The sequence below is a fragment of the Nyctibius grandis genome, chromosome 5 (genome assembly GCF_013368605.1).
Source record: "Nyctibius grandis isolate bNycGra1 chromosome 5, bNycGra1.pri, whole genome shotgun sequence".
NCBI lineage: Eukaryota > Metazoa > Chordata > Aves > Nyctibiiformes > Nyctibiidae > Nyctibius > Nyctibius grandis.
In genome coordinates, this window is record NC_090662.1 from 51,910,268 (window position 1) to 52,031,082 (window position 120,815).

A 120,815-nucleotide genomic window follows, 5' to 3' on the forward strand; every position below is an offset into this window, starting at 1 on the left:
CAGCTTTCTGCTTCCAAGCTGAGCTATCAGAAGGATCCTCTTGTGGGTCCTCTGCAAAGCTGGAAGGCTCCCAGAGTAACTAGTACAGGTATCATCATGACATAAAAAGTGTTTTGTACAAGACCAATGGTAGCAAAAACAACTCTCAGCTCTGTGGTGGGACACTTGAGTGCACAGGGAAAGGTCTCTAGCCCCACATCTTCCTCTCAAAGTGGTGTCATCCTAGAGCTCTCCCTTGGGTCATGGGCAGAAGGAAACTTTACAGTCTCTCCAAAAAAAAAGGCAATAGCCAGTCTTCTTTAGTTCCCCATCATTTTGTTGGCATTTCCCAGGGGTTTTAGGAACCCCAGGCTGTCATTACCTTTATGAAAATGTAAACTTTCTCCATACATGAGCTAAATGAAACAGGTCTCATCAGTAATAGCTTTCTTTTGTGATGAGTAGGTTTTGCATATATTTTCTTTCAATTATATCAGAGTAAAATAAATTAGTGGTGATGACTGATCATGGAAACAAAGCATTTTTTTTTTCTTTTGAAGCATTCCTCTGCCATGGAGATGATAGAAAATGACAAGAGCATTTTTATGTTAATTATGACCATGTGAATTACCCCAGATAGATGGCACAATAACAATGCTAAAATCCACCAAAGTGAAGGGTGCCTTTTTTTCTGAAACCTAGGACAGGAGCAGTGTCCATGGTACAACAGACATTGGGATATGTTTCTTCAAGGTTCAGATTAGAAGTAACTACTCTCTGCTGTACTAGCAGCAACATCAAAACTAGTTAACTTTTGCCTAGTTTAAATACCGCACAGACTAAACTAACTAGTGTGACTGTACCGTGAAGCAATTCTGTATTTTTGTGAATATGACAAATTGATCTTTAGTCAGATACCTCTCAGATTGACATGCAAACCTGTCTCCTAATTCAAATGCCTCCATCCATACCCCTTTCTGTTTTGACTCTGCAAACCAGCATTTTGCAGCTACCAGTGACAACTGCCCATCAAAACACCACACAATACTTCTTTAACTTTACTTCTGTCCTTTACTTAGGACAGCTTTTGGTTTTAGAATATGATTTATAAGCACATCATGGCTGTTACACAAAGGCCTGTTCAAAATGGGATGAAAAGGTAGACAGAAAATGATGCTGCAGAATAAACAACTGGCCGTCTTCTGTGAGGAACTTGTAGTTTCGCACATGGGTGTTACCCTGTTGGGCAGCTAGCAAGAGGTTTGGGGGGTCTGGAAGGCTTGTTTCCTTTAGGAAAGAAATCAAGTGTGTGAGACTGGCGTGCCCTCTGGTGCCATCCCATTTTAATTCTTGAAGATTTTTTCCATGAACCCAACAGAAGCAGACATCAGGAAGCACTTTCCTTGCCCAGAAACCCCCCAGCCTGTCTTTCCAATTAATTCTATGCCCAGACACTGGGGCCATATTTGGATTTTATAGCTAAGCCAATCTCAGCTCAAGCTAATGCCAAAAGACTCATTTCTGTCCATCCCTCTATTGCCACTAATTGCATCCTCCTATTCCCAGCATTGCACTGTCTGATGCTTTTCTGACCTCCTGGTGTGCTACATCAGGGCTAGATCACCAGAAAAAATATTGGTAAGTATTGCAGAGCTTTGCAGACAGGCAAGTGTTTATGACAGCAAAGGAAGAAACAAGAAGTCACAACTGAAAACTGAGAAGAAGAAGAAAGGGCATAGACTGCCTTTTCAGAGGCATCTGATCATCTGATTGTCTGGCCTAGCATCAGACTGTACCCTGCACCCTGGTTGTCTGCTCCATCTCAATGTGATGACCACGACTGTTCCCCTTATAGTCTGGTGACTTTTTTCTTTTCCGTACAAACAACAACTTATCCATCATATTCTTGTCCTTGCACACACAGACCGAGTATTTTAGTACTGCTCAAGCTTTGTCATGCACTCCTTGCCTTGGGCCATAACCCATGTCTGCTTCCTACCATCTTTTTATAAAAGAGCATTTATTAAACTCTCTGGTACTGAGTCTGAAAGAAGCAAACTCACTGTCTCTAGACAGGTCTGTGATTACCAACAGATCAAAGACCTGCCTGACAAAAATTGTGACTTCTAGTCAGACACCCAAGATACGAAAACAGCTAGAAACTTCTACAGGGAATGAATTAGTCCTCATCATCATTGTAGGTAGAAGGCGAAAGGAACAGAATCATCTGACATTCACTTTGCAACAATACAGGTTCCTTTCTATGTTTCTTGAATAACAGGAACTCACATTTACAAGAATCAATTAGAAAGCCTATTTTTCCTTTTTTTCCTCCAAGTAATGGCACTCACGCATGGCTCCTGGGCCTGATTCATCTCTCTATTACTTCAGCTTTATTTCAGAGACTCCATTTATAGTGCTGCAACAACATGAACTATGACTCCTGTCTGTGATGGTCTCAAAAACAAAAGGGTAGGATGGGCTTTTAAGTGGCCTGTGACTTAGGACTGAGTTGCTGTCCTGGTTTGGCCTAAACCAGGCCGATATTCCTTTCAGTGATTTTTACTTTCAGCTAAGTCTCTTCTAAGTAACTGCACTTTCTGAAAGTAACTGCATGTTTTGCAGACAGTGTCTGCTTCTAGGACTGATAACACTCGAAGTTTGTAGTTATCACTGAGGCACTGGTAGGGATATTATGCAGAAAGGCTCTTGCTGTACTTAGTCTTAGAGAAACCAAGGTCACTGCTAAATTCCTCACTGCTTACGAGTGAAGAGCCGAAGGAGGGTCACACCTGCAGGGGGAAGCAGACAGGACAGGTGACCCAAAATTGACCAACGAAGGTATTCCATCCCATACACGTCATTCTCAGTATAAAGCGGGGGGATCACGAGGGTCTCGCCCCTTCGCTTCTTCTGCGCCTTCCCTTGCTTCTTCTGCTGGGTTTGGGTGTTTCTGCTGCTTCGGGCTGCTTCTGCGGCTTGAGCCTTTGGCCAGTGTCCAAGGAGGACTCTGTTTTTCCTGCTGCCCCTGATCCTGATCCATGCATCCCTGAATCCAGCTCTCGACTGTCGCTGGGCCCAGCCTGGGCCTTCCCAGAGCCTGCCCTGCAGTGCCAGTGGTGACGTGGCCGACATCGGGGGGAGCTCGATCTTGGTTTTGTATATATTTGTATATATTTGATTATTCCAATATTATTATTATACTCTTTTTCATTATTATAGTTTATTAAAACTGTTTTAACTTTCCAACCCGTAAGTCTCTCTCCCTTTTCCCTTTCCCTTTCCCTTCAGGTGTGTGTGGGGGGGGGGTAACAGAGAGCATCTGCCTCAGGTTTAATAGCCGGCCCAGCTTTAAACCGTGACAGTTGCCTAAGTTCCCTGTTTGATGCTCCTCTGTGGGACCAGCTCCCCAGGTTGTGAGGGCTCTGCACTTCCCAAAGTGCTTCTTCCTCCCTTATGATGAGCAGCCAAAACACAAGGGCATTTAGCTCCTTAGTTAATTCAGAAAATTCTAGTAATTTGAGAAATTGCCCTGCCCAAGAATTCCTAGCTTCTTCAATCATTAGTCGATATTATCAATTATATGCAACCTGCAGTGTGCAATGTGTTTTCACAGCCAAAAGAATGGCCCAGTGTCTGATTTTGCCAATAGTTAAACATGTGAATAACTTTACCAACAGGAAGAAGATTATTGAACTCTATAATAAGACTCAGCAATCCAAGGATGTATATAAGAACTGTCATTCTGGAATATAGCAATGTGTACATTATTTAAGTCAAGCTACACACTGTACCTGGCTCTGCAGGACTCAGGAAAAAAGGAAATTTTCTTTTGACCTCAGGTAATTATCATATTTATTACTAACATCACAATAACGTCCCATAGCTCTAACCAGCTCTCATTAGCTGAAGTACTGTATAAACATACCAAATGACTAAACCGCTGCCAAAGGAAGCTTACATACACTTTGAAGCACAAAAAAATGAGAATCCTGTTAATTTTATTCCACCGTAATCAACAAGGTCTTTTAAAACCTTAATACTGTCATAACAAACTGAGGGCTTGAATGTGATCTCTGCTACTCTTGTGTAAAGCCATAGGAATGTCATTCATTTAGACCTCAACAGAGAGGCTGAAATACGTATTGCTGGCATGAAGCAAAAACCACTATTAGAAGAATATTATTAAGGTTGCAGTGTCAAGCACTTTGAAGCTTACAGAAGAACTCGTGCACCTAGCTTCCACCTGAGACACCTCAAAGCGTACAAAGTTTAACAGCGGATGAACCCCAGAAACAGCTACATTTTCTCATTGCTTGCCTTTCCAGCAACATCACTAAGGTACCCTGCTTTCTGTCAGCTGACGTGCATTTTCTCCTCTGCCTAACACCAAAACTGTTCTTAGATGACTGATCTCATGCATATTTTGCCCAGGGAAAACAGGGATGTAAAGAGCGTTTATACTGCACAGTACAGAGACACTCGAGACAGCTGTGATTGATTGATACTGCTCAGGTACACAGTATAGCTGTGCAATCAAACTTACCAATTTTGGGGCAGACTTACTGCACAATCCTCTGCCTCACTGACACAATATCACACATCCCCTCCCTCCTCCCAGGGTCCTGTGCCGTCGCTGCTCGGAGCGGCTGGCAGCTCAACACCACGAGCCAGCTCAGCTAAATTTTATCGCTGCTAACTTATAAAGAAAGATCAAGATGCAGTTGCTTGGCATGTGCAAATCACCACTTCCAACTGCTCACATCTTGGGCAAAAGCAGCTTTTCAGGGAAGCAGCGCCAGGTGCATTGCCGACACACCCTGCCAGATTTCGCGTCCCTTCCTCCAGGCACAGAGTGCTGAAGATGTTCAAGGAAACAGTAACAGATTTTGCTACACAGACAAAACACAAGGCATTTTCTTCAGAAAAAAAAAAAGGGCCAAGTCTTTTAGGATGACATTTTCAGAGGGATATTAATTTCTTTCCATCTTTATAGATCAACCTGAGGCATTTACATTCGAGTCCAAACAAAGTCTAGCAAACCTACAAACATCTGAAAAGCCCTCTTTTAAGAGGAAGCATTGGTCCACCTTAATAACAGGCATATTGTCTACTGTCTGCTCTGACGGTAATTTGCAAATATAAAAAAGCTTTTGTTCACATACAGTAGCTTGCAAAATTTCACTTGAAACAAAAACCCTGGGTGAGGGATTGTAAAGGTGTGTGTGAACAACTAATTTGTTGTTCCTGTTTTGTATTCCCAGAAATCAGACACATTTTGTTTTTATTATAACAAAAACATCGTGCACAGAGTCCGAGCACTACTCAATTCCCAATGCTTAAATTGAATATCAGCTTAGTGCTGGGCTTCAGCATGGGCTGAATTTCAGCCCAAATGAGAGGTGCTGCACTACATTTCTTCACAGAGAGCAGGGTTGGCCTAGAAACCCCTCAAACAAATGAATGTGGTAGAAATACTGACACAGAAAATGCAATTTAGATCACTGATAGCACAGGAAAACCTAATCAATTGAGCAATAGCTGAAGTTTCGCTGATCCTGAATTTTTATTTTTATGTGTTACTAGGTCCCCAGGACACTAAATTTACCATTTTTTAAAATAAGGAGAAAAGTTGTCTCTCACCGCATTGAGACATTTTGACTTTCTAGCTCTTACGTCTAGTTCAGAATCCTGTAATATTATTGTATGCAGGGAAAAAGGATCTACAAAAATCGCTAATGTCCTTAATGGTCTCTATATAGAGGCACATAATGTTTTCAAGAGGTTCAAAATGTGTTACGACTACCAGTCTGCAGCAGTCTCCACTGGTAGTCTCTGCAGCTATGCTGATTTACATCATTTGAGTGCCCAACCTACCAACTGAACAGCTAATGTGTTTTCACAAATACTAAACACTAGCACTTCCAGTCTGGTTTTGTAAGGACATCATTTCCCAGCAAAGGGAAAAAACTCCACCTTTGAATTATAAAGAACATTTGTCCTGAGTAAACCAAGAGTCAGCCATCAATATGTTTTTCAGATGGCTTAACTTGCAGATGGGAATTTATTTCCTACAGAGTTGAGGTCAACAGGAAAAAAAGATGAAAAAAGAGACTTCCGTAATGCCCCAAAACATGGCTTTAACAGAAAAACAGAAGTTCATTAAAATAAAAGTGTTGGAGTTAAGCAAGGACATTGCCCATTTGGGAAGGTGGCAGATCTCGGTAGCAGGACTTTCCAAAACACTTGTGCCTCTGGCAAAATGAACAAAGTGCTTCACCATGGTCTCCACATTATGGTAAACAGAACTCCCACGTAGTATCATTTTATGTCATTGGTATCTGCAGTGCTGGAACAGCCTACGGATGGGAGAGTGCCAGCATTTCTGCACGCTTCCTGCGTCCTGGGGATCGCAGCTGTGAAGCAGAGCAGGGCGCACTTTCTGTTGCATCTCTCAAATACAGTCCTGAATGCAACTTCTGTCATTAAGAAATATTTCCTAAACAGAGTCCATACCCCCACTTTCCATCTGATAATCATCTCCTTGTGTTTGTGGTAAGTCAACATCCTTCATCTTTGCCTTATGAGGAAAAGCTATGGCTGTGAGCACTCCAAAATTCCCTCAGCACTTGCAGATCCCAATGATAACAAATAACAGAAAGCATCTAACACGCTTTTTTCCTTTCCTTACAGAGACAAGCACTTTACTAAAAAGAGAGCAGCTCCCATACCAGCTTTCTGCTTATGCTATCTACTAAGTTACAGCACATGATTGTCTCTCACACTTGGCAATGAAGAAAGGAGATGCATGATGCAGCACCATCCATTTCTGGCTGTCGGTTGGAGGAGGAACGGGCAGAGTGCATATACCCCAATGTCACCACACACCATGAGAAAACACCAGCGGGTAGCCCTTATTTCTCTTCGGCTATGATGCATTTGGAGCAAACTCAGCCGCCTTCCTTGAATGTAGCATCTCACTGGAGTCCCAGGAGTCACTCATATGTGCTGCTGCGTGATGGAGGGGTCTGACCCATACTTGTGTTCCTGGGGTAACTGAGCAATGCTGAACATGCACACTCAAGGTCTAGGGGGACACTAAACTGAGCTTAGCAATCTGTTCCACCATCTTCACTCAGGCAAAGCTTTCAGTGATTTATAGCAGTGTGGAGAGAGGGCCTAAGTTGTAGCCTCGTTTAAATGTTCACATGCAATTGTTTTTCCTAGAGCTATGAATAAAGTGTCATCACACTTCTCAACAGGGAAAAATTTTTGGATAAGCTTTTCAGAGAAGCTGAAGAAATGATCTCCAGACACGTGGTTGTTAAGCCCAGCTCCAGTTTTGCTAGCAGAGCCACCTTTGGCGGACACGTTTTTGGTCTCTCCCTGCTTTCCTCACCACTCCCTGGTCGTCAGAGGGGATGTCAGTGCCCTGTGACACTGGATGGGTCCCAAGGAAAGGCTGCTTCCTCATGCCCACCTTCCCTGTTAGCAGCGGCAGAGTGCTAGGTGCTATATAGAGAGGACCCAGGGAAGCCAGTCAGAGCCAAATCTACACAGCAACAGGGAATGGAGATGGAGAATAAGGTCATCTGCTAGGAAGTGGCAAGAGGACAGCAGTGGCATTTTCTTACTTCTTCCTCTCATATACACCTTTCCTATAGCTCTCTATAACTAACCGAGTCCATGAGACTCATCCTGTTTTTCACTGCGAGAACAAAGAGGAGTAGGGAGGCTTAAGGCTGGGAGAAAGTGGAGTTGGTTTAGGAAACATGAGACAAACAGCAAGAGAGTAACAAGGAAAAGAGAGAGGCTAAGAAAACAAGAGAAGTAAGAAAGGACCATGGAGCTTAGGAAAAGGTCTGTGGAAGAATAGAAGGCATAGGGGGAAGAGAAGCACTAAAAAAGGACAAGAAAGAGAATGGGGAAAGAGAAAATTACGGCTACAACAATAACAAAAAACAGAAAGAGCTGGAAGACATTTTGAAGGTGGCCACAGAGTGGTTTGAAAGGGTGTGAGTGGGAAAGAGGAAATACAAGAAGGGGAACTAGCACAATGAGCTACAAGATGTTATTGCACAGAAAACGGAAAGCAAAGTGCTAACGTGCACCCAAACACTGAGGGGAACCTTGGCCTTACCAGAGCAAAGGGGACATGGATGCCACGGGACAAAATTTCACCCTTTGTCTTAAAGGCACAGATGGGTCGTGTGAGAAAGCTCTGATCACTCCTGAGGGTACAGTTTTCCTTCCTAATATCTCCATAGCTTCTGAAGGAATTCAGTACCTCACACTCCATTATAATATGAAGCAGGTTGCGATTTTTTTAGCTGCAAAGGAGGGATATTCCTCCCCTTTCCCCTATACACATCAGGCCTGCCCCTACAGGCACAAAGGATTTATTCTTCCCTTTACAAATTACTTTACCAGCTGAGGAACTGTAATAGCTGCCAAACCCCCCAGAAGCCGGAGACCTCTGCCCCATCTCAGCAAGGACTGAAACGAGGGAGGGGAGAGAGGAAGTGAGTTATTTTGAAACAAGTGCTGGGGGGGGACTGCAGGAGCAAGCAGAGCCCAGCCTCAGAAAAGCTGGCAAGTGCTCGTGTAGCATGAGCCATTCCCTTCACCGTGCTGTGGCAGAGTTACCCGGGAGCCTGGGTGGGGAAGGTGAACATTGCTGTTGAGAGCCCTCACCGCTTTTCCCTCCAAACCATTTGTAATTAAGAACCAGCACACGAGTGAGCATGAACACCCTCAGCAAAATCAGAGGTTGAACCTGCTTTTGGTTTGGCTCCAGTTCTGTTTTGGGTTTGCCTCTGACCAAAGTCATTCTCGCCCAGTCCTGGTTCAAGTTCAGCCAAGGTTTCTGACTAACAGCCCTGGTTCAGGCCTCGCTCGAGGAAAAATCTGGAACAAGTTTTCTGCCCGACGCTGCTGTGTGTGTGTGTGAGCAATGCTGGTCGTCTTTGCTTGCTTGTCCTGAAAAATGATGAATTGCAGAAGTACCCATTTGGTGTTAGTCATTCGGTGAAGCAGGAAGGAAGCAGGAAGCCCTTGTGAGCACTAACTTTTCAAAGCAGCTTGCAAAGAGAGCCAAGGCCACCCTCCCCTCGGCTACATCGCTGCATGCTGCTCTTTACCTCCTCACCTTAACGGGCACCTAGGCACAATTAACATTTGCAACTCATTCAGCCGGAAATATTTGCCCAGTGAAATATTTGCCCGGTGCAAACAGCTGAGGCGTTCGCCGTCAGCCCTTTCTCTGTGCAAGGCGTATTAAAAAGGGGGAGGGAAGAGGAGCCCGGCACTTGCTGAACAGAAGAGGCCCGATTGCGCTCAACAGGTTGAGTTCACGCTGTGACCCTGCCCGGCTTCCTGCTATTCAGATGTGTTACTTCCCCTTTGTGGTAATGGCCTGTGGCAGCCAGCCAGAAAACGCTATTAATTTCAGAAGTGGCCTGACAACAAACCCACAGCGAAATGAGAGGAAGTGGCGGGGAGGCCATCTGTTGACTTCAGCAGAACAGTAGGGACGCAGTTATGTAGGTTCTACAAGAAAAGCAGATTAATAATCCACAAAGAGGAAACTGGCTAAAATTATCCGCAGACCATATTAAAAAAAAAAAAAAAAAAAAAAAAGAAAAGCCAAGGGAGTCACTTGAGCTGCAGCTGGACAGGAAATTGCTAGAGCTGCTTGCAAATCTCCACTTTGAACAGAGCAGCACAGGGAATGCCAAGAGCGGAAACCGTTCAAAACTGGATTAGCACAAGCCAACTTTAACTGCAACCCACTTCTACTTTCACAGTTTATGCACTCAATCTAGGCCATTACTGCATGAGACACTGACTCACTTTTTTCCCATGTTTTGTTTGCTTTTCATTTCACACACTTGCAGTTTCTAAAATTACTTGAAATGTGCTCCGGCTGCCAGTTCTGCAGAACCCCAACCGACAGCCCCAGCTGCAGCATCAGCCCATCACCATGGTACTGCACACAGATTTTGGCACCGCCCTACCTTGGACCGCTTCTCACCAGGAAGGATGTTAATGAAAATAAGTTGCAGCAGGAAGTTTTGCAATTGCTATAATCCCCCTTTTTCCTTCTGCAGAGACAGGACTACTCGAAGGATCCAAAGAGGAAATGAGGTGACTAAGGGTATATAGAGACTTTTCCTTCTTGCCTTCACCTGTTATGTTGCAACGTGGCTGAACAGCAACAAAAAAATCATTCCCAGGCTGCAGACTGTTGATGGATCTCTGTGAAATGAGTTCCTGGCAGACAGATAAGGGGAGCACAAACCCATCTCCTGGCATCTGTAATAGGGTGGCCAAAACTTGTAAAGAAACCAGAAAACAGCAGATCCTTACTCTTAGAACAAAACAAAACAAAACACCCACCTAAACACACCAAACCTTATGGCCCAGGGTCAGGTGCATCCCTGGGGTAGCAAAGGGATGCCAGAATATTTTGCAATTAACCTGAAGGCCTTCAAAAGCATTCTCTTCACCAAAGCAAGACAAGAATCCAGCACATGCACTGTTTATTCATTTAGGCACCAGTGGACCAAAGGCGAAATCAAGGCTTTATTGTTTTAGGGGCTGTACAAAAGCTATTGAAAGCAATCATTACCTTTAAACATAACCATATGTGTATGTGCAATTAACCACACCCACACAGAGGCGAAAGGGGGAATAAACCAGCCAGGTTCTCAATAGCCAAAAATAGTTATTTATTTATTAATAATTTAAGGTTTTACATTCTTATAATAAATTCCATCTTAAAACTTTTACACCGTGAATTAGACTCTCCCTTATTGGCAACCATGTGCAGGTTCACTGTGCCTACACACAGGTACAAATGCTCATGCATACTTCCAGTTTTATACAAAAAAAAAAAAAAAAGAAAAAGACGCAAAATATTGCATTTGAGGTGAAGCTCCCTGAAGAATCTGTACAGAGGTAATGCACTGTTTAGCACATCTGAAAATTTTAAAAAGTGATCAAAAATCTTTCGCATTCAAAGACAAACCTCCTCCCAGATGATCTATTTACAAAAGGTAAGGCAAAAAATTAATTTAATTTAAAAAATATATATATATCATGTGGAAACTACATCACGAGCGTGAGGGGAAAAAAAGGTCACCACAAGGAAAATATAAGATATGTGAAAGAAGAGACTGTACTTGCTCACAAAACATGGTTTGCAAACTTCTCACCATTACCATTTCTCCCTCATGGAAAGCTTACTTCAGTTGAACAATAAAATTAAGCATGCTGCAAATATATTCTTTGCAATTAAAAAAAAAAGAACAAACAAATAAAACAGAATTTATGAAGAGAACAAAAACACAGATGTCCCTTGGATTGATTTCTTGAATACATGTGAATTCAAAAAAACCTGCAAATCAATTTAAGATTAAATATTTACATTGATCAAGTAGAATACTACCGAGCTCCCGGCAAACAAGTACTCCAAATACACTAAGCTGAAATCTCTTTCTTTGGCTCCTCTAAATTAAAACAAACAAACAAACAAAAATAACCAGTCTTCACTGAAGACAAAGATGTGTGTCACAGATCCAAAGGCAGAGAGGGAAGCAGGACAGTTCCAGTCTCTAGAGAACACGTGCTCAGCCTGTCCAGCCTTACCCTACCCCCCTGGAAGTCCTCGGACCCAAGCCCCTGCGCAAGCGGGGATGAGTTCGCTGCCCACCTGCCGCCTGGTCACCACGGTCCTTCCCAGAGAGCTCATCACATTCCCTCCCTTCGCAATAGCCGATTCCACACTGTGTAACCTTTCTAGCCTCCACCAGCAGCTGCTTTTTGATAGCAGAGGCCAGAAAAAGAGAAAGCTGCGTTTTCTTTATCACTGCCAAAGAGCAACCGTTGAGGAGTAATCCCATGAAACGGGCAGGAGAAGGGAGGCGGTGGGAGCTCACGTGGACTGCAGGGAATCCACCTGGAAGACATTCTGGTTGGAAGGGGTGGTGAAGTACAGCTGCTGGTTCGGCACTCGATTGTCACAGGGGCTGCTCAGCCCCAGAGTCCGCTCAAAGTCCAGCAGCTGACCCATGAAGTTGAAGTTGGGTGAAATGTTGGACTTCTTCATCTTGACAATATCGTAGGCATCGTTCATGGACAAGTTGAGCTTCTGCATGAGGTAGGCCACCGTCACTGTGACCGAGCGGCTGATCCCAGCTAAGCAATGCACCAGGACGCCACAGTTCTTCCCCCGTGCTTCATCTGTACAGAGACAAAGAGGCAGAGAAGGACACATAATACAGGGGGTTGGTAACTGATCTCTCAACACAAGTGAGATTAGTATCAAGTAGGAAGAAAAGACGATTCTGAACCCAGTGGCCAGCAGTGCAACGCAAGAGTTAACTTCACCAGCTTAAAACCAGGACAAGAGGAGAATCCACCCCCCTACGTAAATGTACCCGAGTCCAAGAGCTGAGAAAACTAAGAATGAGACAAAGAGAGCAGGATACGCTGCATGACACTCTTTTAAAAGACACGCTTTCGCCTGGAGATTTGCCTTAAATTCTTACAGTCCCCTTGCCCCAGCATGGAAATCCTGCAATATGTCACTGAATGCCTTTTATACAGACCAGCAAACTGCAAAGGTCTATTAAATTATTCTCCAACTGTTGTGCAGCTAACAATGGAGGTATTCAGGCATTTTAAAAGAATGAGGGAAGTCACAGGGGACAGCCCATTAGGAGGAACAGGATGTCAACATTGGTTGAAAAAGGGTTCCTTTGTAATAGGAAATGCATTACAATGCCTGGAGATTAGTTTCTTTGTGGCTTCCAGCCCACGTTTCTTCCTGCTGGGCTCAGATTACCTACATTCTCCGCTATTACCGGTATCATTCAACCGGATTACAGCACAGCTTCCCAAGAGATAATGCGATGCCCACCCCACCGCACCCCGGTGGGGTGATTGTAGTCAGCCCCAAAAACGAAGGAGAGTGCAAATTTTAACCAGAACTCCTTGAGCTCAAGGGGACATGTTTCCAAATCTGACGGATAATGTCTAAGGGCTGGTTAACCGAGGCACCGAGCCCGAGAGGTATATCATTATTACCACGAGATTTAATTGAAGCTCTGACTATACATTTGCCAGGGATACCACTTATGAATAACTTGTATTTAACAGCTGAAGTTAGCTTCCCAGATCGTTTCTTTTTATTGTACTGGTCTGCAGTAACCTCAACAAGTAAAAACAACAAAAAAAGAACGAATAAGCCATCAACCCCGGGCTTATTTACCGCCTCCCCCCCCTCCGCCAGGAAGAGATTTAAAAAGATCCCCCATCCTACGCATTGCTCAGTCCCCAGCTCCAACACAAACTGCTCAGGGAGGAATCCCACCGCCAGCCAAACCAGATACGCGTTTGCAACCTGCAAAGGTCTCTTTACAATTCATCAGGGCTCTTCAAGAACCCCCCAAACACTCCCCATCTGCCCCTCAACTTAAGCCGGCTTTAACACCAGAAAGCGGGGCAGCCCTCGGAGACTGCCAGAAACGCTGCTACCGCTTCTGGCCCGAAATCTCCAAAATTCTGCAAAAGAAAACGAATTCTGCCGCTTGACACATAGCTGTTAGCAAATAACCGGGTCTCACCTATAAAGGAGATGGCCTCGGGAAAGAACTGAGACAGATTTTGGCTCCAGTGGTCAGAGATGGGGATCTGTTTGTACTTGAATTCGCCAGCGTTTTCAAAGAGATTAGGCAGGTTGGGGGTAACATTCAAGATGTATTTAATGCCAAACTCTTCTAAAACATCCAGATTAGTGGAGTCCTTGGCACAGCCTAAGTAGAGGTAGGGTAAAATCTCCACCGGGAAGGAAGGCTGGTTGTTGGAGAGAGGGCTGCCATCCGAGTCGGTGGCACTGTTGGGGTCTCTGTCAATGTCAGATTCAATGTCTGATGAGGAATCGGAGCTGATTCGGAGGCCTCCCAAGCCCAGGACTGGCAAAGGAGGAGAGCTGCTGCTACACGAACTGTCTAGGTTAGTTTCGCAGTGCAGAGCGAACTCGGCCTGGAACTTGCTGAAACCACCTGGGGAGAAAAGCAAAGGGGGGGAAAAACGCAACCTGATTTAAAATGGCAAGCCGACTTACTTCCCTGGTACAGCCCTGCCTGCAAAGGGGTATCTGTTTCCCATCTTCTCGAGCCCCGGGGAAAAAAAAAAAAAAGTCACACTCTTACGCAGACAGACTAACCTAAAAGGTTTAAGAAAATCGCCCGCTGCGGCGCAGGGCTCAACACTTTCAAGATTAAAGCTCTGTGCCGCTTCGCCCTGAGGGGACCTCTGGAGAGATGTCTCGGAGGCAGTTCCTTCTGCCCCTTCCCGGCTCACGCCGGGATCCCCGTTAGCCCTGTCCTCCCCACGCCACCACAGCGATTCCAGTTCTCGAGGTCCCTTTAAATAAAGCCAAGACAGCGATGCTGGGGGCAGAGAGGGCAGGGGGCTTTTCCCCCTGCTCAGGCTGGTGTCCTCCCGGAGCGTCAGTGTGCAGTGTCCGGGGGACGCTGCGGACACCCCCGCTCCCTTCCCCGGGCACAGTGCCGCACCGCCGAGCCGCGGGGCTCGCCTCCCTGACACCCACAGCCCCGGGCCCCCAAGCAGGCAGGCATCTCTCTCCAAAGCTCGGGCGGCCCTTCTCACCTTCCAGATAAAACGCCTTGCAACCTTCGTCTTTGAGGCGCTTGAGGAGAAGCCCCAGCACGGACTCGCCGCCCGTGTTCTCGTTCCAGTCGCGGCTGTGCTCGTCGTACAGCACCACCGTGTCGGTGCCGCACCGGCGGGCGAAGCGCTCCCGGTCCTCCTCGCTGCTGGCGACGAGGGAGCGCAGGGGCAGGTTGCCCTTCTGCAGCCGCCGCAGCATGATGCCGGGGATGGCCACGTTGATGGCCGACTCGATGTGGGACGACTCGTACAACTCCTGAGGCCGACAGTCCATCAGCAGCAGCCGGTCGTTGCCCATCTCCAGCTGCTCGTTCAGCCACGCCACGGATTTACTAATCGCCATTTCCGACGCGAAAGGAACGGGTCTGAACGTATCTAGCATGAGGAAGGACGGGGGGAACGGAGCGTGCTCTGGAAGCGCCCCTCTCTCTCACAGAGGCATGCGGCTGGCTCGGCGGGCGGGCTGCACCCCTCCAACTCTGCACAACTTATCTCCCTCCGCCCCAGGAAAATGAATCACGCAGCCCCCCCGCGCCGCCTCCCCCGCGCCGGGTGGCGGTGGAGTCACGGGGAGGGAGAAGCAGCCCCGGTCCCGGCGTGTGTGTGCAAGTGTGAGCGTGTGTCTGTGTCCGTGTCTCTGTGTGTGCCTGCGTGCGCGCAGCCAGCCTGCCCCGTCTCCTCTCTTTTTGTCAATGAATCCCTGAATGAACCTGCCCTAATCGCCGCTGCAGCCCGAGCCCTTGGGCTTTTCCTCCGCCCCGAGTGAATGAAATCCAATTAACGTGCCGCCGAGCGGGGCTGCCCCGCTCAGCGCGGAAACATCGCGGCGGTGCCGGTGGCGATGGCGATGCCGGTGGCGATGCCGATGCCCCTGCCCCCTCCCCGCCCGCCGCCCGCAGCGCCCTTCGGCCGCGGCCCCGCGCAGCCCGGCGGCTCCTCAATGGGCACAACCGCGGGACGTCTCAATGGAGACATTCTCCGGCGCAGCCAATGGGGGCGCGCGGAAGGGGCTGTTGCCGCGGCGACGGGCCGGCTGGAACAGGTTGTGTTGATGAATCGTTAATGAGTTTGTCATTCACAAAAACGGAAAGGAATTTCCGCTCCGGATAAGCCGAGTGCAAACAAGCGGCAGCCGCGGCGCGGCGGGGGCAGGTGAGGGGGCGCGGCCCGGCCCTCCCCCCCTCCCTCCGCCGCCGCGGGCACCAGCCGCCGGCGGAACAAAAGGCATCTTTTCTCTCCCTCCATGTTTTCTCTCCCTCAATGCGACCCCGGCGGGGGGCCTGCCGTGTCCCCCTAATTCCCCACCGGTGATCCCGGCCCGGCTTTTCATTCAGGCGTTCCGGGAATCCCATTTTTAGAGGGGCGGGTAGCCTCTGTCCTCAGCTGATCTCTGCACGGGTGAAGGGTAAACCCCGAGCTAATCTCTTCCTACGCGGCCCGGCTTTACTCGCTGCACGAAGCGCAGCCGGGGAGCCGGCACCGCCTCAGGAACAGCCGGCGGGCACCCCTAAAGCCCCGGCGGCCCACCCCAAAAACGTGACCGGGGAAAGCGGCCCGCCTCGGCGCTGCCGGCCCCTCCAGGTAGCCGGTAATTGAACGGCACTCGCCCAGCTGCGGCACGGGGACGCCGCCAGCGCGGAGCCCGGAGCCGCCCCCGGCGGCGCGGGGAGAGGCCTGCCCGCCGCCAGCACGGCGGGGCCCGGCCCGGCGGGGCCCCTCGCACCTGGCAGCCCCCGCGCTAAGCGGCCCCCGGCCGCCGCACCGGCTCGGCCTGCGGGTGGGGCCCCGCCGCCGCCCGGCGCTTCCCCCAGCCCCGGCCGGGCGGAACGGCACTGCGGGCGCCGCCGGGGTAGCTGGGGTTGGGGGGAACGGGCGGAGCGCCGCCGGGGGTCCGGTGGAGCGGGGCCGGGGGCTGAGCCGGGCGGGGTTGTTCCAAGGTGCGGGTTAGCAAATGGGTAAGTGAAAAGCTAGGAGCGAAAACAAATCGGGAGAAGCCTGGCCTAAATGCTAATCCAGTCGCCAACACCTGTTTGGGAGTAAAGTTGTTCTGAAGAGGCTAATCTCGTTTACCCTGCTGCTTCGCTTCAGGGCTCATTATTTTTAACCCCAGCTGAAGGAGGTTCCGTAGGTAGCGAGTGGGGGGAGAGTGTTGACCATGGGAACAGACATGGGCATGGACAGTCCTGTGTGTTCTGCGCAGAAAACATCCGTGATGTTCATGTTGGCGCATCAGTCGCTGCAGTGTCAAGCAAGGCTGACACCCAGATGGCCTTAACGACATCCTCCCCCGCAGGGCTTTTGAGAGGATCCCTGCTTGCTACCTTTTTCAAAAGCTTGAAAGTGGGACTGAAGCGTTACGCAAACCTTGCCCTGCCGCTAAGCAGGGGGATTTGGCCAGGCTGATGTGCGACTCACTGGGCACACACCACATACCTTGTCCCGCTGCTCAATGAGGGCATATTGTCCAGTCCACCTGCCCACCGTGGTCCTGCCCTCTCTCATTGAAGAGTTTCCAGGCTGTTCTTATCAGTTGCTTCACTTGCTGTTCAGCTCTATGTATTCAGGGTACGGTGCTTAAATGTTCAGAGCTGTGACAGATCAAAGCAGGAGCCTTTGATTCTTATTTATTTATTTGTTGATATTCCCCTCCCTGCCCCCTGCTATATTTAAGTCTTTTGTTTTCACTCATGTCAGGGCTCAGGCAGGACAGCAAATTCTTTGGGGCTAGCACTGTTGGTCACTCTGCATTAGTATGACAAATAGACAGTCCTGGTAAAATGAATAATCAAGTCATAATTAAAATAATTTTTTTTTTCTTAAAATTGGCACCATATTTATATTTTATCCTTCTTCTCAAGAATATCAGACCAACTTTTGCTCAAATTTTACAAACTAATATCACCAAAACTTCAACCTTACTAAGCATAGATTTCAGGCTTAAGAAATGAAAGTTCTGGAAACAGAAGTTCTGTAAAACTTGAGCAAGTGAAATAGAAATTCTCAAACCAGCTTGCTGTAGTTATCTCTTAAGGTGCAGTATAACGTGATGCTTGTCTTACAACCATCTCAAACATTTCTTATTACTAATTTATTCTAATAATAAGCTGTATTTTCTTCTGTTAACCTGCATCCCAACAGGAACCACAGCCAGAAGAATCCTCAAATGATTGATTGTCTGCTAAGGGGTCAACTTAGAAAACAAGCAGGAGTCACATTAAACTATAGTGAATGTGACCTGAAAGGTCAAGACAGGGACAGTTTCAGCATAACATTGTGACAATTCTCAGCAAGCTTGGCACAATGATAAATACAATTTGTTCCTTGCAATCCATGTTATTATTAATTAACGTGATTCTTTGGGGTTACACTGTACTTTGATTACATTTTTAAAAATGAAGATGCACAAAAGAACATCAGCACACTGTAGAGTTAGGTTTCGAAGAAAACAGAACAAGGCCCAAATTACTTCCATCAACCACTTACATATTCATATATGGTAAACTTGCCTCTCTGGTGACTAAAATATTTTAGGAGGAAAATGTGTTCTGATTATCATCTTCAGGGTATTTTCAGTGACATTTTATGGCAGTGGTTTAAAATAAAAATCTTAGTCATTGAACATTTTAAGTGAAAGCTACATACTATGAAAGCAGTTTATCAAACCCGTTGAGATACCTGTCTAGTAGTAATGCAACAATAAATAATGATAGCATTTAAAGAGATTTTTATCATTAGTACTGTCAGATCTAATTGAAATGTTATAAGCATTAAGGTTAAGTATATGAAGGCAATAAAATATTAGGTGAAGGACACTCAAGAGAGTTGTATTTCCCAAGTGGAGCTGGGGCAGAGACTTGTAATGATGATTGCTACACCCAGCTCATTGCATGGCAGCAGTCTGAGGGTGGCATTTGGCGGGTTGGGAGCCAGGCAGGAGGTTTTGCAGAGTTAAACAAGTTTGCAGCAGAGTTAAGTAAAATGCAAATGACACCCTTTGAATTTGTAGTAGTAACTCCCTCAGCATGCACCAGCTGAAGAACTCTGAAGGAGAATGAAAACTGCATGGAACGTGGTTATCTTTGTGTTCACATGCCTGTATGGGCTCACTTTTCCTCTCTCTGTCTGAACCACGCTGTCCTGTCAGTTGCTGAGGGATGCAGGAGTGGACTTGGTTAACCATGCTACCATTTGATGCTTTGTCAGGGACCAGATCTACAGCCCAAGCCTCACCAGAAGGTCACTTATCCTACCTAGGCAGTAAGAAGAGCCTATTCCTGTTAATCATGATCCCCTCATCCACTCACTGGCAGAGTTAGCTTTTGAACCCTGAAATGTGTATTTCTCAGTGGGGTTTGTCTTGTTTGTGGTTTATTTTTCATTTTGTACCTCCCTGGCTGCGAATGAAACCTCTCCAGCCCATGTCAAATTATATTCATCATGAAAATCCTATTTTGCTGGTTTTTGGACCATAAACCTTCTGCTCATTCGTAGCATGTGTAGAGGCCTGAATAGATCTCCATGAGTGTTTATAACCTGGGCTTGTCTTGGCCAGAAATGTGGACACAGAGGACAAGAGTCTTGCACGGAGGGTGGAGATTAGAGTTCAGTGTTGCTTTGCCCCGTTCCTTCATGTCTTTCCCTGTAATAGAAGCTCTGGCCCTGAATTAGGCAGACAGGCTATCTATGTCGTGTAATGGGAGACAGAAATACCAAAAAGGCAAGTATCTGACATTTTGAAACCAAGCCAACTGGGCCACTGTGAGACACTTCACAGCCTGGGATACTGAGGCAGCGATGCAGAGGCACCCTCAGGAGGCAAAGTACCAATGAAGTTTCTTCTTGCATTAGACATCAGGGATGGGAAAGTTTTTTCCTTATGTAAGTGCTTTTTTCCTTTAAAGGTGCAGGTTCACTCCTCTCTTCTGCTTGATTTGGAGCAGAATTCGATAGGAGCCTCTCTTTCTACGAGAAGATGGGGCCCAAAATGGGACAGGCTTTTCTGCCTCTTTGGTCAGACCTTTCCTGTGTTGCATCAATCAATATTTACAAAAGCAGGGACTCCAGCCTTGGTTTTCCACATCCCACTGATAACCTAAATCAAAGTGGCAGAGACACCTCCTGTCTCGGTACTGTTTGATGTGAGGTGAGTGAAGTACGCTCTGGGATTGCCTGCTGGAGAAGGCCAAGGAGCATGAAACATGCTGGCATCAGGATTTTGGTTGAGATGCCAACTCAACTGAACTCTGGAAATGCAGGTGCTTGGAAAATGTAGTGGAGACAGGTTTCTCCACTGACAGGTCACACTTAGGCATGAATTTTGAGGATCTTGACTCTCAGCTTTGACTGAACGAGCAGATGCCTGTGATTCAGCTAGGCAGTAATTCAGCTTTAGATGTCAGAAGTTAGATGTTCACATTTTAGCTAGTTATTTCTCTTAATAATCACTTTCAGGGGGTCTTCAGAGAGGACAAACTGCACTCTGGAACCACTCAGTTCCCTTCACTGTCTCTGAACGGTGCCTAGTGTAACTAGATCTTACATTTAGGTGCTTACCTTACAGTCTGGGATTCTCACCTCTAGGTTTATCTGTAAGCTCCTCTCACAGTTCCTTTTAGTTTCAGTAAAAGTAAGAATTAATGGTCTATCTATGTTGGTTTGTGAATGATCTATTTGAAAGTAGAAATACACAAATCATCCTAGACCAAACTGGCCATAAAGTACAGTGCCTTTGGCGCAAAACTGGTTAGTGCAGGGTGCCTCAAAGGGAGAAAGAAACTGCCCTATAAAGCATTTTACTTGTTTTATGTAAAGCACAAACAATTTATGGAAATGTCATTTAACTGATTATTCAATGCCCAATTATTCACATCTAAAATAATTCCTGAAGTTGGAGAAATAAAACACTGAATGACTCCATTTAGGAAATCCTTTTGACTCAAGTGCTTTCCTTGAAACAGCAAATAGCTGGATGACCTCAAGCACGTATTTAATTGTGCCTTGTAATAAAGTAATATAATTAGCAATTACTTAGGAATGACGCTTTAAAATACTTAACAGCACTACAGGCATGCATTTATTCAAGCGGTTTTGTTTTCTTTTGACTTCTTGTCGTATAAACCAAGTTCTCTTCTGAATGTAGCTCATACGTGAGTTCTCCAAACGCTTCCTCAGGGTGTGAAAAGGTGAGCAGTTTTGTTTGACAGCAGATCGCTAATGGCTGTAGGGTTCTCTTTTCTCAGAGGATAAAACTAAGCTTGCAGGAGGGCAGTGCAAGGCACACATTTAGCCAGGCTCACAGGGTATTGGCCAAGCACACAGGCCAGCACTCTTAATTTTTTTTTTCTTCTTTTTTTTTCTCCCCTCACCCCCGGTACTGCTATTGGTAGCGGCAGTTTTGGTGGCACTGATCTGTGTATCACTTCACAGTGGCTTACATTCTGCTGGCAACAGAAACATAGCACAGGTGGGCAGCTATGTCTTAAAAATAATAAACATGAAGAGAACAGAAGGCTATGCGTGTGCATACTTTTCTTATAATTAATTACATGTTAATTTGAAAGCTTTCAAATAAAAAAATTGAATGTATAATAGAGGCAAAAAAAGAGAAGCAGACTAAATTTTTAAAGTGGTACTGGGATTGTCATTGCATAAAGATACTGATACGCCCTTAAATTTGGTGGCAATGATTAAATTAATAAATTAGCTTACTAGTTGGAATCCACATTCATACAGTTGTTACCTTAGCTGAGGAAAATAGCAACTCCTATTCGAAAGTCCTGATCCGTGGTGCAGGAATATCATGCTATTTGTATAGGGACAACAATGTGTTTATATTATTTCTTTGCCAATACCAAAGAGTTCAGTAGTGCTCAAAGCAGGTGTTCTCATGTTTGCGTGCTGGTGTGTTTCTCTCTGCTGTTGCCTGCTATTCAGGGACAGCCTGTATCACGCTGTACTGGGCGCATATATCACAACAGATGAAGCTGCTGAGAAAATGCTATAATCTCTTTAGTGCTGCCCATTTTGATGTGCTTGCAAGGGCTTACAGGCAGTAACATGTGGGCTTACCTGGGGAGGCATTAGTGCTATCGCTAAAGTATGTTCCTTCAATAGCACTGTCCCATTTTCATCCCATTCGCTCATCCTACACGGAAGCAAACCTGACAGCATCAAGCAAGTATAGAAAGCAGCTCTCTCTTCCCAATGCTAAAGATTTATTTTCCTCTGCATTTATGAGGTCCCCTGATCCCAAATCTCTCTCTTGTTCTGACCATGGGAATAAAGCCTGCCCCTGGGATGACTGAAGGCTTGTTCTGGACTGTGAAAAGAGTAAACAAGGACTGCATTTGCACAGTGCAGGGTAAATCAGCTGTGCAGAGAGCAGAGTAGGGACAGCAAATTACAGAAGAAAAATATCTTCATCCTGGGACAGGCATATTCAGGAAAAGAAGTGCCACACAGCTATCTTACGTTCTGGTTCCAAAGAGAGGTAATTAGGAGTCCAGCCCTGGCATGAACAATTCAGTTTTCGCTGTCTGTTTTTTATATGGCCACTGGAATGTGTCCTGCGGACCCGATGGAGCCGAGCATGCAGTTGGGCTCCAGGATGTCACAGGGGGAGAGACGTGGACAGATATATGGCCTGGCACCTGCAACTTCCGTTCAGCACATCTGCTTTACTTTTCACAGCTGTAACCCACATGGGGACCTCTCCTGGGCCAGGCAGGACCTGCACCAAATGGGGTAAGTGCATTGACAGAGGCAAGAGTTTCCTTATTACTGGGGCTGCGGGTTTCCCCGATGACCTGCTGCTGTCAAACACAGTTTGGTAAAAGCTTTTTGAGGGGGAAACACCAAACTGATGGTCTGACCGGTGCTAAAATGTCCTACTCTGTTAAAAAACAGAGCTCAAATCACGTGCTGAATTTGAAGTACCAGCAGTGTTTCTGGCTTCCAGGGGACAGCACATGAGGTAAGTCTTCATGTCCTGCCATGCAAGGGCCTAGCTTTCTGGTTTAGTTTGCTAATTTTACATCACCACCACCACCCCACAGAAAAAAAAAAAAACGGAACAGGAGATAAAAAGAAAACTGCCAAACTACAGCAGTCTCAAGGGGTCAGTCACCACAACTCCTAAGTCCCACATATCAACCTAGTAATTTCTTTTCATCTGGAAGCTAAAGAGACATTGGTCAGTGGGAGAGGGAAACCAGTAGAAAGAATTTGATGTAAATAGACAAATGGAGAAAGGATAATGCACTAAACATGGAGCAGTATTAAAAATGTCCGGGGCAGTATTGGGTTGTGCACATTACTAGGAAAGTATATATTTAAGGTGTACAGTCCTTTTGAAAAGCATCCATCTCAAGGTATAGCCATAAATGAGGATAGTAGTTATTTCTTCATCTTTGATTCAGCATTTAAGAGCTTTGCAGTATATAACATACCTTGAAGACTAGGTGTGTACAAGTGCAATCTCTGCAAATGTTAACAAGAGAATTACTGCTGTTAAGTTTATCCTGGCTTTAGTATGCTTAGATATGTATGAGGACTTAATGGCAGAACTGTCCCACCCAAATACCACGTCGTCAATTGGTATGTCAGAGCACAATGGCACGATGATTACAGTACCGTTCATGGTTACAGTTTATGTTACTCATTTGGTGCATTGATGCCACCGGCATACCACAAAGGTAAATTATATTAAATTATTGCTTTCTCTGAGCAGTTTTGTAGTATAGCTGTAAAGTATAAACCATTTTGACAAAGTTTCCTATTTTGGCTAAAGTGTGCACATAAATCTCTGTTCAACTGTTCACAAGAGGTTCTTGTAGAGATGCCTACACCCCTATGCTTTCCAGTGATGCACTGGAGCCTCCCTGCTGTTTCTTAGATGTTTTCTCCAGTAACTTATAAATGTTGGTTTGTTATTTTGTTTTTGCTTCCAGTCCCATTTTGCACCAGTCTGCTTCATTTCATATGGCAGTCCCGTCAGATCAGAGAAGTTAAACGTTTCTGGATCATATCAGGATTTGAATGGGAGTAAGACAGAAGTGTGCAGGAAGCAAGGACCAGGATCCAGCAGTGCCCTGCTCCCTTTCCAGTCTGCACCAGGTCAGTGCCTCAGCACAGGGTTAGGATGAGCTACACGGAGGGGGGTGCTGTCCTGCAGATAAGAAGGTTCATGGCCAGCTGTAATAACTGGATTTGGAAAGGCAAACATTACACAGCATGGAGGTCAAAACTGAGTAGGTTGTAGGTACAGTTGCTTCTGTATCTTGTTTCAGCAAGGAGAATCCAGAACACCACAGCCAGCCACATCTAATCCCAGCCCTGCCTTTATATGGGGCTTAGGCAGGTTTTCGGAGAGCAGATCCCTCCGCAGCACTGCCATTCTTGGCTGCTTCCTCCGTGATGGGTGAGCAGGATGCTAAAGATACAGATTTTCCTTTTTTTTTTTTTCCTGAGTGAAGTGTAACTTTATTGAATCAGGGAAATCACACTAGAATTACACTGTAGATGATGTATCCTAGATGGTTAGGTCTTCAGATACGTAGAGGAACACTCAGTGAGTCAGCCCTGCGATTTTTGGTGGAGTAGGTCTATTCCGGCGTGTGGGTGTTCACAGAGCAATTATGTAAGTGTCAGGGTAGTGAGGAACTTTTGACATTTCTGGCAGCTTAACTGATTTCTTTTCAGTCAAAAATATACTAATTGTTGTTCTCTTGCATTAAACACACATCATTGCCTTAACTGGATTTGAGGGCATTTTTTTAAGCATCAGTTGTCAAGGCAAGATATTGGAGCGGTTTTATTCTTGAGAAAACAGGAGATTTTTCACAGTTACAGTGAGACGAACATTTGTGAGAACCATTTAAAATCATGTAAGAGGGTGCGAAAGTTGCTATGCCATATGCCTGGAATTTACTATGGTAAAGCTAATTACTGCCACTGAATGCAAGGGCCCGTCAGCATTTTCATCATCACACCCACCCTCAACACCTTTTTTCTTTTTTTTTTATTTTGAGCTTTACTTTGCCTGACTTTTTTGCTTAGATAGTTTTTGGGCTAAAGAATGATAATGCAACCTCCAAACTAACCCTTGAAATGTTTTATGGCCTATAATCAAGGTGAGCATGTTCAGTACCCCACCAAAGTATGGTGGATTAAATTATAAGGCAACTGCTTTTCTACATGTATTACACAGGGAAGGAAAGAGAACTGGTTTGTTTCCCAAGAGCGAGATACCAAAATTAGTCAGTCTAGGTCAGTGTCCAAATTGCATTTTCAGAGATTTCTCTCTAAAGATTAAATGCAAAAGAAACAAAACCTGTTTTCTCTCTTATTTGATCCAAGCTATGCCTTTGGTACCAAAAACCTCCAGTCAATAACCAATGGAATTTTTTTTTATCTGGATAAATATGAAATCTTTCAAATGATCATAACCTTGATATACTGTCTCTTCTTCTACATGGTACAATTAATGAGCCAGGTCACAACTCTGAATGGTGTTGGGCATCCAGCTGACATGCCTGAGTGATCGCCTAGCAAACCAGCATTTGTTCATGACTCTTGGAGAGTCAACAAATAGCTGTAGGATCTTTTTCACCTAAAAAAGTATATTTTCTGAAGTCAGTCAGAGAGAGGGGCTCTGTTATGTGCTCTGTGGGTTCAGAGGGAGAACTGAACCTACCAGCTGTGTGGGTACTTGTCCACATGCAGCACTTTGGCTGTGTTAGCAAGTCCTTACTGAAAGGGGAAGTATGTAAGATGAGGACTCTACCAGTGGCAGTATGTGGTGAGGAATCACTGGGATAACCTGTGTTCTTTGGGCTCCAACCAATATATTTTTGGCCAGGAATTTTACTAATTAGTGAGGACAACTTCAGCCTGGATGTTCTGGCTTAATGATATGTACGTTATGCCAGCTCAGACTCTTAGCATAAGGGGGTACATTTTATCACTTGTCTCTGAAAATAGCAGACTCAAAGTTTGAATCTGAAGTCATTGCAATCATCCAATTGCTTCTCCAAATCTTAGAAAATTCTGGAGTTCTGCAGTGTGAATCCATGACCTTCTATCACTCGCAGCCTGGTGGACTGAAGGGATTCATTGTTCTGATGTGTGCAGGAAGAATTGCTTAAATCCAATGAGCAAAAACAAAGGGACTCTCAGTGCCTCATATTTCCTCCCTGGGATTTATGCAAAGTAAATAAAGGAACCAAGTCTTCTGCATTGAGTGCTTGGGGTGACAGCACTCTTCACTCTAGCCCAGTACTTTCAACCGCCACCCGTGTCGATTCATGTAGTTACTCAGAGAAAACTGGAGGCAAATAAGCATGGGTTCTTGCATACCAAGAGCTCTCTATGCTCACTGATAAAATGAATCTCTCTTAGATTCAGACACAGACTAATTATTTAAAAACAATTGCTCTCACTCCTTTGAGACTCATTAACAATACATGTGATGCCTCTGCTATGTCAGGTGGACGAGAACTGTTACATACAGGTCACCCAACTACATCATTCAGCTTCAGGGCAACTCAGAAACCTACAACAGGATATTTCCTTTGAAGAGTTTTGTTAGCCCGACTTTTTTTTTGTCCTGAAAACCTACAAAAGTAAATGTGTGAATGCTACATTATTAATTGGTAAAGCTAAGAGACATGTTGCTATGGCAAAATACTGATTACAAACTGCTAATTGTCAGATGCACACCTGACAGTCTCTATTGAGGAAGTATTGCTTGATTCAATCACTTTGATGCTATTTATCTCATCTGAGTAAGATGATCATTATTCTGGAGCTAGAGACTGGACTGGAAACAAATAGAGCAGTAGGTATTCTGGTTTTAGTTGCAAGGCAACTGTAGGTAAATTGACCTGATTCTCTTCATGGATATGTTCCACAACAAATAGCAACTGTAACATTAAAATAGTAGCAAGAAACAATAGGTAAATTCATAGCCATTAGAATAACAGCAGTCTGTGCTGTGAAAACCTTTTTAGGTGTAGTGCCTCACCTCCCTGTGAGTGGTGTTACAGAAGTTTTCCCAGCTAGGTTAGCTGACACAGTAATGCAAAAGCAGTGCCTGCAAGAGGACCCATTATGTTTATTGTCTTTTTGCTCTTATAAGCATAGCCCATATTGATTTTGCAACTGATTCCCTGCAAAAACATATTGCATATTACTTTAGAAGGCAAATGAGGCCAAAATTGCAGAGAAATTAACCAAGGGCTTTTTATTCTCAGGGCTTGGAATTGATCAGTTGCTCTGATCATCAGCTAAGCTGGATTTAGCACATTGCCTTTAGGAAGAAGGGGAAAATGAACTTCTGACTGTAGAGACAGTAGAGTTGAGATGGGAAAAACATGCCAGAGGATCAGGTCCTGTGGTGGCAAGGCGAGCTCCAAGCAAGTGTTACAAGTAAGGTGAAGGTGACCCCAAAACCTCCCCTATGCCAACAGCTGCCCTGTGGATCTGTGCAGCTTCAGCCCTGTGCTCTTTGTCTCCTTTCCTTCCAAATTCCCACCTGACCTTCATACTCAGGTCTCCAAAAACATGTGAGCTGTCCCCATTCACTATGGGTTGAAGAGTGTGCCTGCCAGCAATTCCTGGGCATCTGGCGTGTGTCCTACATGCACTGTCGTGAGGCACACTGATGGAAGGGTTACACGGGCCAGCAAGGAGGGAACTGAGCATTTGCTGAGGTTGTTTTTGCCTAAGGCCACCCCTTAGAGCAAGAGCCTGTTTGGGAGCAGCCAGGAGGCTTTTTGCTGGCTTGAGGTGGGGTTATGAACTGTGGCTGAGGTCAGAGGGGAAGGAGCAGGTCTAGACAAAATGGGGCCACTGAACCTGAGATAACAACCCCCCATGAAACGTAGTCTCTCTCTCTGAGAACAGGCTGTCCATCTATTCCGGACTCTGTCTGAGGTATTCTTACTGGTATGAGGAGAAAACGCCTTAGCTGATGTATTCTTACATAGACACTGTTTTCTTTAGCTCTTCGTAGTCTGCCCAGTAAGGGCATTTGTTGAAACTCAAGCTGTCTGTTTTCGTTTCTGCTGCTGGGTGAGAGGGCACCTCACACTCCTCCGTGGAGATGGTCTAGTTCACTTTTGGAGGAAGTAAGAAATGCGTCTTGAGAAGTGGCAGGGAGGACTTAGTTCTCTGACTCCTTTCCTTCTCTCAGGTCCAAAGAAGGAAGCAACTAGGTTTCTAGGATGCAACTTTTTTTTTTTTAGAAAACATAAAACTTCTAGGAACCTACAGTCAGTATATACTTGGAAGAGGGAAGATGGGTGTATCATTTCAGAGGAATCAAAATGAATTCCTGAGATCTGTATGTCAAAGATTTCCTTGAAGGGTTTTCTTAGCACAAGGTCCATGTTCTTCTGAAATTTCTCATATGTTCCCAGGTCTTTCATAAGAACATGTGGGCTATACTCACTATGGAGGGGCCCTTGGACCAGGGTAAATTTTACCTTCCAAGAATCATCTTCAGCTGAAGCGTCCCAAAGTTCACGTCAAAATTTTTTTTTTTTGCCCGGCTGTCAGTGACATTTGTGAATGATGGAAAACCATCCATATGGCTAAACAGACTATCTCCACTCCCCCACAAGTAGTGACTTAGAGGATGAAAGTAATATTAATCCTGATCATCTGTTTTGTAACAGGATATTTATCTCAAGCTTTCAAGAATGTCATTATTATTGGGGGAGGAGGGGAATGGGCAGTAAGACAGGATCTGTAACAGATTATTGATGCTCGGAAGTGTGTAAGCCGGAGGGAAGGAAACTTGCCTCAACCCCACCAGCCCTGCTATTGCCCAGGAAGAGGGGCTGTGGGCCCGTGATAATACGAAGAGGAGGAAGCATTCTCATCATGGTCAATTAGGAGTCCAAGGAGACTAAATGGGGTTTGAAAAATGGTAGGACCCTGAAAGGGGGGATGACGATGACATATCTAATGCATGTGAAGAGAGGACTGGTTAGGACAGGGACTAGGGACAAGGCTGTAAATATGTTTCTGTGAGCCCATCCTTGAAAGCTAATCCTGTTGTGCTGCAGGGAGGCTGGTGGTGGAGGAGACTGAATTTCAGCTCTGGGACTCTGGTCCAGTTAAGCAAATGGCACAGTTCTGATTGATACTGGCCCAGAGTACAGCTCAGTGTTTGTGGCCACCTAAAAACGACCTAATTTAAACAGTTTCTGAACTAAGGCACATGAAAATTTCAAAGATTTTTGCTTCCAGTCAGGACTTCCAGGGGTGGTATTAATAGCTTTGGTGAACTGTACTCCATTGATTTAAAGCACCTGTGCTTCTGAAAGTCAGGATTTTATCAATTTTTTATCACTAACACAGGAAGCAGTGCTGGGCTTAATGCTATTTATCCAGCTGGACATATTGACTTTGACTTAGGACATCAAAGCATTTGAGTTAGGGATTATGTAACATCTTCCTATAAGAACTGTCAGGGGTAGATTTACCAAAGCGTGAAACTTTGATTGATGATCATTTTGCATGAGTGTTCAGCATCAGGAAGCACACAATAGGCCCTTTCTCTTAATGGAGCTGCAGGCCGTGGCACCTTTAAACATACATATTTTGAAACACGTTTCATCACCTCCTGGAATGTAACAGTACACAAAACCCTGGAGGTACACTTGAAAGTGAGCTTTTCCTGGGCTCCAAGAAGGTGACCGAAGACTCTTTAAGATGTAGCTTGCTGTAGTGCAAATTGGAAGCCAGTGAGAAGAATAAGTTATTTGTCTTTTTTTTTTTTTTTTTCCCTTTTGCCATTTTAATAACAGCATTTCCCAACAGGTAAGAGGCTGGAAAGTGCTGGTTCAGGAGCTCAGAGATTCAATCCTCTGCTCCAGTGAGTCCTCCTTGCAACACTGCAGGCAACAGCACAGCCTGGCAGATAGAGCAAGACCTTCTTCTGAGGCTAGATAAAAGAGATGACTTCTTGTCCCAGCTTATGGCAAGACATATCACCTTCTGTGAACTGACTTCTTCCATCTGTTTATATGTGAAGGGTACTAAATATGCTTGTTAAACACTTTGGCATCTTATATCACCAATTATTGAGGGTTTATTCACATCCTCTAACTTTTAAAAGGTAGGACCCTGGTCCCCTTCACTAGGGTAATGAAGAGAGACTCCACAGAGCAGAACTCAGCAGGCCATCCTAGTTTAGGGACACTAGCTGCCCCCCAACAGAGAATACCTTCTACTGCTGGCTATAAAGGGAGCCACAGAGAGTAGCCTCCTGCCACTGTCTCAAACAAAGCCATGTAAAGTATCTGTCCCAGCCTCAGTGGAATTAAAATGATAGCGGTCCCCTCATCACAGGAGATGTTGTCAACATGGATGTACTTTTTGGATAGTTGCCCTTGCTGCAGTAGTCGGGGGCATGTGCAGAATTAAAATAGATGAAATATAACAGATGGTTGTCTGAGGTTTTCTCAGACAACAACCCAACAAGTTATACAGCATTATACTGGTCATATGACTGTCCACCCATGGGTTTGAAAGCTGTGCTGAGCTTTGATCTGCTCTGAAAATTATTGCTGTTGTACAAGACAGTGTTACTCTTTTTTTTTTTTGGCTATGTGCTGAGAGTGCAGACTATGGCCAAAAGATGGGCTAGCCCTACTTTCTCTGTAGCCATGCCCTGCGGGCCTGCCCCCCGGGCTGAGTGTGGCTGCAGGGAGCTGTGCTGGCCAGCACTTACCCAGGACTCTGCGCCTGCAGCCAGCTTGCTTCTACGCAGAGCAGCAAGGGCATTTTGAGTGGTGGTAAAGGGGCTTGTTGCTGCTGCTGCTGCCGTTTTAGCCGTAGCCTTTGTCCTAGCATGCCACCGCCTGTGCACGGCTGGCTTCTGTTACTGCTGCGTGCAGAGGTCCCCTGTCCTGCAGAAGGGCAGCAGTTTGAAAATGTTCTGTGGGCTTTTCCTTTCTTTTCTTTTTTTTTTTTTTTTAAGGTACAAACAAACAAACAAAACCTAAATATTTGGAGTGCAGATTGCATGGCTCAGGGACTCAGGATGATTAAACGCAGGAGCCATACAGAGACATCCAGAAATGATTGTTTCTAACAAGACAGGAACTTTGTCTGAAAACAGGATGACCTGCTGCAAAAGAAGCCAACAAATCCCTGTAGAGCTTTAGAAAAAACAAGCAGGCGCCTGAGTGTGCTTAAAAAAAAAAAAAATCCCGCCTAGTAATAAAAAGGGATGTAAGGGTAAACAGGAAAAGAGCACTCCGCACTGCGAGCAGCCCGGAGGAGGAGAGGCTGGGAAGAGCACTGATCTGAAAACCTGATATGGAAACTGAAGGGAAAGATTTCTTAATATTCCCTGGGACAAACTCCCTGTGAAAACACAGCCTCAGTGCAGCTTTGAGTGGCAGTTGCCTACTAGTTCCCGTGTGCCTTTGTACTGGTAGTGTGGAGGCTTTGGGAGAGTAGCACAGGCTCTGCAGGTTTTGTTGGCTGGCTGCAGTGGCTGTAAAGAAATGTTGCTTCAGATTTGCATGAAATACAGGCTTAAAAGACATTTCTATTGCCTGGGAGTGCCTTTGTGTCCCTTCGTACCAGGCTGCCTTCCAGAGAGGCTCCAGCCTTTTTGGATGGGGGAAGCAGAGGAGAAAGACTTAGAATCATAGAATCATAGAATTGTTTAGGTTGGAAAAGTCCTTTAAGATCAAGTCCCACCGTAGATCTAACACTGCCAAGTTCACCACTAAACCATGTCCCTAAGCACCACATCTACATGTCTTTTCAATACCTCCAGGGATGGTGACTCCACCACTTCCCTGGGCAGCCTGTTCCAATGTTTGACAACCCTTTCGGTGAAGAAATTTTTCCTAATATCCACTCTAAACCTCCCCTGGCACAACTTGAGGCTTTTTTCTGTCGTCCTATCGTGTGTTACCTGGGAGAAGAGACCGACATCCACCTTGCTACAACCTCCTTTCAGGTAGTTGTAGAGAGCGACAAGGTCTCCCCTGAGCCTCCTTTTTTCCAGACTAAACAACCCTAGTTCTCTCAGCTGCTCGTCATAGGACTGGGTCTCTAGACCCTTCACCAGCTTCGTTGCCCTTCTTTGGACACGGTCCAGCACTTCAATGTCTTTCTTGTAGTGAAGTGTCCAAAACTGAACACAGTATTTGAGGTGTTCAAAACTGAACACAAGTATTCACAGTTGTTTGTGAGCTCTTCAGATAATGGAAAATACATTAGTCTTCACTGTCTTCTGGTTATTGCTTTAAGACTGACAAAGAAGAGCTTCTCCTCACCCACGAAGAGGACAGGCACAGGGAGCACTGTGGGCGCAGGGCTGCTCTGAAGCTGGGCATCTCAGACTGGGGGCCCAGCTCTGCAGCTGGTCACAGGGGTGATGGTGGCCCCTGCACACCTTTTTGGCCCCTGCATCTGATGCAAAACACTTCCACTGAGGAGCTGTTTGGTTTCGATTTACGATCAGTTCACTTGCACCATTTGGTTTTGTACCTGTTTTCTCAAGTAGCCCAGTCCCTTTGGCATGGGTTTTTATTCATTCACTTTTTTATTACGTAACAGACATGGGTTTTTTTCTTTGCTTTAGTATAAATGAAAGGTGATTTGCTACTATTAACGTATGTGACTGACCATAGATCAAATACTTATCCGTGGCCTGCAGCATCCTTCAGCACTGCACTACTTGAGATTAAGTATTACAAGGTAGACACTATGCTCAGAGAAATTTCCAATTTCTGAGAAATGAAATTAAAATTGAATTATTTTTTTAACTCATTAAGATGGATAGAAATACCAGCTGCTTAGTCCACCAGTTACCTAATTATCTGATCCTCACACACATGCTCACAGGGACACAAACAGCTAGAGCAGCATACTTTGGCTTGCCTCTATAACTTCCAAACTCACTATGAACATGGAACACTAGACCTACTTGCAGGGTGTAGATAAGTACGTCTGTGAAAGAGTCCTGAGAATTTTATTCTTACAAGACATTCTTGTCCTCCTTGGACAAGCAACGATGTGATATCATTTATATTGGTCTAAGAAAAATTAATTCTAAGTAGACATTTCAAGGCGGTGACATCTTGATTTAAAAAAGGTTGTAAAATAAGTGTGCAAGATACTTAAATGCATCATTGGGGGGGGAAAAAAGTTAATTCCTTCTGCATAAACAAGAGATGCTTTAAACGCTGCCTTAAGATGAATACAAATTGTGTGAGATGTCCCCGGTCACAAATTCATCTCACAAATTGTCAAAGCAGCAGAAGCAGCATCACTGGAGATGTAACATGGAAAAAACGTTTAATTTCTGCTAAAAAATGGTGAGTTCAGGGTGACTGCTTAGGTTTCTGCAAATATGTTTTTTTTTCTCATAGCTCTGTCTTAGTAAGAGGTAGTGGCTTCTGTCTGTCACTTTTCATTTGAACAGTGGATCTTATGAGCCTTTTTTGTTTGAATTTGCATTTCAGGACATTTTAACTCTTTCAAATGAACTGTTCACCTCAAACTCTTGGAAGGGGGTCATGGAGGACTGCTGCCATTAGTGCGGGATAACTTTTAGGCCATTCACTCTTTAATGGGCTATGAAGTAATTGGCTGTTTTGCTGCTGCCCGTGAGGGTCTTCAGCTTGGCCAAGTATTGCTCCCTCATTGGCTGCCATGCCCGCGCCCTGCAAACGCCTGGAAGCACAGACCTTCTTCTGCACCTCTAGCTGTCAGTGGTGCAGGAGCAAGCCTGAAGTTTGAAACCTTGAAGCCAGAAGTTTGGCATGGCACAGCTTATGCCAAACTCATGCTGAGACATTCTGAGCTGCGAGGGATGATGCTCTGAAAAGAACATTTCGATGAAGCTCTTTTTCTTTGTATTCTAACTAGTCACAGATTATTTTTTCTTCTTGCTCCAGATATGGAAGAAAGGAATGATGCTGTTCTGATCTGCTGCCATAAAAATATGAAATGTTGTTTGTGTGATCTTCAGAGTAGATTAGAACTGGGAATTTCCACTTTGCGGAGATTTTCAACATGTTGAAATTTGTTTTCCTTTCAATCAAGACAAGCTACAGCAGTGTGAAGTTCTCCTACAAATTAGAAATCCTGTCACAAATGGATTTGTAAAATATGTAAATGTTTTATTAATCTTTATAAACAGTGCTTCAAAGCAAGATGTCCACTGATAACTTCCTTTTATTATTTTAGATAATTTGATTTTTAAAAGTCAAATTTGATTTTTTTGGCCATATAGATTCTCAAAATATTCCATGAGGAAGGACTCTCAGAGGCAGTCAGCACCAGCATCGCTGGTCCCTCTGAAGTTATCATTGACTTCTGGGAACAGAACATGACAAAACCATGAGTGCTTTTAGCAAGCCTAACGTTGAAGCATGCTATTTAGCACAAGGAGTTAAAAAAAGAAATATTGTGAAGATGGGAGCTGCCGGTAAGCATCTCTTCAGTGATATATGTCTTCTATGATCAGTTATCCCTGAGTTGCGAGGCGTGATGAAGGAGCAGCCAGTGCAGGGCTTACTACGGTAAGTGTCTGTTTTCCTAACATTATAAAATGACATATGGATTTCCTTTACAGGAGGTTAGCTATTCCTGGTAATGGAAATAATACAGACAACACAGGTACAACTGCTGCTAATTCTCACAGAGGGTTTAGGTATTGCCGCGTTACTTTTGCAGCACTCTGGTTTCTGAAGAGACGTGTTGGCTGCGGTGGTAGTGAGCCAGCGCTGCCCAGGCAGGCTCCCCGCTCCAGCCAACAAATCCTCTGGGATCTGGGCTGGTAACGCAGCACAGTCTCCTTCAGTGGCTTGAAGAATAGCTGGCCTGGGTGTAGGGTTCATGGTCCAACTGGAGACAGCCTGGTTCTCTGCCCCACATCCCAGCCACTTTTCTGTGTCAGGAGGTGGTACACTCATGTCCCTGACAGCTCTGCGTAGAGCTGATGGGTTTGGGCTTAGCCCCACGGGGACACAGCCATCCTACTCCTTGCCTCGTCTGGCTTTGGAAGCAGTACAGCCATGTCTGCGTGGTGCTTCCCCCAAGCCAGGAATCCCGGCTGGTTTGAGCCATCGTTCCGATGGCACTATTTGTCCCCCAGGCAGCTCAGCAGCCCAGACACTGGGATAGAAACAGACTTGGGCAGATCAGCTGGCATCATTATACCTCTGTAAGAATTAGACAAGTTCGTTACCCTTACAAGGGCGTTTACAGTACAGGGGAGATTGGACTTTGCATCACTGAGTTTACATGCTGTGGCCTGGACTGTGCCAGCCCAGTCCCGCGTGAGGATGGCTTCTTACCTCTTCCCTACCCATTTCATTTCTTAATCAGACATAAGCAATGCAATGCTGAAAGGTGCAAAGCAAAATGTAAAATGATTTATTAGGGTACATTATACCAGTGCTCAAAAACAACGCAGCAAAAAAAACCCTAACAAACAACATAGAACTGTATCCACGTGTATTTTGGATAAGAGGTTGCAGTAGCACAGAACCAGTTTCTGAGGCATTTGACATACCAAGTGCACCTTATGGCCTTTCCTGGTATGAAATTCAGAACATTTTCAAAGTTCCTCAGCAGTGTAGATGGCAACTTGCTGTTGGCTAGGTGAAGTGATGCCACAAGTGGGAAGTGATAGATGAGGAGACAACAACAGCTCTTGGGGCGCAGACAGATGCATCTCCATTGCAGTGCAGGGACAGATGTATGTTGTTCAGTCCAAAGCTGCTTGGAAGTTGTTATTGTCCAGTGTCACCACTGAGTGAAATGAAGCCAAACTGATTACTAATACAGAGTCTCCAGTCCTTTTGCCATAGTCTGAATCTATACATCATAGCTCCAGGTTAAATCATATGTATTAGGAACAAACATAAAATAGCTACAGAGCTCAGAAGTGCAGATGACTGGGGAATCATATGTTAATGAGATAAAAATTGTATTTTTCCTCCCAAATGGAAAGGGACTATTTAAAGATGAGAGACTATTTAAAGATGAGAATTTTCCTTCAGGGAAAGACCATTTCTGAGTTGTTTTTTTTTTTCCATTGTTTTTCAGCATCATTCCAGCCCAGCCAAATAAGCCAAGCTACCAGGAATAGGGCAGTATCACTCATGACTGATGCAAGAGCAGCTGGGGAAGGGCAGGAAGATGGTCAGGGATGAGTTGCTGGGGGAGTCACCTGGGGCTTTGGCAGGGTGTTGAGCTAAATCGTGAAGAAAACCAAGCAGAGTCCAAATGGAGTCGAGAGTTGCTGCATGAGGGAGAGGAGGAGAAAGGGGTCGATTCTCTTTCCCAAAAATGATCCTGTGGTAAGAGAGGTCCAATAATTATAAGGAGGAAAGAAATATAAGGAACAAGTGGAGAAAATGCTTAGTAAGGGACAGAAAATGCCAGGCCTTCTCATGGTCCACTGACTCCCTTGCCAAGCAGCCGTGTCCTGCAGCTGATGGATAATCCTGGACAGGGAACAGCAGCCAGGGAAGGCATTTCATGAGTGGGGTGTATATGAGGCAGTACTTCATCTCCAGGCCTCGGTGGAGGAAAGGGAGCAGAGATAATGTCCTGATGGGTAGTAGCAGGCATAGATGTGATGTTCTTTCTTCATGCTTGTTTATGGTGTGGCAGCTGGGCTGAACATGCTCATTTATATTGCATTACATGGTGTGTGAGCGCTCAGCAAACAGAGGCAGGTATCTGAAAACAAGGTATTAATAGAGGCTGCAGATCAATAGCACAGTGAACTAAACCTGATCAGAAACAGGCTTTAATATTGCACTGCAGGATAGTAACTCCCGCACTAAAGCAAAGAAAGAGTTTGAACTTGGGGGCTGCTGCCTTCATGCACTCTGGCAAGGATCACCACACTGGTGTTTATAAACCATCCTAGAGGGGCTCAGCCAGGGCAGACTAGTTCTCCAAGAACACGCTGCAGTTGAATTTAGGGGTTGAGGTAACTGAATTGGGCTTGGGCCACCCAGCAGCAGTCCAAACCTAGCCAGTCATGCCAAGCTATACACCTGTGTAGACCTAGCTTGAGCAAAGTACTCCATTGGGGCTACCACAGCCTGGGCAGCCTTTGCTGGTGGGACTTCACTTTCTGAAGAGAGTAGAATTAAAATGGGCTGGACAAGCAGGGCAAGCAAGGAGGAGAGATTTCAGACTCCTCTGTAAAGTACCCAAACTATAGCAAAGTGCTTCCTGAGAGCAAACTGTTGCACATGAAATGCTATGCTATGACAGGGAGTTGAAGAAAAAAAGATCAGTGACTTTGTAGATAAATGACTGAAGTGCCAACATGACAAAATGAGCTCTTGGTTTGCCATAAAGGCATTTTTGTTAAGCTTTCCAGTGTTAAGCAACAGCAATGTAAAACCTCTCTTGGTTTGGTGGCAAGAGGCAGCTGAGAAGGAGGGGTACTTGTCTGACTTTTGCTAGGCTGGTGTTCCTGGCAGGTTACACCTGCTTCCCACCCCGTGCCTTGCTGCCACTCTGTCTGGAGCAATGTGCTCTTAACAATAGCTGGTGGCTGGAAGGTACAGCGTGTGCTGCACTGCTCATTTCCCCTTCCTCCCAGCCTGATTGTTATTGCAGCGGTTGGGAGCAAGAAGGGCTCTTTAACACCATTAAGCTGTGAGAAACTGTCTGTGACAGCGACGGTCTGACTTCATGCAATATGAAGTTGAAGGAAAGCATTTAAAGAGAGAAGATGCCTTCCTGTAAGTACTTTGTGCTCTAAAGCATATGTATGTACACAAACATTCACTTGTCCACGCATCCGGGAGGAGGTGTGTGTCCATGGGGGGAAATCCTGCCTGCACCAAAGTCAATGACAAAAGTTCCCACTGACCTTGGCAGGGCAGGACTTTAGCAACCGTATGTGCTTGTGGCGGGACATTGTGCGAGTGCTCAGACACACTGCGAGCGCATTTGCTCAGTGTAGGGCTGTGGGATGGCAGCCCGAGCCATGCTAGCAATGCACTGAAATACAGCTGGGGAGTGAGGGCTCATCCTCAAGCCAAGCCCCATGCGCCAGCAGCGCTACGTCCCCGTGTTGTCATGTCTTTCTGCCTCACGTCTGAGCTGGAGCAGCTTTGTCTGCCTGTGAGTCACGAGAGCGTTCCCAGGCAGTGACCTTGCCTATCTCAAGGGACTGGCAGCGGTCTTTGGTTGCTTGTTTGGTTTTGGCTTGGGGACTTTTTGTTTGTTTGTTTGCTTCCTTATTTGTTTGTCTTTTTAACATTTGTTTGGATTCGTCTAAAAATTGGTGAACTGCCTTCATTTACTCTGCTCCCAAAATAGGTAGGGTAGTTTTCAAGGGTCAATTAGAAGGGCCAGCAGGCCCTTGGATAACCCTAATCCTACATTCAGTGATTTCATCCAGTTTATTTTACCCTTGGCTCTGCCTTTGGTGAGGGAGAAGTTCAAGAAACTTACTTCTACAACTGACTTTAGTGGTTACTGTCTTGAAAACTACTATTTTAAAGTTGATTATAATTCTGTTCCAGTGATTTTTTTCAACAGTTTTGAATTTGTGCAGCTCTAAGCATCTTTCAGTGATAATATAAATGGAAATTTAAGATGCTAGCATAATGAATATTAAATTTGGTTTCCTTAGTTACCTTTTGGAGATCCATTAAAAGTAATTTAGGGGCCCAAGGTTTAGAGACCTGCTCTAGTATGTTTAGCTATAATGTGCCAAAATTTAAGTGACTATTTTCACATCAATCCCTGCATGCAGTGGGCCAGCCACCTAATTTTATTAACATAAAATGCATATTGTATTTATGGTTTCCTGCTGTTCATAACTATCATTTTGTAATAGCTGGATTCTCATTTTTTCTGTCCTTCTCTGGCAGCACAAGCATCACAAACCAGCATCACCACGTATGACAGGCACTTACCTGCCACCTTCATCCTGACCGTACACCTCCCAGACGGGACTCCTCTGTAGGGCGCAGAATTAGGTGAGTCCCAAAATCGGAGCTGTGATTCCTGCAGGAAAGCACTATGTATCCATGCCTGGAACCAGATTTGGGGCAGGATGCCAAGTTCTTTTGAGAATTTGGCCCTAACTGTAATTACCATAGCTGATGGCTGCCCGCTTCTGACAATCTGCTGCAATGTTATGGGTGCTGAACGTTCGGAAAATCTGGTGATAAAGACCAGCCAGTCAGCGGAGTCCTCTCTTGGTTCGAGAGTGACGTGAAGGACAGCAGAACAGGGGCCAGAGCTGCTAGTAAAGGAAAGCAGAAATGCGTTCAGAGTAATAGTGTCTGTTCAAGATTCCAAATACCTGGCGAAACCAAACCAAACCAGGAGTATTACTAACAAATGTCAGGCATACCTATTTCTGCGTAACAAGTATGATACGCTAAATCACTTCCAGAACAAACACTCCGAACTACCTTTGCAAAAGACTAGCATATCCTCAGCTCCTGCGGAAGAGCTCTGAATTAAGACCCCGAATCCAGAGCCTTCCAGTTGCTCTGGGCAAATGCATCCTCACTTCCACGCAGAGTCATGGCCCCTTGGCCGTGCTCTCTGTTCCACTGGAAGAGCTGGTAATATTGCAAACTGCTGAAGAGGAAAAACTGCTGAACTGCTTTGGAGCTCTGAGATCTGCGTGGGTGAAATTCATTACAATTTAATGAATTATTATTTTTTCATTCATTTTAAAGATGTGTATGAACTACTTTCAGAATGTTATTATCATCTGTAATTTTATTTCAGTGAATCTCTACACTGACTATTTCCATATTCTTTGCACTCTCCCTTTGGCACACCCTGTAGATGGAAACCTGTACAGGATAACACATAAAGGATTGTGGTAACCGCTCTATAAAGATGTAAAGTGCAGTCTTTGCCACAGTACCTACAAACCAGATTCTATCAAATTTACCTTCAAACAGCGATCTCAGATGCCCCTAAACATATCTGGATGACCCCTACATGTGTTAGCAATATGCTACAATGACATACATGTGTTCCCACGTGGCCTAGCCCTGCGCTGACAGCACAGGTTTCTTTGTTCAGAATCACATTATGCATGTGTTTGTTATTCATGTTGCTGCTTCCCCAACTTCCCTTTGATGTAAATTTAATACAACTTTTTTCATCGTTATTTGAAACAGAAACTCTGGGACAAAAGGAGCATCAAATATAGGATGTACTGAATAACATTAGGCAATGTTTTATACTTTTTCTGCAAGTCTAAGCCATAATAAAAAAATACATATTTCTCAGAAGAAAAATAAAAGTCTCAACTTTTATTCAGGAGCTACAGCTTTAGAGTTAGGGTCAGGCTGGTATGCCATAGCACTGAGCTGACCAAAGTCTACCGCAGAGGGTTTGTGTCAGGGGAGGCAGGAAGAGATTCAGATTGGCTTCAACTGTGCTAGAGACATTTTATTTTAAGTGAGCATTAGCTTCTAAGTCCCCTGCAGGTCCTATACTGTATTATATACAGTTTTGGAAAATGGATGGAAAGATGCTTATGTGAAGGCTGGGAAAGATACTTAATCTTAAGATTTACATTCTTCTTTAAATGTTTCTGAGCCACACCTTCACCTCTTATTATCTTGCACAGTGTATGAAGATAACGCTACTCTGTGCTTAACCTTTAAACAAAATTTCTGTGATTACTGGCCCTGGTTCCCAAAGTGCCTGTGAGAAATGAACAGGGCAGAATGGAGCAGGCTTTCCCAGTGGATACTACAGAATATTTCTGTAATGATTTAAAGCCATGCTAAACAATAGCTTGTTCACATTCAAATGCAGAGCATCCCAAGATGCTGCATGAGGCAGGGGAGAGAAGTGAAATTGCTTTTGCAGAGATGCTAGGCGTAATTAAAGGCTTATGTCTGAATTTTAGAGCTAACAAACTGCTGTACAACAAGGGAAACAGCTCCCTAAGTAGCTTTCTACAAAACACTAAATATACTATCATAACAATAAAACCTAACTATCCAGCTGCCAGTGAATTATGTGCATGTGGTACCGTGGACATCGCGTCCCCTCTCTCCCCTTGAATCCATCCCTTTCTGCTGCTGGAAAATCACAGAATCAACCAGGTTGGAAGAGACCTCTGGGATCATCGAGTCCAACCATTGCCCTTACACCACCCTGTCAACTAGACCATGGCACTAAGTGCCATGTCCAGTCTTTTCTTAAACATATCCAGAGATGGTGACTCCACCACCTCCCTGGGCAGCCCATTCCAATGTCTAATAACCCTTTCTGAAAAGAAATTCTTCCTGATGTCCAACCTGAACCTCCCCTGGCGAAGCTTGAGGCTGTGTCCTCTTGTCCTATCGCTAGTTGCCCGGGAGAAGAGGCCAACTCCCACTCCACTACAACCTCCCTTCAGGTAGTTGTAGACTGCAATAAGGTCACCTCTGAGCCTCCTCTTCTCCAGGCTAAACAACCCCAGCTCCCTCAGCCGTTCCTCGTAGGACAGACCCTCCAGACCCTTCACCAGCTTGGTCGCCCTCCTCTGGACTTGCTCCAACACATCAAACAAAATAGCAAAGGTCCTCCCAGGAGCAGCTGGAAAAGTTTAATAAAAATAAATCGGAACTGCTTAGTCTGCTTTTGCAATCTGGCTGCACTTTTTTTCTGAAAATCATGATGGTTCCTTTGGCAAAGTTCAGGGAGAAGTGAGAGCTGTTAGCAAGGCCCATAGAGGGGGGAGAAAAAAGCTGCTTGCTGTCTCCCCTTTTGACATGACAAATAAAGGCAAATGTGTGAAGGTACTAGAGCCCCACTGCAGAGCAGGAAGAGGAAAACAAATGGCACCACACCATATGCCCCTAATCCCAATTAAAATGCATTCAAATTCATTTCTCTTCTCCTCAGCTTCCCTTTTCCACACCAGTGAACAAGCATGTTTGACAACAGAGTGTGGGAATTTCTAGTTCACTGAGCAGATTTCCTTTCTCTTTGCCCCTGCATCTACCTGAGGCTGCTGCTCCAAGCCCTTGCCGTACACCCCAGAGCAAGGCCTGTCTGCCCCCGCACCATACTGCCAGTCATTGCTCACCCTGCCAAGGACTCTGGGAGAAAGCAAACTGGGGAGCAGCAGACACGGCTTGAGGTAAAGCCTTCTCAGTGGCAGTGCTGGGCTTTGCAGGAAATCAAACCTTTTAGACTCCCGGTTGATGCTGTGCTTAGCTCACCACCTTTCCCAAGCATGGAGCTTCCTGTGCTTGAGGAATACACATGGGGAAGCATTTAGCAGGTGAGTGGGACCTCCTGCCTTCAAGTGGCACGGAGCAGCAGGCATGGCAGCCAAGGTGATACCTACTCAGTGTCACCAGCAAGAAGGGGGCAGGGGAAAAATGCCGCAGGGTACTTAGGAGCTTAGGAGGCAGGCAAATGCCTTGGAGTCAGCGGGGTCGTAAGCACACGAGAGGAAGGCAGCATGGACTGTTCATTAGAGGATGAACGGATCGAGAGAGGGAGAGGATGTTGGCGTGGCAAATCGATCTGCAAGCATCAGATTTTTAAATCATTGATTTAAAAAAAATGCAAAAGGATGCACTCACCATTATAAAATCGAATAGGAAGAGCAACAAATAAACATGGTCTACAGTTCATAAAACCATGGTTAGATAGATAGCAGAACCCTTTTCTTAGGAAGGATAGCAGGCAACCTCATCTGCAGCTTTTCACGTTTTTACTTTTCACAATTTTAATGCAGAACTAATTATTTCCCTCTAAAGGCTCTTCCCTCTCCTCTTCATCTTCCTATTGACATAAAAGCTATTGACTAGCCCTGTAATCATAGCATTGCTTTTCACTATTTGTCTCTTGCTTCAAACTCTGTTGCTTTCTCCCTTGTAGCATCTCTCAGATCTCAACCAAGAATTCGAAACACTTGCTTATAACTTCGCAGTCTCCAGGTTTTGGGTTTTACATCCCCCTCCTTACCAGCCTTTTCACATCTCCATCCCATTGCTTCCTACACAGGGTACAGCTGCCAGGTTGATGATACAGATGTAGAGACAAAATTCAATTCTCAACAGCTGCCTTAGTAAAATGATTTTAACATACAGTTCCAGATAGTTTTCTCTGTATTTTCTTTATGTTATTACATTCACCACATCGACCATGGCCTCTTGAGCAGGTGAAGCAACTGAGCTACTCTCCATCCCACTGTATCTGCTTTTCATCTGTCCTGGGTCATCCTCTCCGATGGCTTTCAGTGAACTGCCTGCGTGTGTCCTCAGAAAAAACATCTCCCACATCAGTTTTCTCCTATCAGCTGTCTATATGCTTTCTGTTGCCAGAAGGTATCCAGGAAAGGTCCAAAAGCTTGGACTTTTATTATCTTGTTCTTTGAAAAGGCTGAAAATTTCTAGAAAATTAAACACTGAAAAGGATACCTAGCATGGAAAATGTCATTCAAATGTTGGGAAATTTGTGGGAATGGCCTCTTACAAAAAGAAATGTAGGAAATGAGGGCTATTTGTGGCACTCCTAGTCTGTGGTTTAAATAACTGTAGGAGCTCTTGCCCACTGCTCTCCTAACCAGGGCTCCCAAATGGGCTAAGTCATTCTGCATGTCAGGCCATAGTAGTGCTGTATGAACTGTAATATTTACTTAAAATCCTCTTGCAGACAATGTACTGATTCAAACTCAATCCCATAGCTGCTGCAAACAATGTCATTATTATACAGCTCGTTATCCCACAACAGCTGGCACAAATGAGCTTGGTAATTCACACGCAACTTTGAAAATGCGCCTGCACTTCTGTGTTACCCATCATAACTTCTTAATGGCCACTTGGACAGGCAGCTACTGAACAGTATTGGTACCGATGATTCAGGCCGATCAAAAGAACTGAGTGAACAACACAAGGCAGATTCCTCCCGGCATATGCTGTGGTTATGCCTGTGGTCATTTTTTGCTGTGTGGCTGTTGAGGCCACAGTGTGTCTGTTGTGTGAGGTAACCCATGAGAGAAATCTGCAAGGATGCACAACATTTTGAGGTTACCTCACACTATGCAGGGTTTGGCAGACCCATTGTTTATACAACTTTAATTCCAAATTGATGCTTTTGGGAAACTCCACCCATGAGTGATCCAGAAAACTTCCTGATATGCCCAACCAGACTTCAGCCAAGTGCACTAATTGTAGGCTGCAAAATATTTTTTTCAGAGGAAAAGGACGGGAGAGAAGAGAGAGTGAAACAGAGAGAGGAAGACATAAGCAAAGAACTGATGGGCTATAGTAGGACAGACGATATAGGCAGGACAAAGTATTAGTGCAGAAGGAAGAAGAGATTGTGGGTACGTTTGGGAAGACTGTTCAACCTAATTATCAGAGGCTGTACTTAAGCAGAATGGGGTTCACATTTGTCCTCTCCCTCTCTCTCTCTGCCTGTATTCAGCTTCTACTGGAATTGCCTCTTCCACTCACACCCCTAAAACTTAAAGCCACTTCTCCTTGGAGGTTTCCGTGTCTGGCAGGGTTTACAGCATCACCTAGAAAGTTACACTGCGGCACATTCCTTTTTTTCCCCATTCTTCCTATAGCCCCTGGCTGTGCTGTGACAGCAATGTAGTCTGATCCTGTTGGCCGCACTAGCCTCTTGGACAATCCACTTTCAGACATAATGGGTTTCCTGATTGAGAAAATATCATTAAAACTGAGAGGTCTGGAAAAATGAGATAGATACTCCAATGGTTAAAGAGAATATTATAATGATGCTTACAGCTGGATCCTGCTGTTTGGTAACACCAAGACCAAATTAACTCCGGAGTTTAAATCACCAGACCTTCTCGATGTTGGTCAAATGCTTCTTCTCAGTCAGATGCTTTTCAAAGCCAAGTTACCCCAAGTACACAGACACAATTAACATACTGATAAAACTCATGGGCTGAAGGAAAAAAACATATAGGAGGTTGCTAGAGGTTGAGTGTCTGGAGTACAAAGGAAGATAAAGTTGTCTGCCTACAGCGTGAGCCCTGAAGTGAAAGAGCAGTTATCTGCCTTCTCCAGCTTGCTTCACCTGTTGAGCCCCCAGGAACCCGGGCACATGCCTGTGCCAGGTCCTGCCCTCACATAACCCCACATTAAAGAGAAAAAAATGAAACAACTGGTACCTGCTGGGTGATTCAGACTGAAGTGCAGAGAAACATCTCTGGCTCCAAGTGAAGATGGAACAGATAAACCAGGGAGCAGCAGCCAAAGCACAAGCAGCCGACTGCCGAGATGGCTTTCTAAAGTGTACCGCTGTGCTTAACGTCCCAAGAAACCACCTCACATCCACAATTCCAGTAGCCACAAGCGCCCAAAAGACACTTGAGAGGTTGATGCAGACTCTGTACCAGAAACTGGCCTGGGAGAAGTGAGTGAAGGAGACAGTGCTGAAGGGCACTGCCACTGCAGAGAGACCTCAATGCAATTAGGCATTTTAGAAAATAGAGAGGGAGAGACAATATTGTCACCAGGAGGTCTCCTGAAAACGCTCAGAAACGAATCTCAGTGTGGTACGAAAAATATTGCACTTCCAGGGCAGTTTAACCTGAGCAGCTTCTCTGGAAGGGAGGAAAGCTGCTCTGGGTCTCCCGCGTAACAAACCAAGAGACCGGGCTGTGTGATGTCCTCATTATCAAAATACCTAATTCTGAACTATCAGAAAAAGCCAGGCAGAGCCAACGTGTATTTCTCCCAAGACTTTTTCCCTCTAATTAAAAAGAAAAAAAAAAATCAATAGAAGAAGAAGTCAGGAAGAATCGCAGGTTCAGTCCGGAGCCGTCCCAGAGCCATGGAGCCTGGAGAGCTGCCAGGCAAGCTGGCAGGAAGTCAGGCGGGCTTGTGATGGAAACCTGCCTGTGTTTCATTGGAAGTTCATCCAAACAGAGACACTTCGGCAAAACATTTTGCTTACGACAAATCGGCATTCTCTGACAAAAACCTGTGCTGTTGGAAACCTCCCAGCCAGTGTTTCTTATGGCATAAACATTCCTTAAATTAAAAAAAAAGAAGAAGAAAGAAAGTGGGTGTGTCATAGCTAACATTAATGGGCTACATTATATATAGTTTTGTAAGTGACTCCTTATATGGGGCAAATCTTAAAAATGAGACCTTGGGCGTTTCAGTCTGGTTTTGTTTTCAGAGTGAGTGCTGAAGGCTCAGCTTTGTTACCCTACAATGTACACAAATGTAAAAGGAACGGTAAGATGCTGAGTGAGGATAGAGCGATTTTATTGTATCCATCATTTTCTCACTCTGAATAGCATTTTTCAAATATTATATTGTTAGTTTTGTATTTCTCCCTGCTCCTCCCAAATCCATTACACAGAAAAATACAGATAATTCCCTCCCGATACTCAGATTATGTAACGAGAGCATAACTCTCTCACTTTGAAATTACTAACTTGATAATTTAGAGAAAAGAGGGAATTGTGGAAAACACACGCACAACTTGAAATAGCTGAATAGCTGAGAGCATTTTCCTTTTAAAAGAAAAAAAGACAAAACAAGGGATATTTCCTCTTTTATGGTTTTGAATGATTACTGGAAACCTCTCTCATTCTTGCATCTCTTCCAAAGGAGTACCCAAAAGGCCACAGGATAAGGTCTGCATACAAATTGGGGAGTTAGTCCTGCATATTCTTCATTTACCTGAGCTCCAGAGCCAGAAGTGGGAGGCTCTAATTCAGATAGCTGTGAAATAAATAGCAACGTACCCATTTCAACTAACCAGAAGCTCAAGTTGTAATGGCTATATTTATTTTCCATGTACCTTTGAAGGAAAACAACCATCAGCTGCTATTCACATTTTCCTTTTTTACCCCCCAGTTATGCGAACACGGTGCATGAGAGTAAGACATTTTCAGCATGTAACTTCAATCATGTGGGAAGTCCCACTGATTTCAGCCAGCGACTTCCTACTAAGTCAGCAAAGTACTTACTCCTGCGTGTGATTTTGAGGTGACGAATCTTCCTGTCTGCGTCTGTGCTGGCAGGTGGGTACATGGGGCAGGATGTCCTGCGGCCCCGGCCCCCGCCGTACGCCCTGGCTGCATCCTGGCTCTGGGCTGGGACAAGATCGGCGTGACCACGAGCTCCTGCATGCTGTGCTTTCGTTTGGAAAGAAATCCCTGTGTCTGGGGACGGCAAGAAGTACGGTGTACTTTGTGAGAGTCTGCAGCTGGGGTGATTGAGGGGATGGATGACTGGAGGGGCATCTACTCTGCTGCATGGCCAAAAGCCCAGCTTCGTGCTTAGTGTTACCCACATGCTGAAACACTTTGGTAACTTGGAGTGGTGCTATATCAGCCCTGGCTCGAACGAGGCTGTCACAACTTCTCTAATGAACCTCTCACAGTCTTTCAATAATGTGGCTATTTATAGGCTGGGTCTATACTGAATAGATTGCAGAAGCTGCACAAAAGCTCACAGTGTTTTAGCAATGAAGCTGTAGAGAGACATCAGCACAGACCAAAACCACTCAGTACAGTTATGTACAATTAAATATTATAATCTACTATACTTTGCCTGATTACACTCACTGCTTAACTGAAAAGTTAATGGCATTATTGCATTTATAAAATTTTCTTAGAAGTGAAAGCTGGTCTTGTGAAGTACAGGGGCTTTCAAATTAACAGATTAAGAGCTAAGCCCTGCTTTTGCCCACAACATCAATTTTCAGGTGTAGCATCATTAATTTTAACAGAATATGCCCACTAATCAGTGCAGAACTTGGACATTGTCAGAAACTATCAGCAACTGTCTTGTCTTTCTCTTTCAAGTTGCTCTTTCTAGGCTCTAGCAAAAGTCCTGGGACTTGTGCTCCCAGCAGGGGTGAAAATAATAATAAAACAAATGATTAAAAAATGTTCAACAAGTGCTCTCATGAGGAAGAATCACTGCTGGGAGGATTCTGTCCCTTTCACCACCCAAGCGCATTGAATCTGAAATGTTTCTTTTTTAGATGTGTGAGATGAAGGCAGCATGAAGCAGCAGGACCCTTTGCATATGGCTCACCTGAGTCCTTCTTAGAAGAAATCAGAGAAAGGACTTTATTGCTTTGACCTTCCCACACTTCTGTCTCTATGACACTTGTTCATAAAGTCTCAATAAACAGCAGACTGCTGCGAACATCCTTTCCTTATGAATCTTATAAATCTTCTTCTGAATCTTACAAGGGAATTGACATTCGATACAGGTGTTGGACGAAGCGCTGTAAGCCTTTGGCTTCCATCACTGTGGCCAGAAAAGGCTTCAGTGATACCCTCTGGCACAAAGACTGGCAGCTCCTGCTACTTTGTCCTAAGGTTTTATTTCCCTAAAAGGAGCAGAGATTTCCTCTGGGGATTAGGAGGAGGGAAAAACTTGAGACAGAGATAGTATTTCATGACAATACAAAGCACAAAAGGATGAAACAGATAGCTAATGGTCTTTTCTTCTTCTCTTCTGGCAATTGCTTCCTCTTTAGCAGCTTTGAAGAGAAGTTGGGTCCCTCTTGTTTTTTCCAGGTCTGTAAGGGCACAGGCCATAAAAGGATGTATAAACCTAACTACTACTCTGAATTTCAGAATCCTATATTTAGACGGCGTTGAGACCTTCAGCATTTCTTCTCAGCCCACTCCTGCCTCTGCAAGTGCACTGAGCCCTCTGATGCCCAGGTCTGCTATAGGCATGGGAAAATCGTGTGACCCCACTCACCAGCAGACTCAGGATCCCCCTTAATGCCAAAGCTCCTGGGGGATTCCTGAACTAGATAGATGTTCCTGCACTGGTCTAGACCACCGCTGCTTCCCAGACAGCTAAATTTTACATTCAGCCCTCCTCAAGTGAGAGAGAGTGACTTTTGAAGGATGAGCTTAGGTTAGGCACATGGATCCAAACCGAAGTGCCTGCTGCAGTGGACTCGTATGAGTAGCCCAGAAATTTCCAGAGACTCTTGGAATCAAAGTATTAAACTATCAAGCAGCAGCTCTTCTGATCCTGACACGCTCAGATGGTTTTTTTCCACTCGTTTTATTAATTTTGCTTCTGAAGACAGGGAAAATGAAGCAAGGCAAGGTAAAGATCTTAATCTGATTGAGTAGCTTTGTGGCAGGAAATGTGTTAGTGAAAATAAGCAATTTTCTGCTTTAAGTTGCATTTACAAATACACTCGTGGTACCTTGTCGAGAACTGATGACTCTCTTTCTTACAAAAGAAGTATTTTGGAAGGGATGACACATTTTGTCTTGTATGGGATTCCTCAGTGCTCACCAGAATAATTCTTTAACACCAATAAATAACCAAAGGCCTTATTTTAATATTATTAAGACATTTAAGTATAGGTACAATACTATGTTATAAATATGTTCTGTAACAAGTAATAAATGCAGCTTATCACTCACTGACTAGTTTAGAAACTCATTTTTTTCTGCTGGATTTAAAATTTCTGGTGAAATTGGTGAGGAGTGTACTCAGCACATCCTGTTAGCTGAGTCAATTGAAATTGCACCTGTTCTTGGATGCAAGTCATAACAAATGCAATCCATATACATTGTAAAGAAAAGGACTTGTATGCACTATTTCCAATTAACATCTGCCTTTTGGCAAGTCATTAACCTATTTTCTCACAAAGAAACGGCTTCAATTGTATTATGCATCTGAAGCGTGCAAAAGTCCCTGAGGGGGCACTCTGACAAAAACATACTGTTCCTGGATCCAATGTGAACATACATATTCATTAATTGTTTGGGGCAAAGAGTACAGAATTTCTGATTTTTACAGGCCTTACAAGGTAAACAGGTTACATAAAGCTCTGTCCTTGGAAATACATTCACATCCCAGCTACTGTCGCTCAGTAGAAAACTCAAGAGTGGTTTTGTACTGTGATATGGCAAATAAAATAATTCAGCAACACTGTAATAAGACTTTTAGGAAGAAAAAAAACCTGTTTACCCTAAAAATACTACAGCATATTTATTTATTTAATAAATAAAGGTGGGAAGTTGTATTTCTTGAATCCCTCATGCTACAGGGATCTGTTCAGGCCATCCTAAAATGACGAGGAGAACCTATGCTACCACAATATCTCTAGCCAGAAGATTAGTTTAATCAAAATTTAAAACTACAGTTTGTTTCTCACCATAAAGATAATCATAATGAAACACTGAATTTTTATCTTACACGTGTAAAAGGAAGAAACAACAATCCCCCAAAGATGAGGGAGTTGTTCAGAACATTCACCTCCAGGAACTGGTTTTCGAAAAACAGAAGTTTATAAAAAAATATGTCAGCAATAGTAAAAAGTAAATACTGAAGATTTTTGGAGAATGTAAGGAAACAAACAAACCAAAAGTGAAACAACCTCCAGAAAATAAAGAAGAGAAAACCCAGAATACAGTTGGAGTTGTCAGGTTGGTCCATAGAGCACAATGGATTATTGGCATAAACTGGTGTCTCAGTCTGATTTTGCCCTGGTATTTGAAAACCTCTATGTTCAAATCAAAAGAAAAAGTGAAGTGCCTTAAGGTCCAATGTTGCAACATTTAGTGGTTTGGTGTCTGCCCCCACGGTGATAATTAGGAACCTCTGAACATGCTCCCAAGGGAAGTGCGTACTGCCATCCAAAATGAAAAACTGAGAAAAATGCCTTTATTGCCTCAACATCATGCTTTATGTAATGCCCAAGATAGAAATTCCATTAAAATTCCACTAAAATTACAAATAAAATTTAAGACACAGTAGTAACTGGCAGCATTTCTTTCAATTTGGAAGAGTTTTTTTGTTTCGAAACGTCTGCAGAAGCACATATGATGGGTTGCTGAGCTACTGCATAATGCTTTGACACGTCAGGAACTTGAAGTTGGGTTCCTCCAGGGACAGTCTCCCAGTGACGCTAGCAGGAGAGGTTATTCCTGTTGCCACCTTCTCTCTCTCCCTCACAAACCTTGGGGATCTACTGCACATCATTCAGACATTGGTGTTATTGTTTTTTAATAAGTAATTGAGCCATTTTTGCACTAGCTGGCCTGGATGCTGGAAGCAGCCTTTCTCCAACAGGGTGGCCTATTTACATTTATTATCAGAGGGATAACTTAGCTTGAGGAAAGCTGGACTGCATCAGGTACAAGGTGCAGCTTGTTTAGAACAAGTACGGATTTTCAGTACTTCACTGCAGTCTGCAATACAGATGATACACTTTTCATAAGCATTTAAAGACCTGTGCAATTATTTTTTCACAAGGTGCAGAAGCACAACTCAGGCTAATCAGCAGCCATTTTCCTCTAGCTCTATGAGATAATCCAAATTAGTCAAGTCACCAGTTATTTGCCAGAGCACAAACCCTAGAGTAAACGCTTCTGAGAGTTTAATCAGCCTCTTCAGGTGCTTTTAAGGGAAGTTTTTCTATTCCATAGCTTTATTTGAAATTATATGGATCAAAAGAATGAGATAACTAGCCCACATCAATGTTCCTTTAAAAGAAACATCACATTAGCTGGTTGTGGTTGTGTTTTAGGAGAGTCATCACGGCTTGAGGAAAATACCTCCATCCTGTCCTCAAACAACCATCTCTAGTTATACAGACATCCTAAGTGTCATGCACGTTGAGTTTCAATATCAATAGTCCACCTGATAGAATGACAAGAACATATCTTAATTTGGAAATGTTATATTAGTTCACCAGATTCACAAACAGCAGAGGAATAAACTGGATTAAGTAGTAAATGCTCCAGATAATAGGTACTGAAAAGGAAGAAGGATTAGTGATAGGAGCTAAGGCAGAAAGGAAAATTTCAGCAGAGATTTAATTAAAAAATACAGAAGTAAAAGAAATTCCCAACTCATGTTGATAAATAATCCTGAAAAGCTTAACAACAACGACAAAAAAATCTACAGATTTAAAACATATATATATATATAGTCCACTCAGAGAAAACAAGAAACAAGCAAAGGATTTTAATAGCTACATGGTTTTCTGTCTTCTAATGGAGCCAAGAAAAGGCAAAGACCACAAGAGTATTTGCAAAAGCGTAAAGCAAAGTATCTAAAAGACAGTGTTTACATAACTATGTGTTATATAGCATTATAAACAATTGCATAATCAAAGGTCAGGCTGTTTACATTGGAATATGTAAGACTATCCTTTCACAAAAAAATCTGTGGCTAGGATGTTGCACAGAAATAGTTACATCTAAAATTTTTATAAGAGATTGCTTCTTCGCGATAAACAGTACTACTTAAGACTGACCTGAAAATACATAGTACTTGTTGGTAAAATTCAGAGTTTATGAAGCAACTGAAGTGATGTCTGGCTGATGTTGCACAGAAATAGTTACATCTAAAATTTTTATAAGAGATTGCTTCTTCGCGATAAACAGTACTACTTAAGACTGACCTGAAAATACATAGTACTTGTTGGTAAAATTCAGAGTTTATGAAGCAACTGAGGTGATGTATGGCTATCTGAAGGTGATTACTATGAGAGAAAATGAAGTTACAAAAGAAAAATTGATTGCTCGTTGCTTTGGCTCGAACCGCGATAGTATTTGCACAGTGAGCTTCTGTACTTAAGCTGAACTCTATTGATGTTAATGAGGTTCAGCCTGGGAAATGGGCTTTATCTATATACAGTCAGTTGCAGAATTGGATTAAAATGCTCCCCCCATTTCAAGTGTCCTATTTTTCAACATAAAATATAAAGTTGCAGAAATGGATGACTACCTAGTTTTGATTGTGGATTTACAACAGGTGTACTGCAATTGCCATTTTAAAAAATAATAGGTTGACATAAAGAAGCATAGATGTTTTCTATTAAAAAACAAGACCTACAATTGTCTTTCTAAAAATTGCATTTTTATTAAAAATAAAACAAAAATCATACATCACAAAGTCTTCCCTGATTTATCGCTTAACTCATAACACATTAACTGATGGCGGACATTCATAGCATGCAAAGCTTGAGCACCTGTGGAAGTCCTTGGAAGACGAGAATCTCTTGTATTTATGATATATATTTCACATAATTTTGTGTTTGTTTCAAATATATTCTTCAGAAGTATGAAGCTGATTTTTATTTTTCTAAATATGAAAAATAAATTTTGATGGGGATGAAATAAGCAGAAGTGCTCGACTACCTCAGTCGTGCAGCTGAATTCACACAGATACAACTATAGTTTCAAAGTTCAAGTGACTTTATTTTCATATTTGTAACTAGAAGCTTTTACACTACATCTTCTTGCAATCATCACTAAAATGTTTAGAAGATACAGAGTAACTGTCGCTACTTTTTGGTAAAATATTTGAGAGTATGTAAGGGACAAAGAAAACCTCTGGCATTTTTGGAGTTAGGGCTAATTAGGTCTTACTTAGAGTCCTGTAATGTTCAGTGGGAATGATTTTAGAAAATATTAGTTTTGGTTGGGCTACACTTTTATTAAATATATAACCAGAATATCTGCTTGCTACAAATGTTTGAAATGTGTTGTACATTTTTTCCTTCATTTTTTATTATATGGACTTGTTAGAAAAGAAGGATTTTATTTCGCTTATAGCAAAATCCAATGAAGTAACATGTATTATTTCCTTGTGAATATATAAAACATATTCATCAATACAGTTCATTTTCGTCATTTATTCTTCTTGTCTTCCCTGAAGTAACATTTTTTGTTGATTTTCTAAGCATTCTTTCAATTTATCTTCAGTCAAAGTCAGGCGTTGTTCCAGGATTGAAATAGTCTGCATGAAGAGAACAGTAATTTCGATTTGTTTTTATATTACTTGTACAGTATTATAAAAATGTGCAACATAGTAATATAAGAAAAATAATTTTAACTCAACAGGAAAAAATATCCTAAGATGGCTTTTCCTTAGCTATTCCACTATTTACAACTGTATTTAAAAATAATGGCTTTGTATCTATGGAGATTGTCCAAAGGTTTAAAATTGTTTTCACAAAATATTTTCTCAGAGAGAGAGAAATATATATGTGCATATATAAATTACTCTGAAATACTATGTGAAAGTTGCATCCATATTTCAATAGAAAAACAGCTATCACTGGTGATCCCAAATGGTCTTCTAAAAACCTAAAAGAAACTTCTAAGGCATCCCCAAAAAAAGAAAGTAAGAAAAAAATATACTATTAAAAGGCATTCTCCAAGAGATTGCCTTCATCAGAAAAGGTAGGTTTCTGGACACAGGCTGGCAGTTTCTTTTTAATCCAACTTACTACACAAATAATTTTCAGCTGATGACTTGACTCCATCTCCCCCAAACTAATTTCTTGAGTTAACATATATATTGCAAAAGAATGAAGAAAAAAAAGCTTAGCCACTCCCTTTTGATTTGGTTTAATGTTAACATATTACAAACTACCGAGCAGTATCTTAAAACATAGATGATTGGCTAAATCTGGATTACTAAAAAGAAGTATTGGGCATTTGCAAACAAGTGACTCAGAGTCACTGACTGAGACTAGTATTTGTGCAATTTCACTGACACTAGGAATTATTCCACTGCTTAGATTCCTACCTAAGCCAACACCTTGAACACTAAGTTTGAAAAGGGATTTAATGGTACATTGCCAATTTACTTTGTTCATCCCCTGCTAATGCATGACTGTTAAAGCTGGAATCTGGCAATGTCTGCTAAACAACTGGCTTCTGGCAAATCTACGCTAGATTTCGCTACTGAAAAATAGTGACTCTCTTCCTCCAGAGTTAAAAATACAGCAATAATCTTTATGATTGTGTAGCAGGAAGCTTTCACTTTAGCAAACACAATACGTGCGATCGATATTTGCTGACAGGAAAAAAAACAAAACAGTCACTTGACTATACAAGTCTTCAAAATAACCCCATAGACTTTAATATTCTGATTTATGAACATGGTTCCTGAGTTTTTTTGCCCATTGACAGCATTATACATTATCATTTTCCACGGCAAGTGTTATCTGTTATTGCATACTTACTAGAGTTAAAACATCCAGCTGCTCCACAACGCGCTCCAAAGCATTACCCAGGGAGGGGGAGATGCCTGCTTGCTTGTCCACATTATGCACAGCTGATTCGCTCTCATTCTCTGACTTCCTTTTTGAACTTGTTGCCGAGACTGAAGCAGGGGGATACTGGAGATCTTCACTGCTGACATCATCCTTGAATTCAGAAACACCATTTGAAGATTCAGTTGCCTTTGTCTTCACTTAATTGGAACCATACAAAAAGACAGGCAGAAACGTCTGGCTTTTAATTTTTAAAAAAATCTATTTACACATATGCACACACACAAGGGCTTTCAGATTTGCTTCTTTGACCAGGTCCAATTCATAACACTTCAATTCATTCTAACCTAAGAGAGAATTTCAGCTGTGATGGATGAGTCAATAAAAGAAACCTCAGCAGTCTTTAGGTACGTGTTCCAGGTACGTCTGATTGAGAAACTACATGCTGTACTACTAGAGCTTGAATTAAAGCTCGAATAAATACTATTGCTGACTGGAGTTTTCTTCAAAAAGATAGCTCTAGTTCACAAAGGAATTCATTCACAGCAGTCACATGGATGAAAAATCCATATGTGACTAGATGATCACAGGGGTTCCTTCCAACTTCATAGTACAAAACCTTTGTTTAGTATAAATTAACATCTCCTTTCAGAATTAAAAAAAAATAAGTAGTTTTTAGTTGTTATTCAGTGGCATTACTTTTGGAAAAACTGATTCCTTCAGAAAATTCAAGGAGGAAACAACAGAAAAGACCCACACAATGCAAAGTTAAGAGAGAAATAACGTTGATGTATAAACATTGCTCCAGGGTAGGAAAGAGAGCATGATCTTCCCAATTGGTCCTGGTTTCGTTTGTGCCTTGAAGTTCTTAATGGCACTTTTGAGCCACAAAAGGTTAAATCATCACTAATTCATTTGAAGGTCCTTCATAACAACTTTACCTGATTTATTAATGACGTTTTGAGATTTCTTTGAAAACCTCTCATACCTTCAGATAATTTTAGTTTATTTTTACACTAAAATAAACTGAGGTAGTCAAGTTTTATTATAGAATCATAGAATGGTTTGGGTTGGAAGGGACCTTAAAGATCATCTAGTTCCAACCCCCCTGCCACAGGCAGGGACACCTTTCCTTTAGACCAGGTTGCTCAAAGCCCCATCCAGCCTGGCCTTAAACACTGCCAGGGAGAGGGCATCTACAACTTCTCTGGGCAACCTGTTCCAGTGTCTCACCACCCTCACAGGAAAGAATTTCTTTCTAATATCTAATCTAAATCTACCCTCTTTCGGTTTAAAACTGTTCCCCCTTGTCCTGTCACTACTTGCCCTTGTAAAAAGCCCCTCTCCCGCTTTCCTGTAGGCCCCCTTCAGGTACTGGAAGGCTGCTATGAGGTCTCTCATTTACAAAATAAAACTTCTAAATAGTTACAATTTAACTGTTTCTCTGAAATTTATCAATAGCTGATAAAAATATCCATTAGGTATGCAAAGGGGAACTTTTAGTCTTACATGATGTATTTAAAATATGCAATATTTACAATATACTCAAAATATATTTATGCTGTAAAGCTGAACAGATTTTCAAAAGAGTCTTAAAATCATTGTCAGTCATTTAAAAAAAATTCTCTTAAGTCTATATAATAATCTTGTAGACTGTAAATTGCTAGGCAGAATTAGTGGCAAACCTTTACAAGATTACCTAGGCATGTTGATGAGTTTCTGTCAAGAATGATTTATGTGTAGTTGACCCTGCCTTTGAATCAGGTAGGATCAGAGAGTGATGGATGAAATACTACTACTACTACGATAATGGCATGATTTTAAATATAAGTAATAGTAAATCATATCAATATTATCAGGAACTTATACTGCTGCATTATCCACAATACTGTTCCTGTGTCTTCAGTGCCAACCTGCACAGTCCTGACCAACTAACATGCTCTGTTCTCTGGACTGACTGTTGCTGATTCTCCAAAATCTTTTCTTCCCTAAGTGCTGAGGTTGTGCTATCTACATCAATGAGAGAGAACTAAGCAAGAGATAAGTTGTGTCCACGATCTATCTGGAAGGGCTTTTCTTTTTACTAGCTAAGCACAAGAGCAAACTAACAATGCTACACACAGAGTCAGTAGAAGACCGTAGGTCTAGGGAGGGGAATGGCTGAAAGGAGGGATTGTGGTGGGGTAAGAGGGTTTCATATCAAGAAGAAAGTCTCACCACCCTCTCTGGGTTAAAAGCTCCATCATGCAGTTAAGTTCTGCAAGGACAAGTCTCAGCCACCAAGCAAGAACCCACGAAGTGCAGAGCATGGGGTTGATAGGAATACGGGGAGATACCCATGCATATACTTCTGACCTTAACTTAAAACGCTACAAAACCACATGGAACCCTTGTCAAGGTTTGATAGTACCATGGCATTTGGTGATATGCCACTTTCATTGTTTTCATTATGATGAAAGAAACAGATAAAGGAATCAGAAGATACCTCCAGTTCCCTTTCAGCCCTCTTTTCTGTGCTGGGTGACTGATTTATGCAAATGAACTAAGCATGTCAATTAATAAAGGTCTGATGTAACTAATACTGAAATCCATCAGTGATTTGTACTGATACTGGATTGTGTCAAAAAATAAAAGTACGCTAGCCATCAAACTACAGATTTCAAACATTAAACATCCGAGGCTGTTCTACAGAATGTCCTAATGGTTGCAACATTTGCATTGGACTACAGAGAACTGGCCTTCTCAGTCTAAGGCTATTTAAACTCATGGCTCATAGCGCAATGCTTTGTCAGCCAGGCTGTTGCCTTTTAAAGGCATGAAACTGTGGAAGAAAGGGTACTCTCTCCAGCCATGCTGTTTGAGTTTTGCCACTGGTCAACAGAGAGCAGCTTTAGTTCAGTGGTTAGGATGCTCAGTCAGGAGCAGGTAAGTCCTGTTCCCAGGAGAGGCTTTGTATTTTATATATAAAGGGATAAAATAAATAAAAACTCCATAGGAGAAAGGATTTGAACCCAGAATTTCCCCACTTCTAACTAGATGGTTTAATTACATCTTTCTCTCCAGTACCATGAATTTCAATTTCTTCTCACTATGAAAAATCTTGTGATGTCAACTTCATATTATTTCAAAGAATTGCACATTGTGAAGGAGTCACTTGTAAGCACAAAATAAAATAGAATACAAGTGGTTTGATTTTTGGACAAGGCAGGCAGAAAGTGAATTTCCCATTTAATTTTACTTTGCTTTAGCTCGTTGCTTTAAAGTGTTAGAATTCCTCAAAAGAAAGTGTTCTGAATATCTCAGAATATTCTGGCTCACAGTGTATCCCATGTACTTTTAGATGAGCATGAAGTATACAGGATTATTGCATTTTAAGACTGTCCATATCTTCCCTTTGCAGATTTCGTTATATGAGATACCATTAATTCAATCCTAGAAGAGCTCGGATTCACTGTGTTATTTCTGACTTACCAAGTTATACCTGAGGTCCTTGGGAAACAGGATTAATGGAAGCTTTTTGGCACACTTACTAAATCACAAGATGGAGATAGTCTCAAATGCTGATTAACATGGAAAAGATTAAGCTCAATTTGGCATTCAAATATTAAAGAAAAAATATTGCCATACATTAAAGAATTCCTGCCTTACAACCAATCATACTATGAAGAACATCCTTGTATTTAACCACAACAGAAGAGTCTGTTAGAATAGACTTCTTAGTGAGATTTCTATATAAAGATAGTGAGATTACAGAAACCTTGCTTCTGTCTTTAAATCTTCACTGCTTGCCCAGAAGCTTCCAAACCTCAGCCAGGATTAGCTAAATGTGACAGAGAGGTAGAGGGCTCAGTGATTAAGTTGCAACAAATTCAGAAAATTGGAGGCAGGGTAGATGGGACACATTGCAGGAAAGACAGGTAGAACTCAAGTGTTGTATATTTGGCATGGCTGCAGTAAACCTTCCCAGTTATCACGTGCCTTGTGAAATGCAGGCAGTTGATGAGGGAAGTTAAAAGTGTCAATGAAAAACAGCCAGTTGGTGCAGGAACAATTTGTAAAGCTTATACAATTATTCTTGGTAGACACCTGCATGTGTCTTCTGAAAATTTTGGCACCTTTTGCTGATTTTAATCAAACCTAATGAAGAGGTAGGAGTCTCAGAAGTAATGAAGTTCCTGAAAGCTTCAGGAAATCATTTGCCAGTTTCCCACCTGAGGTTAATGCAGCCTTACAAGTTTATTCTCTTTGGAGCTAAGGAGTGTGAAGATATGAGTTCCAGAAGTGTGAGAAAGCCCCAGGCTGGAACCCATGTCTTCCCAGAGACCAATATCAATAAACTCATTAGAAATAAACCTAGCATAGTTTGTCTAATGTTAACAAAACTACTTGTAGCAATGTTTGAGAAGTACCTTCATTTTCTTGCCATTTGAATGATAGAAGTAATTAAATAACACAGCCAGAACAGATGTAACTGTAAACTACGACTGATAATCTCTGACTTTGCTCAAAGGTGTACTGCTTTCCAAGTTCAGTGTCCTATGGATAATCTATTAATTCTCAAGTACTTAAAAATAATAAAAAATAGATTTAACATTCAATGGAACTCAAATTAAAAATTTGCTGTCTGTGACTTGAAGTATTAGGATTTAAAATTAATTTCAATTAATGGAGCAGGAGAGGAAAACAATCTGATATTATTAGACACTGACAAGTGCTTCTAAAAACAGTTCTACTCTGAGGTTGGTGTTTCTCAGTTTCTTTTCAAACAAGCCTGCTGCACTTCAGACTGAAAAAGTAGAGATTTCAGTTTAAGCTCCCACAAAGTGATTACAAGTTTTGCTATTAAAGCCAACCTAAACAGATTCTTCCAACCCAAGGAGGAAAGCTGTCAATTCGGGTAAAGAGAGCAAATGCTAAGCTACTAAACATCTCACCAAACATTTTTCTCCTACAGTAAAATTGATCCCAAATTCAATGTACCAGACAAATAGGCTGTGAAAAATGCTTTGTAGCTCAGTAAATTACTACCAACATTGCCAAGTCAGAGTACTGGAAAAGTCTTCTTGTAATTTAGTGGGTTAAGCAGGAAACTGAGATTCTTCTGTTATATACTCAAAGACGTATAGGGCTAAGGCGACACGAAAGTGCATATATAAATAAGGCAAAGGCCTTGGTGTTTGTCAAATCTGAAAGGATCAAATACAGATAAGCAAATAATTGAACTTTCAAAACTAGTAAGAGAAAAATGAAATGAGACAGTTTCATATTTTAAACTTATCTAAGTTGTGCCAAAATGGTTGTTATTTTTATCATATTCTGGAAATTTATAGAGATTTTAAAATGTTGTCAGACATCAAGTATGCTGCTATATCCTTGAGGTGCCTGCTTTATATTTTAACCTATCCTAGTATCTAAATTTACAATCTCCTCCAGCTCGGTGAAGGGCCCAGAACTGCTAAGATCTAATGCAACACTCAAATACCAAGACCTTGTTATAAAGGAGTGACACTAGTCTCAGTAGATTTCCTTTACTTTTGGATACTGATCAGTTCATGTCCACCACTTTCATTCAGTATAATCTTTTATAAAAAAGTTCTTTGTAAAGAAACTCTTTCTACCCAACAGCCTATTTTACACAAAGTGTTTCAAGAACTAGATGTTCCTTTTCCTTCAAATTAGCCCCTTTCTGAAGTACTTTAAATACTCCCAATTCATAAACAACAAATCTATACGTTGCCAACAATGTAGTAAAAATGCCTCATAATTCCAAAAAACTATTCTGAAAGACTTCAGAGCTATAGCTTATTTTGAGAAAATAAATTTGAATGAGGCAATCAATTTTAAATTGTTACTTCTGAGCAAAGCTAAAAAGAAAATTAAAATGTGTACAGTGTTTCCATTCAGTCTGTTAGTAATAAAATGGACTCACATTTGGGCAACTTCATGCAAGTTACAAATAAGGAAGAGAAGGAACAGATTTAATTTATCAATAGGAAGTTATTACCATGACATTACCAAGCGGATATTCAGTAGAAAATTAAATTTAGCTTATAAATGATGTCACAAACAGCAAACCGTAATTGCTCATCTTTGTTTTCTGTCAAACAAAATAGCCAAAACTCTGTAGGTGGTACTTAATCAATTTGTGAAAAATCCTTACGCATAACCTTATCACCTCTGACTATTCCCAAATGTTCTCCCATGAAACATTCACAGATCAGATAGAAACAAACACTGCATCCCAGCCTCCCTTCGCTTCATGATGTATAAGAATAGAATCTGAGTAAAATGCATCCATATATAAAGATGCCTGAGCAGTTTTATTTATAGAGAAAAAAATTTCCTCAAGGAAAAAAATATTTAAAAATACAAATCTCTGTCACTCAACTGAAAATCATTAGTCTTCAATTTTCTAAGAGCTTCGAATTCAGAAAAATAGACAACAGCTTCCAAATGAATATCTTAATGATCATATAATTAAGATGGGCTTATATGAAAAAGTGACACTGGTAAGCTTCCTAATGAATCACAAAAACTGGCATGGTCTGCTTTTTCAAAATAATCCTTTAAATTTTGAACACATGGTACATTTGCCTACTAATACTAAAACATTTCTGATACTGTGATTAAAACAACTACAAACAATTAGTCATACGCAGGGCATTAAGCTGAAATAGACCAAAGAGCAAAGGCATAACAGAGTAGTCTCCCACCTTACCAGACCTTCATTTCCTGTGTTTTTTGATTATTTGAAATCATGGGAAGTTTCTCAGGAGAAGTAACAGTACTATCATTATCACTGCTTTTTCCTTCATCTTCTGAACCTACCCTCAAACGAAAATGGTTCACTGTGGATATGCTAAATTGAACCCTTCAGGAGATGTTTTTTCTTCCATTTTCTCATAGGCCATAATTATTCACAGATCGTTTCTATTGCTTTGAAATTATTTTTTTCCTGTCAGTAAGCGATCCACATAAAACAGAGCTCTCGGATCTATTAGGCTAACACTGAGTATGTTAAATCACAATCTGTTTTATCAGTTTCTACGGCAGAAAACTTCCCTGTAGTTTCAACTGATGACAGCACTCTTCATTTCCTCTCCTCTCTCATGCACATGAATCAGCACAACAACAACCTGCCATGTGCCAAACTGCAGCTTTCTGCCCCTTGCTCTCTGATGAAGTAGTCCTGGTATAATTTATTTGCAAACTTGAATCAAAGTTTTGCATTCAAGCAGTAAAATACGGATAAACTATGCAGGACATCTAAAACAAAGTTCTACCAAGCATTTCTAGGTTGAGCAGACCTCTTTCAGAACAACTCGTAACACAGAATTTCACACTTAATTCCAAGTCTTTCATGGCTTCTTACGCACCTCAGTCTTCTCTAGCTCTTAAAAGAATGTCCAAGCTAAAACCAAAAATTGAAAGCACTTAATGTAAGTGCACCTCATCCAATCTGACAAGGAAATATTTGGTCTCCTCCTCTCTGGCACAGGTATCATCACTGAAGGTAGCATTCTTCAGTTTAGAACCTGACCACAAGTAGTGGCATCAGGATACAAACTCACATCCAACAAACCAAGCCCGACTGTCAGACTGTATTCCTTAGCAAAACAGGCATACTCACCTAAAAAGGAATAACACTTTCTTAAGTCTTGAAAACAACAAATTCAGTCTGAAGCTAACTGAGTTTATAGAGGTCATGAGGCCATACAGTAGAATGAAAACTAGTGGCTAACTTGTTTTTTTGGGAGTTGTGGTTTGTTTTTTTTTGTGGTTTTGTTTTGGTTTTTTTTTTTAATATCAGTACAAAGGTAACTGAAATCCTGATGCACTTCAGCTATGGTCTAATTAATCAGATTTATTTATTTCTATCAGTATTACAGCTATGTTAAATTTAGCATTGCTGTGATGGCATGAAATAACATACTCTTTTGTTCACAGGCACATCTCAAGATATACTCAATAGATAGTTTTATGTACAGAAATTATATCATACTTCACAAGTATTCTTTCACATACATAATAAGAAACTGGCTACGTGGTTTTGTTATGTCAGCTTTTTCCCAGATTGCTGCTGATGGTCTGAGAAAACACTGTAAAACAGTCCACATGCAATACACTGAGTATTTTGCAATTCCATGTGTACAGAATCTAGTACAGAACAAAAAATTTTCTCCATATTGCATTCATGTCAAGAGAACACAGAAAAAGAACAAAAATAAGCCTTGTTTTCTCCAAGAAATATAAAAATTAATTATATTTCCCCAATAAAAAACTCATAGAAGTCCACAAATATTTGAATGCATCCAGTTAGAAACAAATAATATTTCTGAAATATTTTTCTAAACTCTTAGATCATCATTAAAACATAAGCTTTACTTGAAAACAGATAAAAAAATTTTTTTGGAGTTTGCTCATTGATGTGAATTCTAACATCAATAGTTCCCCGCACAGTCAAGAGTCTGATTCAGTAAAGGGATCCAAAAAAACTGAATAGCTATGCTCTGTTTCCACTGCATTTAGATAAACCTATCCCTTAAAATGAAATACAGTAGCTATACAGCTTGTAAAGGAAGAAAAAAAACACAGCCCCCTCAAACATGTTCTAATCAAACAACTACATTTTAAGCATTTAGAGAAAACTGAGGATTTCCTCCCACAAAACAAGCAATACTGCTGAAAAGTTAATAAACAAAAAAATAAATGTCATGAACATCCCACACAAACTAGACAGAAATCATTAGAGGTTCAGTTTCCAAAGGTGAGAATTTCCCTGCCAGGAAGTCAATTCTAAATATAAGAGTTCAGGAAGACCATACTCAAACACTTTCATAAATTATAAAAATACTTGCACCACAGGCATTAAAAATAACAATATGTACCCTATGGAATAAAGGTAAAGGAAGGTAATAAATGATCTTCAATATATCCTCAGATTCAGCAAGAAGCTTTGTAAAGTTGAGGACAGATAACATGAAACCATAGAAACGTTCCCAGTATTCACAACTACAAAATAAAGTAGCCAATTTTAATTTAGGCAAATTACTTTGGACTGCATGTGTGCACATCCAAGGGAACATCTTATAGCTAAAACCAATGCTGAAGTTTCAAGTGATGACTCCTCTTTACCCATATAGGGTCCTAATAAAAATGATATTACATACTTTGCTTGAACTTCTTATCCATACTAGGTCAGGGAAAAGCTGAAGGAGGGCAGGAGGAAGACTTGTAACAGAAACTGGAAACATAATGAAATAGATACTAGAAATGAAATAATGACAGCAAATGAATAACCCTATATGGACAAGGCCTCCTTTCTAATACTATAAATAGAATATTCTGCTATATTTGATAGCACAAATGCTAATGAATAAAAACAGAAGTAAAAAAATCTAAGACTTTCCTAGCATGTGGGCAAACTCCTTATACTCCAAGGACCAGACTGTGAAGGTTCACAGAGGGCATCAAATACATCGAGGGAAGGAGGCAGGGTTACCTCAGAGTATGAGAGCACAGCATCCTCACCAGGAACACATCTACTCGGAAATGACAGCCGTTCTTCTGGATTGCGTGCTCATGGCTTCTTCCTGTCCTCTTCCCCCTACTTAAGAAACTGACTGAAAGTCTCTGCTGTAGACTAATAGCTAGCTAAACAAGTCTAACTGAACTTTACAAAGAAACAATAGCTGGTAACAGTGTGATTTATTGTGAAGAGGCTTAAAATATACATAAGGGCTAGCACTTAATCTATCTCATTCAAACGGCTGGCAAAGTCACCTAGTATATTCATTGGTATTGTTCAAAATGAATTTACAATGAAAAGAGATCGTTCGACAAACCCAAAGGGATTTCTCATTCTTGAAGGCCTGTTTACTCCTAGGAAAACCAAACCAAAGCCATTTTTCTTAAGTTTAATTTTTCAAACTAAATCATATATTTTACAATATGTAATTGATTTCTCTTAGAGAAGCGCCTCTTATACTTTCATGTTGGGGCAAAACTAATCATCATAGAATCACAGAATGGTTTGGGTTGGAAGGGACCTTAAAGATCATCTAGTTCTAAGCCCCCTGCCATGGGCAGGGACACCTTCCACTAGACCAGATTGCTCAAAGACCCATCCAACCTGGCCTTGAACACTTCCAGGGAGGGGGCATCCACAACTTCTCTGGGCAACCTGTTCCAGTGTCTCACCACCCTCACAGTAAAGAATTTCTTCCTAATATCTAATCTAAATCTACCCTCTTTCAGTTTAAAACCATTCCCCCTCATCCTATCACTACATGCCCTTGTAAGAAGTCCCTCTCCCGCTTTCCTTGATCAAGTTACACTGTATGTATTCGATGGGTTAAAAACTGGCTGGATGGCCGAGCCCAGAGAGTGGTGGTGAATGGGGCAAAGTCCAACTGGCGGCCGGTCACTAGCGGTGTTCCCCACGGCTCATTTCTGGGGCCGGTGCTGTTCAATATCTTTATAGATGATCTAGACGTAGGGATTGAGTGCACCCTCAGTAAATTTGCAGATGACACCAAGCTGGGTGGGAGTGTCGATCTGCTGGAGGGTAGGAAGGCCCTACAGAGGGATTTGGACAGGTTAGATAGATGGGCCGAGACAAACGGCATGAGGTTCAACAAGAACAAGTGCCGGGTCTTACACTTCGGCCACAACAACCCCATGCAGCTCTACAGGCTGGGGGAAGAGTGGTTAGAAAGCGGCCCAGCGGAAAGAGACCTGGGGGTGCTGATCGACAGCCGGCTAAACATGAGCCAGCAGTGTGCCCAGGTGGCCAAGAAGGCCAATGGCATCCTGGCCTCTATTAGGAATAGTGTAGCCAGCCGGACTAGGGAAGTGATCGTCCCTCTCTACTCGGCACTGGTGAGGCCGCACCTTGAATACTGTGTCCAGTTCTGGGCCCCACACTTCAAGAAAGATGTTGAGGTGTTGGAGCGAGTCCAGAGGAGGGCGACCAAGCTGGTGAAGGGTCTGGAGGGTCTGACCTACGAGGAACGGCTGAGGGAGCTGGGGTTGTTTAGCCTGGAGAAGAGGAGGCTCAGAGGTGACCTTATTGCAGTCTACAACTACCTGAAGGGAGGTTGTAGTGAAGTGGGAGTTGGCCTCTTCTCCCGGGCAGCTAGCGATAGGACAAGAGGACATAGCCTCAGGCTTCGCCAGGGGAAGTTCAGTTGGACATTAGGAAGAATTTCTTCTCAGAAAGGGTTATTAGACATTGGAATGGGCTGCCCAGGGAGGTGGTGGAGTCACCATCTCTGGATGTGTTTAAAAAAAGACTGGACATGGCACTTAGTGCCATGGTCTAGTTGACATGGTGGTGTCAGGGCAATGTTGGACTCGATGATCCCAGAGGTGTCTTCCAACCTGATTGACATAGTTTTTACTCCTATGGAACACACAATCTCCTCCAATTCAAATTATTTACAAGAAAATATCAACAAGTAAAAAGCATTAGAAACTAAGTTAGCAATCCAGTGTAGTAGAGTCCAAAGTTAAATCCAACAGGGCCAGCACAATTGCTTGAAGACTTTGCCAAAGAGACAGATGCTACTATTAGGAAATAAAAAAAAGATGCCCAATATTTCACAGCTTGGAACTGAAATCCCCTGACTATATCCAGGAAGAAAGTATTTTACTATGTAATAGAGGAACACGGTTCCTCAGCATTTGACCAAGGCTTTTGTTAATAAAATGTTACACCTATAATGGACGATACAGAAATATTTGACAAGGACATCAAATACTTTTAACAATAGTGTCATAGAGAACTCCCATAAGGATAAAATGAGGCTTCCAAATTTTCCTTGAAAAGTCAAATTTATGTGCTTTTGTTGGGTTTCGTTTAATACCTGGAGAAAGAAGCAAAAGTCTACACTGAGCTATTTCAGTGCTCAGCATTAGTAATACACTGAAGGCTTGGACAAGCTGTTCCATTTTTCCAGGTGAAAACAACACTCAGCGCTGCTGAGCTTAGTTCAGAGATGCAAAAATTGCTTTAGCAGCACTAGCATAACTTTGTACCTAAGTCATTTGAGTTTTACAATTTACTGTGATAAGAATCAAATTAGAGAACTGCAGAAAATGAGAAATTTGAGAATTGCATACAAATATCCAAGAATGTTAACATTGGAGTGGTTTGACATGCCTGTTACACTCTTGAAAAATAATTTATTTTAATTAGTGTTCTATTACAAACTTCTGTCAAAACACAGACATTGTTCAGCACCAATTAAAATGCTAAATGTGTTGGCACATAAGATTGGTAGGTAGATAGGTTCTGTTTGGCTGTATTAAAAAAGGATTTCAACAACGATAAAAGCTACAGTTAAAGCATTAAGGTTGCCAATAATAGCTTTATTTTGAAATGCTTTATAATTTTCTCCCACTGTTGGGCTGTCACAGTTGGAACATTGAGGAAACCAAAATAAACACCTTACTGATTTAAGAATATGTTCTGCAGTTCTGCCAGTTCATTAAAATCAGAATTCAATTTAAAAAAAAAATATCTCTGTGATAAGCCAAGAGAGTGGGTTTCATTGCTCAAGCAACTCGGTAGCTACCAGGCTCTAAAGATTTATCTTCTCCCTATTTGACACTCGGTATTTGTTTTTTAGCCAATTTCTTCCTACCTGAAGTGACAAAAGTTAACAGACCATTGGAGGTGACTAACTATCAGCATGAGATAAATGGCAGCACCACTCTGACTGAATTTGGGTGGTCAGGGCAGGGAGAAGGGTAGGTATGGTGACTGACTCAGTGAGTTATGATTCCAAGAATATTTGTTATTCTTAAATTTCACAGGAACATACTACTAGAAGAGGTCTTGATCACTGAATTCGGTCCTCATGTATGAGAAGTTGTTTGCATCTATATCATTCTCATTGAGCAGTCTCTTATTTTGGAACTGACAACATCTCCCATAGTGAGTTTAAAACCATTACCCCTCATCCTATCACTACGTGTCCTTGCAAAAAGTGCCTCCCCAGCTTTTCTGTAGGCTCCCTTCAGGTACTGGTGCAAGGTGTAGCATCTTTTGCACAGAAGAGGTTCTGAAGAACAGGCTCCCTGTGATTTGGCACAACTCTCTGTTTCATGTATATAAGTAGAAAATAACAATGCAATTTATTATTTTAAAAAATAGCATAACATCACATAGGGCTGTAAAAATATATACACAAAGAAATATCTCCTTAGAATATAAGGAGATATATAAAAGGCTACATATATGCACTTTTATATATGTATTTTACATATATAACATTTTTCTATGTGTGTATATATATACATGGATATATTCCATATATATATATATATGCATACACACACACATGCAAAACACCTTACGAACAGAAATCAACTACAGCTCTGCCCCTATAAGATGCAAAGCTTTAAAACTGAGTGCATATATATATATATATAAGGAAAATAAATGGAAAACACTAAGTAAAAGCTTTACCATTTGAAGATAAATATTAAATTCGACTGGTCACAGTGTATTATTTTATTCATACATCCACCCAGGTTTGAATTAATTTGTTAAACACCCATGCAATTCTTCTGCACTCATTCCATATTTAATTATGTTTGCTGCTACATTACTAAGCAGTTATGGTGTATTTGGGGTTTTTTGTTTGTTTTGAACAGCTGAACTTAAAACACTGATTAACATCAGGATTCTCTATGTGTTCAAAATGGGGAAAAATATGACAACACAATTGTATATACTAAGTCATTGTTTAACTTGCTCACCTTCCTATTGCTCTGGTGTACAAAAAGTGTCTTGGAATTGTGTACATATTAGTGACATCCAGATCAGAACCATCACAGTCTAAAACAGTATTCAATATCAATTGTCTTTATATAGGTCTACACAATTCAGTATATTCTTGTATGAATGCTGTACTAAAGTCCTGACAAAAAAAAATAATCTACATTGTCAACTGTTTCTTTTTGGTGTAAAGGAATGTCCTTTTAACATGACTAATCACACTGGCAGCCAAAACAGGAATGTCAATATGTTCCACAGTTGGACTGAAAGCCACAGTACATTGTACAACTTGGAACTGAAGCACAAGAGTAGAACTTGCTTGTGTCACTATAACTCAATAAACTACCACTCATCTGTTCTAGAAATCTGGTCCTCTGGTTAGACCAGGTCAAGGAGAAACTGGAAACTTTTGTTCTATTCCTGCTTGCCATTTCTTCAGCTTTGAGGTCTGATGTTTTACTGAGTAACAGAACAGAAATTTTGTTAAGTATCACCATGGATTCAAATTAAAGCCCTCCTGCTTTGTAATGATGACTAAGCTGCAGTCTCTCAGCAACTTCACTGTTTTTAGAAAAAAACTCCCTTTTTTGTACTAATACTATGATCTTTTAAAACTTCCGGAAGGAAGATTACTTTGGTATTTTATTATCACCAGCAGCCTGGTGATAGCAAGAATTTAAGGAACTGTGTGTTCATGCAAGGTACAAGAGGATGTATCATCACCTGTACTCTAATGAAAACACACAGCGTGACTCGTGCTCCCTGTCATCTATGTGCCTGCATCTTAAGGAGAATAATTTCTAATAATAATAATGGATGACATTAACACAAATCTTTTCCATAGATCAATCAAGTTAAGTGCCTAACACTTCCATATAAGATACTCCTGTTAAGAAGAGCAGCTCAGATTCTGAAATGTGCTTGCGCTTCCTTGTGCTCATGGCCACGTGGCATTTTCTTTGAAAGTAAAGCACATTTCTCTAAATAGTTTGGTTCTATGGGCTATAGTTGGATTAGGGATATAACTGAATTGAAAGAAAGATATATAAAGAGATAAATAATATTTAACTACTTCACTAAATTAGCATTAATGAAAAACTGCATTAAATACTATCCACTGGGGTACAGATAAAAAATACAAACACAGCTATGCTAAAAGGCATGTAAACCAGAATAGCATACTGTTACAACCCCTTTATTAATTTCATTTGACTAAGGCTGACTGTGTGCTTACAACTGCACAGAAGAGCTAAACAATGTATAATCAATTGCACAGTATCAGTTATACAGGTAGTGGACTAGTCAAGATGTGGAGATGCCGCACTCAGTGGGATATGGAAGGAGATGTATCCCTACTGTGTGCCACACTCCACACTTGACAAGAAGTTAAAATGACATTAAAAACAAAAACAGTTGGCACTATAATCCCAGATCAACAGCTGGCACTCCAATCCTAAATGCTAAATTCCTGTTGGAGATTTAGAGCCTTCACAGATAAAATGTACTGTTGCTTTTTACAACTTTAAAAGGTGGAATAATACAAATGACAAATGAAACACAGCTGATCAGGATAATTGAAGGGCTCAGCAAAAACTCTATAGCCATTAGAATTAGGAGCAATAAAAAAGACATTTTAGCCCACTTTAAGGAAACAATGCCGAGACGATAATTTCTATCTGCTTGTCCCCACGCCTCACTTTTAAGTTTTGAATTTGTTGCTCATTTAAGAGGGTCTGATGGAGGAAGAGATATCCTAGAGACAGCTGGTTTCATATAAGTTTTCTGAGAATAGATTGCCAGCTAAAGGAGAGAAATCAGTAAGTAGTCCCAGTGGGAGAAAGGTTCTGGCATAAGTTCACACATTATTGGAGACCACAGAATGCTTATGAGAGAAACAGAACTTAAAATTACCTCAAAGCAAGGGAAAAGCTTCAAATAAAACATTAGAGTCAGCTATGAAACACAGATTTGTAGGAAGCTAGGCTACAATATTTCTGTCACTCAAGGATTATTTGTACTTTACAAATATCAGGAACAAAAGAAGTCCTAGCAATGGCATACTTATTAGATAGAGGTGTTAAAAGAGTGATGCAGAACATTTTTAAAGTGGTTAATGAGGTATTTTTATCATCCATTTTGGAAGATAATAAATGCTATAATTGTATTTCTGGCAAAATACTTTCTATTCCAACTGTAGCAAAAAAGACTGTTAAACAATTTACACTGTATGTAAATATTTTTAAATCCTGGGTTACATAGTTTGAACTCAATGGCTTTGAAATAACTTAACAAGTAAGGTAATGATGTTGATTTTTGATATATCCTGGAAAAATGGAGAAATACCAGGGGAGTGAGGAAGCTGACATTTCATCAGTAGTTAGAAAGGATAAACAGGATAACTGTGTGGTCACAGGTCACAGTCAGCTTGAGAATTGTGTCAGGGAAAAACGCTGAAGAGTTGGTTTAGGACATATACAGCAAAGATTTAAGGTATAACGTCAAGCAAATCAATACAATTTGAGAAAGAAAATAAATGGTCTATCAAACTGAAGACCTCTCTGGTGAAATATTTAGTCAAGCTGTTCCTGATAAAAGTATTACTTTTTTTCAATCCATAACATGCACGCTACAATTTTAATTAACACATTTTAGGTTGTAATGCAGTATGAAGTCAATTATCTAGCTAGTGTTTCTTCAAAAATGGTTAAATCAGAAGCTTACTACAGAATTATGCTGGTTTTAGCGATTCCACTGAAACCTGTTCTTGTTTCAGTCCCATGCAAAACGTATCAGTGATCTGGAAGATCAAGTTTACAGACGACACAAAAAGGCATACTGGAAACTACTAAAACAGTCAGGGCTACTTGGCAATCTGACTTCAACCAGCTGTCCAAATGCAACCTTATGTACACATGTAAGATCTCAGAGATGAAGATGTTCTAGAGTAATACACTATAGAAAGCAGAGGTGTTGAAAAGCATTACAGTGACATAATATATAACTGAGTGAAATGATAAAACTTTGATGTGATAAGGTTGTTAAGAATTACAGTAACTTCTTACATGTATGTTATAACTAGCTGAAAGTACTGAGCAAGAGATAGTATTGTATTGTTACACTACACTGGCAAAAATTGGAAGTATGGACACAGAATTCCTGTCCTAAGAGATGTGTAAGAAATGAGGAAACACCTATGAGAATGAATCATGGCTTGGAAGAGTAATCTTTTCAGTGAGGAACATTTGATACTGGTTTATCTAAGAATAGGTTACGGATAAAGTAATTCATTCTCTTAAATCTCTATGTCAAGAAAGAGGTCTTCCTCTACAATAATAATACTGCAAAAGTCAACTCAGAGTTGCATTGCAATGTCTACGCTTCATGTTTCTGATGTGCAGTGTGGAACTGACATCTTGGCATTCAGAAAGTACGATCTCCACGCACTTAGAACACGCCAGAGGACAGCATCTGTCTATCCCTCCCTCACACCAACCCAAGCTGGTACAATCAGAGTACCATACTGTGAGAGGATTAAAAAAAAAAAAAAAGGTACACCTTTTCCGAACAGCAATGCCATTATCTCCACTTACAGTGTCAGTCACACAGCTCCTGCTCTTTTTTTTTTTTCCCCTCCAAATACTATTTATTGCAAAATGCATAAGGGCAATGGAATCCAGACTTTCTCTTCCAGAAGAACACTCTAATCACTAACCATGGACTGCTTCTCACTTGCTTTCCTCTGATGCCATATACTTTTCAGCTTTCACTTTACAGTGCTTCAAATTTAAGCATGAAGGATGGAGCTGCCTCCATTCAGCCTCTGTCTCAGTTACCTGCTGTTTAGGTGACAGCCATGTAGACAGAAGAAAGCAAGCTGAATCTTCTTAGGCTGAAAGAATAACTGAATACAACACACCTACTGACTGAACAAAAGGAAGCCACTACTACCACCTCCTTCACTCATATTTTTCCATTGTGTCATGCATGTAACACACCTGTATATGTTATAGCACAACCACATTGGATACATGGCTCCATGGACATTGGTCAACCTCAGTTAGGTTACAGCCAGCACTAATCTCCTACTTAATCTCCAAATAATTTTTTCCCATTTCCCATTCCCATTCCCTTTGTGCTGGTATTAGTGTTTGGACAGCTGAGCAGATCAGGGAATTGACTTAGATGGAATTAACCAGACAAAACCAGTCGTTAAGTTAAAATGACTGTGAAATCATCCTTTAGCATTGTCCTACCTAATTTCTGACCCTAAAACTATCTTGGTGCAAGATACAAGCCAAGATGCTTTCAGAGTTTTTCTATATGAAACATCTACCTGATGAAGGAACATTTTTGCCCTTGGTGCTGAATTTTCTTTGAAAAGTCTCAGTCTTTCAGTCTTGTTTTAAGCAACCTATGTAATTTTTGGATCCAATTCAGTGTTTCCATTATCTCACATGAAGCAAGTAACCACATCTCTTACAGCAAACTGGGTAGTAATGCAGCAAGGTTTGCAAGGAGAGATGTGTTGTATTAGAACAACTGATCTATTTGGAAAACAGTCAAACAAGCTTTTAAGCAGAAAGCACCCTCTGGGTTTAGATATCACCATAATCTAAGTGATAAACAGAATTTGCTAGCACTTGTTCAAGCACTGTCATTTAGGAAAAATAAGAAAAGATTTAAACAGTATTAAAGTGTGTGCTTTTGTAACAAACTTGCATTAACAATTTTGAACAACATATTGTTTTTTTATATATATATCTCTATATTTCATTTTATATTCAAGGTTCTACCACATAGTTGCAAGCATGCTGCGCTAAACTTAGACTTCAGTGGTATATAAGAACGAAGGGTAATTCGAGAGCAATATTTTAGCTTTAGCATCTTGTCTTCTGACATGCTTGATCTGTAGTTCAGCTTGATTATCAAACTTAAGATAAACAAAAATAAAACCCTGCAACTTTCTCTAAGAGAGTTACATACTACGAACTAGTCTAAACATTCCCTTGTTTCTCAGTCCCAATCTCAGAATTATTTGTCCCGTCAATACTAAGAAGTTCAATACTTGACTTGTGCTACTGCATGAAAAAAAATAAAACAGGTTTCAGAGTAACAGAGCTACTGAACACTAACTTCTTTAACTTCCATTAGCTAAATGACTCACAAATGGCATTTGTATCAGTAGTAAATCATCATCTAGGTCAGCAGGAAGCTCATTACAGACTGACAATCCAAGTGACAGAAACACTTCTACAAGTGCTATAGTAGTAATTTCCTGTGTGAAAGGCTTGTTACTGTTCCTGCATTCCTCAGGGGACGCTTCTTCTCAGAGGATGTTACTCTTCCCCAGGAAGAGGAAGGAAACAGTTGTTGTTGGATGTGTGGGCTGATAGCTGTCGGGCATTTTCTGCATGCCACAGAATCAGCTGTGAGAACTGTGAATGCAGCTTAGATTCCCAGACGAAGCAGGGGGGGAACACTGCTTGGGCAGACAAGGTCAGAGCGTACACCGTACAGTATCTCAGGAAGCTGAAACAGAAATAACACCTGGAACTTCCATCCCTCTAGTTCCCAGAAATGTGCTGATTTGCTAAAGGAACAATATACAGACGTGGATCAACTCGAAAAGCATTCCTGAAGCATTGCACTGTTGGCATGAGTAAGACCCTATACAAAGTAAAATATTGCCAGTTCTAAAAGTCATCTACAGCAAGCCAGCTATCTTACAAAACAGTACCAACAGTCCAGCAATAGCATCTGTTAATAGTGTCACTATGTGCAAAGGCAACATAATTAAACCAACTGTCTTGTGAGGAAAATAAATATTGAAGTTTAATCTTTTATATGGCAGGGGGGTAAGACTTTTTCCTGTTAGTTCCCTCTCCTGAGCCTCCTGCCCTACAGTAACTCAAGCTCGCTCCATATGTGCTGTGACACTCTTACAGGGCAGGTCACCAGTAGCTAGTCTGTGCCTAGTCCAGTATCAGTGAATTCAGTGTCACATCCCATTGGCTTTTTCTTTAGTGGCAGCACTAATACGTTTTCTTATTCTACTAACTGCTTATTTCTAAACTTGGTTAAAAAAAAAAAATCAAAACAACTATTCGATTAAAAGTTATTAGGGAGATAGGATAGAGACAGACAAATAAACAGTACAGTCTCATAAGGTACATTTCCTCAGGAAAGCAGGCTAAAAATAGTATAGGAAATATTATATTCTTGCACTCTCTAGTGCCCAAATTCAGAATTCTGTCTCCAGTGAAAACTTGACTTTCTCTCAAGCTCCAGTTCACTCAAAGAATATAATGAATCCTATTAAGGAACATCAAGACATGTATTATTACCTAATTATGTAGCAGCACAACACATTTCCTGTTCTCTCCTTGTAAACCAGCAGTTACACGCTGTGTTAGGATAGCATCACTGCAAAACGCAAGGGCCATTTGGATCATATTATTCTTTTATTACAAATGTTGAGTTCACCTTCATGTATTTGATCTTTAAGTGTTATTTGATGCTAGTGGTATCAAAGCATATTGCTTTTAAGATTAAGTACACAAATCTTTTTAAACATGCCTATGCCTCTACAGAGGCTCCAAATGCAAGTTTAGAAATTCACTGTTCAGCATGCCAAATGCTTCATCCTTTTGGCACTTGTGACAGAAGATGAGCCATTTTGTTCGCATACACCATAGCTTGTTTGGAAGGCCCCTAGCTGGGCAACAGAAAAGGCTGTCTGTACTGCCTCATGCTTGTTCCACACGGATTAGGTGTAGCCTTTGGGAGGGATGGGAGACTTTCCTTCCCTGAAAGCAGCTAAACATGTTTAGCTGCAGAGCTGTGGGGTGAAGGCAGCCTATCCTCTTCCCCCAGCCCCACACACGGTACCTGAGAGTAGGATTCCCCCAGCCACTCACACTGTACCAGAGAGAAGGATTAATTTGCAAAGACACAAGAGTGGAGTTTATAAATTCTTTATTCTGCTGCACTGAACACTTCTGAGTTCCTCTATTTACAGCATTTATTCTATGTTTTTCTAAGACCTAGCATCAGAGATTCAGAGTCTGTCTGAGAGTTTTTGGTATGCTAATCTATGGAAAAGGTGCAGACAGTTTTACCTCAGATCTTTGGAGAAACAATCTCTTCACATTATTCCCTAATTTCATTCCATGTTGGTGATTTGGAGTTCAGATCATGGGGTTGGCAGTTCATTCACGTATGCATTTACTGGTAATCTGAAGAATGGCAGTATATGAAAAAATCCATAGCTATTCAGGGAGTGGCCTTTCTTATTTCTCTGTCTGGGATCAAGAAAGGTAAGGTGATGAGAGAGGCTGGGGCCTATCAAAGCCCTTCTACTGGTTGAATCACTCCTCAATGCAGAGCTCAGTCTAATTGGCAACTGAGTTTTGGACAAGGAACACAAGCAGGACATTTTTCTCTTTTTCTTAGAGGACAAGGATTCCAGTCTGCCTTTCAAAGGGATAGTGCCAGAACTTCCCTTTGGTAGAGAAAAATGTATGAATATCATGCAATGATCAGAGTTTAAGTGAAAGGCTAAATGTCCGAGGTCCCGAGAAAACTTGACATCCATGAACTACAGAAAGCTGTTGTTCTTTCGGTTGAACTATAACAAGCAATAAGGGTAACCACTGTGCACAGTGAAGTGCCATATCAGTTTTGCTCTACTGGCTGTTCCCTTCTGAATTGGACTTGGGCCCCAGAGGAGATGATCTATGTATAAAATTCCTATTCTTCTCTTTCTTCCTTTTCCCCTCCCCTTAACCTCACTGAAGACACTTGGTGTTTATTTCCGTGTAAGGCTGGAGCCAGGAAAGGATGTAAATCAGAATAAATTTGAAGTTGCACAGTAAGAAAAATATGCAGTGTTTTTAGCTTTTACGATAAAATTTCTTTGTCATCCTCTTCTACAGGATTCTGGAGTTGTGTTAAGCCATGAAAGGAAGACATTACTCCAAGATCTTTTCTAAATAATTTCCCATGAGGAAGAATAGTTGTGTAAGCCTTCACGTACAGACAGATGGGAGAATAGATGAAAATTTTGCATTCATAATTGCTGTATTTGCAAAATATATGGGGTGTCTTTTAGGTTGGGGTTGGTTTCTTTTTTTTTTGGTTGTACTCAAAATAGAGACAGAAAAAATTGTGTCAAGAATACCTAAACCCCGAAATACATACTGGGGAAGCCATGTGTATAGGATAAATTGAGAGTACAGATACTTCTACTTTTTTGCATCAAGACACTTACTACAAATGCAGTACAGATAAACTAACAATGTCTTACCTTGAGGAATAAAAGTTGCACATGCTCTTATTTGCTTTCACATATTTTACAAGTGTGTGTGTGGGATTTATTTGGTCACTTTCTGTTTTAAAACATAGTATGTTCCTTTTGTCTGAACAGGAACAATCCTTATCTTTCCCTGTCCAATAATCAATCCAGTCTTAACTTTGTAGAAATCGTACTGTAAATGAACAATAAACATGTCTTGTTTTCACCGTTAACTAGCACTGGAAGAGAAAGAACAGCAAACATCTCCCAGCCAGCACAGACATTCTGACTTCCAGATTACAGTACGTTGCTTTGCTTCCTCCAAATCCTGTTTACATGAGCAAGGTCAGGGGATGGAACATTGGAGAGCCTCTACAGGGATTTCCTGCTGCTGTCAGTAAAAACTACCGAGACATCATCAGCTTTCCCTTGCTCCCAACAGCTTATCAGAGACCGGAGGTTACTGATGTATTGCCTTACAGACTTAAAAAAAACCAACCTCCCTCAAAACTAAAAGTAAAATCAAGAGGATGAAACAGGAGGAAATAGCCCCAAAGGGAAACAAGACTTCGAATTTTTCCTTTTCAATAGTTCAGAAAACAAAGGCAATATTAAGCTGCTTGACACATGGAGAAGAAGGGGTGGGAGAGAGGCAGTAATGCTTTCAGAGTCTTCAGTGAGATAGAAAGGAGAAAGAAACACCACCCCCAGCCCCCAGACCTTGACCCCAATTCAGTGAACATTTTCAGAGTGTAAAAGGCTAGAACACACCTCATTTTTAATAACTGCAACGTATGAAGGCTCTTACCATTGGAAAAGTCAGGGCATTATGCAAATACCAGTTAGTTAAGCATATATAGCTTGTTTTGCTACTGGTTTCAGTAACACACAGGAGAACTGAATAAATGAATCATCGAATTCAAAGCTATTTTCCTGACAAGAATAATACAGAGACAGGAATTCTTAATGTTTTTGTAATTATAGTCCAAAAGAAAGCAGCTCCATACTGAAGATTACACTGAAGTTTTTCCACCAACACAATGACCACATCACCTTCACTAAGTTTACAAAGGAAGTTGCATCAGTGTGAATCTTAGATGAAAACAGGTTTTTCACCTTGTTCAAAAAGAACTGGCCTTACAGCTTTAAGTTAGAACACAAGCTGAAAAGATAAGGTGTTTAGAGTTCAGAGAGTTTGATAATTTAAGTGTTTTCTATCAAAATCCCTACGAGAACATTCATACCTGCATATCTTGGCTTAATCTTCGAAGCAAGAAAATACAAGTAAATTTTAAAAACCCACATAAGTAGGCATTTTAAGTGTGGAAGTTGTTAAGGATTGTTGGCTTTGATGAAGCAACAAATTAAAATTCCTTAAAAGGAAGAGGAGTGGGAGGAAGAGATAACACCAGTATTTCCTCATACAGATAAAGCTCAAAATATAAACAAATTGCTAAGAAGATGCCTAAACATATATTTTAAATTCACAATAAAGAATCAAGAGTGTTAAACTTTTAAATATTTGTTTTTCAAATCTTCTCCAGGCAGACTGTTGTCAAGAATAGATGACAGTGATACTTAGCTGCACCTTAATTATCTGGAGTTGTGTGTCCTGGGCTTCTGAATACAAGACAGACATTGACATCCTGGAGCAAGTCCAGCAGAGGGTGAGCAAGATGTTGAGGGGGCTGGAACACACGATATACAAGAAAAGGCAGAGAACCAGGTTTGTTCAGCCTTAAGAAGGAAGGATTCAGGGAGATCTTACTGCCATCTCAAATATCTAATGGGTGGATAGAGAGAAGACAGAGCCAGACACTTATTAGAGGACCACTATGACAGAATTAGAGGCAACGAACATATTGGAACATAGGAAATTCTAGCTACATATTGTAAAAAAAAATATTTTCACCAGTCAAACACTAGAGCAAGCTGCCCATAGAGGTGGTGGAATCTCCATCCTTATGCATATTAACAAGTGAACTGGACAAGGTCTTTAGGAACCTGATCCAAGTTGGCCTTGCTTTAAGGGGGAGGTTAGAATAAATTACTCCAGGCATCCCTCTCAACCCATACTGCTCTATAATTTTTATTAACAAATCTTTACAGAAGGGCAGAAAAGGAATACATTTTTGCTCTGCCACAGGTCATCTTAGGAGCAGTAATAGCGTATTTCCTATGACCAAGAGGACAGGACACAGTTCCAATAGCTGAAGAAGAGATTCTCAATAGGGAGAACACTTGACATCTATAGGAGTTTGCCCATTTACTGTTAGGAATTTTGATAGCCATTCAACAAAACACTATGAAGTTTTGTATAGACTTCCAATTTCCCTGAAGATATTTCAGGGAACTTTAGGGAACACATCACAGATTCTACAAAATCTTCAATGCTGTTACTTGTTCAAGAGAAGCCAGTCTTCAAATACTTGGACAGTGATCTGAGAGAGGCTGTATCTCTGTTCTTCAGTAGAAAAATAAAAGTAAATATGTTGATTAGCTACTTCCAGTGGTCCAGAGACTTGCCAAGGTGTTTTGTAAATAACCCTTAGGGCCCTGATGTGTTACATGCATGATAAAGACATTGAACAAGAACTCTTACAGATACATAAGTGCAGAGTGTGTTTTTCTCTCTACACATATTGGAAGGGCAGAAGAACTGCTTAAGCTAGAGTAAAACACTTCAAAAAGAATAAGTAGGTATAGATAGGACATTTGTAAATTAACCTGGCAACCTGATCAAAGATTTTTAGTCATTTGAACAACGTTCTTCCAGTAGAAATAGGACCAAAAAGCCATAAGCAGCTTTAAGATGGGTCTTGACAAGTTTGCAGGGGGGAAAAAAAAAAAAAAAAAAAAAGTATACAGTGATATTGTCTTTGATAACCAGTAGAAAGAGAGCAACCTGGGGGGTTGGAATGAGGGAGAGGGATGGGGAGGAGGATGAATTAGACTAGAGGTTCTAACCTCAAGTTAGAGGAGGATTAAAAAAAAAAAAAAATTACACAAATAATGCACAAACACAGCATCATTCAAGTGAGGACAAATAGTATCAAGAAGAAATCTGGTAGTGAAGGTGGGATGGGAAGAAATCCAGCATCTGCTCTTCTCTCTTTGATTTTTATGAAGAACACATGAAACCTCTATAGACAGGGCCTCTATACATTAAATTGAGCCAGCTTCAGCTGAAAAGGTCCAAGTCACTGAGATCCAGAACCCTTTGGAAACAAGACACAAAGACTGGATGGCTGGCCTATTTAAGAAACAGGTAATAATTCCACAAACAACAGAAGCTGGTAATGCAGCAGACAGACACTGGACAGGATGTTGACACTAAAAGATGAGTTGACATTAGAAAGTAGGGAGGACCAGATAGGTTGGCAAAATTGGGGAAAGCGTTACTTACTATGGGGGAGGAAGGATGCTAGTGGCAGAGAAAACATGCAAATCGTTTCTGGATTTGTATCAATAGTGGTGTGTTGGACTGAGCAGTTGTCCTTAAGGCTGTAGTTCGAGTAACAAGGATACAGAAATGTTGCTAGATGGAAAAAAGATGCCGATGGTGAATGTTGAGGTGCAGAAAAGTGAGAATCAATGGTGAACAGGAGATCAAGAGAATGGAAAAAAAAAGGTAGTGATTACTGACACAGTCAAAAGGCATGAATTTTGAAGAAGACTGTAAAACCAGCCAGTCAGCAATCAAAAGGATGCTGTCTCCAGTGGGTCAACTTATTCCTACTATGAGTTCTGGGCATAAAGTTTTATAAACTGCTCTCATATCAAAAGAATTAATGAAGGAGATGAAACAATTGGCAGATTTATAGGTATGTTACAAAGAATTATAGTGTAACCATACATTCAAATTCTGTGATCAGTATTAACATCAGGAAGTAATGAACACAGAGTATTTTAGAGTGATAGGTAGCCAATAAATTATATCCACCACAATCTACTATCTGTCAAGCCTACTAAAGAGATGTCTGTAAGTCTGCAAGTTACTTTTGACAGAAGTTATCTTAAAGAACCATATTTCCATTGTGAAAACACAATATGACAAATGCTAAACATTAAAATATACGAAATTATCATCTCTGAAATAAAAGTTATTATATGATTATTTGTTTTGAAGAAAAGGTTTCTCTTAGACATCAACCTCTGTATCACAATCTTCAATAAACAATCTTAAAGAATTTTATAGAGTACCTTCACAACATACCTTTTCATAAAGCAGTCATGCAAAATTAAACAGCAGAAACCACACCTGCAGCCTATTCAGATGCATTAACCCTTCAGGAAAACAAACTCTTGTTATGGTAACTAAAATTGCTCAAGATACAATTTATGCCTTCACAGGAACAGATTCAGAGCTAAAAGAGAAATTCCCATTTTAATCTAATTCTGGAACAGTATGTCTTTTAGATTTCATACCAGGAGAGCATATTTCTCCTCCTACAAAACTACCGTTAAAACACTGCCTTCCTTTCCTCCCACATGCCATACCAATGTCATATGAAAAGCTAACACTAGAAGGATCTAATCCTATGATTCTCTTAAAATGTGTTACTTTCTTTTTTCTCCTAGAGAACTAGTTAAAAGATGCCTTAAAAGGAGAAAAATTAAAACACCACTTTTGGGATTTTATCATTGAGGCAACTATTCTTTAGGTTTCCCATTATTTGCAGATAAAAACAGAGTTACAAAAAGTGTTTGAGAATAAGCCACGAATTTTAACAGTAATATTTAGATATAATTAGCATGGGCTTATAATTAGAACTTCTGCTTAGTATATGGGTAAAATTACTAGTATAACATGAAAGCTTTGCTATTACACCATCTTCTGGTTAGCCTTGGGAACTGTGAAAGAACGCTTGAGAAGTTGGGATATTGAGCTCTGAGCAGTCGACAATTATTAAAAAATATATTTCATTCATACAGACAGAAAGAGCAAATTTCCAATAACATGCTAGTTTAAAGCTATACCCTATCTTTTCTCTTCCCACCCCGAAGGCAACTTACCGGAGTACTGAAAGATGAAGAGGAACTAATCGCTATGACAGGTGGGTCAAGTGTTTGTGTATTAGTCAAATCAAAGGTAGGGTTGACCTGTTGAAAATGAATTATAATTTTGTTATTTCAGCACCAGCAGAGAAAGGGAAATAAGACTGAAATAAAAAGGATCACTTGCTACATTAAGGCACCAGTATTCACTAAGGACTGGGAACAGGCTTTAAAATTTGTAAAACTAAATGTAGGATGTTACCCTCCAACTGTGTAAAATGCAATCATATAATACAGAAAGAGAATCCAGATATGCTTTTATTACAGAAATATAATTTATACTTCATAAACATCCATCACCCAAAACTAACTCAGGGGATGCCTACCACAAGAGGTGCAAGTATTAAGAAGTTCAGTTGTATGACAAATCAATAAAAATGAAGTTACAAATACTAATTTGAAATGGATTTACTAAGCTAACTCAAAACCTGCCCAAGGCTGAAGCCATGCTATTAACAGAGTGGCCAATGATGCTGCTGAAATACTGAACAGTAGGAAGTATTCAAACAACTTCCTAACTCTGTAACTGTCACTTGCAGGTGCTTTTGAAAGTTTTTGCATGTGCACAACTATAAGGGCTCCTGAAAGTCACCTTTGAGCTTTACTTTCCATCATCAATCACTTGTGGGTTCAGTTGTAGGCCGTCTTTCCTATTCCTCCTTCCACCAGGAGAACTGTCCCTGGTAGAAGCGGTGTACTGCCCTGGATAACTCTGGACTTGAGAGCTGCCTTCTAGCAATGATGCTCAATCAGCTTGTTACAGTCCAAGGACAGCAGTAGCCCTCCACTTGTGGCGGTTGCCATATACAATTATGCAGCGCTCGGTTTCTTATGTTACACTGTTTCCCTGCCTGTTGTAGTTTACTTAGGGCACATCCTCACTCACAGTCTCATACTGCAGCTTGCAAGTCCCGCTACCATTCAGCTTCAGTTGGCTTCGATGTGGTTGCAGCCACTCTGGCTCAGAATGCATAGGAAGGTGTGCGCCAAGCCAGTCCCTAAGCCCGAGTTGCCTTACTGAGGTGGGTACATCATTAGCACCAAAGCTGAAAGTGAGCACTCACTTAATCAGCCCAGATCAATCAGTTCCCAACTCACACTGAAGTTCCTCAAGTAATCTATCACAGCCAAACAGACAGACTGTCGACATGCTTGCTTCTTACGTGCCAACTCGGTCAAAATAACTTGAAAAACACTGTTGTGGAAAACAGGTAGGAGGTAACAGTGAAATCTGTGATAAGTTAACTGGCCAAACACAAACCATGCTGTTCCCAAAACCACAGGAAAAACTGCTTTATACTGGGATAATGTCAGAGGCTGATTGATCGGATACATCATCACAACATCTGTGATTTTGAGGTCTTAATATCACAGTTGGACTACTCACTTATTGTTTGTTATAAGAGTTAATCTATAACTTTAGCAATATTTTGCTAATGTCCTTTCCTGAAAGTGAAGCATTAACAAAATATAAGAGAATATAAAGTTTGAGAAAGCTGCTGCTTTAATTTATGTTATGGTTTCACCTAAGGATCAAAATATCCTCCCTACAAAAATCTATGTGCGTATCTTCCCTACTATTGTATTATCTAGCTGTATCACAGCCTAATACATTTGCCCTCTCAGCATGATGTATGGAAGCACTCTTCTTATTATTTTATGAACTGACAAAATTCACAGAAAGACTAGATGACTTTCATATCACCAAGAAGTCTGGTGTAGTAAAGAGAAATGAACTTTCCTCTTTTCAACTTTTTATCTGTGATCCAACAGCAGCCTTATCAGAGATGGCACTAATTCCAACCATCTTACTTGAAAGTGGGGAAAAAAAAGGAAAAAAAAAAAAAAAAGAAAAAAAAAAAGGAAACCCCCCAAAACTCACACTTGCCTAGTAACAGGGTTATATTTTAGTTGCTGAAAGTTTATTAGCTACAAGGGTCATTTTATTTTGCCTTTTCAAGCACAAAGAGCCTACCATTTCACCTGAAGGCTGTCAAAATTCTGGCTCAGCCACAGCTGCTCACTCAGTAGCAGCTTCAGTGCTATTTCCACAAGCAAAAATCCCTGATGCTAGGGTCCGTACGTTGGCATATAGACTTTTAGGTCAGAGATCCATTTGTTAATTAGCTAGAATGAGATCTTAAAACTGGAATTAGTAGCCAGGGAAAGTAGGCAATAGCATCTTGTACTGCCTGAAGCCTTTTCATTCAGTTCATTTGGATTTCCAAAACTTACATGCAGAAATTTAGGTTAAAACTAATCGAAGATCTTCCTCAGTAAATGCAGGGGGGAAGGAAGAAGATGAACAAAGTTTACTAGCAAGCTAGAAGATAAACAGACATTTAAATACAGATGTTACCTGATTATTCAAGCTGAAAGTGATCCTCACACCTTGCAACATTTACAAATCAGAGATGACAAGCCTTCCTTAAGGGGATATCTTAATTCTGTTTTTAAGCTAGTTCACCTTTCAGACTAGCAGTGCTTAGCTCCTTCTTGGATTCAGTTTCAACAAGCCATTTTCATCCATGAGCTCTTTTTTGTATTTATTCTTTCTATTAATTCAGATTATAGTTGCATCAATCAAGAATGAGCTACCCAGAGACAATGAGGAAAACCCATTCTGCTACACGGCCATCAGAGCTGATAACTTAAAATTCTCCCTCAATTTTTAGATACTAGGATCAAGTCTTGCTTTCTCCCAATTTTGTCAAATGCACTTGGAGGAAAGAAAGCAAAAAAGGAGAATCAAAGCCAGGTAACATGGTCTAAGTAATAACTTTCCATTTATCTGAAAGTTCTACCATTTTAACGAGACTTCTTTAGTTTTCTTCTCTACAGAAACATGATTAATGAAAGCCTCCTCTGCATATAGTGTTGCTTACCATTTTATCGGAGTTAAGGTGAGGAAGAGGGGAACTGCAAATTTTACTTTTTTCCCCTCTATACATACCCTGTCTGTTTAGATTAAACAGACAACTGTCCTAAAGAGCTTACATTTGTTTAGTGCCCAGCATAATCAGGGTCATTTGCTTCTGACCTTCAGTCAGTCCTGTAATAAATATAATTAACATATTATCTGAGTGTCAATCATACAATGGGCAGCTAAGCCTAAAGTCTTTTTCTGACATGCATCATTTGAGCACTGAAAAGAAGAGAGGACAATGCACCTGCAGGACTCTGCAGAAGAGGGATAGCAGGTGCCTATCACCTATCAATAGTCTTACGTAGAGGAGCTAATGTAGTATTATTACTAATAGCTCTTGAAACATCTTCTTTGAGATAATATCTCCTTGTTATATACATCAGAGATATTGTAGAATGAGTTAAATGCTTTTCTTGCTACAGGTTTGCTAAACAAGTACATGGTATGATTAAATTAAGAAAATGTTCTCTTTATGTGGAAGTGTCACATCCTGGAGCTGGAATGCAAGTCTCCTCTGCATATAGTTCTGCTTACTGCTTTATCAGGGATAAGGGGAGGATGAGTGGCATTGCAAACACTGACTAGGGGTGCAGGAATATAATAGCCCATATTATAAGATATATCTATATATATAGATCTATAAAATTGTTAAGCAACAAGTCAGAAATAGCAAAATGTCTAAAGAAAAGAGCACAAAAACATGAAGGCTAAACCCTTCTTGCAAATATTCGTGTTTAATTTTGCACTAAAAATTAATGAGGTAATGGAATGAAGCTAAGTGTAAAAGTTTAAAATGACTTGACATTTCCTGACAAGGTGATGTAGTTAGTTGTCCAATATTCTCATGAAAAACTTAACTTTAAAACTTAACTTTAAAAAGCAAGAAAGAAATAACAGAACACTGAAAAACAAGGTAAAGAGAACTGTCATGTATTTAAGGTTTTCAAAAATACTCTTCCAAAGCCCTCCTTTAATTAACTGGTAAACCAATCTGTAAGTATTATCATTATCTTCTTTCAATACGATGATAGAATTATCACATTTTGATCCATAGCACAAGAAAATATGTTTGCAGGAAGGTTTCTACAGAACCTTTCATGTAAAGAATTACAGATTTCTAAAGACTGAAGTGGAGCAAAACCAAAATATGTTATTTAAAGAAATAAAATAAATTTAAAGACAATTAGGAATTAGGATCACTGCTTAGGACAGAGAACTAAGGGAGGAACAAAAGAAGCAGGCCCAACTAAGTATGTGATTCTCAGCAATATGCTTTAAGTAAATGATTATGCTCCTACAGATATCCCTCTGTTGATTTTAATAAAGTATATCCAATCTAAAAACAATCCCCACCCTTCCCTTAATTTTTATAATGCATTTCATAAGACATTGGTGTTATATCAAAAACCTAAAAAATAATAAAATTAAAAGAGGACGTTTAAAGTGACTCCCACAAAGTATTTCCTAGGAAAGTGATGTAGCTACCTGTGAAACAGTATCTCCAAGCATACAATAAAAAACTTAGCTTTCAGTTTCATTAAACATTGTTCTTTGTGCTAGACTGGAGCCCTCAAGCCAAGCAAGCCATATATTCTTATTTCTACTGCCACCTAGCGTATATTTGGATTTCCTTCATCTAAGAAAATATTCACAACTGAAATTACACTGCAAATTTTAAAATGAAACTAAATCAGCTGTAGTGTTTCATGCCCAAGATATAAACTCTACATGTCTTAATATGTTCAAACCTCAATGCTATGTTTTTAAAGGAAACTGTTATTTCTATCTTCCATCTGCTTTAAAGAGGTCTCTAGAAAGATTAATTTGGTACAAACACAGGAAATTCAGAAATACAACTGTCATTAAGCGAAACGCATTTCTTTCTTTTAGTATATTGCACTAAAACTGCATTACTGATTAAACATAGTATTTTCAAATATCTCCAAAAGCTCCTTATTTCAAAGAGAGACAATGACTGGAATTTATCTCAGCTAAATTTAGACCTACTGCTAGACACCTGTATTTGAGCTGGTCACCCAAGATCACCTCTATGGTCAATGGAAAAAAGTAGGCGCCTTCAGAGAACAAGTCATTTACTTCCATTTCCAAATTGTCTGAATAACTGTAATGATTATAAGCTTTAAATCTCTACTTACTTGAATATTCAAGAATCACATTGATCAGTGCAGTTGGAGAACAGCTGTAAAGATTCACAAGTCAAGAACATGAAATTCAACACTAAAAATTCAGGCTACTGCTGGTCTGAAGAGGAAGAGATACAAGTATAGAATTTCTTGTAAAAGTTAATTATGCTTCAAAAAGTAGCAGGGGGAGAGAAAAAACCTGACAAGGTATCTTAAATATTTCTGGCTCTGTGTATAGCTTTGAAGAGTGAACAAGCAAAAGTTCTGAGAAAAGGTGAAAGTACACTCAAGCTCCACGTTTCAGTCACTATCCTGAAGGCAAAATACCAGGTGATACCTGCAATTCTTAATGCCCTTGTGCAAGCTGTTTTGTTCAAAACAGCATTTCCAACTTGTGATGTGTGAAAACACTACAAATGTCTCTCTGAACCCAGCTGAATACATTCTGAGCAAGGCCAGCTCCATTTTGTGTGTACTATTTTCCCAGAATCAAGTTCTGGAATAGCAGAGACCTTGCCACATTGAGGCAAGCAGGGATAGAGAAGCAACAACTATCCAAAAGCAATAAGAACCTGGAGAGGCATGAAACATTAGGAATTAAAAAAGCACGGACAGAATTACTTCCCTCTTGAGTTCTACCTGTACATCTGTTGAACTCCTTGTGTTCTACCACTTTGAATTTTATCCTAAGGCAATCCATCTTCATTCCTGCTATAGAGGTGACTAAATGTAACCAGCTCAGCATAACTCAGGGCAATGTATTATAACACATCTCAAGTGCCTAGATGACAACGTAGTGGCTTATACATGACCTTTTAAAGTTTGCTATGCTTTTAAATATCCCTTATTTGAACTGCTGCCTCTGCCTGCCTGTAACTCTTGCATATGTTACAAAGTCTCTTAAAACACTGTTACTTCGGTTTAGTTAACATCAATCATCTTCCCCTGTTCCTCATCAAAAAGAAAATAAACAGAAAGCAAGCACCTCTGTATTTTACCTGAGGTGCAGATGAGATACTAGGAAAAATTGTGTCATTACAGTTGCTGTGCTGTAGTGTAATAGATCACCCAGAGAGACTGGGGAATCTCCATCCCTCTTCAAGGCCCCCTAACTAGACACAGGCATGGCTGACTTGTACCATTGGCAATAAGACTAGACGACCTCCAAAAGCTCCCTCTGACATGTCTGTGATTCAACTCCTCCTTTCCCTGGTATACTAGAAACATGATGAGACATAGAAAGATGATGGTGGTGTTGCAGTGGAACTGCCCAGTCCTAAAATCCTCTCTATTGCCTGTTGCTTAGAAAGAGGTTGGGATGTTTACCAAAAAAAAAAAAAAAGTATGTTTAACTGAAGAGGGAGAAAAATCTTTTTCTTTTTTTTTCTTCTCCAGAGTACAGCATAGCACAGTGGGGCTAGAAATGCTGGTTGTTTTCAGTTACAGGAGAAAATATTTAAGACAGAATACTGAAAAATTTCAAGCATAGTTAGCAGCATGTTGCTGCTGGTAGTAACCTGATATTAGTTTTGTCTGGATAAACTATGTCTCTGTCCAGATGTTGAGGTCCATTCTTCCTCGCCACAACAAAAACCCCGTAATTTTTATTGGGACAGACAGGAGGGGCAGTAAAAAAAGGAAAAGACCTATGGAGCAACAAACTTAGTAACTTCATTTTAACATTGTCTAAACTATTATATTACATCAATTCTGAAAATAAGCTGCAAAAGAAATCCTAATCATTATTATTATATTATTTAATTTACAAATATGAAAATCTAGTACACTAAAGTAATATCAGACACTGTTTTGTCTCAAAGAATATAATATACTTCATGTTTATTTGAGAGCAAGATATTCTACAGATAATGTGATGTTAATAGAAAACTAAACACAGCAACCTTATTCTTAAAATCCTGAAATCAGGCCAGAAATATAACACAAGAGTCCAAAACTTTGCTACAACAAATGACAAAGCCATTTCACTACTACAGAGCCCCTTCACTACTACAGAGCAGCTAACCCAGAAGCCTACAAGCTGCTACATATTACAGCCATGAAGAAATGCAGGCATTAGGTTAAGTGAAATCTGTCAAAGCTAACTGACAAATAATTTCTTGACATTCAACTATCAAATTTCCTTTATGTGCCCTTTCACTATTGGTAATGAGGTGCTTCCTAGCCTTAGTTTAACTTTAGCCTGAACTCACTAATGTTTTTCGAGCTTCTCAATTACCTGGGACCAGGGATGAAAAAAAAAAAAATCTGGAAATTTGCTTTAGAGAATATTCATATCTTTACCAGGCATCTGAGCAGCAGAGGTCTGGAAAAGTTGATCTGAAAAGAAAGCAACCCTGTAGCTATAAGCTACTGTGTTTGTTTAGCATGTGTTATAACTGGGTGCAATTTGAATGGGTCTTGAAGTAAACTGTTGATGCAGCAAGAGTGGTTTAAATCTGCTGTCAAATGCTGTGATTGAGTTTGTTCCAGAACTGACCACCTATACTGAATGCTGCCACCTGCAAACTTAACTTTATTCATTGACCTTACGATGAATATGACAGTCTGGCACAGAAGTTTATGAAGCTTGTCATACATGCAGTTGTCCTGCTCTTGTTCTGACCAAAATGCTAAGCATCAGAACGCTTTGCATCCAACTTGACAACAGACCAGACACGGGAGAATACCTAGTGATGGATTCTATCAGGGTTCCCCTCCTCCACCAAAATATTTTCAATCTTTATACTACTCATATTGTATAAATTCATATTGCATACACACACCAAAAAAAAAGCTCAATATCCTCAAATCTCAATGTTTTAAAAGTCTGAGCAGGAAACAAATGCCATGGCAGCAGCATTTGCATTTTATATGAACAGAAACAAGTAATGGTGAATTTCTATAGTACTCTATTAGTATATGACAGCAACCAAAAGGTTCCTAGATTTATACCAGATACAGCTCTTGGACACTAGAGGCACCTGGAGAAGATACAAGAAGAGATAAAAGTATAGGTAACCACCATGCAGAAGCTAGCCAGATCTACCAAGTACAGTCACAAATATATCCCTGGGGTTTTACCATAAACAATGGTCTTGTCTAAGGCATAATACTGTTTAGTGATTTACTATAGCTTTCAGATAGCCTCACAAACAAAGGATTTTCCAAATATTGACGCAGAATATTTGACATTTCACTTTGGTACCCTAATTCCCAGTACTTCCAAGGGTTGCTGGTAGAAGGTTTGACAATAAAGTAGCTGAGGAATGAAATTATCAGGAAATCAGACTCCATAGTAACATAAAACACACTACTAGCCTAGAAAGGCTTTCTAAACTTTTAGATAGGTATCAAGATCTTCTCACAATACCTAAAGGTCTTGGAAAGAGGGACAACTTGTGACAATCAAGTATTTGACTTTCAGTAATAACACCACCTTGTCCTGCTTATAATGATATATTTTTAGTAGTATTCTAAACTCACTGAAGATTCAGTTATCTTCTGCAACAGTTGCCATGTTACTTCAGAAATCGACTATCACCTATATTTTGTTTAAATCAGGTGTAGAAAACAGACTTACACAAGAAGCATGAAAGGAATTCACCAGGATAAATCTGACAGCATCAGCTAGCCTAGTAACCTTAATGTGGACTCATAAGTTAGGGCTGCTTCCAAAGTAGCATATATAACAACAAAAACTTCTCTGGTATACACAGAACACGTTTAACTATAAATGCTAGACAGACAGTGTTGGCAAAAGCTTCTGTTTTCCTATATTATTTATAGCACTCACCTCAACTGACTGAAGTTTTTCATCATGGAGATGAGGTGACCTTGGGTAAATATCAAGAAGATGAGGAGGATCATCAATATGTGTTCTTCTAATATGATGTTTAAGAACTTCTTTATAATCAAATGAATCAAAGTTGGTTTTCCATAGTAATACCTGTAAGAAGCCATCATATCAGTAACTACTTGAAACCTATTCAGTGCCCAAAACATAACTATTTAGTGAAGTCTGTTATTACTAATAGATCACGACATCAGAACGGGCCTGCTGTCATCACTTAGTCTGATCTCTACTACAATACAAGCACTTCCCCAGTGTATCTTGTACTTCAGGTCTAATAGATGTGGTTCAATCTATTTAAAAAAAAATTCTCTAAAAGATGTCTCAAAAATCATAAAACAAAGCAAACTTTTGTCCCCCTGGACTGTACTAAGTTATTTTTCTGCCAAATCAAGGGGTCATATACTAGCTAATTTCTGTCCCTTACAAAGGCTTGCAGGTCAAACGAGAAAGTTTGAGGGGATAAGAGAAATGACAGAGTTCCACAGAATGCTGAAGCACCTGGTTCTAGTGTTTTAGCAACAGGAATCTGTTTTCTGAACCTTGAATTACATTCAAGGTAGAAACAATACACAACAGTCACACCACGGCCAAATGCAGAAGCAAGGTAGTAGAACACAGAGGTAAGCTAGCAGAAAGTAGTCTATCCAGCCTTATGGATAGGCCATGAAACCAAATCATAATGCACAATGTTGATCTCTCGTGTCACAAAACAATTGTATATGTAAGTACTTTGATTAAGTTTACCACAAGTTTACATGATTGCGTCATCTTTGTTACTTTAAGTGCTGAGGAAAAAAAGAAAATAAAAAAGGAAGTTCATAACACTTAGAAGATGGCAGTTTCCAAAAGTACCGTATTGGGTTTTACAGCTGCTCCCTAAATTAGAGGAAACAAAGATGGGACCGTGATTTGACTTAAAATTATTTGCCTGTCCAGACAAAAATATTTTTGACAACTATTAAAAGTATTTTTCAGAAATTAATAAACATAAGCAGCACAAATTTGTTCACAGAAATTCCAAGCAGACTAAATCTAAGTAGCTGCATTGTTACAAGTTCATTTCAGATTCAACATCCTTCATGACTCTGTTGAGTGCAAGACCCTAAATATGCACTGGGTGACACAGTGAACCAATAAAGATGGACCCAGACTAACTCAGACAGTAACAGTGAAAGTGGGACGCACGGATCTCGGTACAAACTATATAAACCTGCCTCAGAACCTGGCACTTGCAGGACAGTTAGGTGTCAAATTAGTTGATTCACAGCAGCTCACTGTGCTGTAAGAGGGAGGTCCTGCTTTCTTTCCCTCCTCTTCTCAGCTATGTAGTTCCACTACCTCCATCACCCAACTCAGCATAAAGTTATTCACATTTTTTATGTGGCTTTGCCCCATTTTTTCAGGCTAATTTTCTGCTGGTTTAGCAATTCAAACGGGCTCAGTGTAAATAAGGGTATAGGCAGGAGGCAGCAGAAGTAGGATCTTCCATCAGCATTTGAGCTGTTCGAGCTCTAAATATGTTTCATTTTGCTCTAAAGTGGAAGGCCATGCCACTGCAGCTTCATCATTACAGTTAAAAAAATTAGTAAGAGTAAAATCAGCATGGAAACATCCATATATGCCCTGAGTATCCCAACTGCCATGCAAACAGTGTAAAAGCAACTATGCACACCCTAGAAAAAATAGTTAGTACATAAGGAAATATTTCCCATTACATCAAGGCAGTCACCAGACACAATGAGTTGTCTTTTCTATAAGGTAAGAACTGAATTTACAGAACAGGATACTATCTTCCAAAGAAATAGTTATAACTTTGTTCTTTCACTTAAAAATAAGAGTAAAAGGTCTTATGTCTTCCCTGGAAACAGGTAAATGATATAATTTGTCATGTGCACATATAGCCAAGAAGTGTGAACTTCAGAACTCTACATGTTCAGATTTTTTTGATTGAGGAAAGAAGCAAACAGGAAGAAACAAAAAGAAGTAGCCAGTGCTTGCTTCAGGTACTTAATGTGCTGCTGAACAAAGCTTCCAGCTGGCTCTGCACCAACCAGAAACTTGAAACTAGAAGCAGAGATACTGGTTTTCCTTCTTTGATGGAGGAAAAACTTTTGTTTTAAACGCTCAAACAACTCTTCCCTGTACGAAATCCAGTACTTTGCTGTTTCACTAATGTAAATTACCAAAGCTAACACAAGATTTTTTTCCCAGTTCTAGTCAAAGTTTTCGCAATAGTACAACTTAATTCTTACGATTACAGCGTAGTGACTTTAAAAGAAGTGAAAACCTAATGGAGTGTGTAGGCGTTAATACTAGTTGCAACACAACTGCTTTGTTGACACTGAATTGCAACACTTCAAATATTTCTCTTTAAAAATCGTTATTTTAATATGTAAAACAGAAGTGGCTAGTTTTGTGGTCTTCTCGTCGTAACATCCAACTGAAAGTAGTTAAGATCAAGTTTTTAAATGATGTATTTATAATTTTTCTTCTCGAATTTAACTTGACGTTAAACAAAGTCTATATAACACACTACTAGACAGAATGGATATCAGCATCTGTAACTAGCATGTTACTGTGACATACTATATTTAACTCCCATCCACTGTAACAAACATTAAGACATTTAATTTAAAGACACAATACCACAAACCTGAGCATCTGCTCCACCTGAGGCAAATTTTTCACCACGTTTTGAAAAAGCCACAGAAAGTACAGGTCCCTGAAAGAAAAAAAAAATAGCATACAGTAAAATTATGCTATTACTGTAATCATGGTATTTTAATGCAAAGAGAAAAACACTTATGCTGTTATCTAATATGAATAGATTTTTCAACTTTATTAAAATAAGGAACAATTTAACTGTAGTGAAATTTTTGCAGATTGAAGAGCTAATATTGCACATCTTTGAAAGATGCTGCATTACAATTACTACAATCAATACTAGGAAAATAGTGGCATAAAATCCTTAGATTTTGTGCTTTAACTCTGCAATGAAAAATTATCAAATATATATTACATTACTCAAGATAACGTGTTTGAGTAATTCATTATCAAAAGTAGGGTTTGTTTAGCATTAAGAGAAAAGGGAGAAAACACCTGCCATTCTTCACAAAATTTATCTTCCATAAGATTCCCCCTCCTTAGAAAGCACTGGTTTTCAATAGATAAAAAGAGTAATGTGCCAAATAATTGATTTTGATAAACAAGAGAATGAATCATTAATTAATTCGGAACATGATCTATTATTTAACATTAAGCATGCATACAATATTGACAGATTAACTGCATGGTCATAGGTAAAATTGATGCATTTCCTTATGCGCTTGTGACAAAGTGTATTAATACATCACTTGCTGTCCACTAAAGTTTATTTGCAAGTTGCAAGACACAAGACACAATGGCATAAATGTTACTTTCTCTTTGAAAAGATACCAAATAATCTATGAAGATCTCCATTTAAATAGGATTTTTTTGTATACCTTGTGTCCATGAAGAGTGTAAATAAGTCTTCCTTCTAAGAGGTCCAAAATCTTAAGGGTACCATCAGTAGAAGCAGTGATGAGATAGTTACCAGAAGGATGGAATGATACACAATTAACCCCTGCTCTGTGAACTAATTTACAGAAGACAATATTCAAAGACTGTAGATATCTACTAACAGGAAATGTACACTTTATTTTTTTTTCTCTTCTCTACTTCCCAAAGAACAACCTACTTTATTTAAGGGAAAAAACACAAAATGCTAGGGCATAGCAGACTCTCCAAAGTATTTGCTTAGTTGTGTTCTAAAAATTAAGAGAAGCATTGCAAGGGAATAATCAGGATTCAGATTGGATTTTTAGGGTTACTAGATTACAAAAAGATTACTTACAAAATGCCAATATGACCTGTTTGTCCACTTCCCCCAGTAAGGAATGAAATCATATAATCTAAATAAATCACATTTCATTGCAAAGAGCTCCTTTCTAAAGAAAATACAACAAACTACATTGTTTTTACCTTTGTAATGCTGCAGTAGCTTGTTCATTCGAATATCCCAGAGTTTTACTGTATGATTGGAACCTGCAGAAGCTATACATGTACCACTTGGGTTGAAATCCACAAAATTCATAAATCTAAACATAATTAATGAAAAGAGATTATGTGTTTCCATAAAAATATTTGTGTGTGTATATATATATATTTATATACATAAACCACAATATTAACACTGAGTTGCCACAAATTTTTATGGAATCCACATGTATGGAAACTCAAATAAGGTATTTCAAGCAACTGAAATAAGCATAAGAAAACAAGATGTGCATGATAAACCAGACTGTATAATCTGGCTTTTGTTTAAAAAGATACTATAACTGTCCTGACTCAAGCCTTCACAGTTTGTGTTGGAGTACAAAGTTCCTAGAAGAAAGTGCTGCAGAGTTTGCAAGCAGCAAGTAAAATAATTTTGTCTAAGAACAGAATATCTAGCTATAACAACCTTGAAATTAGCAAAGCAAACATACAAGATGAATATTCTATTGCATTTGTTAATTAAAATCCTGGTTCCAAAACATTTAAGAAAACTGCAGACAAGTAAACGCAAGTGTTTGCTAAACCTAAATAAGACAGGTCACTGAAGCTAACAGAATATTGTTTTCATCAACAAGTGAAGAATTCTTAAATTCTTCTTGTTGAAGCATCCAATATCAAATATCATTACTGAAACGGAGGGAAAACATGAAAAATGGTCAAAAATCCAAGAACAATCTGACTTCCCTCTGGCTTATTTCTTGACTGTTGGAAAACAGCTGTATAAGTGCAGCCAGTTAACCTCTTTAGAAAAACGTTAAATGAATTATTTCAGTTTACATGGGTTATAGAAGTTTGATCTATTTTCAGATATAACATATAGAGACGTTAATACCACAAAACATTAATTTAATCTCATTAAAATTACACATTTATGTTTCTCCTTTTTTCTCGTAACACTTACCCTCCATAATCTAAGAAGCTATCAATACAAGTTTTATTTCTTGTATCCCAGATCTTAACAGATTTATCCTCACTGCAAGATGCTATTAGTCTTCCATCAGGTGAAAATCTGGAACATGCAAGTGTATACATTACTAAACAACTGATACTGCTTAGATTAGCATTAGAGACATAAGTAGCAAAACACCAGAACCAAGAAAGCCTGTTTGGAATTAAAATGTCTAACATTCAAAGGACATTTGAATTTCTCATATTTCTCATGGACTAATAAAACTGAAAAGAAAAGCTGCTCCTCCCACTCCCTCTCTCCATCAATCAACTACAATTAAAAGCAGAGCCATAAACAAGAGAAAGAAAGAGGGTGGGGAGGCAGGTAACAGCAGCCTGAGATTGTAACTTCAGATGCCAAAGAGATTATTATAGAAAACTATAGGCAAAAAGACAGAGAGGACACAGTAGAACCTTGTGTTCAATTTTAACCTACATAAATATTCTCCTGTGAGCTCTCTCTAGATTTACAAGCTGTCAGCAAAACATTCATGATTATTCCTAGACTAATAGACTAGGTTTTTAAACACGAAAATTGATTTGTCTATAATTTCAATCATTATTATTTCTCATATTAAGCAACTGCACAAGGACAATAGAACACTGTTCAAGAACTTTTACATATGGTTTTCTAGAGCTTTTATTTTTCTTTTCAATGATCAGATACTTTGGAACTTTGTAGGGCTCTGCACTTCACCAGTGTTCAATTTCTTTCTCAAGAGGTTTAAATCACGCCTCTCTTAGCTGCAGAATTTCCATTAATATGGAGGAAAGGAAAAAAGAAAATCAGCAAAGAACAATCTTTTCTTGTCCTTGAAGAGCTGTCCTGCCTTTAAATAGAGTCCGAATCTTAACTTGCAGTACAAAGGCCATTTCTTTTACCTTTTCCACTTACGTAAGCTTAACTCATTTTGACTCACGAACATTCTATTATGCCACTACTGTTCCAACAATAGTTGAGAAAACCCCTATCATGCATAATAAATCTAGAAACAAGTGAATGCTGTGAAATAAGTTAATACAGCACAAAAACATACAAGACTGGGGAAGGACGGGATACTGACTGAAAATAAATACAGAAGACCTTATTTGTCCTTTAAAGTAAAAGAATTAACACACAGCAAGAGATTTAATGTGTACGTATACTAACACAGAGCAACTTTGAGACTTCAACCAGGAGATATATATAAAACGTGTGTGCGTAATATTGATAAATTATGATCTGTCACTAATAATGAAATTTTAATAAATCATTCTCAGATTTTTCTGCTCTTAGTTCTGCCCTGGGAAATAAAAACCCTTTGTTAGGAGTTCTGTTTCTTTACAAAGAGAATAAAAACAACACTTACTTGGCACAGCGAACCCAATGAGTATGTTGGAATAGGGAAAACAAAAGGCGTTGACGGTGAACACTCCATATTTTTATTGATTTATCATTGGATGCTGAAACTAGAAAGTGGCCATCATGTGCGAAGCTCACGCTACGAACAGATGCTGTATGACCTTTCAGTACAGATGATTCTCCATGACTGGGCGGGGGGAAAGAAAAAACAAGACAAAAAACACAGTTATATTAAACTGAAAGAGTTTAAAATTGCATAAAACTCAAAGTTAACATATTTGGAATCTTATCCAAATGAAAAAGCAATGTATACAGGCTAAATCTTAGTGTTGCAAATATTTTTTGCCTTATTTGAATACTAATGATTAGAATAACAGACTTGAAAGTAATTGTATTTAATATGACCAATTTTAGAGAACAGTGCAACTAACTAGCAGCATTAGCCTCCATACAGTATTTGAAAGAGAATTTTTTATATTTTTGATACAGTAATCTACAAAATGTTTAAAAATTAAAGCAACAGTTTTTCTAAGATCATTCTGAATAGCTCGTAATCACTACTACTTGAGAACAGCCTAAAAAGGCAAGTCAATTCAAAATACTTTTTTTCAAAAATGTTATTTTCTTTCCTTTATCACTTGTCTCCCCAAAATGAAGTGCAGCCATGCAATCCTTATTAAAAGAAATATATCCTTTAAACCACAGAAGTACTACCAAGCGTAGTCCTACACACATGAAATTATGACCTCTGAATTACTATATTTTTCTTTTGAAAAAACAGAATATTCAGTAAAGAACAAAGTAACATAGTAAAGAGCTGTGTTGCTTGTACTCCCCAATCTCTGTTTCTGTCAAAGCCAAGGGATGTGGGAAAGAAAGAGAAACTTTTCTTGGGCAAAGATTCCAATATTCACATCGCACGTTAATGAAACACATAGCCAGCATCACCCAGTTATACTCACATGCAAGGAATCCACAGTCTGACAGTACGATCTTGAGAAGCTGAAGCAAGTAGTTGCCCATCTGGTGAGAACTGTACGCTGGTCACCGCTTCCATGTGGCCTACAAATTTGTAAGCTCTGCATTGTGTCTTCAGCTTCCACACCATAAGAAACCTATCCAAAGAGGAGGTAGCTGTCAAGAAATAAAAGATGAGTCCGCTCACTGTCATTAGAAAAATCAGAGCTAATGACTATGGGTTTGGATTCACCAGTGAACTTACTGGGTATTAGGGGGAGGGAGCAGTGATTGGGTTTTAATGGGTACTTGGCCTGAGCAGAAGCCTGGCAGCCAGCAATGCCAACATCAGGCTTTTGGAAGGACATCAGAAGACTGAGAGGAGTAAAGGGTGATTCTTGACAGGTAGCTCTCCCACGTATTAAGCAAACTGGCTTACAAGTACTTTAAAGATACAGAACAAAAAATCCAAAGCCGAACATCACGCGCTCATCAAGTATGAATCCAGGGTGCTACCAAATACTAAGAACAAGAGACAAATCCTTCAGTGATCTCACTTTGATCTCTGAGATAGAAATTTGTTTCAAGCATCAAGTGTTTAACTCTGAAAAGACAAGCCAACTTAAACTCAAGATATTTCTAACACTTCAGGTATCTACACTAAAGTGAATATCCAAATATGATAATTCTATAATCCTATTTAAGTACCAATTTTTAATATTAACGTTTGTCTAGTTCAAAACACAATGTGAAGTTGTCGGTCTGATAATAGAAAGAGCATGAATTTTTTTTTTTGCAGTCACTTTACAGGTGGACCATACTATCTACATTCGAGAAGGCAGACATAGCTTTTACCAGAGCTTGATCATTTTCAGGAAACTATAAGCAGCAAAAGCAATGAGCAGTTGAATTAAACTGACAAGTGTGATATTCCTATGCCCCTATTATCTTCATCTCTGCTAAATGCTAGCATGCAGGACATAAATGAAAATAAGGGATTCACACTCCAACCCCTCAATTATAAAATACCTACCCCTAGTACAGAAAGGGAGGGAGAGGAAGAACGGGGACCTCCTGGAAGTGGAAGAGGACATGAAAAGGATGGCTCTTCTCTTCCCAACCTCTTTCAGGCACTAACATAGCACCAAGGAATGGAGTTTGTTTATTAGTAAGCTTGTCCCGGTTTCAGCTGGAATAGAGCTAATTTTCTTCGTAGTAGCTAAAATGGCAGTTTAGGACAGTTTTGGATTTAGTATGGGATTTTGGTATGAGAAGAATGTTGATAATATACTGATGTTTTTAGTTGTTGCTAAGAAATCAAGGACTTTTCAACTTCCCATGCTTCACTAGCGTGCAGGTGCACAAGAAGCTGTGAGGGAACATAGCCAGAGCGACGGATCCAAATTGGCCAGTGGGGTATTCCATATCATGCAACGTCATGCTCAGTGCATAGATGAGGGTTGGCTGGGAAGTTGGGCTCTCTCTCTTCCAGGATTGCAGTTTCAGGGTTTCTCTCCTTTGGGATCACTAGCCAGGAATGGGATGGGCATTCATTAGCGGGTGGTGAGCAGTTGCACTGTGCATCACTTGTTTGTATATTCTATTATTATTATTATATTTTATTTCAATTATTAAATTGTTTTATCTCAACCCACGAGTCCCTTTACCTTTCCGATTCTCTCCCCCATTCCCCGGGGGGGTGGGGGAAGAGTTAGTGAGCAGCTGCATGGTATTTGGCTACCTGCTGGATCAAAACACGACAGTGTGTCAAGGCAAGCCTCGAAGAAAATATTAGATATTAAACTCTCTTTAGGGATTTGGCACAGGTATTATTTTTACTCCCAAAAGACTAGCTTCTGGTAAAAGATATGGGACCAGACTATCCCTGTGCCCACATCAATAGGGCTAAATTTGACACAGAAGTACAGGATATTTTTCCCCCCTCCAACTTTTCAGAACTACTTCACAGCAGGCTCTTTCTAATTGTACTTGAATGTTTTCTTTTTTCCCTTTGATTCAGAAAAATGTGACCTAGAGTGCCATAAAACAGAAAGGAAAAAGTGAAATGTAAGCTAAAATAGACTTTGAAGGCATCAGGTTGGAAACACGGAACAGACAAGATCGATGGTTTCTAAAACACATAATGCACGAACTACCAAGAACCTCTGGTACCTTATGAGCTGCACAAAGGCCATGTAATACCAGCCCTCTTTGCTTTCAGTTCTAAAAACTAAAGGAAATATTTTAAAAGATGAAATACAATAAATTCAAAGCGTGGTTTCTTGTAGCTTGCTGTCTCACAGATGGATTACCCCAAGGTTAATGAGAGACAAGCAGTGACCTGAAGATCTCCTTTCCCTGGGACATCCACAAGAGTCTTCCTTGTTCTCCCCTTGGACTCCCTGTTGCCTACGCTCACACAGCATCCTCTCCCCATCCTTAGGTAGGTTTCTCTCTTGAAGCCACCCACTCATTACCATGACACTCGAAGGCTACTATTATCTCTGATGCTGCAGTTCCAGCCCAGCTGACACCACCCCAGGGGTGAGAGAAGGAAGAAGTTCAGGACCTGCAGCAGAAAGGGTGAGTAACTGATGGACCCATTGCAGAATTATCTTCCACAGGCTGATATGACTCTACATCTGAACAGCATGGGAGAGGTGTAAACCCAGACAAAGAAACTCTAAGCCAAAACTCTGAATCTATATTCAACTTTGGCCCCTATCCTGTCAAGGAAACCAGGTCCCTTTACCGTTAACGAGCCTCAGCCAAGCCAAGCTTTTCCCTATACAAGCAGGCTGAAATCAATTTTGGTGCATATGGCCAACAGCTCAGCATTTTGCTGTAACAGTAAATGCTTTATCTTAGCTAACCATAGGCACTAAATACAAGAGTCTATAGGGTAACAATGTTGCCAGCAATAATTTCCATTATCAATACTAACCTTAAAAACAGTTTTATACATGAAAAATTACTATTACTAGCATCAAATAAAGTTTCCTATTTCTCTTTTTATTCCATTTTAAGAGATTTTGCCTACTTTATAACAATGCTTCTCCAATTTACTCAAGCACAGTATCTTAAGGATTGCTTCTTAATTCTTCTCCCAGGTAACAAGTGATAGGATGTCCTGGTTTGGCCCAAACCAGGCCAATTAGTCTTAGAGAAACCAAGGTCACTGCTAAATTCCTCACTGCTTACGAGTGAAGAGCCAAAGGGGGGTCACAGCTGCAGGGGGGAGCAGACAGGGCAGGTGACCCAAGATTGACCAACGAGGTATTCCATCCCACACACGTCATTCTCACTTTCCTATTTATCACTAACCCACTGCCTCCTGGAGGTGGGGCCCAGGAGGGAGGGGCCCTCCTGTCTCCCACTGATTGGTACCAGCTTTGCCAATTTTCCAGTTAAAAGCCTGCAGGTGTGCTGGGTAGAGCTATTGCATTTTGCCCTCTGCCCGTGCTGGGTGGAGCTACTGCATTTTCCCTTCTGTCTGTGCTGGGGGGAGGTACTGCCTTTTCCCCTCTGCCTGTACTGGGGGGAGCAACTCTGCCTGAGAAGGATTTCCAAGCTCTCAGTCTTGGTTTTGTATATATTTGTATATATTTGATTATTTCTATTATTATTGTTATTATACTCTTTTTCATTATTATAGTTTATTAAAACTGTTTTAACTTTCCAACCCCTAAGTCTCTCTCCCTTTTCCCTTTCCCTTTTCCTTAGGGGTAGGGGAGAGGGTTAACAGAGAGCATCTGCCACCTGGTTAATAGCCAGCCCAGCTTTAAACCGTGACATAGGACAAGAGGAAACAGCATCAAGTTGTACCAGGGGAGGTTTAGATTGGATATTAGGAAAAATTTCTTCACGGAAAGGGTTATCAAACATTGGAACAGGCTGCCCAGGGAAGTGGTGAAGTCACCATCCCTGGAGGCATTTAAAAGACGAGTCGATGTGGTGCTTAGGGACATAGTTTAGTGGTGGACTTGGCAGTGCTGGGTTAATGGTTGGACTCTATGATCTTAAAGGTCCTTTCCAACCAAAACGATTCTATGATTCTATTAATGCTTTACGCATTTTTCTACCCTGAAGTTCATGTTGTCCATGCATTTAAGTGTTCAAAAGGAGGGGAGCAAGAACCTTCCAGGACAGATTACACATGGGGTCCTACAGCAATGCAGAGTAGACACAGTTGCTGTGTTCTGTCAGCACTTGCTAAGTATGCCAGCACCTTACAGTCTAACTTTCAATTACCAGACCACGAGTAAATGGTCCACAACAGATTTCCAGGGCTAATTTAAAGTATTGGAACTGAAACAAAAGAAACACAGAAGTCTAGAAGAATTTTTTAGGATGGGCCATACCACAAACAAGTCTGTTGCACACACTCCTCAGAGGAAACACAACATAACCAGAACCATGTTTAGATGCGAAAGACAAAATCTGTCCTTGCTGTATTAATGAAAGTATTTGATCAACTGCAAAATATAACTAGAAACAAGGAAGTTGAAAATTCACACTTAGCTGACTCCAATATTCAACTTCGTCCAGTTTACAATCTCAGTGCTTTTTTTTTTTTTTTTTTTTTTTTTTTAAACATCAGTGCTTTCTGTACACGCCCAAGCATAGTTGACAAATCTCTAGGTAATTTGCTTTTCTGGTGATGAGTCATAACAGAATTGAACACCACAGAATAAAGACTTGGCCTTACGCAAAGGCCAAGTTTACACACCGCTTTGCTGCAGTTCTCTAAACAGATATCTGGGCTTCACATAAGCCACGAAAAAATTTTTATGGTATTTGCAATGAAACAAAGTTCAGTTTGTAAGCTGTGAATGTTGATGGTATACACTTTCATATATACACGTATATATGAAGACAAGTTGTCACAATATGGAATTACCATTACACTCCCATTTCACAGAATACCACAGTAGTGACTACGAGTTGTGCAAAAGATCAGAAGAGACATACTCAGCCAGGATTTAACAGCTAGATGTACCCCTTGGTCACCCTTTTTTCCCCCCCAAATACTGAAGCATCTCCAATATGATTAACTCAGTGCAAGAATCACAGGTCAGATGGAGTACAGGCCTGTGCATGTGGTGTGTGTGTGTGAATATTCAGCCACCACCACCACCAAAAAACCCACATACTTTACAGGAACCTCGCAAATCTCAGTGCGATAAGGTACAATGTCACTATACAAACACATTTAATTGTGATTCGCAAGATTTCCTACTTGGAGGAAAACAATTATTAGTTGAACCTCTGTCAAGGAAACCAATCTGGAATTTTAAGTGCAGTCGATAAATTACAAGGAACTTTCAATAACTCCCATAAGTTCAAGTTCATGGCAGTTTTTATTGTCTACTGTATGTACTTACACAAGTGGAAGGAAGAAAATTGAAAAGAGTCAGCACATGAGCCAACATTTAATTATCATTCTGGATTTTATTTTTTTCAAAAGAAACCCCAAAGCTGTCCCACATTTATTCAGTGTTAAGTTTACATTCAATTTCTTTTAAGTCACTTAAAATCAGTAGTATAAAATATATACAAGTGTTCCCCAAATTTTCAAAGTCTAACAGCATAGAAAATCTTTCAGAGTTTCAGATTTTCCAGAAATCTGTACACACTGAAAAACAACTGGATTGGGGTATTTCTGTAGAATTGCTGTAGCTCAGTTCAAAATCAGTGGAACTTGAAATGGAAAAGTTTTTTCTCTTCTTTCTTTCTCTCTCCTTCTCTAGCCCCTCCCCTGCCCCCAACCTTTTTTATCCCCATTGGGAGCAAATTTTATTCCTTTATTTACTTTTAGGGCCAGGCTATTCACTTTTGCTTTTTTTTTTTTTCCTTTTATTTTTTAAATAACCACAAAAATAGAATGGGAGGTGGTGGGGAAAAGAAGGAAGGGTTTAGATACATACAGAAGCAACTTGTCAAACTTTAAGAGGCAGGTTCACTTAGACAATGCTTAAATAGACAAGGAACACTTTGAACGTCAGTTTTAACATGAAGGTAGTTCTTTGTATGAAACGTAGTTTTTGCCAGGTCCTAAAAAAGTTAATTGTATAAAAGTTGCATAGTCTATATTCACACCATTTCGTTACTTTCATCCGAGGAAACATGCATAGCACATACAACTTATGCTCTGCCATGTATGAGAATCCAGGCCTTTTTCCTGTCATTTCTATTGAATGTAACAGTCTATAGCAAGCTTTTCAGAAAAGCGCATATTTTGTATAATTTATTGCCCCAGTACATAATGACTGGCTGCCTTTTAAAATTAGATAAACCATTCATAACTTGTAGGTCCACAAAAGAATTCCTTGCTGCGGAGTCGAATGGAGTTTTTCAGGAATGTCTCCCTTATATAGTAAGTAAGTTCCCTTTTTTTTTTTAAAAAAAAAAAAAAAAAAATCAGCTTAAGGAAAAAAATAAAAAAGATAATCAAATTGCAAGTAACCTAAAAATAAGTTAAAGACTTAAAACAACCCATGCCACACAGTGGCAAGCACTTTTAGCATGATTCAGTGCTACAGCCCCAGCTCCAAATTTTCTTCTGTTCCCCTTGTATCTTAGCCTCCTTCTACCCAAACCTCTCAACTCTTGAAAATGATTAAGATTCAAGAATACGTCTTAATTTATTCTTGCTTTATTTTTGGCAAATCTTCACTTATTTCAGGTCTCACTTGCTCCCTTTTAACCCTTCTACCTACTAACACCTGCAGCAAATGCACAACTACTACATTCCTCAAGTATCCAGATTCTTATTGCTCACTAGCTCAAGTTCCTACCTACCAGCCCCATGCCAAGAATTACTAAACTGTGGCTACTGAAGAACATTTATCATTTCAGTGAAAGTAATCAAAAAAGCTGGAATGCCTGAAACATTAATATAAGTGTTCAACTTATATCATATAAAGCTAAAAACACAGATACTAACACAAGGGTTTTTTTTCAAGTATACAATATATCTATCACATCTACTGTCTATAATTACCCTCAGAACAGATTAGTGACATGATTCAAGAATCAATATTCTTCAAAACTCAGCATAACAGGATACAGAAGACATTCTAAGCAAGTTGTCCTGTGAACCACCTAACCACCAAATCTTGGCTTCCTCCAAGCTGTCCTTTGCCTTTTCAACTCCCTTCACCTGTGGAACTCCAGCTTCCCAACCTTACCCGAGGTCTCCCATGGTACTATTGTGACTAGAAAGAGGCATTATGTCAAATGCTCCTTTATGTCAAAACTCTACCTAGGGCTGAGGCATGTTAGCTGTTGCCAAAATAAATGATGTCAAATAAAACAACCCAAGTCTTCCTCTGTGTCTCCTTCCTCTACCCCACTGACAGACCAAAAAAAAAAAAAAAAAATGGATACATGGTATAGTCACTTAAGCTGGGTGTCCCTAGGATGCCAGGCTTAACATGGAAAAGCTTACACAGAAGCAACATAAATATTAAAGATATAGCTAAGAAACAGCATTAGCTAATGCAATTCTGTGCTTTCCTTCCTTCTCCATTACCTTTAAACAGAATTCTTACTTGTAGTCATTCCTATTTCTTCCTATTTGTGGTATCACCAGCACATCCTTGATTCCACTGCTACCACACTCTTCTCTAAACACATGAGAGCTCCTGACTCACCCTCATGAGGTAAGCTTTCCAGAATAGGCACAAGACTGCAAAACAGTGCCAAAGCCCACCTACTAAAAAAAGTTCATTTTCTTCAATGTAATATAGCTCGTTGCCACCCTGAAACCCTTAAGAGCATGTAAATTCTCAGAAAACAGCAGAATGCTACAAGGCTTCAGATTCAACCTTCCACATCAATGTTGATACAATCACATGCTACTATAGCATTATTTAGGGTCTTACATACATACGTTATAATGCATCTGCAACACAGGTCAGTTAATTCCACTGCAAGACCTTAACTTTTACTTCTGTAAGTAAAGATTCTTTACTTTCATGTAACATTATCTTGCAGGTTTAACGTGTGTAATTTTTTTTTATCTTTTTTTTTAAAGAAATAAAAAAAAAAAAAAGCCCTTTGCAGTCCACTCAAAAGCCTTTGTTTTACCATAATCAAGACAGATCAGAGTAAGAAAATAATGGATCAAAATTTTACAAAAATAAAAGGCATTAGATCTGTATTCAACGTTTTAGAAACTAAACCCCAGTATTTACTTTTGCTTTCCATACAGTTCACCACAGCAGATACAGTTTCTATACCACTACAGACGCATCTGAAGACATTCCAAGGCATACAATCAAACATTGCTATCTGCTCCTTGGAGATCACAGTCCAATCGATTCGTACTACCAGCAGTGATTATTTCTCAAATTTCCAAATCTGATTTTTATCTGCAGCATTACAGGTTCTCATTTGCACATCAGCACGCCCCTCCGTTGTACGATAAGCGGTAAGGCACTTTCCCGAATGAGGATGATAAATAGTCCCATCTTCTTTGAAATGCCATATAATAATTTCTGGGATAGGAGATCCATCTTTTGGGCAGCTCCTCATACCTATACAGTCTTCATGCTCAGGGACTTCAGCACATAGCTCAGTTACAGAGTTAAATCTAATCTCCTTATTTGATGTGTATTCAAAAAACTGATTGCCTCCCTGACCATGACATCCAAAGAGAGAAAGGTGAGACCCAGTAGGATGATGTTCTGGTAAGACGTAGTCGAGGCATTCTGAAGCTATTCCTGCACTGCGGATAGCACCATGCCAGCCAGGACGATCTTCTGGTACATGCAACTCAGCAAATATGTTTTTTAAATACCAGTTAAAACTCTTGCATTTTAAACGCTCTCTTAGTATCTTTCTTTCAGAAATATCTCCATAGTTTTCTTTTCTTGCTGAAGGATTTCTGTTGTAAAAGTGCTCTTTGTACTCATCCATCCACACCTCAGCAGCGCGTGCCGTGTTCTGAAGGAAATTCGGTCTAGCATAGGGCGCGCGCTTTGGAAACACATGGCCTACATGAGAGCACGGATGAATTTCCAACATGCCTCCACACTGCCAAACCCTAAACGATAATTCTAAGTTCTCCCCTCCCCAAACATCCATTCCTGTATCGTAGGTACCCAGGTACTCAAAATACTTCTTGCTGACAGCAAACAAGCCACCAGCCATCGTTGGGGATCTGATTGGGTCGATTTCAGATTTGCGCCTGAGACGTTCATGTTTAGGCACCGAGTGCCACTGGAATGTCAGCCGCCAGTCAAATCCCCCAATCATGGGCTCTGCCGGTTGCATGTAGTATTCAAATGTTTTCCAGTCAATGGTGTCAATAACAGGACAAATAATAACAGTCTCGTTCTCAGCAATCCTCTCGAGCAGTGGTTCCAGCCAGCCGGAGACACATTCACAGTGACAGTCTAGAAATGTGAGGACATCACCAGTAGCAAAGGTAGCGCCAATTAAGCGCGCACGAACCAATCCTTCTCGTTTGTTGGTTCTTATCAAACGAACTCTTTTCAGACTGCTTATATATTTTTCAAGTTCAGTCTTCAAATACACTTTATCACTCAAGTCATCTACCAGTATAATTTCTTTTAGAAGCACTGAAGGTGATGTTTCAAGAACACTGTGTATCGTCCGCAGCAACGTTGACCAGGCTTCATTGTAAAAAGCGATGATAACGGATGTCGTGGGCAGTCTTCTGTAGGCGTAAGATTTAGTTTTACAGCCGCTCAGTCGATTATCTTCAATGTGCCGGTGGAGAGAGATTTTATCACTTAAATAAATATTAATTGCATACTTCTCAATCAGCTCTTCTTCCTGTTTCTTTTCCTCAGAAGTCAGCTGCAGGCGAGAGGGTTTACCCCATTCTCCTGGGGCATAAGGATCAGGCGGGGATTTGTCATAAACTGGACGAGCCAAATCCACAGCTTCTTCTGCTCTGTCAGAAAAGCGCCTCTCCCATTTCCCTTTGGTGATGCTCTCCCCGGCGAGGGAGGCACCGAAGGAAGAAACCGACAGCTCGGCCACAAAGTAAGCGATCATCAAGAAGCAGAGGAACACGCAGCTTTTGCGGACCCATGTCCATCTTCTCGCCAGACGGATCCTCATCGCAGGCGATTAAAAGCAGCCCCCAGCAGAGAGGAGCTCCGTGAGCGACTGCGGGCTCCCCCAGGCCGGCGGGGGCTGAGGGGCCTGCAGGTACTCCCGGCTTGGGCTCGGGCCGCCGGCCGAGCTCGCAGCCAGTCCCGCCGTGGCGGGCCCAGAGGTTTCCAAGGGGACGGCGGGGGGAGCGGGGCAGCGGTGCAGGCACGGAGCAGCCCCCCGCCCCTCCGGCCTCGGCGCTCACCTCACTTACTTCCTCCTCCTCCTCCTCTCTCGCCGCGGGACAAATCCCTCCTCCCGCCTTGTGGTTTGCTCAAAAAGTTGTCGCTTAAGAAAGGGGCAGAGACTCCTCGGCCCGCCCGGCCGGCGCGGGAGCCCGCCCCGCCTCCGCGCCGGACCTGCGCCCGGAACCGCAAGCCGCCTCCGCCGGCTGCCGGGGAGGGAGAGAGAGAAGGAGGGAAGGAGCGAGCCGCCCCGCCCGGAAAGCAAACGGCGCCCGGCCCCCCCGCACTTACCCAGCCCCGCAGCGTCCGCGTTGAAGGCGACGCCCGTCACCGCAGCTCTGTGGCCTCGGAGCAGCCGGATCAGGACAGGGTCCTCCTGGGGGAGAGGGTGCGCACCGTCAGGCTCCGGGAGGGGGAATGCCCTCCCGCCCCCGGAGCCGTTAACGTCCCGCGCGCGGCGAGTGCCCTGCGCAGCCTGAGCGCTCCCACCGGTGGTTGCCGCGGCCGCACCGGCTGTAGCCGCGCAGCCCTCGGCTCCAGGCGACACCCACCGGCCGCGGTGCCCGCTTGCAGGCCGGTAGCCGCAGCTCGCCTGCCCGCCGCAGCGCCGCCCGGGCTACCCGGGCCCGGGGCCGAGCCCTTACCAGCGCGGAGGCCATGGGCGGAGCGAGGCGCCGCGGCAACGGCGGCTGCCGGCACGGCGGCCCGTCAAACACCCCGCGCTCCAGGCGCGGTTGGCCGAGCCCCGAATTCATTCGCGGCGCCAACTGCGCGTCTTTCGATCCGCCCATTCGCCGGCCGCCCTGCGGGGGGTGGGGCCACAGGGCCGCCTATCGGTCGTGTAGGTGCTCGACTCCCTCTTAAAGGCGCAGAGCCGCAGCGCCCCTCGCGTTGCCCGGCTACCGTGCGGGCAGGCGGCGCCTCAGCCGTGTCCGGGTGTTCCGCGGACGGGACCGGGCAAATTAAAGCCTCTTATCTCCGAGTTTGTCCGTTGGTCGGGACACAGCGGCTTGTGTCTGGGCGGGGCTGAGCCGCCGCCGAGGGGGCGCGGCGCGGCGCGGCGCGGGGGGTGTTTCACCTGGGCCGGCTGTGGTTCACCTCAGCGGTGAAAACGGCATCCCCCAGCAGCGGCCGTGGAACGCCCGAGGGAGCTGCCGTGAGCCCGTTCGCTCTCTTGTATCGTTGCACATCCTTGAGTAGAGCAACGTTTGCTGCTGAAGCTACTGGCGGGGGTCGGGGCAATCCCAAGCACAAATACAGGCTGGGCAGAGAAGGGATTGAGAGCAGCCCCAAGGAGAAGGACTTGGGGGCGATGGCTGATGAGAAGCTCAACATGAGCCGGCAACGTGCACTTGCAGCCCAGAAGGCCAACCGTATCCTGGGCTGCATCAAAAGCAGCGTGGCCAGCAGGTCGAGGGAGGTGATTCTGCCCCTTTACTCTGCTCTCGTGAGACCCCACCTGGAGTACTGCGTCCAGCTCTGGGGGCCCCAATGTAAGAAGGACATGGAGCTGTTGGAGTGGGTCCAGAGGAGGGCCACAAAGATGATGAGAGGGCTGGAGCACCTCTCCTATGAAGAGAGGCTGAGAGAGTTGGGGCTGTTCAGCCTGGAGAAGAGAAGGTTCTGGGGAGACCTTACAGCAGCCTTCCAGTACCTGAAGGGGCTACAGGAAAGCGGGAGAGGGACTTCTTACAAGGGCAAGAAGTGATAGGACGAGGGGTAACGGTTTTAAACTGAAAGAGGGTAGATTTAAGTTAGATATCAGGAAGAAATTCTTCACTGTGAGGGTGGTGAGACACTGGAACAGGTAGCCCAGAGAAGTTGTAGATGCCCCCTCCCTGGCAGTGTCCAAGGCCAGTGTGGATGGGGCTTTGAGCGACCTGGTCTAGTGGAAAGGTGTCCCTGCCTGTGGCAGGGGGGTTGGAACTAGATGATCTTTAAGGTCCCTTCCAACCCAAACCATTCTATCATTCTAATGCTTTCACTGCCTTGCTCTTGAGGGCCTTTTCTTTCAGCTTAGCTGAAAGCAAACCTGAAGAAGCAAAATCTTCAAAGCTAGTGGAAGATCGGGCCCATGTTACCTCAATTTTGTGACTTATAAATTGATGCGGGATAGCTCTATTTAACACCACAGACTGGTTTTGTACTAAGCCACCTTAGCTAGTATTGGCCTCTTTGTCTTTTTTTCCCATTGTTTCTTAGCCTGTTAGTGCTTTCTAGATTTTGAAGTCAGCACTCATATTTGTATTATACAGATTTGAACTTAAACAATTCTTTAATGCTCTAAAAAAGGACAACTAAGGGTTTTTTTTTAAAAAAAATAAAAAAAAAACACAGAAATGTTGGTGTTAGTAGTGCTGTGAATGTTTATGAAGCTTCACGGTAAACTAGATGATGGAACCAATCTCATTGGAAAAATACTGCTGCAATAGCTATGCTAGTAAAAAGGAGGGTTGACATCAATTAGCGAAAGGGAGGGCTGTGATAGCAAAACTGTCATTCGATATGCAAGGGTTTGTGAAGAAGTTACTTATATTGCAATTACCTTTTTTTTTTTTAATTCCAGTCTGCATTTTCCAGTTTCATCTGACATTAAACTCATATCTACAAAACCAGGTCAGTAATTAGGCCAACATGTAACTTTTGTCAGTTATAGGACAGTTTCAAATCAATTGTGTTTAACCATGAAATGCGCATTTAAAATAATAATTTTAAAAGTGCTGAAAAAAGCAGGATTATCACAGCAAGTATATAAGAAGGTTTCCATGAAAGTATGCTAGCCACCCCTTACACTGATGTTATGCAGGCTGATAATTTGTCTTTCCAGCTTCAGAACATAAAAGAAGATTTAAAAAAAATAAGTGGTAGGACAGGACACATCACTGACTTTAACTTGGACCTAACTAAAGGTACAGTTTTATGTCATTATTCGTTCTTGCTTTGGTTTGGTTTGTTTTTTTTTTCTACACAGTTCACTCACTCATCCCTTTGTGTTAGCTCCCATGAATTAGTTATCACAAAGTAAAATGTAGCATTAAAAAAAGTTGGTAATGATAAGACTTAAATGTCTCACATTCTACCACATTGCAGGAACAATGAGTTAACTGGTTAAATTCACTTGGCCTCTTCACCACTATGGAAGTCTTCCAGCCATTTCTCAGCTGTTTTTTCCGACTATCCTCTTTCTCCTAGGCTTTATCAGCTGTGAATGACACCTCTCAGCAGGGAAATAGCCAAGCTACATTTAGATCCTGTCCCTCTGGGAAGGTTTAGTACCCAGCTTTGAGTGATCCTAAGTTATTCCATGTTCTCCTTTCCTTTTCTCTTGAATCTACTGGCAGTCCTGGTTAACTGGAGAAGTTCCAGCTGACTGGAAATTAGCAAATGTAACGCCCATCTACAAGAAGGGTCGGAAGGATGATCCAGGGAACTATAGGCCTGTCAGCCTGACCTCGGTGCCAGGCAAGGTGATGGAACAGATCATCCTGAGTGCCATTACATGGCACATGCAGGACAATCGGGGCATCAGGGCCAGCCAACATGGATTCATGAAAGGCAGGTACTGCTTGACCAACCTGGTCTCCTTCTATGACAAAGTGACCTGCTTAGTAGATGAGGGCAGGGCTGTGGATGTAGTCTATCTAGACTTCAGTAAGGCATTTGACACTGTCTCCCACAGCATCCTCCTAGACAAACTGGCTGCCCGGGGCTTGGATGGGTGGACTCTTAAATGGGTTAAAAAGTGGCTGGATGGCCGAGCCCAGAGAGTGGTGGTGAATGGGGCAAAGTCCAACTGGCGGCCGGTCACTAGCGGTGTTCCCCAGGGCTCAGTTCTGGGGCCGGTGCTGTTCAATATCTTTATAGATGATCTAGATGTAGGGATTGAGTGCACCCTCAGTAAATTTGCAGATGACACCAAGCTGGGTGGGAGTGTCGATCTGCTGGAGGGTAGGAAGGTCCTACAGAGGGATCTGGACAGGTTAGATAGATGGGCTGAGACAAACGGCATGAGGTTCAACAAGAACAAGTGCCGGGTCTTACACTTCAGCCACAACAACCCCATGCAGCTCTACAGGCTGGGGGAAGAGTGGTTAGAAAGTGGCCTGGTGGAAAGAGACCTGGGGGTGCTGATCGACAGCCGGCTAAACATGAGCCAGCAGTGTGCCCAGGTGGCCAAGAAGGCCAATGGCATCCTGGCCTCTATTAGGAATAGTGTAGCCAGCTGGTCTAGGGAAGTGATCGTCCCTCTGTACTCGGCACTGGTGAGGCCGCACCTTGAATACTGTGTCCAGTTCTGGGCCCCACACTTCAAGAAAGATGTTGAGGTGTTGGAGCGAGTCCAGAGGAGGGCGACTAAGCTAGTGAAGGGTCTGGAGGGTCTATCCTACGAGGAACGGCTGAGGGAGCTGGGGTTGTTTAGCCTGGAGGAGGCTCCGAGGTGACCTTATTGCAGTCTACAACTACCTGAAGGGAGGCTGTAGCGGAGTGGGAGTTGGCCTCTTCTCCCGGGCAGCTAGCGATAGGACAAGAGGACACAGCCTCAGGCTTCGCCAGGGGAGGTTCAGGTTGGACATTAGGAAGAATTTCTTTTCGGAAAGGGTCATTAGACATTGGAACGGGCTGCCCAGGGAGGTGGTGGAGTCACCATCTCTGGATGTGTTTAAGAAAAGACTGGACATGGCACTTAGTGCCATGGTCTAGTTGACAGGGTGGTGTCAGGGCAATGGTTGGACTCGATGATCCCAGAGGTCTCTTCCAACCTGGTTGATTCTGTGATTCTGTGAATGACAGAAACTACCCTCTGTGCTGCTGTAATTGTGTATTATGATATCTCAGTATTTCTGGTGCCTTATGTTCTCAGGTTCAGATATGTTCTGGAAGCTCCTTAAAACCCAGTGGACAGAAGTTTGTGTTATTTTATCTACAAGCTGAGCTAAATCACAATTCCCAGTCATACTGAATTTTTTTCCTTTTGCATTCTTCACAGATGCTACACTTCCAGCAGCTCAGTATCCTTTACTCATTTTGGAGTTATAGCAATAAACTGGAATCTGTACCTGTCCACAAAACTCCTGAATTATGAAGTGCTAAGTGATAGGCACAAAGCAAAGGAAGGACTACGATTACTGAGAGAAAGAAGGCGGCATCCCTCTTTCTACAAACTGCTGGAAGAGTGTTTGTCTCAAATTGTACAGCTTACAAAGTTAGTCTGTTCCTTACTGCTTCTCCTCACTGAGAGTGTTTTGAAGACTCTGAAATGATTGTAGGAAGCAAAGTATTCCCTTGCTGCAGACATATAATTAGGTATAATGATTGTAGTTACAAAGCTGGCAGGTAATAGTTTTTATGCTAATTATTTTTTTTCTCATTAGCATGCATAGATTTTATTTTTAGAATGATTTTAAGATTATTGTAACTCCTAATAATTTAATACAATTATGAGTTGGCATTGTCTTTTTAAGGTTGAGAATAACTGTTCTGGGACATACAAGTGCAAGCTATTGTATTAAGTTGTTGTGCACTGTGATGACAATGATAAATGATGCATCAGGCAATATCTTCTAAGCATCATGTCTCAGTAGGCTGTTGTTTCAGCAGCTGTGAAGTTTCTTTCTCAGGCACTGAGTTAAGGTAGTATATGTCCCAAGAGAAATCGCATATATGAAGGAATGCTTTAAGATTGTAACTTCAGGTTCATGCAGGCTGCATGGGCACTGTAGGAAAGGACCTAGTAAAAGTACGTGTAGAATTCAAGGACACATAGACAAACTTGGTACCCTTTGTGCATGTATGTTGCAATGCACACATAAATTACACTGATTACCTATGATTTCATAATAATTGAGGTAATACTATGCATGTGCACAAGGGGTAAATGTAATATAATAGCCCGTCTAAAATTCTGTCACATCTAAAATGAGGACTTCTAACTTAATGTTAATCCTACTTTAAAATAAAACTGAGAACCCCAACTTTAATTATGTGGGATCATACTGGGAGCAGCTGTGCTAGCAGCAGAGCTGTCCAGACCCCTGGAGAGGCCTTTGGCCCTCGGGCTGTTGGCAGAGGGGGGACACAAGCAGGTGGTGGTACGCCGTGGGCGCTAGAGGGGAGTGTGAGATACGCTTTGCCAGCATGGTGTCAGTTATTCATCCACCTACAGCAGGAGAAGAATGTAGTCTCAGGGCACAAACCTTTAATTATAGGCTGTCTTGCAGTTGTAGAACCATTATACCTTATGCCCCCAGCATCTTTCCAACCTCTGATCCTGCCTTTTTTTCTCCTACATCAAAATGGTTATGAAAATAAATATTAAGACTGTAAAGTAACTTGTGGAGTACTGTTGATTTTTTGGTTGCATTGAAATTTTCTTATCAAAATTCCATTAAAATCTGTTTACCAACAGCAGCAAGAAAACAGAAAAGGATATCGAGTAGGTACCTATAGATTTGAAATGCAAGGATGATTTGGAATATATATGATGTTACTTTTAGTCTAAGAAACATCCTGAGGTCCTGAGGGAATTGGCAGGTGTAGTTGCTGAGCCATTCTCCATCATATTTGAAAAGTCATGGCAGTCTGGCAAAGTCCCCAGTGACTGGAGAAAAGGGAATATTATACCCAGGCCCTGGGAACTACTGACCAGTCAGCCTCACCTCTGTGGCTGGTAAGATCATGGAGCAGATCCTCCTGGAAGTTATGTCAAAGCATATGAAAAATGAGGACATGATTAGAGACAGCCAACATGGCTTCACCAAGGACAAATCATGCCTGACTAAACTAGTGGCCTTCTGCAATGGAGTGACTGCATCAGTGGACAAAAGGGAAGAGTAACTGGTGTCATCTACCTGAACTTCTGTAAAGCCTTTAATAGTCCCCCCCAATATTCTTGCCTCTAAATGGGAGTGATATGGATTTGATGGATGGACTATTAGATGGACAAGGAATTGGCTGGATGGCCGCATCCAAAGAGTTACAGTCAATGGCTCAGTGTCCAAATGGAAACCAGTAATGAGCAGTGTCCCTCAAGGACCTGTTTTGGGACCAATACTATTTAATATCTTCATTAATGACATAGACAGTGGGATTGAGTGTACCTTCAGCAAGTTTGTGGAAGACACCAAGCTGAGTGGTGCAATTAATAAAACAGAGGGAAGGGATGCATCCAGGGGATCTTGACAGGCTAGAGGAGTGGACCCGTGTGAACCTCATGAAGTTCAACAAGGCCAAGTACAAGGTCCTGCACGTGGGTCAGTGCAACCCCTGGTATCAATACAGGCTGGGGGATGAAGGGATTGAGAGCAGCCCTGCGGAGGACTTGGGGGTACTGGTGGATGAAAAGCTGGACATGAGCCGGCAATGTGCGCTTGCAGCCCAGAAAACCAACCGTATCCTGGGCTGCATCAAAAGAAGTGTGTCCAGCAGGTCGAGGGAGGTGATTCTCCTCCCTGCTCCGCTCTGGTGAGACCCCACCTGGAGTACTGCGTCCAACTCTGGAGTCCTTGGTACAGAAAAGACATGGACCTGTTTGAGCAGGTCCAGAGGAGGACCACAAAAATGATCAGAGGGCTGTTGAAGCTGATAGATATTTGAGATTTTCCCTTGTTCAGTGTATAGATTGTATTTGTACTGAAGGATAAATAAGAGAACTTAAAGTGCCTGAAGGGAAACAGGTGTAAAGGAAAACTGCATAATTTAAAACCAGCACTTCAAACCAAATAACCGTCTGGATTAGAAGCTGAGAGTCACAGTTACTCTGCCAAAGCACTTGTCTTAAAGTCATTAGAATTTGTATAAAAGTAGGTGTGTGTTATCCAAAGGGGTTTTTCCGTTTGTTCCTTTTAATTAGATGCTTTTGTATAAAAGATACATATCTTTCTGATGACTAGAGATGAAATTCCTTAATGTTTCTCCCTAAGTACCCAAAGAGCACAGAAAAATACTGACATAATAATATGCAGCTGAAGCACGCACTGAGCTGCATGCAGACCTCTCTCAGTGTTACCTTCAATGTCAGACTATAACTCACACTCTCTATAATGTATGTGCATTGTTTGAATCTGAGAATGTTTGCAGCCACTGATTGTTTTCTGATACTGGGACTCATTTGACTATGGAATTTTCTGGGATAATCCTATTATGGTGTTTTATAGCAGTGGCATTACTACCTGGCTGGATACCCACAGGCAATTCCAAATTTAAAGAACACCTTTCTCTTTCTTTTTCTTTTTGTTGTAATGTTTTAATGGATGATCAATACCAGTAATGTTTGCTGTGTTGCCAGTAACATGGGTACATTGGTAAATATATTTTTATTTCAATGTGCTTGCATCTAGCTTTTCCGAAAATCAGTAAAGCATTTTTTTTTCTAAATAGATATGTGGTATAATGGCTCTTTGCCGTTGTATACAATACCTGAGAAGCTGTCATGTTGCAGAATTCAACGTGTTGGAAACCAGTTACTTGAGCAAACTGTTCTGTAATGCGTGTTTAAAACCAAGAACTATTCATGTGTCTTAGCAGGTTCATGAGGGTTAGAAGAAGTTTGGAAGAATTTAGTACAATGTAGAAAAATTTAGAACAAATTTATTAATGCTTCAGCAGATGCCGTATAGAATGGTGTTTGTAGAATATCACAGTATCACAGAATCACAGAATCAACCAGGTTGGAAGAGACCTCAGGGATCATCGAGTCCAACCGTTGCCCTGACACCACCCTGTCAACTAGACCGTGGCACTAAGTGCCACGTCCACTCTTTTCTTAAACACATCCAGAGATGGTGACTCCACCACCTCCCTGGGCAGCCCGTTCCAATGTCTAATAACCCTTTCTGAGAAGAAATTCTTCCTAATGTCCAACCTGAACCTCCCCTGGCAAAGCTTGAGGCTGTGTCCTCTTGTCCTATCGCTAGTTGCCCGGGAGAAGAGGCCGACTCCCACTCTGCCGTGTAATGGCACTGAGGATGATCTGTTCCATCACCTTGCCTGGCACCGAGGTCAGGCTGACAGGCCTATAGTTCCCTGGATCATCCTTCCGACCCTTCTTGTAGATGGGCGTTACATTTGCTAATTTCCAGTCATCTTCCATTTAGTAGTGCTTAACAACAGCATCATCTAGTACAATATGGATATTAACTGCAAGAGTGAGTCGATGAAAACTGATGAACAGTGAACTGTTGTATGGAGATACCTAGCTTGGTGAAGTATCTGTTTAGGTATGTATCACAAGGCAACACTTCAGCTAAAGAATCTGGTAAGGAGAATGAACTAGGGAATGGAATAAACAGGACCAGGAGAAACTAAAATAAGAAATTTGACTAGAAAAATGAGCTCTTGATATCAGAGCTCACTTAATTTTAGGAAAAAATGTAGCTTTTATTGAAGTCCAAACTCCGTGAAAGCAAACTCTGGCTTAGCTGCCAAATTTACGACTAAACGTGGCAGTAGATCTATTTGCTGGGTGTTAACAAGGAACTTAGTATTTGCACATAGCAGAATTCATATTAGTAGGTATTTTATAAGTTCATGTGTTTTGTTTTAAAACAGTCTACATTAAAACCATACAGGTGAGGTTTTCAACCATTAAACTGAAGTTATAGAGAATATAAGGCATGATAAAACCTTAAAACATCATGCTTGACTCAGCTTTTCAAAAGGAAAACTACTATATGCATTAGCTTTAAACAGAAAATGTAGAGAAGCACCTGTTTTTACCACCTCCAATTACAATTGATCAGTATAAGTCAGGAACCCGAAACGCTGTCAGAAACACTCAGAAAAATACACAATTTTTCCTTTGTACATAGATAGACAAACAGGGTGTGAGACAGAAACATGAACTGAAGCCTGTGTAATAATCCAGAGTATATTAGTGAGGTTGGGTAGTTGATGATACACCAGTGAAGACCAAAGACAAGAATGTGGTTTTTTTTCTGTACTTGAAGAAACAAAGCAGAAAGGATGCATAGGTGTTACTACGAGGCTTTGGGGAACTAGTGGGATTGAATGAAAAATTACAAGATGTGCATATTATAGCAGAAATAATCAGATACATTAATATGTTGCTTTTTATTCAGAGATTGTATTCAGAAGTATTTTTCTAGTTCTGTTAGTTGTTCTACAGGTAGGAAGTTGCTTGCATTTCTGTAGAAGCATACATGGTGGTGAAGGCTATTGAAAGACTGCTGTTGAAAATGTGCACTCCAAAGAAACTAATTTTATGGGGGATTATAGCAAAATCAGAAACAGAATTAATGTCTCCCAGTTCTGATTTCAGGGCTCCAAGAAATTACTAGTGTGCCACCAGGGAATACTTACCCCAGCAAATTATGTAGAAATAAAATTCAGAGTTGTAAGAGTTGTTTTTTAAGTAAGGCCACTTGCTAAAATTACCTATAAATGAGCATAACACAGTCCCACTTGGCTAATGACATTTTCTGTTCAATAATCCTGATATTATTCCAGTTTCAACCAATGCTTTGTGTCATGCCTTGTTCAGATCCCATTTCTTATTGTACTTAATGTTATGTTAATTTTAAGACAGAAGTAGTCACTCCTGTCATCTTAGCTGGTTGAATTCACACCAGTAGTGTAAGTATTTGAGAATTTCTGTAGCTTTTGTTTTCCACTAGCTATTTGTTGGGTATTTTTTTGGTGGCATCACAGTCACATGGAAGAACAAGGGAACGGCTGTTTGTGTGTTTCTTGCATTGCCTTGGATAAGGCAGTTTATAGCAAGAGGTATATAGGTACGTAGGCAGTACCTGGACTCACAGGGTGGTTTAGGCCTGAGTCAGAACTCAAGCATTTTTGTTAAAATACCTCTTGCTTACGTTGATAAATTCTAAATTTCATTTAAGTGTCTCCTAGCTCAGGCTGAGGCTTAACGGGCAGTCCAGTGTCAGCAAGGTCTGTCAAGGTTTGCGCATTGACAGTACATCTAAATATGCTAGTTTAAGACTATGTCATTTCAGGTGCTTTTAAAATCAAGTTACTGTGTTAATTTTGAATTTTCTTGCATTCCTTTACCATATTTATACTTAGATGTAGTACCAAAACAGACATAAATAAATCTAGTAGTTAGCTGCTGCCAAAAGGGGCATCATCATTCCTTCTTTTCATGTTGGCACTAGTGGTCATCTGACCTAGGAGTGAAGTGGTTTAGAAAGCTAAACCAACATGAATAGTATTTTGGTGCTGGCTTATTTATTGTTGGTTTAGTTCTGCCAGTTTAGTGCATTGAATTGGTTCTTCTCAGGATCAGATCAATAGTAACTGGCACACATTAAGTGGTTGGAGCTTGCTGCTGAGTGCAGGACTACTCCTTTTGGCAATATTTAGCCAATACATTGTCTTAGAGAATGTGTTAAACTACACCCTTAGACAATTAATTTTCCTAGTTTCATCAGCATACAGCTGCTACGTCATGCTCAACCAGTAACAACAACCATCATGATTCCTATGCTAATTTATTTTTCCTGCTACTGATGGGAGGGGAAAATGGAAATTACCTTACTTTCTGTCTTTCATAAGATTGCTTGTCTGCACTTACCCAAGGAGGACTAGGGGAAAACACAAATAAACATATCAAATATGAGTGAACAGTGAAGGTACAACAGAAAAACTAAAGCAAGTGCTTGAAACCAATGACCAGAACTGCCAGGTACAAAGTATGAGAAACGATAACAAATATTATTACAGAAACAAGTGAAGAAAAGCAATATGCCACTATTATTGGAAAAGAGGGAACCTAATGGTGCCTAAACACCTGCAACTACATGTGGAGGAAGGGAGTATGTAGCTGTTAAAAAATCACAAGGGGAGGGTCAGTGGGCCAATTGATCTGGGTCTTCCACTATGACTTCCACTTTAACAAGTCTGTTTATAGTGGCAAAGGAGGGGGAACATGGTATCCAGAGAGTTGGAGAAGGAAACAGAAGAGTGTCCTCAGTGGAGCAGGGATGGTCTTCAACTGCACAGCCTGGTCCACATACCCTGTTTTATCCGTGGTGTTAGTTTCTTCTGGCAAATGCTTGCTGAAGGCCAGGGTCTGACCCATCAGACACTTCAGGTGCTTAGCACAGGGCTGTGCAATATGCATTTGTTTAGCAATGTCATAATGCTAGTGTCGCAGCTCCACACCCCCCATGCATCCTCTAAAAAGGATCCTAGGCTCTGTATCTCATGGCTGGTCCAGAGATGACTTGGGCACTGAATTAGAAATGTCATTGCTCTCTCCTCTGCTGCCCCTTTGTGGCATGTATCTAAGGACTGAACCACCACTTTATTTTACCAGGGCTGAACTAGATCTTTGTTAGTACACCTAAAAGAACTAGGAGAACTTGACTCCGCTCTTCCCTTAGGTTAGTTTCCAGAGGGACAGGAGTAAGGCAAGGTGTTTCTGAGCAGCCGTCACAGCTGCTTCAGATTCAGGGTTGTTTTAGAGAAGACTG

At 41.3% G+C, this 120,815-nt stretch overlaps 3 protein-coding genes across 3 annotated transcripts; all 3 read right to left on the reverse strand.

The window, feature by feature from the left end:
* Positions 1 to 10,748: 10,748 nt before the first annotated feature.
* On the reverse strand, positions 10,749 to 15,523 carry DUSP6 (dual specificity phosphatase 6). Its single transcript, XM_068401360.1, has 3 exons — positions 14,656 to 15,523; positions 13,608 to 14,045; positions 10,749 to 12,222 (listed from the first exon to the last, which is right to left on the reverse strand). Exons 1-3 carry the CDS (start codon positions 15,056 to 15,058, stop codon positions 11,915 to 11,917), a joined length of 1,149 nt encoding a protein of 382 aa, XP_068257461.1. The 5' UTR covers positions 15,059 to 15,523; the 3' UTR covers positions 10,749 to 11,914.
* Positions 15,524 to 52,604: 37,081 nt separating this feature from the next.
* POC1B (POC1 centriolar protein B) lies at positions 52,605 to 109,078 on the reverse strand. The gene is made up of 12 exons (XM_068400399.1): positions 109,008 to 109,078; positions 108,655 to 108,739; positions 98,056 to 98,227; positions 97,101 to 97,280; positions 95,705 to 95,812; positions 94,729 to 94,844; positions 94,209 to 94,342; positions 93,380 to 93,448; positions 90,667 to 90,819; positions 81,762 to 81,848; positions 54,637 to 54,819; positions 52,605 to 53,402 (listed from the first exon to the last, which is right to left on the reverse strand). Exons 1-12 carry the CDS (start codon positions 109,020 to 109,022, stop codon positions 53,298 to 53,300), a joined length of 1,407 nt encoding a protein of 468 aa, XP_068256500.1. The 5' UTR covers positions 109,023 to 109,078; the 3' UTR covers positions 52,605 to 53,297.
* GALNT4 (polypeptide N-acetylgalactosaminyltransferase 4) lies at positions 106,390 to 108,145 on the reverse strand. Its single transcript, XM_068400398.1, has one exon. The coding sequence runs from the start codon at positions 108,143 to 108,145 to the stop codon at positions 106,394 to 106,396; it is 1,752 nt and encodes a 583-aa protein (XP_068256499.1). The 3' UTR covers positions 106,390 to 106,393.
* Positions 109,079 to 120,815: the final 11,737 nt, after the last annotated feature.

Coding starts and splice junctions, on each gene's coding strand:
- DUSP6 (XM_068401360.1), bottom strand. CDS start 15,058: ATGCTAGATACGTTCAGACCCGTTCCTTTCGCGTCGGAAATGGCGATT. Junction 14,046..14,655: donor CAAGGCGTTTTATCTGGAAG/GTGAGAAGGGCC, acceptor TTTTCTCCCCAG/GTGGTTTCAGCAAGTTCCAG. Junction 12,223..13,607: donor CGAGGCCATCTCCTTTATAG/GTGAGACCCGGT, acceptor GTCTCTGTACAG/ATGAAGCACGGGGGAAGAAC.
- GALNT4 (XM_068400398.1), bottom strand. CDS start 108,145: ATGAGGATCCGTCTGGCGAGAAGATGGACATGGGTCCGCAAAAGCTGC.
- POC1B (XM_068400399.1), bottom strand. Junction 98,228..108,654: donor CGCGGACGCTGCGGGGCTGG/GTAAGTGCGGGG, acceptor ATTTCTTGACAG/CTACCTCCTCTTTGGATAGG. Junction 90,820..93,379: donor CAGGTGGAGCAGATGCTCAG/GTTTGTGGTATT, acceptor GGCTTCTTACAG/GTATTACTATGGAAAACCAA.